This window comes from Pimephales promelas, chromosome 1, assembly GCF_988280905.1.
Source record: "Pimephales promelas chromosome 1, fPimPro1.hap1.1, whole genome shotgun sequence".
Lineage (NCBI taxonomy): Eukaryota > Metazoa > Chordata > Actinopteri > Cypriniformes > Leuciscidae > Pimephales > Pimephales promelas.
Window position 1 is genome coordinate 30,240,223 of NC_142769.1, and position 141,281 is coordinate 30,381,503.

Consider the following 141,281-nt stretch of genomic DNA (forward strand, 5'->3'; position numbering starts at 1 on the left):
AACTCTCTCTAGATAATACTCTTGACAGGATACTCACAAGGCTCAACAAAGTAAGGTAACACGCAGGTAAGAATCACAATGAACCAACAAAGGACAGCAAACACAAGGATATAGGGAGACAGAACAGGTGAAGCTGACAATGACAAGACGTGGAAAACAAGGGGACGGGGTACGTAACGAGACAACACAAGCACATGGCCCAAAAAAAGGCCATGTTCTTGCACACAAAACATGGGTCTGTCATGATCCTGCCTCAAGACTAGAGAAAATCAAGGACACAAGGGCAGAATCATGACATTACTATGGTGATTTTTCTTAAGTATTTAAGTATTTGAAATACTCAAATACACTCCATCAAAATATTTTGTTACAAACTACATTTTATTTTTTCCACACCTGCAAAATACAAATTACAAAATACACTAAAGTAATTAAACACGTATTTCAAATACATTTAATTGAAATACTGCCCATGTATGTCTGCTAACTGTCTCATCTCTCCTGCAAACAGGAAGGGGGCCAGAGCAAATTACTGTGCCTGACATAGCACTTGCGAGTTCACACTATTAATTTTGGTGATCTCCGACTAGAGTCGAACATCATTAGTGCCGACATGAATAATGATCGTAAAGAATTTACGATTAGCATTAGCCAGCACTTTTAAATTTGCTTTAATGTCAGGCTCTGGCTCCCGGTAAACATGTGACTATGGTGGCTGGTGTCTCCATTTTCACGTTCCATGTGATCGAATCACCAATTACCAGGGCGCAATCATCAGGATTCTCAGTGGGTGTTTCACCGAGTGGGGCAAATCGATTTGTTATGGGAATCGGAACAGAAGAGGTTCTTTGATCCGTGACTAGAGCGGCAATCCCTAACTGTCACCCATCTTCCCTGCTGCACGGGCTCTACTTCAGCCGGAACCGAATCATGTAATGAGTTCACTATAGGTACATCCAAAATACCATCTAAAGATCTAGCATTCTTACCATCCTTAAAGTTGATGCGTGTCCCTAGTTCTGAAATCTTCTCCGTCAGCCTGACTGTCTCCTTGCATTTATCACATATAAATCCTATATTGCCATCAGAGATGGCTATACTAAACATATGACATGTAACACAGGTGACAATAACAGGACAAGACATTACTTACTGTGTTTGTTGACTGATTCTTGTGTTAGTTAACATTATCAAAGTGTCAAATAACAAGGACACACACTTTCTGAAGCACTTGTTGCTTGATCTTTCCATTTTCTCAACTTCAAACATGCACTACAAACAAACAGTTCCTGAAGACAAAAAAGCTGATGATGTGTATTTCAGGAGCACTTTTATGCTCAGAGACTTGTGACGTCATGGACGGTCGTTGGCCAATGAGAATTGGTGTGTTGGTACACATGACTTAAGACACCGATATATTTTACCAGCATCCCCCATGACACATAAAATATGTTCTGATATCTCGCCCAACATTTCATATGAAGGCAACAACATGATTTTACAAGTATTTTATGCTTTTTGGCTTTTTGACTTTTTGGAAGACTGTCATTGTCTGGAGGCTGAATCCTTTGGCAAAAGCAACATTGCATTACACAGGACTCAGTCAAAGTTAATGAGACCTAACAGGTGGGCCTTTAATAGCTGCACTGGTATGATCTAGCCTCTGAGGTGCCGTTCTGTGATTCTGAGCAGTGTTCAAAATCCATGACAGGCCATCTAGCAACTGTATCCATGACAACCACGTGCTTGCATTAAAGATTATGAGATCTGTTTGTACTGAGAGGGTCAGAGAAACTGCAGTGCAGTCAAGTGCACCATAACAAGAGCAACAGAGTAAAATACAGACAGAGGAAAGAAAACAAAAAAGATATTAAGAGGGAGAAGAAAATATTGTGTTCATGTCAAGCATACATTTCACATATAATCAGTGTTTCCATGACGTATGGAAACAGGTGACACACTGACCGTACCTGACTCATGATGTCGTGACCGTAGCTGTTAGCTGGAGTCATACTTGCGTAGTTTACAAAGCAGCCCAGTGTAAGAAGAGCCAGCGGTACTATGACAACAGATAGAGCGGGACTGATGAATGAACATTCAAGCATGAAACGAGAAGAAAATGTACAGAGACAGAAGGAAAATTTGGATGAAATAAAGAAGAGAACAAGAGAAATTATGTGTATTCACAAAAGATCTCATCAACAAGTGCTCAGGAGATGAACACATCATTTGTGACAGGGTGTAAAAAGGAATCAAAATTGGCACGTGGATGGCCGGCTTGGTGTGGAGAGCTCTCCAATTCTTCTACCTTTTTTGTTTGTTTGTTCTGTTTAGTCCTTCTTTTGCTATCAGATTTATCAAAGGTAAAAAACGTGTCAAGGTTTCCACAAAAAATATTAAAGGGTTAGTTCACCCAAAAATGAAAATTCTCTCAGTATTTACTCACCCTCATGTTGTTCCAAACCTCTATGTGTTTATTTGTTCTGCTGAACACAAAGGAAGATATTTGGAAGAATGTTTTAATCAAACAGATCTCATTCCCCATTGACTACCATAGTAGGAAAAAACACATACTAGTTAATGGGGATTGAGATCTGTTTGATTAAAACATTCTTCCAAATATCTTCCTTTGTGTTCAGTAGAACAAATAAACACATAGAGGTTTGGAAAAACATGAGGGTGAGTAAATACTGACAGAATTTGGGTGAACTAACCCTTTAAGCCGTGCAATTGTTAAGTAATTACATTTTAAATATGTAATAATTCAAAATAGTTATTTTAAAACTTTACTAATATGTAATAATATACTAACTAGAAAACAATATTAGACACTATACTGAGAAATTTTGGGTTAAAATGTGCTAAATTATTAGCCTGGCTAACGCCAGACCATGTATCATTGAGAATGAAACGTGGTCTGGAAACCACATGTTCAATTTCTTGTATTTGAGGCGTGGTTTACGAATGCCCAGAGCCATATAATTGGGTGCTACAAATGTCTATCAAATGCGCCTGTACTCCCTCCCCGTTCTGTGATTGGTTCCCTTTTTCAGGGGAAAATTTGGTTCATGGTATCCAGACTGCCTAGCAGAGCGAATTAAATCGCGCTGCGGCAAGGCAGAATGGGGAAACCCAGGCTACTAAATTATCCAAACCAATGGGTAAATTTATGTCAAATATTTTTGACATTTCTTGACAGGTTTGTGCTATTTACCCATGCAGTCCATGGACATTTCAATATTTATTTTTAATTGCATTTTTGCTAACTTCTGTATGATTAACCCTTTTTGGTACTGTACAGGTTCATTTGGTCAAAATCAGTTGACAACCACTTTGAAATTGATTATACTGTTATGGTCAAATGGTAGGGCTAAACATTGCATCACTTGGTTAAAAATAGACCATCAATCTGTGGAGGGAAAGAACATACTCCTCTGTTCTGCCTCCTCTGATTTATGCATCTTTTAGCCGGGTTGCAATGTGTGCACAACAGTGAGTCAGTCTGTTAGTCATCACCACAGCTTTTTTTTTTTTTTAGGGTAAAATATTGTTCTGGAAGGTTCTTGTTTTAGACAAGCACTCTTATCTGAGAACAATATGAAACTGCTACAAATGCCGTTTCACAAAGGGATGAACATTGTGTATTTGCATGTAGGGGGTGCTGTGACAAGATGAGTGAGAAAAGAAAACAATATTGCACATAGATAAAGGAGAGAGACATGAGTAATGGAGACAGCTCTGTACATGCCCTAAGCCAGATACTTGGAATATTGTAACGTTTAAACAACATTATCCTGAGACAGTTTAATTTTAGTGCATCGAAACATGTATTACCACAGGGTATTCCACAGTGAACTGAGATTTTCTGGATTTCTGTTGGGGGGCCTAGAGATAAAATAAAAAAAAAATCACAATCACATTAATATATAGATGCCATAGAAAACAGCTATCATCATTTACGACCCTCTTTTCTTTTTGCATTATACATTATATTAACATTCAATGTGTCCTCTTTGCCCAGGAATAGTTATCAGGATTGAAAGGTTTGTTTTGTCCTCTGGAAACAAAGCGGAGTAGAATTCAATGCAATTCAGTCACGAGATAAAATGTTATTATGACAATTGTTTTTATGATTTTAAATCCTTCAGGGTTGGGGCGAGTTGTGGATGGTTTTCACCTTCCTCTGGTCCATCTGGATGCAGTGTTGGTCGATGACATAGAACTGGACATGACACAACTTTGATGCTGTGGTATACGAAAATGGATTTTGTGACGATAGACGAAACGTATACCACAGCATCAAAGTTGTGTCATGCTGCCGAAATGAATATTCAGGCTTTATCTCTGCAATGCCTACACATTTTGACACCAAACTTCGCATGCGTCATTGTCACCTCATTCTGATCACAATGCAATATCAACATAACTGTGCCACCTATTAGTCAAAAGTGATAAACCATTAAATAATTTTATAATTTACTGAAAATATAATTTAAGCCATTTTGCCTAAATTCATCTTCAAATGTTTTTAATTGCTTCTTGCTGCAGTTGGTCTGAAACTCCCAACCATGTTGGCATGACTTGTCGCCTGCTTTTGTGCTTTGCCCCGTAATGGCTGCTTGCAGCTATATTTATTATTATTATTCTTCCAAATGGGTGTCTATGCCTCAGCCTCCTGATAGCCTCACCTGTTGGTCAAAAGTTAAATTAAATTAAAAAAAAGAGGAGAGTCGGAGGGGGGAGCCCAAACCCCCCAAACCATCAATAACAGAGCAGGCTCTCACACCACCTCCTCTTCACCACTGGAGGGAACCGTCTGCGGAATATTAACTTTACCCATCAAACTTCATCTCCCATCATGCCTCATACCTGGGACTGCTTGGACTCACACCTGCACCTCATTCGCACACACTCATATAAGCCTCATTCACACACTCATTCAGTGCGAAGCCTTGATCTGCTCCGGCCATCATTTCTGAGCGTTATTCACCAAGTTTGATTCCTGTGTTTGATCTTGGATTGTTTATCGTTGCTGACCCTTCTCTACCTGCCTCAACCCTTTGCCTTTTTACCTGGTTTGTCTCAGCCTTGCCTTCTCTGATCTGTTTGCCACTGTTGGACCCTGCTGTTTTGATTATTCTAATAAATGCTGCAAATGAATCCTCCTGACTCCGCCTCATCACAACAGATATATTGCCCAATCGATATTTTGTCCCACCCCTAGTTTTGATTTCATTTAAATGGGGGAAATCCATTTGACAGAAAAAGCTAAATCTTCACCACATATATTTGTGAGATCTACAAAGTGTGTATATATCTAGCTGTCCAATGTTATGTTAAATTATGGTGTACAGTGTGGTTTTGTGTTCAGCATATATATATCATTGTGTGAGTTTAATTATTGTGTTCTGTGTTTATGTGTTTGATCAGTATGATAATGTGAATGTAATCACCAGCAAGACAGAGCCAGATCAGACTTAGAGGTCACAGAATGCGCTGTGAGGGATGACCTTTTCATTTGTGTGTGGATGCGTGTGATCCTGACATTTTCCTATGACGCCTGTGAGAAAAGTGCAGTTTGATAAACACACTCACCAACTGAAGCGGATCTCAATGAATCTCACATAAACAACATGGAATATTCTAATGTCACTTTGTCACTGGAGGGAGGTAGAGACAAGTGACTCATCTTACAGACCTCAGGAACTGAAATATCATACCTTAAAAAGACTAGCTTTATTCCAATTGCCCTAATACATAAGTTATTAAGTGACAAACATGACAACATGTATTATGTTTTATATATTTTAATTAAGATATTTGTATGTATTAAAAACAGGCCGGTGCGCGGACTAAAGGTTAACTGGTTAAATTAAAAACAATATATTGGCCTACATAAAAATTGCATTATAGTAAATTATTGTTACATGCATATATGAATGGCATACATTTACTTTGTGTGTGTGGGGACCCTGTGAATCGGAACACAGCTATATGGAAAAGTGTGAGCTTTAGTTTTTGAACAAAAAGTGTGAGCTTTAGTTTTTGAACAAAAAGTCTTACGTGTGTGTGCTTTCTGTTGGAGTGAATTCCCTGTTCTGTCCAAATTCATCATTGTCTAAGATGCACACCTTTCATACCCTCTCCTTCTATCGCGCTCTCTCTCTCTCTCTCTCTCTCTGTATCCTTTATTCTCTGAGGTTTACTTGTTATTTCGGTCAGAAGCCAAAATGAGATGCTTTAGCCAGCAACCCCAGAAGCAGCCAGCAATAAGAGGTATATTTATATCAATCCATGGGGTCAGTGTGTCTGCCTGTCTGAAAGAAAGAGAGAAGGGTGTGTCTACTCTCTGCTCCCACAGTCCTGTTCAACAGCAGCACTTCCATACACTCTTGTGAGGGTGGAGAACTGAGCACACTGCCGCACGTTTCTGATGTGGTGTGTGTGTGTGTATGTGTGTTGGGGGGAGTGGGATAATAGCAGAAGACTGGGGGGTTGGTCTGTATGAGGAGGCTGAAACCCCCACTGAAGCAGCACTGCACACTGACCCAGAAACAGTCTACTTCACTCTGAGCTCTGTCATTTTCCTAAGTGATTCACAAACCACAATGTCCACCAAACCATAAGAATAATCCTTAAAATAATAAAGCTATGGCTCCCTTTTTAATCAAGGCATTGTGTTCCATTCCTCTTTTAGTTCAGTGATAGTTTTTTTCCCTTCATTTCACAGCATGATGAAAGTGGTGTCTGTATTTCGGTAACTTAAATTAGGTTTCTGTCAAGTTTTATTGGACATTTTAATGTAATATGACTGAATATAACTTTTATCAAATCGTATTTGAATCTCTCCCGAAAATGCACAAAATCTCTCAGTAACATAAAATTGCAGAAATTTGATTTAGCATAAACTCAATCATGGTTCGTTTGGTTAAAAAACTAGGGAGTCTTTGTAAACATGTACACTCACAAATGAACTGAAACAAATTGATTAGAATTGAAATCATTATAATAATTAAGTGTTTTGAAAGAGTTACTTGAGACAATTAAATTTGTTGCCATGACAAAGCCAACATACCATTATACAAACTTCAAATCTCTAGTTATATAACTACATAGGCCCTTAATTACTTTCAACCTCAATAGATTTTCAACTTTTTGGTCAAAAGTTAAACATTTTAGTTTTATACCTTTTTTCCCTGCACACCAATCGGTCCACACATTGTTCAGCAGCTAACAACAATGCTATTTAATCTCTCTGAAACATTCCATTGTGTAACATTGCAATGTGCTGTGAGGAAGCACTATTGATCTATTGTGACAAACTCCTCTGCATATGGCGTGTGAGGTCCGGAGATTTCTGGTCATGTCTGATCTGGTTTCTTCATCAGTGTGCTGCAAACAAATGTAGATGAACTCAACACGAGTCTGGGCAACATTTAGGAACAGATGGAGAGATGACTAGTAATAAAGCTATCAGCTCTCTTTACACTCACACACCACATAGATGTACCTGACTATTCTGCAATGTTATGATTCAGACTTTCCCTATGACGGTATATGCTAAAGTGCCATTTTTTTGTGTGAGGGTGCATGATTAATCCCAGATAGCAAGACGAACATAACTTACAAAATGTCCCTGTTTAATCCACAACATTAACACAAACGCACATACACTTACACACAAAATCTATTCCAGTTGTCCCTGTTGTATATTAGCACACACTGACATGATCCAGTGTGGCACCCCTGTAAAATGAGTCAGAAATGACTCCCACAAGAGGGATCCCTGGCCTCACAGCATATTCTTCAGGGATGCCTGAGGTCTGCCCAAGTCATCAGGACTGACTCGCTGCTCGCATTATGGTCATTTTATTCAGAAATCGAAAGAAGTGGGAAGATGAAATATTTTTGAACAGTAGAAATAGACCAAAGTGATCATTTTTATCTTCTAATGCAGAATACATAAAAAAGTTAAGCAGGGTCAACATACAAACAGACTTTAGGCTAAAACAGTGGGATAGTGCCAAAACATCTGTGCTAATTAAACACACAGAGAGACCTAGACATGCACATGCAAGCAATAATGAAAAACATTTAGAAGTGCATAAACCAAACACAGAAAGAAAGAAAGAAAGAAAGAAAGAAAGAAAGAAAGAAAGAAAGAAAGAAAGAAAGAAAGAAAGAAAGAAAGAAAGAAAGAAAGAAAGAAAGAAAGAAAGAAAGAAAGAAAGAAAGAAAGAAAGAAAGAAAGAAAGAAAGAAAGAAAGAAAGAACTGATAACTAAATGTTTAGACGCAATATAATTTGTTCGGTTCCTTCGTTATAATAACAATATAATACGGTTCCTTCGTTAATGAATAACTACACAAGAACTAATGAGTAACACAATATTAACAATGTAGTAACTATTATTAACTAACAAGAAACTCTGATTAACGAACTAGTAAGTAATAGCGCACACAGACGAAAGTGGTAGTTCACTATTAAGTAATCAACTATTTTTTTAATACTTCCCAGAGAACTACTGAAAAAGTTTATTAACAATCTAGTAACTACTATTAACTAAAAGAAACTCTTATTAACGAATTAGTAAGTAATAGCTCACAGATGAAAGTGTTACTACTTCTGTGGGAATTACTAATTATTTGGATTCGTATTATAAAGTGAAGATCATTGGAACTAACTAGTAATTACTCAAGTGTTACTAAAGACATTTTCTAAAACTATACTAAAGTTCACCAAAAATCTCAAACGTTTGCACAAATCATGACTAGATCATGTAGTAACACTTGAGTCATTACTAGTTAGTTCCAATGATCTTCACTTTATAATACGGATCCAAATAATTAGTAATTCCCACAGAATTATCTAGTAACACTTTCATAGAAGTATCTAGTAACACTTTCATCTGTGAGCTATTACTTACTAATTATTTGGATTCGTATTATAAAGTGAAGATCATTGTAACTAACTAGTAATGACTCAAGTGTTACTACATGATCTAGTCATGATTTGCGCAACCGATTGAGATTTTTAGTGAACTTTAGTATACTTTTAGAAAATGTCTTTAGTAACACTTGAGTAATTACTATTTAGTTCCAATGATCTTCACTTTATAATACGAATCCAAATAATTAGTAATTCCCACAGAAGTAGTAACACTTTCATCTGTGAGCTATTACTTACTAATTCGTTAATAAGAGTTTCTTTTAGTTAATAGTAGTTACTAGATTGTTAATAAACTTTTTCAGTAGTTCTCTGGGAAGTATTTAAAAAATAGTAGTTATTGATTACTTAATAGTGAACTACCACTTTCGTCTGTGCGCTATTACTTACTAGTTCGTTAATCAGAGTTTCTTGTTAATTAATAATAGTTACTAGATTGTTAATATTGTGTTACTCATTAGTTCGTGTGTAGTTATTCATTAACGAAGGAACCGTATTCTAAAGTGTTACCATTTGTTCTAGCAGAAACATGCACAAGTGATGTGTCAGTTTCCATATGAAGAATTAGAATGATTTCATATTCTGTTTGTGTGTGTGTGTGTGTGTGTGTGTGTGTGTGTGTGTGTGTGTGTGTGTGTGTGTGTGTGTGTGTGTGTGTGTGTGTGTGTGTGTGTTGTTTTCCAAAAACCACTTCACAGCAGCCTTTCCCATTTGAATTTCAAACATACAGCTTGTAAAAGGTTTAGCTATTGGGATTTCTATTCATTAAGTCTGTTGCAAACATTAAGGATGAAATATGAGTAATTTAATTGTGCCCTAAAATTCACACAATTCACAGTGGAAAATCTCTGGCATTGGTAAGAATCCTGCCGGCTACAGATTTAAAATGTTCTGTGGGAGGCCAATTCGTGCACTGGCATAGCAGAGTTTCTGTAAAGCTATTTCTATTTCAGTGTATTAATCCATAGGTTAGAAAAATATATTTTCAAGATTTGTTATGACAACATTTTTTCTTTTGCCAAATCAACTTAAATAATTTATTTAGTTCAGATAACTTCTTATTTTAAGTTTCTGATGATTAAATCAATCTCCTTCATTGTATTTACTCTCTTTTTCCAGTTCAATCAACTTAAAATTTTAAGGCAACCAGGTTACTTAATTTTTTAAGTTAAACCAACATTTTTTTTACAGTGGATATGATTCTTAGATCAAGTAAATAATTGGTGATTTTTTTTGGGTGAAAATATAGCCAAAGATATACCTAATAGTGTTTCTGTTCTGAAGCAGTTTTTATTCATTAAATAGTTAACACTTTAAACTAAATGTATGTTTCTTAAGGAAAACCTGATGAAGAACATAATCATGGGCATCTTAAAACTATAAATGAAACAATTTGTACAGAATTCTTAACGAAACTAAAGAATTTTATGTTCAAGGAATACATTAAGTGGAGGAATTCAACTCCAAAAGGCTGTTTTGTTATTTTACAGTGCCATTCATTATTTTTCTTTTTTTGTACTTTCCTGTTACAGTTTTATTTCTTGTCCTGCAATCATGACAAAATATACTACAAACCATACTTCAACTCAAAAGAAAATGAGTAACAAAAAAAAGAGAGAGAGAAACAAAGCAAGCAAGCAGGCAGACAGTGATTACAGGGTATATAAGAGACAGAAACATACAGTATGCAAAAAGGGCCATGTGGTAGGCAAGATGGAAGGAAACCATCTCTTTTCCTAATTCTATCTCTCCTTTTCTCTCTGTGTGTAGTAAGGTCAGAGGGTTTGGGTCAGTGAATGGAGTTCAGAGTGAAGGATGTGGTCATCCTGATGAGAGGTTTAAGGCAGCAGTGATGCTGTGGTTCAGCTATAGTCTTTTCAGCATAGATGTCAGATCACAGCACTCTCATTTCTCTCAGGCTTACTGTGCCACTCAAATGAACACCACACATATCTCTCTCACTACTGTAGTCTAGTTAGAGGAAAATATGTTTCTGCTCATTACGTCGTGATGCTGTTTCTGGGTCCAAGCCTATAAGTGAGAATACTATCTCAACAGCCCCTTATAAGCACTAAGCTTTTAAAAAACTCACAGTTTACACTACAGTCTCCATCCAAGCTCATAGAGTCACGGACACCAATATCTTAAGATTCTGGAAAGATAATTCACTCTCTGACCAACTGAGATTTCACTATGGAGATTTGATTTTTTGGTAGTGCTACAGCTGATATGGCTAGATTATGTTATTCTGTCTTTTATTTTGAAATTCTGTCCTGTTTCCTTTTGTTCTTTAAAGGGATACTCCACTTTTTTTTTTTTTTTTTTGGAAATAGGCTCAATTTACAACTCCCCCAGAGTTAAACTGTTGAGTTTTACCTTTTTTGAATCCATTCAGTCGATCTCCGCTTTTGGCAGTACCACTTTTAGCATAGCTTAGCATACATCATTGAAGTGCACAAGACCATTAGCATTTCTCCCAAAAAAATGACCAAAGTGTTTCGATATTTTTCCTATTTAAAACTTGACTCTTCTGTAGTTAGATCGTGCACTAAGAAGACAGACAGAAAATGTAAAGCTGCGATTTTCTAGGCTTATATGCAGGGAACTCTCAGCGTAATAATCAAGAAACTTTACTGCTGTGCCATGAGTGCAGCAAGCGCGATGACTACACAAACTTAGTCCCGGTCACGTTGGAAGCTGGGCACTATTTTCAGGCGCTGCGTCATAACATTACGCCTGCTGCACTCATGGTAGGCAGTACAGTTTCCTGATTATTACGCAGGAATGAGAGTATAGTTCCAAGCCATATCAGCTTAGAAAATCGCAACTTTACATTTTCCGTCGGTCTTAGTGCACGATGTAACTACAGAAGAGTTAAGTTTTAAATAGGAGAAATATTTAGTCATTTTTTTCTGAGAAATGCTAATGGTCTTGTGCACTTCAATGATGTAATGATGTATGCTAAGCTATGCTAAAAGTGTACAGCCAGAACCGGAGATCGGCTGAATGGATTCAAAAACACTAAAACTCAACAGTTTAACTCTGGGGGAGTTGTAAACTGAGCCTATTTCCCAAAAACAATTGGAGTATCCCTTTAATAAAGTGTGTTTTGTTTTGGAATTTCCTTCGTTGTGTGCTCATACAGTCAATCGTGACAACAACAGCACACTGTGTGTGTATACACCTTTTGCTGATCTGATAGGGCATTCAGGTCTAGATTGTAGAAATGAATTATACAGAAATGAATTATACATTCGTCAACTGTGTAATGCCTGTGTTAAAAACATTGTTTGGGAATAAGATGCTAAGCATCTTATCATGCGTCCTTTCATTAACACTGAGAGCCTCATTTGCTCTTTAGTTTATGTAAACACATGTTGACAAAAAGAATGTCTGACTCAGTTTCTGGCAGCATGGGACTTCCTGATAAATGGAGTCTTGTTTAGATCAGTCACCTCAGATTATTCTGGAGGTGCAGTGCAAAATCCAATATTATACTCTATCAATGTCTTTCACAAAGATCACAGCCAATCACAATCAGCCAGAGAGGAAACAGCTCAATGAGGTCTAATGACACAAGAGCTGAAGAGGATGAGTCACTGACTGCCAGCTGATCTTTCATTGTGTTAGATGAAATAAGAAAGGTAGGTAGCAGAGGCTGCTGGGGATTCTGATGGCCGCCCTCGTGCACTGCTGTGCAATGGATAGTATAGGGTCGAGAAGGGTCGAGTGAGTCCCCATGAAATCAAAATTGAAAATTATTTTTTGTGGAATATTGCAGTAAGCTATTTATTCGAAATGATTCATCCCTGCACATCATTATTTATTTTTAATTCATGTGCTCTCATAATCTTTAATCCAAATAATTACCCCTCCCGCTTGCAACGACATCAGCTGTGTCTGAAATCGCATACTTACCTTCTATATTGTAGGCGAAAAACTATGTAACAAAAGTATGTCCGAAATCACATTTTTCAAGAGTAGATACATACTGTTTTTCACCTATATAGTATGTGATTGCGGATGCAGGCAGCAATCTCTTCTCTGATAATGTGTTTAATGGTGCGAGGGCGGGACAACCTGTCACTGACATGAGATCACAGCAGCAAACCACAACCATCCAATCAATTCCCAATGGACAAAATCAAGTCCCACCCTACATTTTTTCTGGTTCGAGAAGCCACATATCCGTAACATTAGTGAAGAAAAGATTGTGTATTCCAAGACACATGAGCGCTTTGGTAAGAAAGCGTTACTTATGCATTTCTATGTAATGTAAAGGCAATGAATCAGTATGCATAGCATATCCCAGAATAGTAAAAAACTACTTTCACTGACCTCACTCCTGGAAATGTGTGGATTATATAAGATCACAACACAGACAGCCTCAACTCATCCTGCCTCCAGTCCAAATAAAGAGTGCTAGGAAAAGAAACAGAGGGACATCAGAGAAGAGCTCTGCAATTAAACACACACTTGGAAAGCACTGATAGAATTACATTCATTAGAACACCAGTAGCTGGTTTGCCCTTATTTTCAGCTTTTTGTTTACATTTTCAACCACATCAGAATACATTTTTCTTTGGTAAAATGCTCTCCTCTCTCATATTACTTTTAATTGCTTCAGCATGTTATGTTCGCACTGTCACAGTGATGTCACTCTTCTACTCTGTATTTGATTATTAAATGGATGTAAAAATGTTGAGGTTGGTACTTCCTGTTCTTTTTGTGCAGAGTGATAATTCAAAGCGAACTGAGATGACTCAGTGGTGCTGATGACGAAGAGTATGGACCAGTTTAGGAGGCAAAGGCCTAGAAAAGAAAACGGTGCTGAGAGAGCAGGATTGATCGCTCACCAACACAGCACTCTGTCTCCCCCTGCCGTTCACCTCTCATAACTCATGCCATCAGACTGATCGCATTTCTGGTAGTTACTGACATCAAATAAACAAATAATTGTAGTCAGTAAAACTAGTGTGTCTTTGTAAAAAATCTCTCTTTATACAAAATACACTATACACAACAAAATCACAGATTAACCTATTGCAAATAGATTTTATTTCACAGTGATTGAAAGGAAATGTGCAATGAAAATGGTTTATAAAACATATTATGTAATGCATAGTACTGCATCGAAAGCACTTGAACAAGACTCCATCTACTTCACAAGAAATAACCAAAGTACAGGTCCTATCACATGCAATACTACTAGATTAAAATAAAATGATTTTAAAAATGAGTTGTTTTGAGCATGGAACGTTGTGTTTTAAATGGCTTTACGAGGGGATATAATAGGTTTACTGGAATTATCATGGATAAAACATAAAAACTTCCTTAAAATACAGTTGTCTCTGTGAATAAGTGGACAGCACATCTCTTCTCTGTTATCCTAACAATATATCTGGCCCACGCTGGATGCACATTATTGTAACTTCACTCAAAACGAGTTTCACTGAGTTTACATCCGGGGCTTTTCCCTAGGCAATGGGGGGCGCACTACAACCGTTCCTTAGGCAAAGTGAAATAAATTCGCCGCACCGTTACATAAACTAGTTCTCTTCTTCTAAGTGATCTTTCGGGCTCGGTAATACTTCTTTCGCCCCGGTTTGCGACAATATTAAATTAATATCTAATAATATCCATAATGTGTTATGTTGGGCGAGTTATTTTGGGGGTTACATGGCATGGTTTTGCTGTCCCATTATCTCTCTTCTGCGCGCATTGATACGACGAGCGCACAAGCTGGGGGTGAATGGGATGGAAGAAGAGTTCTTGTTTTGTATATCAGTTTCTGTCTTTTTATGTATTTTTGGTTTAAAATCAAGCAAACATAGCGAAGATTCCTTCTGTTACACTATACAAAACTTTAGGGCGCAAAAGGGAGCGAATTCATCCGTGGAATAAGATTTTAGTGGTGAAATGCCCGGCTGTTTGTAGATATATATTTAAATAATTGGTGAGTGTGTGTAAGTGTATGAAGATCGGTGTTTGACTGCTGGAGGAGTGAGTACAAGGGTAAGTGCACCTCGGTTTTTTTCATCTTCATCTTGTGAACTTTTGGGAATGGTGTCTTGCAACTCTTTAAGCGTTCTTTATTTGATTGTGCTGGTAGTGATTTGAGTGGATGTGAAAGCGCAGAGGCAGCGCAGGGGGGTTTTGTTCATTTCTCTTTATTGTAGGAGTTGCAGAATAGAGAGAGAGAGAGAGGGAGAGAGAAAGAGAGATAGAGAGAGAGTACAGCTGCAGTCAAAGAAACGTTATAACTTACAACCGTTACACAATAACGCACCGAATGGCACCCAAACACCCTTTAAACGACACACTTGCTTGACAGAACTAGAATAATATGGTTGAAAATGCGATTGCATCGCGTGCCGTAGTTTTCACATCATGCCGTCAAACAATCATGGGATGCCATTATAAATGTACTTTGCGCTTACATTTACATTCATTAGAGCAAGGGACGAAATCTCGAGCCATAAACAGGATAAAGTGTGTATCGGTACTCTTGATGTGTTGAGCTCGACCAGCCCGCGCGGTGTTGAGCTACTGTTATTGTTAAGAGCCGCTAGGGCGACAAGACGTGTGATCATGAAAGATTTTTTCCAGTTCGTGTTCTCGGCACCACGCCTTGACATATCTGCACAAACGTGAGCTCGCTTTCATGAAGTCTCCTAAAATCTGTTCGGTGGTAAGGTGGAGGAAAGTTGTAGGCCCCGTGTAGTGAGTTTGATGTGTGATTGTGTGACTATATAAAGTGATGTTGCTGTTTCCGGTGTGGATGCGTTGGAACGCTAATGATGATGGTGATGACCTTTTTCCTCAAGCTTTCAGATGGCGCTCGGTCCGTTTTAACGACTGGACGGTCATAAGGTCCTTTCGCAGTCTCTCTCAATGTGTCCTTTTTTCAATTAGTGCTGTTTTGTTTATTAGGTTTAGTAATGTATATCCGTCAAACAGGATGGTTGTTCCTCATCAAAAAAATCACACCCTGTTTTTTTGATATTTTGTATGATAAAATTGCTACATTTAGGCCTACGAAGTTATAATATAAAAGGCCTACAGGTTTTTCTTCTCTTCAGCTCTGTCATGTTTTATTCATGTGTGGCTGTGGTCTTCCATTATCAACTATGTTGACTGTACAGCCATTTTTATGTTTGTTTCTTCCTCTTAACTCCACCTGCCCTTTTCTTTCAATGGGTCACCAAATTCATCCAGTTAGACATTTCATCATTTAATGTGCAATAAATTAATGTATTTATATTTTTCAATAAATTAGGACTTTAATAATGTAGTTTATTATTTTATAAATATTGCTTTTATTTTTAGTTCTACACACACAGTTGTATATTGTGTAAAATATAAGTGTTTACCTCCTGTTTAGTGGTTTTCTCACTGCATGTTATAGTCATGTTACTTTCACTTAAGGATGGGGAGTGGATACCAAGTCACTTGCCCTGAGTGATTTCGGGCCTCCATTTTTTGGTATTTTTTCAGACATCAGGTCCACACACTCCCTGCCTTCACCCAGTTTCTCAAATGTCTGTTTCCCCCAGGATACATAAACCATTTAAGGATTAAACATGTCATAGATACTCTCAATGTGTATCCAGATACACACATGATGAAGGCTATGTGTTCATGCTCTCAGCAATAAGGGGACTTTGGCCAATAAAGCACAGACACGAATTTACTTGAAATATATGCCCTAAAATTGCAATTAATAATCGTACTTTAGTTCTTAAACATTTGAATTATGCTACTCCATTCTGAAAAGACTGGCCATACATGTAGGGCTTTGGAGAATTGTTCTGAAGACTTGGACAGGAGATTATGAACAGATTGATGGAGTGATGCAAAGGTTATAAAAACTACAATAAGTGGAAATGTATAGTTTAGAGTATAATTATAGAATATAGTTTCAACATGACGCAATCTAAGCTGCAGTTTACCTCACCACCATGACAATTTGACAAATCTGACATTCCTCCTCCACCTAGGGCTGGGCGATATGGCCAAAAAAAATTATCACGATAATTTTTTTTATATCAGTCGATAACGATAATTATCACGATATATGTCAAATATTTTTTTTTTTTCAAGTTTAAAGGCAGATTTTTGCAACAAAGTTGTATAAACCAGAGTGTTAATTGTGTTTTTAAACTACTCTTTAAATTTATATTCACCAACAAAAACAGTAACATCTGTTTTTTTTTCCTTTTTTTTTTCTTATGTAACAACCACATTTTTATTTGGTAAAAAGTAATATTCTGACTGTTTGAGTTGCATTCAAATTAACCATTGGTCATTCAGTATCATGCATTTAGATCATGATAACCACAGATAAAACCAGGTATAGCCTATAACTTAGCTCCTCACTATGGCATAACTTTGTTTTCTGTATTTTTTTGAATGAAAAACAATAGCCTGACAGCTAAATACATTATTAAATACTGTACTTATATTCCATTAGTCATAATACATTGTCAACATTAATAATATTATACAATTCAATATGTATATCCCACATTTCATGGTGCAGTTAATATTACTAACCTTACAGTAAATCCATGGGAAGCTAAATGGATTCAGTATCAATTCAGATTCTGACTGTATCGTTGCACGCAGTGTTTCTCCTTTTTGTCAGCGGTGTTTCATCTGCCTTTAAACTGGTTTAAACTTGACATTTGTGTTCTTCGCTGAACTCAAGTGCTTCTCACTGGATCTCGTGAGCAAAACGATCAGAGGCGCGTCTGCGTGAGCTCGCGCTCCGCTCAATGCACTGCCGTTTGGACTTTGAGCCGAGCGGATAAATGCTCCGTGTGGCGCGCGGGGTTTAAATGAGTTTCGTTCCGCTTTTTTGACGCATAAATATTATCGAACATTTATCGACCTCTTGATATCGTTTTATCGAGGAAAATTATATCGCGATAATTATCGTTTTATCGCCCAGCCCTACCTCCACCCCAGCTCCAATTTGTTTCTAATACTTCTCCCCTATATTAAAGTGACCTAGTCTATTATGCCCCTTTTTTACAAGATGTAATATAAGTCCCCACAGAATGTCTCTGTGAAGTTTCAGCTCAATTGCATTCAAGCTAAAGTGACAATGCAGTTCTTAATCACCATGAAAGTGTATTATCTGCATGTGGTTTGAAGCCACGTGTAAACTTCTGATATATGGTTTTCTGAGCGCACACATCCGAAGCACTCGCACAGAAAGCTGGCTGTCAGATTCCATTTACACCTGGCCACATAAATGTGTTTTTGTAAATCCGATCTTCAACTCCCGCGTTATATGCAGATTTAATGGATTGCACGCCACCAAAAGCAACAGATATGAGCTGCATTTTATTGATCATCAGCTAATTTCAAAATCAAAGACATCAATAAGAGAGAGTGACAAAAGATCAACAGCCCTGCTAAGATCATTTCATTTCTTTACTTGAAGATGATTGTGTGTTAAGTGTCTGTGACTTACTTTCACTTTTATTTGCGATGTTTGCACGTTGGCTTGATGAATAGATGCTCATATCTGACTATAACATGACATATAGCCTATATAACACGCTCTCAATCGTTTATTTTTTAGCATTTTTGGGAGGAGTAAAATATGTGGTTTCAACAACCAGATTGCGTTTACACCTAGTAATTATCTGAACACAATGCGAGCCAGACTACCTCCAGATGTAGTCAGGTAGATCCGATCACAATCCGATCACAACGCATAACCTTGCATTAACATGCGTTTTTTATTATCCGGATAACTTATCTTGATACAGATTGCATTTTAATACCAGGTGTAAATGGGGTCTCAGACAGCACGTCCTATGAGTATAAAACTAAGTTCTCTTTCACATCTTATTGTGCTGCAACAGTCACATACACACAAGGTGTTAAATTCAAAAACACACAAAGTTCACATAAATAGTCGGTTATGTCTGTGAATGTAAACAACAGAGGGTAACAAAATATCGCATGTGAATATTAGTTCTACCAGAAAGACTCGGAAGATAAAATGATGTAACAAAGCATCCATTTATTGACAGCCCAGCAGGCAATTATTTGCAAAGTTCTTTGGCGTAGACCCCGTCCATAGATCGTAATCCGAGGGTAGTGGATCAGCATTTCCTGCCTGAAGACGAAGGCAGGGGCGCAGCTGACCCCCCGGGGAAGTATAGACAGGACCATCCTGGTGGTGGTGGGGAGGGTGGAGGTTGTTGTCGCATCGGCATCTGCGAACTCAAACATACCGATCTTTTATACAACAAGAATAAGAACGTGATTGGATAACCTGAAGGTAACACGTGACGCGGTAATTAAGTCTTCCTGGCAGAACTTATGCTAAAGCTTTCATATCAGTGTATTGGCGAAAGCAGCGTGATATTTAGTACCTACTGATATTAATCAAACAGCAATAGGAAAAATCACTCACTGCCCTTGATTGAATAACTTTAGTAGCTTACATTATTAGATACAGTTCTTACTTGAATGCTGCTGTTATGCTCACTCAGCAGGGAGGGGTCTATGCTTACAGGCCTTTATCCCACTTCCGTGTCTGAAAAGTGGAAGCTTCAAATAGGAGTGTCAACTCCTACAGCTTCAAACAACTTCTTCAGCAGCCTGTATCAATGGCTGTGCCCATAGTATGGGATTGTTTTGATTTGTGTAAAATTCCCAAAACTTAGGCCTGTGTTATGTTAAACTTCTAGTAGAAGACACCAACCTCAGTTTACAATGATTAATTGGGTACTGTGAAACAAAGAAAAAAGGTGTTTCAATATTCTAACGCATATAAGGGAACGCACAAGCCATACTGTGTAAGCGCAGTACTTCAGATTCTGATCACCTTATTTTATTGCATAACTGCAAGAAATAAAATTTGGGGGGATTAAATTAAAGGTTTGGGGAAAATTATTAAACGATAATGTTTAAATTGTTTCATGCACTTACTTTAAAGGGGTCATGAACTGGCTATGAACTTTTATATTGTTGTCTGAGGTCAACTTATAACGTTCGCTTGGTTTTTACATTAAAAAACATCAAAATGAAGAAGTAATAGGCTATTTTCTAGCCCAGTTTTGAGCCCAGCTTTGCACTGAACACTTGGAAGTAAACACCTGTGAGTGGATAACAGTTTTGCATATTATGAGTTTCACTCTCGATCCGGTTTGTCAATGTCATCAGGAGGTAGGCAGGCCTATGTTATTTAGCTATGCGTGTAATGCGCGAATTGGTGGGCGGGGCTAAACCCGGCCTTGTTGAAGTAGGCGTTGATCTTCTTCTGCGGGGTGGTGTTTTATCCTCTTTGACGTCATAGTTCCCCACTTTGAAAAACGAGTCGTTTGCTGAGCCTGGTGTCAATAAAAGCTTTTATTGCACTAACAAGGACGTTTTCAGTTCTGAAACTTACAGGAAATTCTTATAATATGATGACCTCTTAGATGTCAAAAGCTCAAGGAAAATTTGATTCCCTTTAAGATCAAATGAAAGTTGTTTAAATAAAGGAATATTTCCACCCCAGATACATTTATCATTGTAAATGAGTCATTCTGTGTTTGAGTGCAATGTTCGGATAGCATTGTACTGTGTAGACAATAAGTGATATATTGCAAAAATAACATTAAAAATCGAATTAAATCAGTCCGATGATTCCTCTGGCAGTAACTTGAGCTGTGTGCTACTCATGACAGGGGTTAACGCGTCTGAAGATCACGGCTCACTGAAAGTGTTGTTACACAATAAAAGAAAAGATGACCTAAATAGTAAGGTGTCATGTAAGTCTAAACAAACAGTTTTAAATATTGACGTTTATTGTTAAGTTTAACTAAATTAGTTTACTTTTCTTCTTAAAACTGGCATCCATCTATTGACAATAATGCAGGTGGAAATTTCTTTACGCTAATCGAAGCAGGATTGGCAGTCATGGGTGGGGCCTGTTTAATGTGACATCACATTGCATAGAAACGGAACGGCTAATTTTGTGACACTGCTTATGATTTATGGGGATTAATAAAAGGAGCGAGTGTATTTTTTATCAAAATAGGGTGGTTGTGTGGTGTACACACACACTGCCGTGCCGACACACATTTATGTTCAAACTGTTGGCCAATTTTCCATTGGCTTTTGGATTATTGCAGAAAACAAGCTCTGACCTGCAAAAGTTCAGGATTCTTACACATTTTATTCATCGTGATAATCAAAAAAACACATTTTCCTGAACGTTTATGTTAGAGTAGTTTGTAAGAGCTTGATTATAAACACAATGAGACTGTAAAAGCAGACTAGTAAGTAGATGAGTTTACCTGCTCAGTGCGATTCATCCAACAACCTTAACCGCTTGTTTGCCTTTTGTAAGACAAGTTAAAGCTTGGGGTATTACTGATGCATTTTATGTTGTAAGACATGAAAGTATCTTGAGCTTGTTAATCTCACTTTATTTCAGGCATTTAACCAAGGGTGATGAAATCGGAAGTGCTAAAATGCTAGCTTGTTTCTGGGGTTTGGCCTACAAAAATATCTAATCTGATACATTTTAGTATTGTCTATAATTTAAGAATTCTAAAGAAATTTTAGAGCTGGGAAGAGTCATTGCAGACAGCAATCTGTTCACCTTCATTATCATAAAGGATTATATCAACATGTGAGCTTATGAAAACACTAACATATAGACTGTTGCATGAGTGTATTATGTGGTAATGAAGCTACTTTGAGTAGAGGGTGGTATTGTAAAAACTGCTTTGGGAGTAGAGGCATTGTAAATGTTTAGTAAAATTGATCAGGTTTGAGTGCAATTATTGGACAGAGAACGAGGAAGGGTATGTCAAATGTTCCCTATCTCTGAAGAGTCTGAACACTAATAATGCAGGATTAATTGGACAGATTACATCTACTTTCTGCTGGTTTGTAAGATTCATTGTATTCATTTTTAAATATTATTTTGCTTAAATATCAGATCAGTGACTGGTGCAGCTACAGATAGAGGATGCCAGTCTGTAGATGAGTTAGAAGCTTTGTGTGTGTGGAGTGCCCATCTGGTAGTCTCTTCCTTCATTCCGATGAGAAGAGAGTGATGATCTGTGGCAGAGACAGAGACTGATTCTTTGAGACGTACGTACTGAGAACAAAAATATAACAGCTCAAACAAACCAGAGAAAGCAGGAAGTGAGTAAATTTGCACTGGCATCAACTAATTCAACTCCAAAAGACGTTATAAGACTGAGACAGACCACTTGTACATGTATGAATGGAGGAAAACAGATATGGTGGCTATAGTCCCACTTTACAGTTTTTGACGGGGGCTTCGCAACTCAACATGTAGCTGTTAAATGAGCCAATCGCCTCTTAGTTTACTGCTTGTTCCTTAGCTGAACCAGTCAAAAAAAAAAAAAAAAACCTTTTTGTGTTGATTTTAAAAGTAAAAGTTGTTAGAGCTGTATTTCTTTGGCTGGAAATAGCTTCCTAGGGGGCATTACGAATATGGCGGCCGCCAAGTGAAATGACTTGCCTTCAAGGGACTTTAGCCTTTCCTCAATATAGGCTTACGTTCTTATCTATTCTTGTGGACTTGTGAAACAACATCACTCGCTGCTCAAGTCAAGTGTTTCAATTAAAAGTTCTCATTAGCCAAGTATAGTGCAAATCCCCGGATGTGTTCTTGATCAGATCCTTTTATCGAGGATGCATCGAGAGGTGGCTTGTGCGGACTTGAGTCAGCCAGGTATCCCAGAATGCATCTCGCACCAACCAGAAAGCGTCAATAGCAGAGGATAAATAACCGTGTAATATAAAAATATTACCGTTATTGTGTCACAAAATTTAGTTTTAAGAGTTTTTCAGGCGAGAATGTGGTTGTAGAATGTAAAGCTCAAGTCTGTGGATTATTGATAAAGATAGCACCCATTCACATTTATTCATTTTAGCTGACCCTTTTATCTAAAGCGACTTACAATTGCTATATATGTCAGAGGTCGCACACCTCTGGAGCAACTAGGGGTTAAGTGTCTTGCTCAGGGACACATTGGTGTCTCACAGTGGATTCGAACCCGGGTCTCTCACACCAAAGGCATGTGTCTTATCCACTACGCCATCACCACCCCATTTGAAAATTTAGCGTTTTTTGCGTTCACTGGGTGCATAAGCGCTCATTAACCCTGCCTGGAACAGCCATACCTCAGCTAGTCCTTCTGAAGTTTGCCGCTGGCTCTGATGTCTCTGTAGTGGTTAAACATGAGAAATTATTCGTCTTGTATATGTCTAACGAGCAGTCTTTGGTCTCATGAATCTAACATTTGGGGTGGCAGTGGCTCAGTGGTTCATGTAGATTGTCTACAAACCGAAAGGTTGGTGGTTCAATCCCCGGTTCCAACTGACCAAGTGTCGAGGTGTCCATGAGCAAGACACCCAACCCCAGCTGCTCCCGACGAGCTGGATGGCGCCTTGCATGGTCGACACCGCCATCGGTGTGTGAATGTGAGGCAAAATGTAAAGCTCTTCAGTCCACTTACCATTCACCATCATTTGTTCCCGAGCAAATCGTTTTGGCTGACTTTGTACTGAATTGTTTGGTGGTCTTTATTTCTTATTTTTATAGTTTCTTATAGACCATTTTGCAAGATGTAAACAACACTGGTCCAGAAACACTTCCTGTTTCAGTTTGTAACTGTTTTCTTTATTTCACATGTAAAGAAAACATCTTAAAGATGTTTGTTTAACTTTTTGATTTAGTTTTGTATGTTCTGTTGGTTGTATTTTATCCCAGCTTTTGTGTAGTGTTAAAAAACTGAAACAGGAAGTGCTTCTAGACCAGTGTTGTTTACATCTTGCAAAATGGTCTATACCTTTTTACTTATATTTTTGTAATTGCTATTATTGATCATTAAAACTGACATTTAACAAAGGGGCAGGGTTGTTCTGTCAAATATCATTTTATTACCGTGAAGATAATCAGAGTACATATTCACATATTGCCTAAAAAGCATATATTCATATTTTTAAAATGTAAACAAAAAGAGATAGGATTGTGGTTTATATTTGTTTTGTTATAAATATACATGCAGTGAAGAAAATCAATGTACGCATTGCCTGAACCACATTTGTGTAGCTATTAATGTTTAATGAAACGAGGCAGAGTGGTGTTTTATAACATATTTAATTTTATTGTTGCTTGAAATATACATACTGAGATAACCGCAGAGTCCAGAGCGAGTTGAGTGACACTATTGTAGAATTACCGGACTACTACCAAGGAGGCAACTCCGAACTTTGCGTACTTGGTGTTAAGAAACGCCTCATGTCTCTGTAAATGTGGTTTCAAGACATTGTGCTAGGAACTTAGGTTCTTGCTGTATAGGGGAAACTTTTTCACAGAAGCAATTTGTAGTTGTCAATTTCAGGAAGCTTGATTGAAAAAATCCTCAAATCATTTACTCACTCTCATGTGGTTCCAAGCTTGCCTGTACAGTGAAAGTATATGGGGTTCAATAATGCTTAAAAAACTTATTTCTTCCACAGAGGAAAAATAAGTCACACAGGTTTTTGGAGTCACATGAGGGTGAGTAAATGATGACAGTAAAAGTTTCATTTTTGCGGTGAATTATCCCTTTGAGTGTTTAATTTTAATTGCTTTCTTTTTTAGTAAGCTTCCGATTTCTGTACAAAATTTTGGATTGAATATGCAATCTTTGCATTCAGCCCAAATCTTTATCCACAAAGCTTGCACTTAAAATATTCCTGCTGACATCTTTTTTTCAATATTGCTATGATGTAGATTTGTCACACTCTGAAGCGCTACTGTGCGTAAATGTGTGTGTGCTCCAGTGCTTACCATCCTCTCTTGTCTATTCCAGCTCCACCCCCCACTCTGCCAGTTGGATGGTGTTCAAGACGGCAGACGTTGGGAAGGTATAGAATAAACCATTGTCTTTAGGGGGTGCACACATTCTGACACAGCTGTGATGGTCTGCTTGATGGCGTTTCATTGACTAGCTGTTTTCCAGAACTACACTTAGTACTATTACTCAAATTAAAGATCAGCAGCATAGCTACACAGTTCTGAAGAGGAGAGAAGGAAACAGTTAATGCATGCGTCAGCATCATTTCCTCCCAAAGAAGAATGACAGCAGGAGAAAACAGTATTGTGTATGTGCAAAAGAGTGCTGTTCAGTTTGATCTGTGGTGTTCAGGCAGGATTTTGATGAGAGTAGTTCTGATTGAATCAGTACACAGAGAGATATTCTGCGAACACTGAGCAGATTTACACACACTCGCACAAGCACACTAACAGATCTGTCATGGCATGGTCGTGCACACTGCACTGTGAGACCGCAAAAAAGCTCTTTTACCTCTTTTTTTAATATATATATAGTCAGTCTTTCAACAACATCTCAATTAATGAAGGAATATCTGCTCTCTTCTGTTTATTTGCCAGGCAGCTGTGTTGGGTTTTGGGAAGAAGAGATCGATTATGGAACTACAAAATTTACAGGAAGCACTCAAAGTGGAAATCCAGATCCATCAGGTATCCCTACCGCCCTCCCCGCACACCATAGGCATAGGGATTGAGTGTGTAATTGTTGCAGATGCAGTACCCTCGACGTCCTCTAGAGGCCGTCCTGCATCGACATGTGTCACCCACTCCTAAGAGTGCTAAAACTTTCTTCTCTTTCTTGCAGAAACTCGTGAGCCAGATGAAGCAAGATCCACAGGTGCGTTTCCCTCACTGAACATGTCCCTCACTTACGTTACTGTTTGATCGATACGCTCTCATATATCGGCCACTGGACTAGTGTATTAGGGAGGAGTGTGTGTGTTCTTTGTACAGAATGCAGATCTGAAGCTGCAGCTCCGTGACCTGCAGGCCAAGATCACAGCGCTGAGTGAGCGGCAGGTGAGAGCGGCTCTCTGAGAGAACACCTGCTGCCATATCAGTGTTCTCTACGAACGTACACATGTCTTGATGAGTTCAATTTCTTTGGGTCTGAAAGTCTTTACCTCCTTGTGTGTCCTGAGAAAAAAAAAAAAATAGGCGATCGTGTTTGGTTATGAAACCTGTTACATCATGGCATTGTTTTGTGTTGTACTGTGCTGAACATTTGTGGTGTGATTTGTGCATGTGGTTTTGTGTTGCCAAAGGAACTCTTTGCCAACACACAAACATGCGCAAATCTATTCTCCCCCTTTTCTTTGACATTTCTGTAGCTGATGATTAATGTCTGGGGATGATCATGTGGCGTACTGTTGTTCGATTGAGCTAACTGTACAGAACTCGAAGTTCTGTGGAGGAGATGGAGAAAGATGTGTTGTAGATTGCTGGCAGTGGCAGCAGAGATGAATTTTAATTAGCATCTTAATGCCTTTTAAAGTAACAGAATAAAGCAGCCGCCACCAACAGGGGGGAAAACCCACCTGACATCATCTCTCCTTCTGGAATAAGTCGGCCCTCTCAGAGCTTCAGAAATGTATCAGCCTGCAGCACTATTTAATAAAGTGTGCAGCCTTCCTCGCTCAAACACATTCGGTGTCCGGTGGAATTCTCCCAGATCTAGGAGTATGTGAGTCTAACAGATGGTGGAGGAAGCCTGTTAAAGCTATAATCAGCGAGAGGACTGTGCTGAGGGGTTGTGTAATGTAACTTTCACTATGTCTTCACTGGTTACAGAATTCAACACATACTCGGTTGAACACAAACAAGCTGTATTGCACATTTGTAGCCTGCATTAAGGAAAGTCTTAATGCGGTAAACTTTTGATATCTTCCTCCTTCTGTCTTCTCTTTATGATTGTTATGGATCCATACTCTTTTAATGTTGCTTTGTGTACACGTGGTCATGTGTGTATGTCTGTGCAAAGTTTTTGATGCTGAACTGTAACACAAACAGTGAATGGCTTCAAATGAATTGCATTCAGAGTACTCGAGGAATGATCATGTCATTTAGAATCACATTGTGTTTTCTCACTGTAATTTCTCATTTGCACAGTTATAACAGCTCAATAAGTGTGCAAGTATGTTTGTTTATTATCAGCTAGAACTTTTATTTTACATTGCTGTACATTTACTTAAGACTTCCATTTTTATTTCATGTTCATCATCATGTAAGTTACTAAAGAACCTGCCACACATCACTAAAGCATTTCTATTTTAAAATTGTGCTTAAGAGTATTTTGGGTTATTATGCAAATGTAGGTGTGTTCTTATGAATGCTAATGATCGGATGGATGTATCATAAGTTTAAACATGATCATTTCACTCTTTAAATGTGAATGTCTTTGTCACTGGCAGCACCAAATGGAGTATAATTAATGGCATTTCCTAACAAGTCTGCTATCTGTCATAGTTTAGACTCTTAAAAGGATAGGTCAGCCAAAAATGATTTATTTAAAACAATCCTTTACCTGTATGACTTACTTTCGATTGCAGAATACAATTTGTTTTAAATAATTTTTCAACTGTTTTTGTTCATACAATAAAAGTAAGTCAATAAGGTGAAACCACATGAAGTATTAGAAGTATATAGAAGGGAGTATTTCAACAGAAAAAAACACATTTACTACTTGAGAACAAAAACGCAGTCAGAAACTCAAAAAAATATTATCCTTAATATTACAAAAACAGAAACATTTTAAATTAGGATATCCGTATAATAATACATTAATCTATAATACTTACATTTCTTACTTCAATATATCTGTCGTTAATTATTTGAAAAAGCAAATGTAGTGATAGTCCTTTCAGCTGTAAACTGGACGTGGCTCGCTAATTTGCTAAATGTTTCATGCTGTAATGCCATAATCCGGTTTCTTAAAACAATTTAAAGATATTTTTGAAGGTGGATTACTGTTGGCCCCCTGCCTGAGAGAGAAAGAGACATAGAGAGAGTGAAGTTTAGGTTTAGGGATTCCATGTTCTCATTTGCTGTCAGTGCAAATGGGCCAAAATCCAACACGTCAACAGCAAGCAGAAAGCAGAGAGCATGAGTGAGAGAGACTTCAGTGCAGGTATGAGTGACGGAACACACAAAAAATGAACAGGCACTTGTTCTCTCTTTCTCCCTCAGAAAAAGGTTGTGGAGCAGTTAAGGAGAGATTTACTGGTGAAACAGGAAGATATGAAGCTGCAGACGCTGCAAGCGGATGGGCAAACGTCTACCTTGCTCATCACACAGACGCCTCTGCCTGCTGCCAGCCCCACTACTCCACAGGTAATCCACAGGCTGCGTCAAGGAACTTCTTTAAAGACAAAGCCTTGTCTTTGCTGAACATTTAACGGATTAGTTCACCAAAAACTAAAAACATATTTTTCACAAAAACACAAAAGGGATAAAGGCCTGGGCTGTCAAGTGCCAATATTGCAACAAAAACACCCTAAAAGTGTTGTAAAAATTTTATATAATTCTGAAATTGTTAGTATTCTGTCACTTTTATGTGCGATTAGGGTAATCATTGAGGCTTTCAGGTCACAACAGCACCATAAAAGTGATATTTATACTCTACATATACATTATCACAGTGGCATTTTACATTATAAGGAGATGAGTGGCAGATCATTAAGTTCAGTAAGAAGAACTTGCCTATAAAAGAAAAAAATATATGATTTTTCCAACGGTGTGTGTGTGTGTTTGTGACCCCGTAGAGCTCGGTGTCTCCTGTCATTCCTTCAAAGACTCTACCTCTGGTACTGAGAGCTGCCACCCCCTCCTCACCTATCATCATGACACCAGCACCTACTATCACCGTGGTGACAACCCTAGGCAACACACTCCTTGCGGGCCCTCCTAGCTCAGATCCTCAAAAATCCCCAGTAAACTTCCAGCCGGTCATCCAACCGACCAATCAGGGAGCAGAGCCAGTACGAGTCATATCCAATAGCACCATTGTTGTAAGTATTTCTCAAAGCTGTTTTGAGTCTCTTGTTACAGAACAAGAAGAGTTTTGTTTTCTTATTCCCTCTTGTTTTGCAAACTGCATATGAAGTGGGAAGAAATTTCAGGCTGTCTGATTAAATTTAGACCCCAAGAGCTCAGGCTTGGTTCTTTAGGTTTTAGACACTATTATTCTATTACATCTGTGGCTTAAATGGTTAAAGGTACTTGTTGTAGGATGTATGTTGGACAGGTTAGTTAAGTAAGGGTGTCTAAATGGGCGGTCTTGTCACAGGTGCAAGCTGCTTCCCAAACAATCAAAGTTCCTCAATTTGTCCCACCAACCAGACAGACAACTCGACCAGCCACTCTACCGCAGGTTTGTTTCCATAGAAACCCTTCACACCCTAATGCTTGGCTGGGCTAGTGAAAAACCCTAAGTGCTAAGTGTTACTGTATATCTATGTGTCTTGGTTGTTTTTTTGTTTGTTTTTTTAAATGCTGGTGTTACTTTTGTGTGTGATATTTTCTTCTTGCCCCATCTTGTTTTCTTGCTCTGGATTTAATTTCTATGTGCTTGCATAGTTGTGACATTTGCAATTCCTGCTTTGGCTGTTGCTTTTGACCCTACAGTAAAGTGATCCTTATCCCTGATTTCTCTCCAGCAGTATTCTGTGCTATTCTCTGTGGTATATGTTATGTGTGTACAAATATGCTAGGGTTGGTAGGTATAACCAAAATCACATAGCGGTATAGCCTATACTACTATTGAAATGTTTTGGGCTGGTAAGATAAGGTCCCTTATGCTCACCGAGACTATATACAGTATATATTTGGTCATAATACAGTAAAAACAGTAATTATCGTCAAATATTATTCGTTTCAAATAACTGTTTTTTACTTAAGTGTATTTTAAAATAGAATTTATTCCTTTGATGGCAAAGCTGAGTTTTCGTCAGCAATTCCAGTCTTCAGTGTCACAAGATCCATGAAATATTTCAAATGTACTGATTTGGCGCTCAATTTTTTTAAATTATTATTATTATATCAGTGTTGAAAATAGTTGTGCTGCTTAATATTATTGTGGAAAAGACAAGCATTTATTTGAAATATAAATATTTTGTAACATTATAAATGTCTTTAATGTCGCTTTTGACCAATTTATTGTGTTCTTGCTGAATAAAAGCGTTCAAACACATCTTACTGACCCCAAACTTTTGGTAGTGTATATCATAATATATTTGTTTAGCTGAAAAAGATATATCAATTCAGCGAATTACATCCTTTCCAAATTAAAGGTACTGCATTTTAATTTACTTTCTCTTCATTTTATTTTTTATTATTTTCTCTCTTTATTCAGAATTTGATGGATGAAAACCAGGAGATAAGCTTATGCAAAATAAAACATTAAAACATTATTTTATTGTAACTTATTATATTATACAATAATAGTAAATAAGTAGACAACTTTTATTTGCATTGGAGTGGAGCTGGTGTTAGTGGTGTTGTGTAATAGTAAGGAACATATTTGTGGTTTGTTGTATACTAGAGTCTAAAAGTGAAAGTCTGTTGCTGTTAAACCGCTGAGTTGGGCATCACTTTCCTGATAGTCATTTTTTTTCACTACTTTGTTCCACCTTTTATTTCTCCATTTATTCCACAAATAATTGTCTTTTTTTCCCTGTGTGAGCAGGTCAGGCCAAAACCCCCAGCGTCTTTGTCTCCAGCTGCTGGTCAGATCTCTGTGCAAACCTTGCAGTCACCGGTGTTACTGAGCACTGCCCTCCCTTCCTCTGGTCACGTCCAGCAGATGCGTATCCTCAATGGCCTGCCCTGCCCCAACAGCTCTAACAACACAAGCATCCTGATCTCCCCATCTACACACATGCCACCGTCAGTGCAGACATGCACGCAGCAGTTACCTCACAACAGACCGAGCTCTGACAATACGGTGAGGGAAATTTCATACTTTATGCATTTAAGTTTCCTATTAACCCTTGTGTGGTGTTCATATTTTTGATGATGTTTTATAAACAAGGTTCGGGAGGAGCACGTTCAAATCAATCATTCCAATCAACTCGTCACCAAACAATTACATGTCTACCCTATCAGCACGAGAGGAAGCATATATAAATATCCAATGTCAACTCATCTAACATTCCTTGACAGTTTCAGCATCCCTCCACCACCCAGCACGCCAAATATGCATTTATTCTTTCTGACTTATTTGTAAGTGCGAACTCGTGAATTATTCAGCCAGTGTTCGTGGGTCTGGTGGACCCGCTGCATTTTTGGGTTTCTAATTCAACACAATCAAACAATTTGATGTTAAAATACTCAACAGATGTTTCCTTCATCTCAATTACAAGCAATACACATTGAAGAATTAATGACAGAGGGTAAAATGTGCGGGACTGGTAGAGCAGGCGGTAGGCGTGCATGAATTTTGCAGCAATGTTGTGACCTTTTGTGGGAACGTCAGGTGCAGAAACACAAAATTCCCACTCTCACACACACATAATGACACGAGGAGGACAGAGTAAAAGTACACAGGACCTACAGTTTCCACACCTTTATTAACCTCGGGTCCAGTGGACTCGAACATCTTGTGTGTAATGTAAATGTGAAGGGGGGAATGTTGAAAATGTGTTCTGATATATATTCTTCACATTAAACGAGCCAAGGCCAATGAGTCTGAGTTTGTAAAAATAATTAATTGTATCATTTTTCTTTTGAGAAAAAAATGAAAATGGGTCCAACAGACCCGAACACCACACAAGGGTTAAACATTAATTACATGGAAAGTTTCTTTAAGGAAAGTCAGTTCACTCAGCCATATTGGTCCATCTCCTTCTAATACTGTCTAGGTGCACTATCATTCAAACGTTTATCTCAAAAGACAATATGAAAGACAAATGACGATTTATATTTCAAAGAAAGGCAGTTCTTTTAAAATGTATATTCATCAAATAATCTTGAAACAAATGTGTCATGGTTTCCACAAACATATAAGCAACACAACTGTTTTCAACATTGATAATAAGTGAAAAAATGAAAGCGACATGTGAAGTCCAAGTATGGTAACCCATACTCGGAATTTATCCTTTGCATTTAACCCGTCCAAGTTAGTGCACACACATTAGGAGTAGTGAACACACACTCTCTGCAAACCATGATACACACCCGAAGCAGTGGGCAGCTTCGGGTGCATATCATGGTTTACTGTGGTGCCCAGCAGGGAGCGATTGGGGTTAGGTGCCTAGCTCAAGGGCACCTCAGTCATTTACTGCCGGTACTGGAATTAAACCAGCAACCTTTGGGTTACCAGTCAGACTCACTAACCATAAGCCCATGACTGAAATGTTTATTGAAAGCACTAAATCAACATATTAGAATGATTTCTAAATGATCATGTGACTCTGAAACCTGGAGTAATGGCTGTGGAAAAGTCAGCTTTGCATCACAGAAATAACTTACGTTTTAAAATATATTACATAATATGATATGTATATTACTTTGTTTCTTCTTAGATACCCGCAGTAGAATATGCGACAGAGCCAAAGACTTCATTGCTCATCTCTCCAGACACGCCTACACACACTTCTCCTCCACTGTCCTTACATACACCATCTTCACCTGTTTCCACCAACACACACACTCCTTCCTCCAAACATCAGGAGAGCCCTCTGGTAAAGTACTTTTATGTTTATAATGAAGATAATGATGAGTATGATGATGTAAATTATGATCATTACTGAGATAAGGACACGCATTCTTTCCACAGAAACTGGCCTTCATGTTGTCTCTGGGACTGGTCACGCGCGACTATTTAGAAGGTCAGGAGAATGAAATGTGTGTGTGCATGTTTGTGTGCGTGAATGAATGTGTATTGACCTTTTCCACTTTGTTTGTGTAGAGATTCAGAGCAGGCGTCAGGAGCGCAAGAGACGCACAACAGCAAATCCAATATATAGCGGAGCCATGTTTGAACCAGAGGTACAAACATACACATGCAATTAAATGAGCTGTTCAATGCAAACAGATTGGAGATATCTGATGGAATGAACCGTGCTTGTGTGTGTGTTTCAGCGGAAAAAAAGTTCAGTGTCGTATCTGAGTTCCATAAACCAATCCAGCAGGAAGAGAGGTGAGTTCAGCCAATCACACTTTCTCTCTGTGCCTATATTAGATACTCAGTGTGGCTTATTGAGGAGAAGTTTGTGATTGCTGTTTTAGTACTGATAATTTCTCCAAAATGTATTTGCAAATGGATAACAAAGCAGTCACAATTGCAAAGCAGCGATATGAAAAAAAAAAACCCATCTGGAATTACCTGTGTAATTCTAATCCATCTAAATTAACTGTGTTTACTTCTTTTCTGTGTTACCTGGTCTGAGAAATTCACATTTATTTGTCAGCAAAACTTTTGAAATCTCCAGAGCTTTTGTGAAAACAACAGATTATACTTTTGCGCTTTTGTATCCCCGCCCTTGGACTGTTGGGTCGACAGAGGGCTATTAACAAAACATTGTAAGCTCTGATAAACTTTTACTCTTCTTGCACCCGGGAACTATACAAGTCGACACCATTATGACTAAAAGTTTGCTAAGAACTAAAGCAAGGCACTATTTGACTCGGGTAAGCATATCCATAGCAGACAGCAACATGCCCAATGCATTATTGGCATTGAAATCACCTAGAACACCCTAGAAAGTACATAGAAACACAAAAAAAAATATTTAGAAGGCTTAAGCAACTGCATTACATTAGTATTTTCTTAAGAAAATATAAAAATTTGGTTTGAAATGTTTCAGGTTGAAAACTAAATGTAAACAAGCTTTTCACAACACTGGTTAGATATTATCCATATCTGTGAAGTGTGACTTAACATCCACTGTGAATTGTCTAATTTTATAGCGGTAAAAATCTGTAGCCAGTCATTATTCAGTGCTTTAAGCCCTTTTTCTACACCTCTCATCCTGAACTGATCCACTCTTCTTTACTCCCATCAGTCAGACTCTCTCGGTCTCACACAAGCACACATTCAGCAGTAATGACTGTTTGATTATGTAATGTGCTTACAGGCACTCTGCTGTGGAGTGGCCCTGGAGTGTATGTGTGAGGCAGGAAGAAATGACCCTGCAGTGTGTTAAGTGGGATAATGACTGTCTTCAGGCTGCTGTAAAAGTGTATACATTAGTAAAAGACTCAAGACTATGTTCTCAGCCTTAAAAGTTTTCAAATAAGGCAAGTTGTGCACATCTTAAAGGTGTGACAAAACCGCATCATTAGTGTTCCATTTGAACTTGTATTGAAAAGACTAGACTACAAAAACACAACATTACAGTTTGCCAAAGATTATAATTTTTTTGATACTTTTTTGATAGTTCTTCAAAAACAGCTTTCACTGTTGCAAATTAAAGGAATAGTTCAAATGAAGTGTTATCATTACTCACCTGTTCTAAACCTGTATGACTTTCTGCTGTGGAACATGATAGAAGATATTTTAAAATGGTTTCAATTCTTTTTGTTATAATGGAAAGTCCTCAGGGTCCTGAACAGCATTGGACCCCATTGACTTTCATTGCATAGACAAAAAAACACTGTGACATTTTAGATGTTCCTTGAGGCAAATATCTGTCAGAAAGTGTAGTAGGTGAGCATTCAAGTGATTGAGGACAGAATCAAAATAACTCGCAGTAAAGCCAATATAAGTCTTTTTGATAAACAAAGACTGTTCCTGTGTCATATAAAAACTGTAGGCTATATATTTGGTTGGAAAGCCGTGTTGGATCTTAAAGGGATAGTTCACTTTGAAATTAATTTTTGATATGTTTTAGCTTACCTCAAGGGCATCCAAGATATAGGTGTCTTAGTTTCCACAGTATTTTCAATTTTGACATTTTCCGTTCAAACCGTTGTTGTCTGTCAGTCATAATGCAGTTTTAGGGGGTTCACCTCAAAAAGCATGCACAGAGAAGTCCAAATTAAACATCATTTAATGACTCGTGAATGTAAGTACACATTGATGGCCTAAGACACAAAACGAGCGGTTTGTGTGAGAAAACGAACAGTATTTGTATCTTTTTAACTCTTGTTAACAGCCGTCGAACTGATCTGAATCAGATGTCCAACTGAACCGAACTGAACCGTCTCCAGACGTTACGCCGGAAGTGATCTCTCGCTCGGTCTACGTCACGCATTGTTTACACGGAGTTTTACCTTTCACTAAACATATTTAGATATACGGGAAATCGCAATGGAAGACGATTTTGATATATCTAAATATGTTTAGTAAAAGGTAAAACTTCCGAAATCTCTGTGTAAACAATGCGTGACGTAGACGCGTGACAGATCAATTCCGCCGTAAATTCTGGAGACGGTTCAGATCGGTTCAGTTGAACATCTGATTCAGATCAGTTCGATGGCTGTTAACAAGAGGTAAAAACTATATAAATACTGTTCGTTTTCTCACACAACTCGCTCGTTTCGTGAGTCATTAAATCATGTTTAATTTTGACTTCTCTGTGCATGCTCTTTGAGGTGGACCCCCTAAAACTGCATTATATGACTGACAGACAACAATGGTTTGACCAAAAAATGTCAAAATTAAAAAAAAATGTGGAAACAAAGACACCTACATCTTGGATGCCCTTGAGGTAAGCTAAAACACATCAAAAATTAATTTCAAAGTGAACTATCCCTTTTAAATTGATCTTGAACACATTTGGGACCAAGGCCAAATATATATATTTATATATATATGAATGACGTTGAAACTTTGTGACCATGTGTAATGTAAAGATTCTATTAGTTCTTGTTGGTAAAAGACATGCTCTGTCGATTTGCTCTGTTAATGTCCAGTGCACACATAAATGTGCATAATCTGTTGATTTATGACGTTAAATACGTCTTAACATTTGACAGCATCTGTGTTAGCTGTTGATGAAAAGCTTCTTGATGCCTGGATAAGCTTTTTTAAATCGTTACCCTCTGATCCTTCTTTGTTGTTGGCATTTCTTATCCCCATCTGCCTAAATGTAATGCCTTCTGCCTTTATCAGCTTATTTGAGGCCAGCTTTTGGAGAATGTGTTGTTACCCAGCATGCAGTGCTTCCTTTTGTAATCTAATGATGCTCTCTCCCTCCCAACCACCATCACACCACCCCCACCTGCTCCTTCCTGCTACCCTAGCCAATGAGGACAGCTTGTCAGAGGTATGCTACACCAATGTTTTGTCTTCCTTTTCTTTTCTTTTCTTTTTGTGTTTTGTTTGTCCTTTATTTCATCTCACCCAGGTCGCCTTTCTAAAAACTGCCGTATTGTGGAGCGGGGGCCCCTCCCCCCAACCACCAGCAGCCATCATTCTACCTTCCCAGACCTACAGCGGCCCACCGCGGGCAGCCCATTCTCCCCTGCCCTCTCACTCACCCTTCCATCACATTCACCCTCACCCAGCCCCAGCTCAGCAGGGGATGTAAGTAGCTGTGATAGTCCACTACCGTTACTGAGACACAATTCAGACTTCCCCATCACTGTGTTCACCATGCTCACCAGTGACAGCTAGTGGTAGCGGAGGTGAATTAAGAGTCTCCGGTAACTGAGAAACATTTATATTAGAGATTCATTGCCATTCACTCTCGTTCTTGTAATTCATTACATTTCTTTTTTTTTTTTGTCCCATGCCATGACATGCAGGTTATATTCTTCCGATTTAGAAACTTTTAATATGAATGGCTGTGTAATTGCTATGTAAAATCTATTAAAATAGAGGCAAAGAGCCGTTTACCCTGGATCCACCAAAAATATTCTTTTTTTAAAAACGAGCACAATTTAGAAAGGAAAAAAGCCCCTTTCACAACAAGCCTGGTAAATTGCCGTAAAATGACCAGAACAACTTTTTCACGTGCTGTTCACACTTTTTACTGGTAAGATACCATTTGCATATCAGTACCATTAAACTGTCATGTTAGTCATTGGAAATGACACCTTTGATTCATCCACCTGGATGAGAAGCACTTTAGTGTCATTTTAGTTACATTTTGTTTTACTTCTGAGTGACCGGTGCAAGGAGATGATCACACAGAACGTGGTTCTGCTCTTAAATACACGAGGATACTGCAGTCACTATAGTACTAGGACATTCAGAGAATAGAAGAAGCCAGGGTCTCGAGTGCGAGATGTGGCGCAATGGTCAGATGTTTGTGTAGTGCATTTTTATGTCGAAAAGCAATTAAAAGCAGCAGAACTTACTGTAAACAGCTCCGATAGAGCTTTATGATTGGCCCAAAGCAGACTTCTTATGTCAGCATGTTCTAACTTTGTACGTTCTCATACCGGTAATCTTTATTATTTGTTCACACACAGCATCATACTGGTAATTTGCTGGTATTGTTACAACTTCTCATAAAGGAGAGAGGGGCTAATAAGTATCAGGTTTGGATTGATGAGTCAGTATTTGACAGCTGATGTCATAAGATGGAGTGGGCAGCGTCTCATATTTGATTCTTGCTCACATATAAATCATCTGCTCAGGACCCCTGATTTGATCCAGGGCTACACAACCTTGGTAATATTCACCAATATTCACTCTAAGTACACCGAAAACCATAAATTTGCGTCAAGACTGCTCAACTTTTTAAGTTTAGGTAGCCTCATGTCTTGCCCCTTCATTTGTTTTCACTACTATGCATTCATTTTCACATTCATTTCACATTCACATTCATTCATTTTAATACAGTTGTGTACTTCAGTACCATTCAGTACATGTTTTCTTTAGATTCTGCAGAAGGAAGATGCCATTGAGTGGCCAGGGACTCTTGCTATTGTCCATTCCTACATCTCTTATAAAGCAGGTGAGAAGTTTTACATACAACTGATGATACCTTGAACAGTCAAACTGCATGACACAGAATGTGAACGAAACCACACACAAGCCACGTTCAGTGACACTGCTGATGTGTTATCTGGTCCGCCCATGTATTCGGGCTGGGCAGAAAAATGCAAGTCTTCCTCTGTGTCGAAATCCTTAGACATGTTTGCGAAGATTGTTTTGCTTACAGCGTGCGTCTCCCTTAGATTGTAAACAAAGCTCGGGCGTACCAGATAACACGTCAGCCTTACGTCACTGAACGCGGATTGACAACAGATCCGGAAGAGAATACAATGCTGAATAAAGTCGTAGTTTTTGTTATTTTTAGACCAAAATGTATTTTAAATATAAAACTTTATATCAATAAAACAACTCTGATGAACTGTAATAAAGTGTGCGCTCTACCTTTCATTACTGCCGTGACCAGTATTGATCTGTAGACTGTAAGCTGGATCACAAACACAACAGTTGGTATTGATTGATCCATCTTCGAGTAACAGCTTTGTACGGACCCTCGTTCACAAAGCAGTCTGGTTTAAAATGATTTGTGCAAACATAAATGCACTTAGGTAGATTGGGGGGCGCATTCCCTTCAAAAACAAAAGTAATCCACTGCGTTTTCAGCAGCTCAGATGTTGGGAGTAAATGACGACTGCGGTGTACATTCATCCAACAACAACACACCTCAATCGCATAGAAGACATTCTTGTGTACAGCTGCTCTGGCTTCGAAAAACAATGGTGGTGTGTGTTCAGCTCACTCAGGGCGGGTCTATGCTAATACGACAGTGTCAGTCAAAAGTTGTGGGTGGGGCTTGTGCAAAAAGACGTCACATTGCCCCGAATCTAAAAACAGCTTGTTCGGAGACTGTCTGCTTATGATTTATGTGCATTAAAAAAGTGTGCATTTTTATTTTTATCATTATAGGGTGGTTTGTACACACTGCCAACACACATTTACTGTATTTTCAATGTAAAAGTGAATTTTGCATGATAGTCCTTTTAAAATAATGTAGAATCATTAAGAATTAACATGATGATAACATGACGGACCAAGAGCATATTTATTTATAAATTAACATTATACCAAAATGGACAAATGTGTGAAAAAGATATATCTGACCTGCTCCCTGACCCCCTGGATATCACTGTGTCGCTCCACAATCATGGTTGGTCTGTCTTGCAAAGTTTCTACAGAGTTGTTAAAAAACTCCTGTGGGGGGAAATGAATGGGATGTTTACTTCCAGAACCCGACTTGTGCCTTCTGTTGAGATTTACGTATAAACTAATTTCCCCGCAGCTAAAGAGGGCGAGAAAGATCGTTTGAAGACATGGAGCACAGAGCTGCGGCAGGAGAGAGAGACACTAGAAGACCAAGTCGGACATCTCAGCAACTCTATAACGGTGAGAGAATCCTTAAGTTCATATCCTCCACTTTTCCTCTGCGCGATGAGTCATACCTCTGAAATTACAATCTACAATCTAAATGTGATGTTAATTCATCCCGTCCCGGCCCATGGTGCCGCCCACTAATGTGATTGACTATTGTCTATTGTGTTTACCCTTATACGGTTTCAAATTGTAACAGTAGCAAACCTACAAGAGTGGCCAGGTCATATATTTTGCACTTTAATATTCAAAGTCTTACAGTACTAAGTGGTATACTCAATAATGTGGTGTACTAAATAAACCCGCAAACCTGCTTTTGGTATTAAAAAAAGAAATTGCATGCAAATGTGTATTTACAGTATATACAGTATATTTTTAAATAAAATGAACAGATCAGAATCAGGTGGATTTTCCACAGCTTACATTGTCGGGAGTTTTTTGTCAACTGACATTTCTTTGAAAGATATTTTTCCAGTGTTTCATGAGCAGAACAATCCGAAAACACATTAAATAACAGTACAGCCCATTGAAGAGATGCAAGTCTATCCCTCACAGCCTCGCTTTCATTCTCGTTGAAAATCAAAGATGGCGCTGCCGTGAATAAGGCGTATAGGCTGCTGTCCCACTTCTAACTGACACACAACTGATTACTTTCACCTTAGATATAACCTGTGTTTATGTAAACCCTGTGTGTATTTGACAGTATTTCCACAATCAGACGCAATTTAGACAAAGTCCCAGGTGGTGTTTGACAGGTTTTTAGTGTGTGCACGCCGCACGCTCAGTGTGTACGTGCACAGAAAAATAAAACGTTTGTCAGAACAGCACGTGTTTGAAATGTTTAACTGGCAAGGCTTTAAAGCAAATGCAAATAATAAACTTTTGTGATTTGAGAATAAGTGCGTTGTCCCATGAGTAACTCTACATGTGATGCGAATGTACGTTGAGTTAGAGGTCATGGTCAGGGTCTATGCTCAGACCATAGTTTGGGGGCCCCCCAGTGGCGGTGGGGCCCTAAGCAGCAGCTTAGTTCGAGTATAGGGAGGGCCGGCTCTGCGTACCTCCATAACTATATGATGATGAGATTTTGGTTGTACGAGTCAGCAGCACTGTGTCCTCTCTCCCTTCACAGAGATGTATGGACAGCAAGAACAGCGTACTGGCCCAGCAAAGAGAGATGGAGGCTTCGCTTGAGAAGATGAAAGGGCTGGTGCGTCTGATCAGAGGGATCCAGTTGTCTCCCTTCATCTGCCCTGGGGTCATGGCTAACGGAGAAATGTCCCACAATGGAGCTTCCAAAGCCAGCAGCTCCAGTGCGGTCACCACAGACACAAACAACAACACAAATACCGCAACAAGCTCCTCAGAAGCTATGATTATAATTAGCCCCCTCCCAAACACAAGCGATACCTTAAACCAGATCGCCACTAATAATACCGTCGAGGCTGCAAGCGCAAAGAGCGATGAGGGCAGTGAGAACGCACAAATCATCAGCATGTCCAGAATCAGGAGCGAACCCACAAATACGAACGCCGCAGCTTTCAGCAATAACCAGGCCAATACCAATGGAACCATGCCCAGCGGGGAGGAGAGTACAAAAAAACATAAAAACAATAACAACAGCGACCTCAGCGTCATCCCACAGGGCCTCCTCGGCCCGATCGTACCCCTTACAGAAGTGACGGAGGGGGTAAAATAGCATTGACCACCCCGCAGCAGTTGCGGCCCAAAGCGTGCCAGTTAACAGTGTTGTTGTTTTGTGTTGCTGTTTCATCTCTTGTATCTATGAGGGAAAGAAAATCCATAGTGCCATTTACTACATGCAGGAAGGAGGTTCCTAAAGTACCAGCAACGTGTATGCTAACGTATGCACACCGAAGAGATTTCTACAAAGAATAATGATATAGAAAAGAGTAATAAAATTTAAAGATATCACACCATTGTGTGCCTGATACAGTTGCCATAGCACCTCGGAGTGGGAAAGCTTCTGAAGGCTGGATCGGGTAAAGGTCTCGTCCTGCTAGATGAGTAGTGCAGCTTCCTATCAGGTCCTGTAGCTCTGATCGAAGACATAAGATATGACGTGTCGAGGAGTTTAGTATCCGTTTTGTCTGTGAAACGCAGCCACGGTGCAGTTGTTTCGTCTAGTTTTCTGTTGTGAAAACAGGTTCTTTATCACACTGACAGAAATACAGGTCTTCCAGGTGTTCTGCTGGAGGTTTAACTATTATCATTTGCATTTGTCTACTTTGTGGTGTTTTTAAAAAGCGAAAACAACATTTCTGTAAATATGTTTTGCTATTTTTACACACGACCTTATTTATAATTTTCTTCTTTCTTACAAAAATATTCCGTAGTTCTGTTCTGCCAAATAATCGATGCCACAGGGAACTATTCTTTTATGTTACTCTGAACATTAAATAGATATTTAAGAGTAGTAGAGTAGTATTTGTAGTGTCCGTCCTGAAGTGTCTGTGAGGTAAATTCTGACCATGCCTTATCTACTGACCAGATGTGATTTACTGACTGCGCAGTTCAAGCGCAATCACAGAAGGGAATGATTTGAGACTTCTCTCACGTCACTCTCTCTCTCCTTTTCCACACCCAGAAGTTTTTTGTTTTGTTTTTTTTTTACCCAGACTGTAGCAGGGGTCTCATGCCTTGTCCAACGACTTACGAGGAATCATGCAGTCAGAAATATCCCGTAAAACCGGTGTGCCAGCAACGTTATGCTTATGGGCCAATTTAAGGGCTTCTGTTCTGTATATCGTTTTACCACGCATGGTGTCACTTTACTTGGTGATAACACTGTTCCGTAAACCCGTCCAAAAGCACAACACATCAGGCGTACGTTATATACGTGCCTAGCGCAACTACTTCACCATCGTCTCCTAGGGGCTGTTCTGTTAACGCTTTACTTTCTTTACGTTTTGCATTTCTCCATTTTCACAGTGTGTGACTGCACATGAACAAGCACAGACAAACACCTGAGATACAGCCGGGGTGTCATGTGTCAAGATGACACTCTCATAGTGTTTTTAAAAAGCACAAGAAATAATCCAGAACACACAAGGGGTGCGTCGCTTTTGATAAAATACAGAAATATCTACAGTGTTTATATCTTCATTTCAGGTTTGTGGGTGTTTTCAATGCTGAACATGCAGCTCTGGCCTGCAGTAGCCTCTGTGTATTGGTTGCCTTAAGTTCTATAGACTATGTTTGGCTGTTTCATAGTAGTTTTATGACTTGTCTGTGTCTTAGTCAGTTTTTTCCGTAACAGAACCTACTTTGTCATACAGTGTGTGATCATTCTGGTTGTGTTAGTGAGGACAGTGCCTGCGCTGCCTGTAGTGAATCTGAACTCTGAAGTGCTTATGTCTTTTAACAATACACAAAATGAATTGCTGGTATGTTCGTTCACGTTTTTATGAAAATACTTTACTTTTAGTTCAAACGATTCCACTCCAGAGTCATGATCTGGGTATCTGTCCTTCATTTTATAAGGCATCCAAGTTTTCAAGAGGATACTAGTGCTGAAAACTACTCTTACCATCTCTTTCTACGGCAGAAATAGGAAGAGTAGTAAGCGGTTCCGAATTCGGCTAATGTTTCAACGGTCACGGAAGTATTGACACATTTTGTCTGATGGAAGTTCATCACAATTGCGAAAAATTCCCAAGTAACATGCAGAGAAGCTGCGTTCTGTTTGGCTTGTTTAATGGTATGTCAGGTTTCTCGGTGCATTTAAAAAATAAATAAAAGGGAAAAGAGCCCTTAAATAAATGCTCATCAGATGTGACATTTGCAAATGTCATCTCCCGTCCTTTAGAGCCATGAATCCTGAGGCCAGATGTGGTTAGTAGGACTAACAGAGCTTCTGTGACAGATGTTCTCTGAGATAGATGGGAATCTACGGTGTCTCCTCATTCATGTTCCTTACACATAAGAATTGGGTATTGTGTCCTGAAGTGTGTGAAATCTGATTTCCTCAGATATTATAGTGTTTACCGAGAGCTCAGGCTTTTGTTCACGTTTTCAACACGCATAGTAATGCTTATTAAGAGTCACATTCTTACACCTCATGCTGTTACCTCATTCAGGTTGATGAACCCCTCAAGTAAATTTAAGGATAGATTATAACAACGTGAAAGTATCAGTTCTTAATCTATTGTCCTTTACTATAAATTAAAAACACAATTTACATCAATTTGTTGTATAAAATTGTCTAGATTATTTCATAATGGTTTTTGAAAGGGATGTGTATTGCTCTTTGGTTTCATTTTTTTTAAGTTTTTTAACATTTTTGTATGTTTTGTTTCTTAATCTTGTGTGTTGCCTGATGTCCATTTACCTTTTCTCATAGAAGTCCATGTGTAAGTTATTTGAATATATAACTTCATGAATTCTTTCTGTTGAGGAGGCTGGTTATTACTGGAGCATTTGATCAATTTGTATTTATTTATTTTTACCATTTTTGCTAAATAAAATTGTAAATTAAAGTCTGTTTTTCTTTCCTTCTTTTCTTACATTAAGCAATAAATGGATATATCAACATGTATACTAATACATGTAAAGAATACAACCACAAAGCCATACTGTAACCCATTTTGGAAAAATTTTCTCCACAGAGTGAATTGTGCAAGCGCCCAGAAAATAGAAAGTCTAAAAACACCTGCCTCAAATGGAAAATATCTTATAATTGGTTATGTTCCCTCATGACATTTCAATATCAGAGGCACATACGAATGAAATTAGATCAAAACAGCATCAAAATACCAAATCACAAGACATAGATCATCTGCCAGACAGCTCATGTCATTTTAGGCACAACTTAATACTAGACAAGAATAAATCCAGTGCCTATAAATAATGCATTTAAGACTTTTCACACATAAAATAAAATTTAAATACAGAATGAATGCTGCGCTGAATGGCTGCTACTTACAGTAATAGTGATGCAAAAGCAGTACACTGAGCTCAAGTGGTCAAATGGATCCTTTGTTAAAGGATCTACTTTCTCTTAAACCAGTTTAATGCACAGAGAGTGGGTATCAACATTGCTTTGTTTTTTGGTCCGACACATCAGCTTCGAGCTCAGTCAGTGGCAAAAGTTCGAGTTGGGACTACCTGTTTGTCCGTTTTAACAGTCATTGTTTAGTGCTGCCAGTGGCACATTCATTACCAGTGTTGTGCAAGTTACTTCCAAACTGTAATACATTAGGTATTACTTGTTACTGTTATTTAAAAGTAATTTATTACCTTACAATATTACTGTCCCAGAATTGTAATGCGTTACATTACTCATGTATTACTTTTGAGTTACTTTCACCAAAATAACTAAGTAGAACTTAACTTTTGGGCTGTAACGATATGCAAAATGAAACCGAAATCGCGATTCACCACACGACTCAGATCCACGAACCTGCAGAATCGCGACACACCTCTTCCAACTCCAGCGTTATTCTCCTTACTGTCCATATCCAATGCTGCCTTATCCTTAAATTAGGCTATTAGTATTATTTGAAGTTAACATTATAAAATACGTAAACCTACACCACAAAACTAGTTGAGGATAAATTATTTAAAATTGGGGAAGTCCATCATTATGGACATGACATTTGCAGTCAAAACTTGAAATAAAAATTCTTAGAAAATTCATGTATTGAAACGTATATAGGCTACTTCCTTAAAGGACTCCAGACATTAGACAAATATCAGTCTATGTTTTATTTTTAATATTAGGGAAAAGACACACATTCATGCGTGACAAAAAAATAGGAGGCAAAATATATTTTTTGTAATTCTGTTAATTACACTGCGCAAATCGGATAAGGAAGGGTTGGCTCTCCAGTCTCCATAGAACTTAAAATATTCATTTTATTTTAGTTTTCGTGTTCGCATTTATGAGGAAAAAACAATGTTACAGACGCGACCGCGCTGAACTGGCACTAAAAGACTGCTTTAAAACTTTCACATAGTCTGTTGCCTTTAAGAAGTAAAAGCAGACAATACACTGTAATACAACTGTAATACAAGCCTCACTGAACATGTAACGAGTAAAATATTACTGAAAATTGATTAGTAATGCCTTACACTACTGCGTTACAGCAAAAAGTAATATGTTACTGTAATGTATTACTTTTGTAATGCGTTACTCCCAACACTGTTCATTACACACTGCAACTTTAAAGGGATAGTTCACTTTGAAATTAATTTTTGATGTGTTTTAGCTTACCTCAAGGGCATCCAAGATGTAGGTGTCTTTGTTTCCACAGTATTTTCAATTTTGACATTTTTCAGTCAAACCGTTGTTGTCTGTCAGTCATACACTGGAGGCTAAAGGGGTCCACCAAAAAGCATGCACAGAGAAGTCAAAAGTAAACATGATTTAATGACCCATAAATGTAAGTACACATTGATGGCCTAAGACACGAAACGAGCGGTTTTTGTGAGAAAACGAACAGTATTTATATCGTTTTTACCTCGTGTAATCACAGTGACGTCCAAGTGATCTGAATCAGTTGTGCTAGGGCTGGGCGATATATCGAGTTTGTACGATGTATCGTTATATTTTTTGAAACGATATGGAATGAGGCAATACCGTTTATATCGATACAGTAGTTTGATATGAGCACATCTGAAAAATAGCGGAGGTTGCAGTGTGAGCTGCTGCAGTGAAAGTAGCTAGGCTACGTAGTACAATTTGTCCTAAACATGACACAAGCTTATATTAATTGCGCCAAAATCACTTTGATATACGTAGTTAACAAGTTTAAGGCAGCTTGCCGCCCTGTCAAATGCTCTGACAGACACTGTTGCTGACTGATAACGTTACTTGCGCTGTTTAATGCGTTTGAGATGTGGTGCTTTCCTCAGTGCTCAACTTACATTTCACAGGTATATTCTCCATCTGTAAAAGTTAGAAAGTAAAGCAAATATGTCCATTTCACAACAAATATGTCCATGTCAGAAGAGGACGAGTTTCTGCAAGTGAATCTCCGCTAAAATTCATGCTTCCTTGAACGAGCGCCGGCGCGCGCATGCGCGTGAATAGTACTACGTAGTACACAATAATTCTGACTAAAATAAACATATTGCTAAAATATTTGTTGTTGGAGAAAATAAATATGCCATATGTGGAATTTTAAACCTACAAGTATATATTTTTAATGAAAGTGAAAGTGATTATAATGGGGTAATCAAATGCAGGCTAATATAATTAGTTTGTGCTTTTGTTTTTATTTTCATTTTTAGTTTAGCCTTTAGTCAATATTAAAAACAAAAGCTTTTTGCACATAATATATTGCATAGCCTATATTATATTTGTTTCCATATCCTTCAATATCAACATTGTTTGTAGGATATCATTGGGCCGAATGTGAATATATATATATATATATATATATATATATATATATATTTTTTTTTTTTTAAATATAAAGATTTTCTTTCTCTAAATAGAAAACGTAGAAAGTACCGAGATATATATCGTATATTGCCATTTGACCAAAAAATATCGAGATATGATTTTTTGGCCATATCGCCCAGCCCTAAGTTGTGCAATGTCCAACTGAAACGAATTGAAACAGTTCAATGTTACGCCGGAAGTGATCGCTTGCATGTGACGTCACTCAATATTTACACAGGGATTTTGGAAGTTTTACCTTTTACTGAACATATTTAGATATACCGAAATCGTCTTCCATTGCGGTTTCCCGTATATCTAAATATGTTTAGTGAAAGGTAAAACTTCCGAAATCTCTGTATAAACAAAGAGTGACGTAGGCGCGCAAGCGATCACTTCCGGCGCATGCGCAGACCGAAGCGCCTGTGCAGTCAGATCATTTTGTCATGGCTATGATTACAAAGGTAAAAACGATATAAATACCGTTATACTGCTATAAAAACCGCTCGTTTCGTGTCTTAGGCCATCAGTGTGTACTTACTGTACATTTACGAGTCATTAAATGATGTTTAATTTTGACTTCTCTGTGCATGCTTTTTGGTGGAACCTCTTAGGCATTTTGGTGGACCCCCTTAGTGTATGACTGATAGACAACAATGGTTTGACTGAAAAATGTAAAAATTGAAAATACTGCGGAAACAAAGACACCTACATCTTGGATGCCCTTGAGGTAAGCTAAAACATATTAAAAATGAATTTCAAAGTGAACTATCCCTTTAAAAAACACATTGCTGCTTAATGCTGTCTGACATAAACATACAGATAACACCGTCCATGATGGTATTTGGACACCCAAACGGCACTTGTTCTTCTCTGAAAGGTAGTCATGCCAGGATACAGCACTATAGTTGTCGGGTCTGAACTGCATTTAGTCCTTGTCACCATTGCATGGTTTTACTCCGTGTGAGTTTGTTTTTGAGCGCATGTCTCATCTGCAGCATCCGTGAGCGCTTGTCCATAGCCAGCAGGTGTCGCTGAAACTCCTGCCGCACTTCACACACCAGCTGCCCGAACACAGCCTCCACTGCTGAGGTGTCCTCTGCTACAGACAGCTCAAAGAAACTGCACCTACATCACCAGTGCAACCGTAACTTTAACACGCACAGCAAAACCTTCACAAATAGTAAGTGATCATTTAAAGTGTGCTTAGATTTTTGACTTGTAGTGAATTGAATATCTGGTAGTGAAGTGATCTTATTATTATGACAAAATTCTGAAGGGAATAAATTGCCCCTTTTAATTTAGAAAATTGTGAGTAATCCGAGTGTATAGGAATTATTTGTAATTATTATAATTAAATATATTTATATTATTGTTAAATATTATTATAAAAAAATTACTAAAACTAAATATTGTTATTTTGCACAAAAAACAAGGTGATGAATATTTAATTGGAAATGCATATGGTGTCATTCTGTCATTTTGACTTGCGGTAGAAATACAAAAAAAAAAATAAAAAATTATGAAGCTAAATTGCCGTTCAAAAGTTTTGCTCACCAAGGCTACATTTATTTGATTAAAAAAAAAACACTAATATTGTTAAAAAACTGTTTTCCATTTTAATATATTTTGAAATGTAATTTACTCCTGTGATCAAAGCTGAATTTTCAACATCATTCCTCCAGTCCTCAGGTCACATGATCCTATAGAAATCATTCTAATATTTGGATTTGATGTTCAAAAAATATTCATTATTATTATCAATTCTGAAAACAGTTGTGTACAGTGCACAATTTTTTTTTCAGGATTCTTTGAAGAATAGAACGTTTAAAAGAACAACATTTAATTGAAATATAATCTTTTGTAACATTACAAATCTCTTTACTGTAACTTTTGATCAATTTAATTGATTCTTGGTTAATAAAAGTATTGATTTCTTATATTTATTCCCCCCAAAAAATAAGATAAAAATTCTTACTGACCCCAAACTTTTGGACGGTAGTGTTTCAGTAGTATTTCAAAAGCTTTCTATTTCAGAAAAATGCTTTCTTTTGAACTTACTATTCTTCAACATTGATAATAAAGATAAATGTTTCTTGAGCATTAAATCATCATATTACAATAATTTCTGAAGGATCATGTTGTAACACTGTCAATATATTGAGAGTGTTACAATGTGACACTGAAGACTTGAGTGATGATGCTGAAAATTCAGCTTTCATCACAGGAAATAAATTACACTTTACTATATATTCACATAGAAAAAAAGCTGTTTTAAATTGTAATAATATTTTTTTTTTGTACTTAATTTTGTAGTTTTTGTATTTTTAATCAAATAAATGCAGCCTTGATGAGCAGAAGAGATTTTAAAATTATTAAAAATCTTACCGATCCAAAACGTTTGACTGGTACTGTACGTCTAACACATGTAAATGGCATGGCTGATTCTCACATAAAAGATTTAAGAAGAACACATGGAATATCAAGGAATTAATAATTTTATTAGAAAAAAAAAACGTGGAAACACTATATTTTACAGTGTCCTTGTTGCACGTGACATGTAGTTGCTGTAGTAATAACTATAAATTATGCATAATTGCATGCAACTAACCTTAAACCAATCCCTAACCCTATAGTAAGTACATGTAGTTAATTATTAATACTCAGTACTTCAATGCATAGCACTGTAACACCTACACCTTAAAATAAAGTGTGACCAAAATTTGTCCCCCTTTAAGCATTCCAGAGTTAAACAATTCCTATGTTTGTATATAATTCATACTATCATCATAAACCTGTGCAGTTATCAGTGAGAGTAAAGCATACTGACCTCAGGTCCGAGGCTAAAACCTGTCCCTCTTCCGTCCTCACCACTCGGCCGTTCTCCATGTCACATTTATTGGCAACAATGACTGTTGGAATGTCTGGAAGACACGCAAAGACATACACAGAATGTAGTAATGGATGCTATAGCTCTGAAGAAGAACAGACTACCATTAAAATGACAGTACCTGGAGATGGATGGTATAATATAAGACTGCAGTGTTGTGATACTCTCTCCCTCTTTATCTCTTTCCACGTATCTATCCGTCATTAACAAACTCACACTCACAGACTGCAGTGTACTATATTAAGGGTTCATGCCTGAGGTGAAATCTCTGAACTGAGACCAATTAAGGCAGGCTGAGTCACACTGATGGATAACAGCGCTATTCACTAGTTGGAGGGTCCGTACACATAAACATGAGTGCTTGAAAAAATGCTAAAAACAGAATATTGTTACTATTTGTCCTCAGTCACTATGCTCCCAGAGTGATCATTCACAGTCTGATAGGCCTTACCGAGCGTTTGTTTAACATGTTCAATCAGTCTCTTCAGGCGTGACACAGCCTCAAAACTGCTGCGATCCGTCACGGAGTACATGATGAGGAACCCGTCACCCCATTTAATGGAACTCTCCAGTGAGGACACAGCAGCTCCTGCACACTCCTGAACACAAACAGATTCACACATCTGAAAAGTTCTTCACCTCCTGCATGTGAGTGAATGTGTGTGATGCAGTGAGGATAGAGATGACGCACATCTAGACTTTCACAGATGTGATTCTGAATGCAATTCTGGAGCGCAAAGGATGTGAACTAAATTCCCACAAACCAAAACCTCCTGCTTCTCAAATGGAGTTCCCAATCCTGGTCTTTAAGTCTGCAGATTTTGTCATTATCTAAAAGAATAGTCAAGCCAAAAATGAAAATTATGTCATTATTTACTCACCCCTATGTTGTTCCTAACATTTTGGGACCTGTGGAACACAGAAGATGATATTTTGAAATTTGATATTTTAGTCCATATAATGAGTCAATGGAGTTTTCAAGTTATTTTGGACCCCACTGTCTTTCATTGTATATAAGAAAAAATAATCACACAGCACTTCAATGTAGCCTACACTGTATGGACAGAAAAATGTTTTTGTGTTCCACAGAAGAAAGTAAGTCACACAGATTTGGAACGACAAGAGAATGAGTAAGGGATGGCAGAATTTTCATTTTTGGATAAAACATGCCTTCAGCACACCTGATATCTATCATCAGCTCATAAGAACAGGGTGTGTCACATAAGGGAGTCATCCATAATATCAGACCCGCTACTCTACTGTACTCACACAGCCTAATCCTATGAATTAACATGTGCCGCTCTCTACTGTGTACCATGAATAATGGCAGCCAGGCAGGCTGTTAAAGGCACTCCACCAGCCTGAGATTCAGCACAGCAGACATGAAAGGAATGGAATGGTTCAGAGAGTCCTGTGTCTCATCAGCCGTTTGACAAGGCAAGATCATCCTTTGGATAACGATGCGTGTAGAACAGCACGCCGGCAGATGCACAGTCACAAAGAGATGGTCCCTTAATAGGCAAGAACCAACACTGTAAGATATCATCTCAAGTACACTGTACCTTATTAACAGTGTCTAAAATCTCCAGTTCAATCGCCTCCTTCTCCACGATTTTCTGACACCTGTAGGTGACCTCTGAGACACAAAAAAGTATATGGCATGTCATATGATGCACAGAACTCAACTGCAATACAGTTACACAAATGTATACAGAGTGAAAAACATGTCCACAGTTTTCACATGGTCAACAGAGCATCAGTGTGTGTGTATTTAATTTGTGTTACCCCTTTTATGTTCATACTCTCCAATAAAACGCCGGGTGATGAATCTGACACACAGAGCTGGAGTTCAAAAGAGAAAAACAGTTATTACAGTCGTCAAGATATAATAATCATTGAACTCAATAACACTGCAGTGTTACCTGTCTTCCCACAGTTATCTCTTCCCAGCACAACGAGCTTCGCTCTCAGCATCTTCCGTACAGACATGATCACTGATAATATTATATCTGAATAGTATAACACTCAGGCAATAAATGGCTGGAGCCAAAATAGGTACGAATTTTCCCTCGGGTTAACTGTGGCTGAACTTGCGGTACGCTGGACATGACAGATAACTGCGGCATAGATGCAACTTTGAATCTAATACAAAGTTAAAATACAAGGTACATTTTTAAAGAATGAAGAAAGCCTTCCAGAAATACTTACTTTGCTCCCGAAAGTTATTAGAAGTGCGAAGCGCAAAAGAGCAACGCTTGACTCTATATCATTGTGTTCCAGTGGAGACTCTTGGCGTTCATATACTGCAGATTCTGCTGCTTCTGAGCTCTCCGGATGTCTTCTTTTAGTAATGACATTACACACACACACCAGACAGTACGTCATTGTTCAGCGCGGTCTCTCTACTTATTCCACAAATTTATCACCGGGCTCGACTGCGAGACTCATTAAACAACCATCTGATTTATCGCCTTTGACAGTCGAACCTCCGGAGCAGCACTTGCTCTTGCCGCCAACAAAACCATGAATTAACCCGGGATCAAATTAAAAGCTTTCTATTCTGGCCCCGATATATCTTTTACTCAGATTAAACGGCATCAGTGGGATTTCTTTGAGGACGAAACTCATAATAGGCAAGTGTTTCTGTCTGAAATACATGATCTAAAACAAAATTAACTAGTTTAATCTGAAAAGAGCTGAGATCATAAATAAATAACAAGCTTGCCTTGTTTGGAAAGTAAGTTGTTAAAAGCAAGCTTTTAAACAAATTCATAAACAGACCCAATACTGTTAAGGTTTAATTTATTGATTTCTTCTTTTTACAGGTCTATGGTTTTTAGTAAAATATTAGGGCTGTGCAAAAATTAATTGCGATTAATCGCATCCAAAATAAAAGTCTGTGTTTACATAATATATTTGTGTGTGCTGTATATAATTATTTTGTATATATAAATACCTATGCATGCATGTATATATTTAAGAATTATTTGCGCTTAAATTCTGTATACATATATAAATACATAATCTATATTATATAAATATAAATATTTTATATATGAATAACACATTTTCTTAAATATATACATGCATGTGTTTGTATTTATATATACAAAATAATTATATACAGCACACACAAATATATTATGTAAACACAGACTTTTATTTTGGATGCGATTAATCACAATTAATTTTTGCACAGCCCTATAAAATATCAATAAGGATGTTAAAATAATAGTAATCTATAATAAAAGCCCCTGTCTATCAAAGCCCCTGTATATCATTCCTAAAGTACTAGTAAATTACTGAAATTTAAAAAAAGACTCCAGCTTTGCATTTTGTGAGTTTGTTAACAGGACCAATACAGAGTAACGAAACAACACATTCGGGATGGTTCACCCATAAATGAGAAGTACGTATCCTCATATCATTCTAAAACCGTATGACATTCTTTCTTCAGTGGAACATTAAGAGAAACGTCTCAGTACTTTTCCTCTGTGCATACAATGGGATAAATTGTCACCAAAACTGTTTAATTACCAACATTCTTCAAAATATCATATTTTGTGTTCCGCAGAAGAAAGTCATATAGGTTTGGACCGATATGCGGGGGAGTAAATGATAAGTGACAATTCTGAATTTTGTTTTTTCATCCAAAAATGAAATTTCTGTCATCAATTACTCACCTTCGTACCAAACCCGTAAGACTTTCGTTCATCTTCAGAACACAAATTTTTGATGAAATCCGGGTTTCACAAGCATTTCTGAGCCTTGAAAATTGCAATGGCGTTGCGGCTGGTTCAGAAACCTCTTGGATTTCATCAAAAATATCTTAATTTGTGTTCTGAAGATGAACGAAGGTCTTACGGGTTTAAAATGACATGAGGGTGAGAAATTACTGACAAAAAAACTTAATTTTGGGGTGAACTACGCATTTAACAAAAAAAAAGGCAATGGCATGTGTAATAACAATTAAAAATAATTAAATGGTGAATCCTAAATTCCGTCCTAGCTGAAATGATTTTGGATGATTTCCTGTCGAACTCTTAGAGCCTCTGGATCGACAGTGTCATTGGGATCGATATCCTCCCCTGATTGGTCCGTGGCCTCAGTCCTCTCAAAAGTCCAGGCATCAAGGCCGGACTGCAGGGAAATATTATGTAACACACAACAGGCCTGGATGATATGGGAGCATTTCTCTGGGGAATACTGCAGGTAACCCTTTGCCCCATCCAGGCACCGGAAACGTGTCTGAATGGCTCTGAACGTGCGGTCCACAATCTCATGTGTTGTTGTGTGGGCCAGGTTATAGCGGTAGTCAGCAGGAGACTCCGGACTCTGCACTGGAGTCATCAGCCACTTCTTTAGAGGGTAACGGTTGTCACCTGGAGGCCAGAGGCAGAAAACACACTCACATTTTCACATGTACAGTAAACAACACCATAGAATTCTTTGGGAATGACAAGAAGGTCTCACTATGGGTCTTACCTAAAAGCCAACCTTCATTATTGTCTTGCTCTTCAAATAGCTTTGCCACACTGGACTGCTTAAAGACAGCTCTGTCTGTCAGACTACCCGGCCAATGTGTCTCAGCGCTCAGCAGCAGTCCTCTGGCATCACATACTAATTGACAATTGATTGAGTGAAATCCTTTTTTATTTACATAGGAAGAGTCATCTGCATTGGGAGCTTTAATGGCTATATGTGCACAGTCCACTACTCCCATGACATTGGGAATTCCTGCTATTCTGTAAAACTCCTCTTTAGACTGTTGCCTGGTGGCCTCATCCCTAGTGAAGCCAATACACTCTGGTGCTTTCTCAATCAGAGCTTTAGTGACATTAGACACACAACGGCTCATGGATGCCTGGCTGATGCCAATCGCATCTCCCATCTTGCTCTGGAAGGACCCGGTTGTGTAGAATCCCAGCGCTGCGAGTATCTGAACATCTGGACTAATGGCTCGTGACCTCTGTGTCCGTCTCAACAAGCTGTCCTTTAGAAGTTCCACCAGGTAATAAATGAACTCACGTGGGAAGCCAAATGTTGTCAGCAGAAATTCATCTGACACTGTCTCGATATCAAATCGATCCAGTGTTTTGTGCCCTCGACCATGCAGCAGCAGGTCACAGTCTAGGATCGCAATAGAGATTGCCATTCCACACTCAGGAGGACCTATGGACAAATGCCACATGTGAATCTATCTCAAACTGAACTAGTTAACGTTAAATCAACCAGTTTATCGCCTGGTAACCAGCCCAGAAACGTAAAGTATTTTACACAAAACCTAACACAATTAACTCTTGATATAAATGATCTCCCAGTGAATAAATTATCTATCTATTCGAGGACCACAAATGCAGTTGAAACACTGCGAATGACTAAAAACGTTACCAGCACCGGTGATTGTTTGTGTACGCCGACATTGAATGTGACGCCACAGCTTTAACACATTTTCTATTCGTTATTTGCAGTTTCGATAACGTTAGTTGTATTCGTTACTTTTGACAACAAATTAAGAGCGGGAAGATGTATATTAAAATATTCCATTATTATATGTGCTATTATAACAATTGCATACAATTATTTAACCATTTTTCACTAAATAACGAAAGTGGTGTGGTCGAATCGGTACAGGCAACACGTCATTCCAGACCTAGCCAAACAAGCAACATAAACAAAAATGGGGCGCCCGTCAGTGTGTGAGGTTGTGGTGCTACGATGTGATTAATTGAAAATACAGGACTGTTTAGGCTGTATTTTACCGTTTCACACAATCAGCTACGGTCACTATCCACCGTTAACGTCATATTCTGCGTGTTAACAGTTGAATCTCCACTCTGTGATGAGCTGTAAGTATGTGCGCGTGTTTTGCTAAGGTGTTAGCATTGACTGAAAAGATACAGATGATGATTGTAAACAACTTGAGATGTTTGGATGTCAAAAACAATTGACGAGTCTGCTGTTTCAAATCTCTTCTCGGATTAACTGACTGTCAGTTGACATTGATTGTTATAAATCTGTTTTGAAGAGAAGAGTGCTATTGTTATTGTTTTCTATTGAGCAAGTTAGCGTACATTATTAACGTTAAATGCTTGCTTAGAGGCGAGCTGTCAGGGATGTGACAGTATGAATGACACTAAAGACATCAGTGAATTCGTTTATTATTACTAGGTGGGATGGTGCAAAAGATGACCCCCCATATTGTTTTTTTTTATTTTGACTATACATGGCACAAAATCCCAACTCAACACATTTGGTAAATGGTTATGCTCTATTTCGTTTTTTCATGTCATATGAATATCAGCATTTTTAGTCAATAGAAACAGTTTTGAGGTTAACTGATCTAATTTTGTTTCTGTGGAAAGTATTGATCTGTCATCATTGTGGTATGTTGAAAATCAAAGTTTCCGTGTCATTGTTAATGAAGAATTTGTGGACAAATGAATGTTTTTTAGATTTGTGGGGTTTAAAAATATAGGCTAGTTTTTACTTTAAAAGGGAAAATATTATTCCGCCCTCAGAACAGAAGACCTGTTATTAAAATATAATAATAATAATAATCTACTAATAACATTATTATATTGTGTTTATTCAATAATTCCTCAAGTTAGTTAGATGTTCATTTCAGACGTCTTGAATTTAGTGTTGTTATTGACAACTTCAATTAAAATATAATCAATTTTAAATGCATTCATGTGTCTGTTATATGTGATCGAATAAACTGGGATTCTGCTTTGTCTGTCGTCAGTTATTCAAATAATCAGACAAATAGAATAGATATAATATTTTACACTATTTTAATCTATATTAAGCAATATGTATGCAGAATGTATAATTTACACATTCTGCAAATGTTTATCTGTGGAGTGGAGTAAGATGGCCTCTTTGAATAACTTATATTCATTTCCCCTAATAAGACTTTGGCTGATAAATTGTCATCTTGTTGTATCTGAATATATTATGATTTTAAAATATTTGTAGAAATAAAAACAACAAAAAAACAGAAGTTTTTTACATTGTTCTTAATGGGACATCTTCCCCTACTAAATGACTTGACTTTTAATTATGTGTGTTATATACCTTTTCGATTACTGTACTATATTATCTGTAAAGCATATCTTCCAACGCTTATTGAGAAAACTCTTTATCATTTGTATGTCTTAGGCTTATGCGACGATGGATAGTGATCTGAGCCTACAGGACAAGAAAGACTTGGATAAATTCATCAAATTCTTTGCCTTGAAGGTGATTGCATTAAACAATACATTATAAGGTTTTGTTGCATCCATGAAATCTGGTCTCCCAGTCGACACAATGATGATGTACTCTGTTTTACCTGTGTGTTTTTCAGACCGTGCAGGTTATAGTTCAAGCCCGACTTGGAGAGAAGATCACTACTTGCTCATCTTCATCACCGACCGGTTCAGACTGGGTAAAACACGTTGAGGATGCTCCTTTTATGAAGAGCCCTGTTTTCTTTACATCATAACTAACATGAACTCTGTTTGTCTGTGTGTCTTTATGTTCTCTCTCAGTTTAATCTGGCTATAAAAGACATCCCTGAGGTGACTCATGAGGCAAAAAAAGCTCTTGCTGGACAGCTGCCTGGCATCGGCAGATCCATGTGTGTGGAGATCTCCCTCAAAACTTCAGAGGTCTAATCTAATGCTTAAGATTTTTACTTGAGTATTAAAATGTCTACGATTTTTACTTCAGTATTAAAAATGTTTACCAATGCAGGGAGACTCCATGGAGCTGGAGACATGGTGTTTGGAAATGAATGAAAAGTAAGCACACTCTGATCCCTTACGGGGTCGGCAAGTAACTTTGGCCGCAGCTAGTAGATGGTGGGCCAACGACTTGTTTTTCCATTATTAATTTCCTGAACTAAAATGAAAAAAACAAATAACAATGTTTTTTTCTGATTGTGTGCTCCGATCAAAAATAGAAAAAATTAATTACTGGATTACTTATCACTGTATTGTGATAATAGATTACAGCCATTTAAACATACACACCTAAGGCTACACAACCAACATACACACCTAAGGCTTAAGGAGGTCTGTGCGGGACTGTTTCATCCCGCTCCCACAAAGTTCTATTCAGCAACCGCTTAAAATACACTGTGTTCCCCCTTTATTTCCCCACCTGGTGGGCCCAAAATGTAGATCTCGTTTCCAGAATCTCCCATTCTCCCATTCAAATGTCTCTTACAGAAAGAGAGATTAAGTAGCCTATAACAATTATAAATACTATAAAATTGTGTTTGTGTCGATATAAAATATTTTTTTAACATTGTACAGTCAGCAGAAAAAAAAAATGTCACAGAAAAAAATGAATGAAATATAAATAACAAATTAAATAGGACAAAGCCCATGACTAAAATGAAATTTCTAAGCAACATAAACGAAAACCATATTGCCCTACTGATAAATGAAGTAGGCCATTTTCTGCCAAACTATTTCAAACATCCTTGTTGTTTAAAAAGAATGTTGTTGACTGACAATGGTTTCACTACCAATACGCTGCGGATACGCTGTCAAAAGATGTCGGGAGTGGGCTCAGACCACCCGCACCCGCTCCGTCCAAAGTATAGATACACCAGAGTTCCGACCGCTACCGTCTTTATACTTTAAAATAATCGTGAAATTGCTGTGATCGTGAAAGTAGTGGAAGAGTTTTGTGCACCAATTAGTGGAAATATTTTTTATCAGGTAATACAAATTAAAAAAAAAAAAAACAGATTTCCAAAATATTCCGGTGGGCTTGCCGACCCCTGCCCTTACACATTCAGATGTCAACTGCTCTGTGTAGAGGTTGGTACATTAACAACGTATACCAGGACATAACTACAGTTTGGATTTTTTTTCCAGGTGTGATAAGGACATTAAAGTGTCCTATACAGTTTATAATCGGCTGTCGCTGCTGCTCAAGTCTTTACTGGCCATCACAAGGGTGACACCTGCTTACAAGCTTTCACGTAAACAAGGCCATGATTATGTCATACTCTACAGGTACACAACACACTTCCTTCAATGTCCACAAAGCCTCATAATAATACATGATTTAATGCAGGGAAATCGAGTTTGCTACATTTCTTGACACTGTTATTTGGCTGAATTGAATCAACACTGAAGTGACTTGAGCTGAATATTATTAAATTACACTATTGCTGTCTTTAGAGCTGCTTATAGCTTGTTTCATAATTTAATTAGCTTTGCACTTGTTGAACTAAACTGAATTCACACTGAACTGATTTTGAGCTGAAGAATGACACTATTATCTACTGTAGAGCTGCTTTATTAAACTGAGTTTTTTTTCGTAAGTACTGAACTCTGCAACATTCACAGTGTTGAAATAAATAATGAATAATGACACTTTTCTTTTTTAGAGCTGCTTTACAGTAAAAATTGTATTTGTTTAATAGTTAAAGAACTTTGCAACATTAATACTCTTATTTCTTGTTTATTACTGTGAAGCTGCTTTGAAACAATCTGTATTGTATCAAGCTCTATATAAATAAATAAAATGACTTGACATTATCTTAATAATATCTCTTTGATAGGATCTATTTTGGAGATGTCCAGCTGACAGGTTTTGGGGAAGGTAATACTGAGGAGCAAAACACTAATAAATGTTGTGTAGATATTCTCCAGAGAGCCGTGTATTTTATTCAGATTCTTCACGTCTCTCCGCAGGGTTCCAGACAGTGCGAGTGGGTATTGTAGGCACTCCCATAGGCACCATCACTTTGTCCTGTGCGTATCGCACTAATTTGGCCCTCATGTCTTCAAGGTATACATCACAGCTTCCCGTATCCAACACGTTTAAAAGATTGGGCATTCTGGTTATAGTAGTTTTGTAGTGGTTTTGTTCTAGGTGTCTTTGTGTTTTTTTCACAGGCAGTTTGAGAGGACAGGCCCCATCATGGGTATTATCATTGATCATTTTGTGGAGCGACCCTTCACTAATATGGCACACATGCATCCTTGCAGTTACAGGTGTGAAAAAGCATTTCACTGAATAGATACTATTCTGTTTAAACGTTTGGGATCAATAAGATTTTTGTTTTACAATGTTACATAAAAACAATGTTTTTCATATAAATGCTGTTCTTTTTAACTTTCTATTAAACAAATAGTTCAGGGAAAAAAAATCCACCAAAATACTAAGCAACTTTTTTCATTGATGATATAGAAGTATAGAACCTCACCAGTTGAACCTCAAAATGTTTTTTTATTTTTCATATTTTTTTTTACAGTAGAATGTTGTACAATAGACCTATGTAATAGTGATAAAACTAATTCCATCACATCTCTAGTTGGATTTAAACTATGGATCTAATACCAGTGTCTCACTTCAACATACTTATAGTACAGAGATTCAAACTGCTAACTGCTCTCTTAACCTCTGGCCTCATACCTCCTCTTTTTCTCTTAGAGCTCCTGGAGAAGATGAGGGAGGGGCTTATGCAGGAATAGAAGACTCTCAGGAGGTGTGCACCACATCCTTTTCCACCTCCCCACCATCACAGGTAATGCCGTCACTATCACCTACTCATCTGTTCCATCAAAAGTAACCCTTTACCACCATCTTTGTGCAGGTCAAGCCTCAATACAGGTGCAGTGCAGCCTGTCATTTTAGAGAATAACTTTTAACCTCTAATAATCGATAAACTGCTGTCCTGATTAGTGTTGTTATTGTAAAACTAAAAATAGAACAAATAGTTTTCAGTATTTTAAAAACAAAAACTTCAAATAGAATATTTGCCTTGGAAGTTGAAGTACTAAAATCACAAAAACTGAAATAAATTAAAGTAAAATAGATAATTAAAAAAAATGAATAAAAAGAAAAAATCATGTAACATGTTTACAAAAATGTCAACTAAAGTTAAAATAAAAAATGAATGTTTAAAAATAAAAGCTTTTTCAAAATATTTATAAATGTTAAAATAGTTTATGAATAATACTAAAATAACGCTGGTCTTGCTGTACTGAGTGGTATTGCAGGGTTCAGAAGGCAAATGCTAACAAAGTCAACACGGTCATAAAATGCCATTTATGTGTCTATAGCATCAGATTCTCTCTCTCCCCATTATCTCTTTCTGTGGTAGTGCTTTCATTTCTGTTGCCCTTGTTTTTCTTCCTTTCTCTCTTTCTTTCTTTCTGTGTGCATGTAGTGTGCGTGTACTGTAAGTAAGGCACATTTTAAGACACCTAAGCCGGCTCTGATGGCCACACTGAAGGTTCCCCTCATGGGGCTTGGCATCTCACAGCAAGTGAGTCGTGTGTGTGTGTACACGCATGCAGCTGGTAGAATAATTACAAAGAGTGTGTGTGTCCTGGCCCAGTAACCTTTATTCCACTGCTTACCCTTCATAACATCAAATAACTTTTTAATTAAGTAACAGTAAAACCCATCCTAGAGATTGTTTGCACACGATCGCTGCTGCCTTCTCCTTGAGCTCACCTGCCTGCTGTTTTATTTGAATTATTATTGTGTTTGCTCCTCTGACCACTTCTCTGTTCCCTCTTGCTCTCTGCTCTGCAGTGAGGTTAATACAGGACCGGACTCTTAATCTGACATTTCACTCCCATTGTGACATGAATCTCTCTCTGTCTCTCAGCTGTACAGCTCTCGTCTGTCATATCAGACTCCTGCCCTGGGAACTGTGGATTTGTGCCATCCTACGACTTGTCCTGCTGCTGTACATCCTCACCAGGTACGGGCCACACACATGCAGGGGCCCCACTCTCACTGTCCTGACTTCATGCCCTTCATCCCCCCTGATGTAGACCAGCTGCTGGGAATTACTGTCTACAGAATAGTGCGTGTATGTTTGTCTGTCATTCTGCCCTGACCAAGGTGGCCATGTGTTTTTCTCTACCTAATCAGATGGCTGTGCCAGGTAAAGAAGGTGGAGTCCCACAGGTCCCGGCTCAACCTAATCATGGCACTGCGGCTGAGCACGGTCGTATCCCATCATGCCCCACTGGACAGTCCCATCAGCCGGCACCACCCACATCCTGTGGCAGGTAAGAGTGTGAAGAGATTCTGTTCGGTACTCATTTTTTTCATTTGTCAATTCAGCAAAGTTTGAATCCATGTTTGTGTGTGTGTGTGTGTGTGTGTGGTAGCGAGGTGAAGACTGTGTGCCCTTCTGATGCTCCTGAGACAACCTTCACCAGGAAAGTTGGAGCTTTTGTCAACAAAGCCACCACACAGGTTAGAATACACTTACAAAAACAAAATCAGAACAAACATTCCATCATCAGTTAATGTTCTTTGAATTTGTTAAAATGTTTTCATATAAAAAGAAAAAAAAAAAACCCGCACATGATATCGGCCAAAAAGCTCATGAGATTTAATTTCCAAAGGCCACAAATAAAGTGCCAAAGTGCAAGAAGTGTTTACCTAAATGGCATCTCGCAATCACCTATAATGATAGACTTTGTACCAATATCACAATCCGTCCTCTTTTTTTTAAAATATAAATTCATTTAACAAAGATGGGGCAAACCTGCAAAATGCATTCTGACGTTTTGTGTACATGTTACTCTAGGTGACGACAAACAGTCTGGATCTTCCTTTTGCTGCGTTCGCTCCAAGAGTCTATGACCTGGAGGAGAACGACCCAATGGTATACTTAAGCAAACCCACTACATGTCCTTAGCTTGCAGCTGCGGCCTCCACTGTCTCTTCATATTTTTCTCTGTTTGCAGGTGCACCCTCCTCCATCCCCGGCCCCTTCATCTCCTTTGCAAGGCAGCCTGCATTCAAACAGCTCGAGCCACAGCGGGGGACAGCCACAAGACGACTTTGTCATGGTTGACTTTGTAGGTGCTCCACTACATGATATATACAGTATATATATATAAAAAATGTATCCTACTTTCCTCTAGAGATATTGAGAGCTATATTGCAGCGAGCACATTGAAAGGCACAGCATTAGCAAAGCATTGAATGAATGGGGACTGATCAGAATCATTATAGAGGTTTGACAGCAAAAGGGAGTTTATCAAGCCCTTCACAGAGCATCTAGTGATCCAGACAAGTCAATAATTCATCTGAAAAGAAGCTTAGACTCTGACCTGAGAGACAGCTCCAGACGATTGATGTTTAATAAATCTAAAGAAGACTTTACTCTTCTGCATTTTTATTTCATAAGTACAGTGTTAAATGATGCAGTAGTATCCCACGCCAAATGGACTTCTTTGAAGCTAGTGAGTGTTGCCTCAGAGAGGCCCAAAGAGACCTGCTTGATCATGTGGTTTTTTTTTTGTAAGTATGTTTATCCATGACAGAGCATAACTGCGTTTATCAGAGCTATTGATTATTGAGCTAGAAAATCAATACAAATGTTACTAGAGAGAGAAAACCAGAAAATACTGTCTTGTTTTGTTTTGGCAGCAGGGACATGAGAATTGTACTATGAAACCAATTGTGTAAACAAGCAAGTATTTATTTAGTCAAACCTTAGAAGTATAAAGTAAAAGACAGATATAGTTCATATTGTGTTTAAAGAACAGTTCTGTGTTTATGTGTGCCGAACAGAAACCAGCGTTCTCTAAGGATGACCTTCTGCCAATGGATCTAGGCACTTTCTATAGAGAGTTTCAAAACCCTCCTCAACTCGCAAGCCTGTCCATCGATGTCAGCGCTCAGTCTATGGCTGAGGACTTGGTGAGAAACAAACACATATTTGCATCACAGCACATTCTGGACATTTTTGCAGTCTAAATGGGACAGGATGACCTTAAAGCAAGAAAGACAAGTTATTATACATAAGACAGATTTTTTTTTTTAAGCACCAAACCAGGGTTGGTGTTAAAATCATAATTGAAAATTTTTAATTGTGTGGATACTAAAATTAAGAACTATTAAATAATTGCAAGTATTATTTAAGTGTAGTTCTTTTAGAAACTGAATCTGTATACAAACTATGTATACTGTTGGGTAGGGTGACTGATTCATTATATTCATGTCATATTATGATGTTTTAACTCTTAACATTGTGATGTAAAGTTATTTAACTTTGGTAAAGTGAATGTATTTGAATTTGTATATGAATGTATTTTTACAGGACTCTCTTCCAGAGAAACTGGCCATTTATGAGAAAAACATTGACGAGTTTGATGCATTTGTGGACACCTTACAATAGAACAGAACAGAGATTTCATCCTTCACAACCTCTTTACTCGTCCTGCTTCATTCACTTTCAGGCATCGATATTTTCATTAACAATGTTTTGTGTCAGCTTTACCATGTGCAATGGTGTATGAAAAGAATCATCATTACGGAAAAAAGTTAACTGAGGTAAGGTATAAGATGAATCCACTGGCTTGGGGACAGCATCTGTTAAAGGAAGAGCAACATTAATTCTCCCACCCTTGTATTTATTAAGATAGCAGAACTGTGTAAGTAATGCTCACTGTAATGAATGTATAAACCTGTACCAGCCTTTATTTTTGTTTTGCTCATCCTGACAACACATCCAGCTCACTGACTAGTCACTGAAACAGATCTCTGAAGTGTAAGGGAAAATCTGAGAATATGGGCTTGCACATGAATGACACTACAGTGAACATTGACAACAGTGAATTGTGAGTCTGTCTGCTTATCTGCTTTCCCGTAAATGCATTTTACCATAACTTTTCAAACTTTCTTTATGTAGGGACAGATTACAACTTGTCAGGTCTTGAATGGTGAGGAATGTTTTTTTTCCTTGTCTTTTTTTTAAAGCTTATGTTGGCAAGTCACTAGGAGCTGGACCTTCTTTAATTATTTAAAGTGTCATCTTTCTTCCCCTCACTTTGTTAAATAAGGCATGTAAATGTTGTGTAATAAACTGATTTATTTCACACAGCCTATTTTTTTCTCTCTCTCAGTCTCTCTCATAAATCCTGAACTGGTAAAAAAAAAAAAAAAAAAAAAAAAAAAAAGTGAGTCTCCTTGAGGGAAACTTCCAGTTCCTTAAGCTTGACGTTCACCCAATAGAGAGGCGAATGTTTGGCTTATTAATATTAATTAGGTTGCGTAACTGGAAGGTTACCAAGGAACGTGTGCAGTGGCTATTTGAAAATTCATGAGTACAATAGCACAAACACGCCTACTTCCATATAAGGATGAAACAGTGTTGTTTTGACAGTGAAATGTTATTCTATTGCCCAGCAATCTGAACAACACCTATATGTAAAGCGGACTGTGCAGTCTTCTTTGCAAAAGCGGACTTCAATCGCTTACAAAAGTAAGTTTTAGTTACTCTTGGGTTACGTAAATTCACGTACACACGTTTGTTTATAGTACCCGTCAGATAGGTGTCCACACCATAGATATCTATGGTCCACACTCGAGAAAGGCTCGCTTAGTCAGTCGTCTTTATGTAATAATAACTTAAAGTGGTACGGAGCTTCAACTTATGTATATTTAACTTTTAAATATTCAAATGAGAGCAAATGCTTGTTTGTTTGTTTTGTCTTTACTTGCGGCATAGTGAGTGTCTGTTTTGTATTTTGGAGAGCAAATGTTTAGAGATCACACTCGGGACAGTTGGGAATGGGATCCGGACAGTAAATCTCCTGATGCTCATCTGTCTCGATGCCGACAGGCTGTCTATTTTCATGTCAGTCCTCTGCTGGACAGTCAGGGGACCGCAGGGGTTAGAGGCAGCAAAGGTGAGACTCTATTTTCGCTTTTTTTGTTGTTCTTACGTATTATTGCAATAAAGTTCACTGTTACATTTAATCAAGGTCATACAGGCTATATAAACGTGTAGTTGAACATTAAGTACTAGTTTGCACTTAAGACTGGCGTAAGTTAATTTTTAACTAGTGATTGTAATGCTAATAAGGCTTTTATTATGCTCTACTTGAGTTCTCGGGTACTGTGTTGTCGTTTTGAGGATACAAGGAATGTAGAGTATGCTCATTACTTCAGAATAACAAATATTTCTACATAAGGTTTCACCCATGGTGAGCATTACTGGGAGATTGAGTTCCTTGAGCCTCCATATGGAAGCTCTGTAATGGTGGGGGTTGGTACCCAAAATGCACTGCTTCACACAGGAGACCAAAGGTTCATTAACCTCATAGGTGAGTACAGTCATGTTTCTCTTAGAAACGTCCACCACATTATTCACCCACATTTTAGGGAGACAGACAATCAATGTGTCATGGCCAAAATCATTCACGATGTAAATGGCAAATAGGGAGCAGCGACAAAGTTTGATTCATTTAAATTAATTACACCATCTAATTATCAAACAGGAATTTTGTCCCATTTTGTGTGAATCACTGACTTGTTGAGTGTCCTGTTTCTTTTTTCAAAAAGGCATTGACAGTGAGAGTTGGGGTCTATCATACAAAGGCTTCATCTGGCATAATGGAAGGTGTCAAAAATACTCAGAGCCTTTTTATGAAAGAAATACAGTCATTGGGGTTCTGCTGGACTTGAGCGCTGGAACACTGACGTTCTTCCGAAATGGAGTGAACCTTGGGGTGGCCTTCTCTGGCCTAGAGGAGGTAAAAAGGGGGAAACATCACTGCACATACATATGTAGGTTATGTGGGTACTTATAAAAAATAAAGTTTTTGTTCCTTGCAGGTCAGCAAGGCTCTGTTTCCTATGGTGAGCTCTACTGCCCCTGAAACTGAGCTTCAGCTGGGTTTGAGAAGCCAGAGAATCTCCTCCCTAAAGGAGCAGTGTATTTACATCATCACACAGTCGCTTTCACATTGTAGACACGCTCACAAATTACCATTACCCACACCTCTGGTCTGTCAAATACACACACATGCACAATTAAGCAGGGCATAATCTGATACGTTTCTGATACGTTTAGATCATGTCAACTTCAAATAACAATTACAATAACAATTTTGTAATTCTACAAATCACAATTATGTCCAATGCAATGGATTCATTTTATATGCAGCCCCTATTAAAAAAATGTTTATTTTTGTGTGCTTAAATTGAAAAAATAAAATCAATTCAAAGCCGTTGTATAATAATTTATAATTATAATAATTTAAATAATTATTTATATATATATTATATAATATATATATATATATATATATAAATATTTAAATTATTATAATTAACCTCTTTCTGTATCTGTATTCCTGTTTGTATTCTTAATTTCTGCACTTGGTGAAGTGGCAATGACAAAGTTCCAAAATACTATATAACTGTATTTATTTTTAGTTTAATGAACTCCCCATGTCATTATTACTGGAAAAAAATATCTAAAAGCCAATAAAATGCCTGCTTTTATCTGTCCTTATCTGTTTTTATTTGCTCATCACAACCTGTATATGTTCTAAAGCTTACAAAACAAAACCACAAAAGGGGGGGAATATATGACACCATTTCTAACAATTTATTACTCTGAATTCACAACATGATATACAAAAGTAAAGATTTCAAAAGCACAGAATATGTTTTAACAGCCAAGATGGAAGAAAAGAACCTTCACGAAAGAAGTAATAAGTAAAAGTTCCACCAGGAAACCAGAGATACACGTCTACAGCACAGGTAAACAGGTGTGTGTTTGGATACAGATACAAGAGAATGGCACAAAGTTCACACATCTGTCCAGAGAGGGGGAATTCAATTCAACAGCTAATATCATCGCCAGTTCACTCCAGTAAGGCACACAGACACGTGGGTTTGAGGGAGCTTGTCTAAAACTATTAAAGCCACTGGTCCACATGTCAATGCTCAGAGGTATTGACATGAATAAGACATTTGGATGACACAGTAAACAGTTACAATTCAATATCAAGGCATATGACACAACTCGTTAGTGCTAAATTGATTAGTACCCAAGTACCTGCTTTATGGTTATTTTGGACTTCAGATCATGAAACAATTCTCCTTTTGTGCGAAATACTGACAGTTCATATCCATTAATTATGAAATTTAAAGCGAAGGGGTAACTCCCACTCCACGTACAGAGCCCCGTGACACGACTGGAATGTCGATGTACTTGCGTTTTTACGTACTCCGACACCAGCAAAAACGTATCGCACTATGATATATTTCCTCATAGATAAAACCACAATTTTACTAAGAGGACAAAATGACATCAAATTTGTGTTTGCTATTCCTTATCTTGTTCGGGTTTCTGTTTCAAATGTGCTCATGTGTAATGGCACTGTCCCTGACAGGCAGTATGTCTTCTAATTACAAATAAAATTTACCATAACCATTTTAACCACATAATCTTTGGCCAAAATAAATATTTCTGGGGTATAATATAATACAACAGCATTACTGAAAAGACCACACACAAAATACACAAAACTCCACACATACAGAGAGAAGGGTGACTGGTGGCAGATATCAAAAAAATCAGCTGTTTCAGCATCAGGAAATTTGAGCTGGCCATTAAAAGTATCTGCCCTGTTCCCGTAACCACTGAGACACTAAATAAAAAGATGAAATGGATAATAGAAATAATAATAGAAATGTGAATGAAAGATCTTTAAGACCATACATAATACCATATATACTTCATGTAATAAGAAAGAAGAATGTTTAAAATAAGTGTTTCAAGTTTTGTGTAGTAGTGCTTTACACTTGTCCATAGCATGTGCCAGCTATGGCTTACAAAATAGAGGACGTGTGCATTTGGTCGAATGTTTTTGTTTTTTTTCTCTGAAAAATTAACTGAAATTAACTCGCATCGGTCAAGTCGAACAAACAATATCCAAAGTACAGCTGATGAGCAAACCCCCCCCCCACCCCCCCCCCACCCCCCAAAAAAAAAAAAAACATGGCTACCTATACTCCTTGTTGTTTTATTGATGTAGGCCTCTGCTAACAGACCTAATAAAACTCTTGCCCCTGTGCAGTACCATTATGTCTGACAGCAGCTACATGACTTCTGGAGGAGAGATTGTCATGATTGTCAGAATTTTAAAAAAATCACAGCCTAAACTTTTGTGGTAGCTTGACAGCCCTGCGCCTTCTAGTATCCTTTTCATGTAGCTTCACCCAGTTGAAACACTCATGCATTTGACAATACTGAAGGACGGGACACAGCAGAGGGGCAACGCTATGGAACAGGGAAGGAACAATAACCAGGGTGGAGTCAACGTGAAAAGATCTCCTCCTCCTCACTGAGCAAAGACCTCCTGATGAAGGTCAAGCAGGATGCGGGTGAAGTTGTTGATTGGTCCGATTGCGCTGAGTGTCATGGAAGCATCCTGCCCCCACAGCAAGTTGGGCCCGAACACCACAGCCAGGTTGGCATTGGTCATCTTATTGACTTCACTCTCAGCGGAAACCTGCACATCAATAACAATAAAAATCAGAAACAACAACACGCTTAAAGAAGAAAGTATTAAAGAAATACTGAGCAAGATCTATTGACAGGGATATTTATTTCTACATTGAGGTTACCTGTACAATTATCAGCTATTTTTGTAAGGGAAACGTATAATAACAAAAATTGTGTTGGGAAAAGTTTAATGAAATTTTTAAAAATCCGATTTTTAAAGTGCCCCAATTATCCCTTTTTAAAGGGATACTCTACTTTTTTTGGAAATAGTCTCATTTTACAACTCCCCCAGAGGTAAACAGTTGACTTTTACCGTTTTCGAATCCATTCAGCCGATTTTCTGATATTTAGAAGAATATCAGTAAACAGACAGTTCTGGACTTCCATAGTAGGAACAAAAATATACTATGAAAGTCAATGAGACCAGAAACTGTCTGTTTACTGATATTCTTCTAAATATCAGAAAATTGGCTGAATACATCTGAAAATGGTAACACTCAACTGTTTAACTCTTTAAAGGTCCTACTATAAGTTTACATGTAACCAAGGTAGTCGTTTTTAAAAAGTTTTTTAAAAGGAAGTAATTTTCTCATAATATACACTGAACATCACCTCATTTCTCAGTGACTGAAGACTCTCTAAAAACCCCTCTTTTCCAAGAGTTTACTCTGCTCTGATTGGTCAGATTTATGGTCAGCCAATAAAGACCATAGGCTGGCATTATGCAAATGAAGTTATTTCTTTTGGGAGACAATAACTTCATGTATCGTGCACTTTGATCTTTGTAGCTTTGCAGACCTCTTGCACACTACATGAAAGGTTATGTCTGAAAAAGCATAATAGGGTCACTTTAAATATTTTTTTGAAATAAATGTAAAACATTAATAATAAGTTATATTTAAAATTCTAAAAGTAAAATAAAAATAAAAAAAATCCTTATTGTCGAACATTGCCGATTATGAATATTACCATTACCTGAGCAAGGAACTGTATGAGAAAGCGCAGTGATGCATAGTTCTCCTCAGGAAGTGACATCAGCATGTTCCGAATTCTTTCTGCCTGAGACTCCGTATCAACATCTGATAAAACACAAGGAACTGTAAAAAGTTTGTATGCAAAAACAAAAATGTCATACATGTGTGTGGGTGTGTTTTCTGAAAGCTGCTGGAATTTGGAGGTGGTTTGTGTTCTCACTGTGGAAGTTGACAATGTCATTGTAGAGCTGGTAGGTGAGCAGTGGCTCTGGCAGCTCTCTGAGGAACATCTTTAGAATCACAGCTGCCAAGTGGACATTGTCCAGCTGAGTGAAATTCACTTCCTCTCCTATAGACGCACACACAAGCAACATTCTGAGGACTGATGACGATCGATCTTATGAACAGGAAATGTGTACAGATCATCACATGACTTTACCAGAGTTATATTTCTGCTTAATATCCTTAACCAAAGAAACATTTGCTGAACGCCGGAATATTCCCTCTATCTGGAGACCTACAAATGAAGAAGGAAAAGCAATTCACATTCTCAAACAAGCAAATAAATAAATACATTTCCAATCATATATAATCAATTTGGCATACCCTTCCTATGATTGTATGGTCACCAAACAATTTCAACCCATGAAGGCAATATATGTGATGCGATCTGGGAAAACCCACCACATGGTGAAATTTGACATATTACAGGTTTGCGATTATATTTCAAGCCCTTTACAAATCTGTTTTTATTCCTTTTATAGTTTGTCTGTAACAAAAGTTATGGTTATCTGAAGTCAGCTGATCGCTATGATTTTCAGAAATGTAATTTTGAGAAAAACAGGTTTAATTAACGGTCACGTCCTGCTAGCGGGACGACTGGCGCTCCCTTTTTTAAAATCACATATTTTAGTAATCATCATAGATTAGGTATCATTCGAAAGCTTACAAAATCAAAATTCATCCTGTGAAAACCGTTTTGAAATTGGACGATTGAGAGGCGAGCAAGGTCTTTTAAACAAGCAGATTCAGACTCTGATGGTCTCGTGTGCTCCGCATCACACCACACGATAACGCTAGATAAAAATAAATAAATAAAATATTGCGTGCCGTTTTAGTTTACACAGGACTGGCGGGACCTTTATTCTGTTATGTGGTTTATTTTGATAGGCGAAACTGTCTTTGTAGGGTTAAGAGAAGGAGAACTAAATGGCCGTTTTTGGAGTGTGTTCTTGAAGAAAAAGACACGTCTTTTCAGCCGCCCATTATAAATCACTATTTTTCTGCATTAATCTAGTGAATTTTCCCTAAGATATATTCTTAGAGACGATAAACAAGATGTTATAAAATAATAATTTATTGAAAACCCAAATTTGACAATAAACTGACGTTCAATCTATTTTTAGACTTTACTGAAAATGTACAAGCGCGACTTCCGACGGGTTTTCCCAGATCGCATATATATGTAAAGTAGTAGAAGACCAACCATTCTCCTGGAGGTATCCAATAGTATCACGCATGACTAGTGGAATTCCCTCCGAATCTGCTGCCATGTGTCTCAATCTGATTTCAAACAACAACAAAAACGCTAAATGGCAATGACAGGGTTAAGAGTCCATTCAGTCCTAACTCAAGAATGAAGGTGGTTCATGTTTTTGGTCAGTAACAGTAGCTGTGTGAGATGTGAGAGGAAAAGTGTAAGGAAAACTCACGTTGACAGTGGGACCCCAAACTGCTGGAAAGGAAGAGGAGGACTACGGGGGGGAGAGATCGGTCCAGGGACGACAGACGGCTTCAGAGACAGACGGATCTTATCATCATACCTGCACAAATGAAACTCTTGAATGGATTTCTTCTGGGCTAAAAAATTATCTAAGTTTATGTATAACTGCATATTAAATTTCTTACTCTCTGACTCTGTTGGGAATCACCAGCTGATCACACTTTACAACCTCCTCCAGCTCACTCAAATAATTGACGTAATTTATCTTCTGGCCAAACTTAAAGCTGTAACATGAAGTGTAGAAGACAGGCTGTGAGACTCAGATTACAGTAAATCAAATACAGAATAAAACAACCTTATGGAAGACAGAAGTTCAGCATATTAAGCATAGTGTGGCACTGACCTGATGATAGGTTTGAAGAGAATAAGGATGGTTCTGATAAACATGGTGGGATGGACGATGTACAGCGCCTTGATGTTTTTCTTATACCTGCAACAGACACAGCAATAGTGAAGACCTATTAGAACCAATTAGAACCAATTGCCCTTGTGTACTGCTGCTAAAGCACTCAGGAACCTCTCACTAACAGAAGCATCACTCACTTCCTGTCAAACTCCCGATAGGCATCTCGAAGCCAGCTGAGAGAGGGTTTGTTCTCCCTGGTCAGACCATGATGGAAGTAAATGAGGGTATAATCACTCTCCACATACTTGTCAAGAGTCTGCTTCAAATACCTGCACACAAATATCAATCAATCAATTCACACCAAACATAAACTTCAAATTACGAGAAAATGTCAACTACTGAAACGTCAGGTTTCATTTATACACTTTTGATAGATACTCTTCATAAACATGCCATTATCCTCCTCAAGTTCATAACAAGGAACTAAACAGATGTGAGACGCCCGTCTCGACTTAGAGCGTTATGGTGCTTTGACCCATTGAACAAATGATTGATTTATTACTCTGCATAAATGTCAACCACTCAGTAAATGCTAACAATGAAGGAAGAAATACCTTGAGAATACGAAATGAAAACAATTCAGATTTCATACACATTTGCCATTTTAAACTAACTTTAATCGTCTTTTTTTCTAGACTAATCCCTGAACTGCTACATGATGTGACATAGTCTCCTGGTTTCACGGCCTAGTCCCAGAGTAAAATGCATGTTTGAGCTGTTTTAACTGAAAGAAACAGATCTTAAAATATGTCAGTGAAACTATTTTTTCTAAAAGATGCACAACAGTAAAAAAAAAAAAATTTGGTATATTTAAAAAAAAAAAAAGCCTACTTAAATGTCATAATCGAACTAAGGTCTAATCTAAGCCCGGTCTATGAAACCAGGTCAGTGTGTTTTATACTTCTTTTTTTATTCATAAAAACTACTAATTTTAGTCTACTGAAATTAGTTTCATACTAATGTGCAAATATTATGAATATCTATTAACAGAAGAAATGCAATATGACATCCAAAACTGTAATGTTTTTATGACCTTGGAACGAGAGATTTATATCTACATAACCACGGGCACCCCCTTCTATGAAGGTCGACATATTGTGTCGCCATGTTTCTATCGTAGGTGACAGCGAACAATTTTAATTGTATCTGAATATTATTTGAAATGTCACACCAAATTACTTTGTCACAGCACAGGATAATAAAAACTTAACATTATTTATTATAAAAATATTATTTAAAAATCTACATATGTTTTTAACACAAAAAGTTCAGGATGTAAGAGTATAATATTACTAAGAATATAATATTTAATTACCATATCAATTAAAATCTAAATATATTAGGATTATCCAAATAAACTACACAAGAAAAAAGAAAACATCAGTTGACGTGCTCAAACTCAAACGTGCAGCTTATATCTTCTTTTTTTTCTTCTCTCCTTGAATCATAATCAATGTTTACCCTGAACTTTTTTGTTCTCTGCACTTGACCTTAATCTTTATAGTGTCTTGTGCTTATCTACGTTTTATTGCATGGACAAATAATAACCATGTCACATATTAAGCCCAGCTTGATGATGCACATAGATCCAGTAAGAGCAGTGACGCCTACATGAGAAGTTTATGATGATCCAGCTGATGTTGGGGGGGCATGCGACAAGCGTTAAAAACGATGACTTTCCGACCAAAGTTATCATCACCTATAAAAGAGAGAGAAAGATCAAGGACTTTACAACTAGAAAAAACGCTAGCGGGTGATGCTTGTGCATTTAATAACGTCTCACCTGCCACCTCCACAATCTGATGTCTGGCGATGTCATAGAAGGGGTCGTCCCAGGACAGATGTGACTTGTCATCAAGACTTTTAATGTCTGAAGCTGCAGGAAAGAATATAATGAATGGCATATTTCAAAAAAATTTTAAAAAATTAAAATGTAAGAGACAAGACAAGATCCGGAGTGCCTACAGTTACTCACAGTGAGAGGCAAAAAGACTGAGCGGCTGTATTTGTTTTCAGTGTGTGAATGCCGCGAAAAACAAACACAACACATATAAAGTGGGAAAGAGCTTTGCGATTGACTGTACAACTAGATTTGACAAAAAAATCGGAGGTATAATTTTACAGACTGCTATTGAAAGAGGAGCAAATGGATCGCTGCAATTCACAGAAACAACTGGACTCCAGTCAGCGAAAGGTGGATTTGCAGTTATCATTTTGTGTCAAGATGATTAATTTAGGTGTAAAACAATACCCATATTTTTTCTATTGTTATATATAAATTAACAACTCATCAATTAAATATTTATCATTGCATATTCTGCATTATTGGATGTTTTTAATAAACACTGACCAAAGAAAAACTATAAAGTTTTAGGGCTGGACAATATGATGATTTATATAGGCTCTATATAACACTGATATAAGTGATCACCCGGATTTAGACCTACCTATATTGTATTTATATAAAGCGTTCACAGGCAAATTTACTTAACATTATATTGCTTTTATTTCCCTGTTTTGAAATCAGGCAAACATAAATGTCAGGCAACACGATTCCTGGCTGCGTGTCAATATTCATGGATCACTGGATCTTTAGTGAGTTGTAAGGAACACTATATTGAGTCCAACATTCAGTTTAAATTGATAACATTGTTCGTTTCAGTCGCATTTTCGCAGTTTCTCCTATTAAATCCAGTCACGCAGCAGATGCCACTCAGTCAAGCTGAGGGGGGTTGTTCCGACGGGAAAATGACGTCAATGTATTCCCTCTATATCACTTGAATGTAAATGTCTCTTGGATTAAAAGGGATGATACATGGAAACAGGCCTTGACATTAACACCCGCCAATATAAATATTTTAAATGTAGAACAAAAGGCATCTGAAATAATTAAAGGGGTGGTATAATGGCCCTTTTCACAAGATGTCCCCAGAGATTGTATGTGGTTTTAGCTCAAAATACCCCACAAATAATTTTTGATAGCATGTTAAAGAACGCATTGTTTTGTGTGTCCCTTTAAATCTAAAGGAGCTACTGTTCCCAGCATAGAGGGCGGAGCTTCAACAGCTTGATCTTAGTGGCTTGCAGAAATGCACTAAAAGGTCAGAAGCTGTATCTGTGAAGCCTATTGCCTTTTGCTCGAACGCCGACTGACGTCACAAGACAATGTAACCAAGAAGTCCCTGTGGAGAAGTGAACCTGTTGAGCTATGTGATGGCGCATACATAAAAAAGGCTCAACAAAATCCAGAGAGTTGACAACACACAAAAGAATACCTGATGAAAAGGAAGAGGGAACAAAAAAAGAAAAGACAGTTCAACCAAAAGTGGGAATAATGTAGAGAAAGGCTGGTATATGATACTGCAAAGAAAATCATATACTGTGGTGATTGTAGGACGTACGGCAGTGAAGGAGTCTATTTTGTGGTTGGGACAACCAATTTTAAAGTCGAGACTATAATGAAATGTCCATTTGTCATATCAACAGCATATCTATAGCAATTTGTTGCAAGTGTCGTAAGCGTTTGTGTGCTGTATGACTACTTGAGCTCTCTGCTGGCTCTTAAATAGGCAGTGACAATTATGTCATCTGGAAGACATCAGCTTCATTTGCTTCTAAATATAGCAATCATATGATTGGAATTCATGTTAAAAATGGCAGTTCTTTGCAATTACTTCCTTTTGCTCACACAGCTTTATTTTACAAAACAGTGTGATTCTGCAAAAAGAAACTATATTTAAACATTATTATTATCCTGTATATGACACACACACACACACTCACCAGATTTGCTCAGGCTAAAAGGGTCATCTGGTGGCCACTGTTTGTCCTGTACCAGTTTGAGCTGGTCCAGGGCAGCACTAGGAGAGTCGTCTCCTCCCAGATCATCTTGAAGGTCCACCAGCAGGTCAGAGGACATGATGGTCCTCTAAGACAACACAATTCACACACAACAGTTAGACAAAGAACAACACAAAACAATACCACACAGATCTGCAAACGCTCAGTTCCCTTCACATTAGGTTCCTGTCCGTCCAGCATAAGTCAAAACGCAGCATTTCACACGCACACACTTGCTTGAACAGTAACTGGCTGACTCATATGGGTGACCACAATGACAAATGATGAACAGGTCTTTTGAGTTTGTTTCATAACAGAGTCTTGCGATCTATGAATCTGCCCCGTGGGCCGTGAGGATTGTTTAACGGAAGCACCTTTTTATAATAAGGCACGGTAATGACATAACACATTAGAAACCGGATAATATTTAGTTTTCTGATTTAGATACTGATTCATACATTTAGTAACACTTTATTTTACAGTGTCATTGTTATGTACTAACATGTAGCAGTTAACAGTATATGCAACTAACCCTAAACCAAACCCTAATCCTCCTAACACTTTAGTAAATACATGCTCTTGATTAATATTGCTCAGGACATAAATGTATAATTACTTTGTAACAAAGACATTTACGATAATTGAAGTTTCCAAGCACAAAATTACAGATTTTTTATTATTATTATTTTCAAACATAGTCAATTTAGCCTCATACAACAGCTTTATGAAAGGGAAACCAGCACAAATAAATAATATTTATATTATTCAGAATAGGTTTTTATTCATTTTCATTTTACTACTCCCCTATATGCAACGTAAATAATCCACACCATCAAGTGTTTTAATTTGTGATCGGCAGGGTCAAGCTTGGCGAAACTAAACTATTAGCTATTTATTACATTATAATGATATTATTTTAGTATGAAAATATTGTGGCATTGTGAATGTGCTATATTTTTTGATATCTGTATGTGTGTAGCTGTAAGGCTACTAATGCAAGCGTCAGTAGGGCTCAGACATTGATCTGCTGTGACAGCCCCTCGCTTTAGTGCCGCGCGGCAATGTGGCCGACCAACCGTATACTGACAAGAAATCTCAGTTTCACCCTATGCTCCTATTTATAGCCTTAACCATAGCAGAGCCAACTTTATGTTTACTAACATCTGTGACAGTCTTCATTATACTGCAACACCCACATCCATATCTCTAAATAATGGGATATCGTAACATTCTTCAGGTGACATGACCCGGGTCAATCTGTCGCTCCAATCAACAAGGCTTATTTCATTTATGTGTATGACTCAGTTGTAAATACTAACAGCAATCTTGCTATAGTCATAGAAATCATATAGAGAAGCTCTCATCATTCTTAAGCAGCTACTAGTTGTTGCTGAACTATCTCTGATGTCAGTCTTTGATCATTTATCCTTTGGTTTTGACCAGACAGCACCCTTCCAAAATCAGTCCTGTTCCCCTCTACAATGGTTCTCTAATTCATTACCCAAGACCATCAGCAAAAACAATGCTCCTCATTCACAGTTGTGCTCCAGAGGCTTGAATACTGCAGTCAGTGAAGTCAACCAGCACTTCAGACAGAAGCAAAGATCCTAAAGAGAGCTTCAAAACAAAATACCAAAAGAAACCCCAGCACCGCCAAAATAAACTATACACTTTCTATAGCACTAAAAATCAATATTTAGTGCTTTTCTCGTGTACCAATGACCTTAAAAAACAAACAAGGTACAACCAAGATTTCACTATTGTTTATAATCTCATCAATAATACTGCAGGGGGAAAAAACAATGTGATCTGTGCTCATAGCTTGCTTTCTTCTTCCCATACATGGTAGTTTAACTGTGGCAGGTCAGAACTACAGAGTGTCAGGCGACACACATCATGTTTCCAAATCCATTCTGCTGCAGCAATCACAAATGCAATAATTTTCTTTTTTGTGTCTAGTCTAGCGGAGCCATTTAGTATGGATCAGATGTGCTCAGCACATAATACCACAGAATAATCTGCAGAGCGAAGCACAAGAGAGCAGCGCAGAGTGTGTGGTTAGATTCTGCTCATCTCTCTGCAGTGTGGCCATCCACACATGAATCCACAGCAGAAAACACAACAAATTAATTCTGCATGCCTCAAGTCATCATATAAGCAAATGGGTAGATGTTAGGTTAAAGCTGTGAATGTAGTGAAGGATGCATTCTACATGGCCCTGCAGTAAAACAAATGCAAGTCTCTTAATTAAAATGAGGCCATAAAAGCTGCATAATAATAATAACGAACGAATGGCTGTTTAAAATAGTTTTAGATGTAATAGAACATGTTACATACAGTGTAGGACACGGAAAACATCCCAAATAAAGATTCACTAAAGGCGTCAAATAAAAAAAAAATAAAAAAAACACTGAATGAGAACGTTTTGTTGACCTGCATTTATCGTTAACTGTAAACAAACAAGGTACAGCCGAGATTTCACTATTATCTAATTATCATATGAACAATACTATGGGAATCTATCGACATTGGAATCGGAGCTCATAGCTTGATTTCTGCCCATGCCCTACACATGGTAGTTTCTTTGTAACAGGTCAGTAATCCTGACTGAGTGTCTTCTGCCAGACAACAACCGCTCATGCCAGCAGTTCTTCGAACTTTTAAAGTGCTTGGGTTCGGTGTCAAACGTTTACTCTCTTTTTCATCGTCTGGTCTGGTGTAACGTTAGTCAACACTAGACTCCTGCTCTGAACAGATAAGGTCGGACTCCCCAGCGTTTCTAAGGAAACGCAACATCTGGACACGTAACCGTGTTTACTCAGTCAGCGTGTGACTTAAATAATACGCAACAGATTTCCTCTCAAGTGATGGCGTCAAAGCAAAAATGCTGCACATATTGGTTCGTTCGTTGTGATCAGTCGACAATCTGCTAAGCTAACTAACGTTAGCTGTAAACCTGTTTCATCTTGACTTAACAACAGGACGGAAATTCTTACAAGTGTTGCCCTACCGTACGGCTAAAGGCTTATGCGGGTCAGAGGAAACGATTAGCAAAACCCTGCAGGTTTTATTAAATCAAATAAGAAGAAATTAATTTACCTAATTTTCAGCGCTCCCTACTGAAGTCTTCACAACTCTGTCAATCTTGCGAATTTCATTCGGGACTTCCGGTTTGCGATGGTTGTAATTCAGTTGTAAACGGCCCGGATGCAGCAGGAGAAGAACGGATGGCCACGCCTGCTATAATGTATGTTGTTATTATAAGCATTGGTTGAACAACATCCACTTATAAGGAAATGATCAAGAGCTGGATTAAAATCTACATGATATAATGCATTTGTGTGTTCTTCTGAGCAGCCCATGAGCTATTTGAAATGTCAGAAGTTTCCTCCATGTCAACACCCGGCCCTTTATTGATTCAGGCACCACTGACTGAATCTCTGGGCAACACCATCATTTTGAGCAACGATTATACTAAGCTAGATAAAATGGGGCAATAACTAAAATAATAAATAAGAATCAGGCTGGTTAAAGTAGCCTATTACCCCCAAACCAGAAATTTAATAATTATAAAACACAAGCTGATCCTGAAACTGCTTTACGTTTTATTTATTTATTGCATGTCATTTTGGTGTGAAATACAGGAATTTAGTAATGAGAACACTCAGTGATCACAAGTGAAAATGCACAGCCTCACAAATTATCTTGGAAGATAAAAAACAATTTTATTAAATTAATCTTAGTAATAATTTTATCATCATCATTATTTATATTGGCAAATCACATACGGCACGATTACAGCTAGTTCAAAATGCAGCTGCTCGCCTTTTAACTGGAACTCGAAAGTTTAGACATATCTCACCCATTCTCCAATCTCTCCACTGGCTCCCTGTGCACCTATTGATTTTAAAATTCTTTTATTTGTTTTTAAATGTCTGCATGGCCTGGCCCCTCAGTACCTGTCTGATTTGCTTGTGCCCTACACCCCCATTCGTTCGCTCCTGTCAACTGGCACTGCTGTCCAGGCACTGCTGGTCATCCCCAAGATGAAACATATATTTGACCGCGTGCTTTTGCTGTGGCAGCTCCACGACTATGGAATGAGCTGCCTTTGGAAATCAGATTGGCTGAGTCTCTTCCTGTTTTTAAATCTCATTTTAAAACTTATTTATTTTCTTTGGCTTTTAATACTGTTTGAGGGTTGACTTTTCAGTTTTGTATTACTGTTTACTGTTATTGTTTTATTATTTCTTTGTTGTGGCTCTGTTGGATGTTATTGTTTATAGATTGTGTTCAGCACTTTGGTCAACAGTGTTGTTTTTAAGGTGCTTTATAAATGAAGATTGATTGATTGATTGATTGTTGCAGTGATTCTAATGTTTCTAGCATGTCACCTGTTTATATGTTTGGCAACTCTAATTGATGGAGTGTCTAGCTTTTCATTTCTTAAAAAAAACATGTAGAAAGACACATCATGTCCATGTTCCAGGATGACAAAGCCAAGATTCATTAGGCTCAAATTGTGAAAGAAAAGTTGGGAGGGAGCTTGAAGTCCAGACCTTGAATTCATTGAAAGTCTTTGGGATGTGCTGAAGTAGACTTTACAGAGAGCTTGATGATCAAAAATATATGTACTTCTTGATGGAAATGTTATTTCCATGAAGAGGTGCATCAAATTTTGGTTGCCAAACATATAACATGCATAATAATCATAGCAATAATGATCCAGTTATAGACCCTTAAGTATTTGCCTATTTAAATCCAAACAGCGAACTTTTTTGACCAGGCGCAGTGAAGTAACATTTAGGCCTATGTTTTTTTTTAATTGCTAGCATTTTTCGTCTATTAAAGCATCTCAATGAAATACAGTGGCAACTGAAATGTCTACTTTTGACAACTTCACTAAGAAAAAAAAAGAGTATCTTTTATGCATTGTAATTACACCCTCACAATTGTGATCAGTCACATGTCACCATTCCTTTATTTAAGTGACAAGAACCTGATATTTAATTGAACTGATCTCAAAACCAGAATTGCATCTGTTTCATAAAGAAGAGGCCAGCCCATTTTCATTGTCAATACACAGAAAGAAACTGCATGCTCACGCACTGGTATCAACATACAAAGAATTCAGATTTATTCATCAATTTGAAGGTTTAATCACATTTGACCAAGGTGTTAATTTCTTGTGTGGCAAAGGTCTCGTTCCAAGTTGGAAGATCACTCATCATCTGCAGAGCCTGTTTTGTCAATGACCTTTTTCATCCAGCGACGCATACGGAATAAGTGTGTGTAGAATCCATATTTGCCATCACGATCACAGCCCTCACCCCACGACACAATGCCAATCTGATACCACCGTTTATCTGTAGGACTCTGTGGGCAGGAATTGGTTTTAAAAGGACAAGATGTAAAGTTTAGTTGTGTGAGTCCTTGTTTGAGGAGAGAAGAATATATAATGTTACTATACCTTCATCACAAAAGGCCCTCCACTGTCTCCCTCACAAGCATCACCCCTTTTTGTATCATCTGGCAGGTAACCTATAAAACAAAAGATGAATTTGCCATGACACCTGAGCACAAAAGCATCTCACGAATTCTCAGAACCTGAGCTGTCTAGGGTCTAAAGAAGACCACGAAGAATATGATGAGCATTACCAGCACAGAACATGTTGTCAGTGATGATGACCGAGGTGGAATTGCGACAGACGCTCTGTTCCACAATGGGCAAGTGAATCTGTTGCAGCACTGTAGGAAGATTTTTTGGGTTTGATGTCCATGATTCCCTGAGGTTCCCCCAGCCAGTTACACGGCCCTTGAATCCTGCAAACATTAAACTTCAGAGAGAAAAATCTGTCAATTACAGCTATGAATACATTTTAAATATATACTAAAATGCATTTTCTAACATTGTTGTTCCCCAAGAAAATATGCTGTTAGTGAGTAAAGGTGAACAAATGCATAAAAAGGACCCCTTTCAAGAGGTTAGCATCTTTATCTTCTAAATGCATATTATTGGTCTTATTGTGGATGATTCCTCAGACTTCTCTAATCATGTAACTTTGCCTCCATCCCATCAACAACCAATGAGTAGTATATATATTACATTACAACTATTGCTTATACTTACTTCTTTGCGATACTCTTGGTGGGCAGACAGATAGGGTGGATCTCATTTGTAAAGACTACAGGCTTCTTCATGTGCAGAAGAGCAATGTCTCGGTTCAGGTTTTCCTTCCAGTTATATTTAGGGTGGACAATGATTTCATCAATGGCCACAATCTTTTCAATGCCCCTCTCATACCTGACTCGGCGAGAAACAGGAAAGAGTTTAAAACGGCTTAATTTCCTGTAGACTGAGGTTTCTAAATTACTTGCTGTATATTTCACCACTTTTCGTTGTTTTTTGCTAATCGTTTTTACATTAACAAGTAGACATTTACAATTTATGTACTGGTGCAGTCAATTCTGGGAAAAAAGGAGGGCTCACTTGGTACGAGAGTGTTTTCCAAGGCGGACGATGATATCATTGATGGTGAAGTTCTTGTTCCACGGTGGGTAGAGAATGCAGTGGGCTGCAGTGAGAATCCATTCATCGCTGATCAGACTGGCTCCACACAGCAGCTCCTGAGGACTACGCTTATATAACATTACCTGCCTGCAAATGACATCAAACACAGTATACAACATGCAGCATTAGATGTCAACATAAGTGATGACGGCAAGATATCTGAAAGTTTAAAAGAGCGTATGTGGTATGTATTCACCATGGAGCACTGGCCATTTCAGCCTCATCTCCTCCCACTATTCTGCTTCCAGTGTATGACATCAGTAGCTCCTTCTCATTCTTATCTTCTTTGTTGATCTTCTCAAACAAGGGGCGCTCTCCACACTCTGACAAAAGGCAGTTTGATATTAATTATCAGTTGATTATACAAGATATCAAACCACCGCAAAACAGACGGTGAAGTATCAGACCTTGTTCTCCATTGCCAAAGCTGCGGGGGCTGAAGAAAGCCTTTCTCTTTCCATCAAGAGTTGATCTCTCTCGACCACCTGCTTCCTCTACAAACTTGTCCAGAGGGGCATCTGCCAGTGAATGAGAAAGAGAGAGCGATGTTCAAGGGTGGGCTTAGAGGCGTGATGACTTATGTATAATGCACTTATAGACTTCCTTAACATTGAAAAAGTTTTTGCTTCATTAAAATGATTAAAAGCCTCTGGTCCAGATGTTACTTTCAATCAAGGTCTAAAGTTCAAGGGAACAAATTCTAGTTGTTATCCTGTAAGTGTTTGAAGAAGGTAGTTCTGCTCACTCACCACACATCTCTAAGTCACAGTAATCAATGGTAATGTTTCCGCCTGCTTCCTTTACGTAGCACCAGGGACCCTCCATATCTCCATCTGGGTTTCTGCAGTGGTTCTTTACCAGTTGAACTTGAGGCAGAAACTCTTTTCCTTTAATCAAGGCTTGCACTTCTGGTGCACTCCATTGCATGCAGGTGCGTCCCCCCATAGACACAGACAAATCCCCTGTGTAGGCCTCCCCATTTCCAGCCAGGCATTTACTCTTCACATAACGCTCTTCAGATTTCACAATAGGAGGTGGCGGAGGGAGAACAAGAGTCTCGCCTAAGGAGGAGAGAGTGAGATGATCAGTCTGGTGGACTAGCATAACTTTTTTTTATTCATGCTCAAGCATAAAATGTTTAATAAACAGGGCACAAATAGGTGCGATCAGATATGGTAATATGTGTTTTAGTAAATCAGTGGTCATTTAGCAGATCCAAAGCAACTTCAAGTACACTTATTATTATAACGTTATATTATCCTGAGCAACCTGGTTCAATGACACAGCAGTGATGGCTCAACATTCTGGTTGATAGTGCAAAGCGTTAGTTATTACACCATAGGACATTTTGCCGTAAGATTTTAGTGATTTTCTCTACCGCATTTTGGCAAGCTGCAGGACTCCCTTCTGACCGTTGGGTCTCTTGTAAAACACCAAGGGCCTTCACTGCTCTTATCTGGGTTTCTGCAATAGTTCTCCGGTAGCTTCAGCTGTGTCACATTAAATTCGCTAAAAATGGGAAACAAGTTGGTCATAAGACAAAAGAGCTGCTGCAACATCACTAGAGCCATGTAAAGCTCAATACATTAAAAAAACAGCCTCTTCATTATCGAAATAATTTGTGTTTTTTAAACAATCAACATAAAATGGTTTTGCCAATCCTGAGAGACGACAGTTGCTGTCAACAAAGAGTGCAGAAGTACATACTGAATCCTGTGGGGGAAGTTGCTTTTCCAGTACTGGCATGACCTTCCAGACTTGGTGACAGATACTCTACCAGCGTAGTTTTCACCAAAATGAATGAAACAGTCTCCTGTCAACAGGGAAATTATAGTTAAAACGAACACCAAAACTAAAAACATACAAACATTTTCTTACTAAAATTAGCATTAACTGAAAATAATAAAGTAAACATGTTTAACTTGATGTACTAAAATAACTAAACCTGAAATTAAAATTCATAAAAACCATTTAGACATACTTTAAAATTAAATAGAAAATGAATATATGTGTATATGCACATACAAACACACACACACACACACACACACACACACACACACATATATATATATATATATATATATATATATGCATAAATATATATACTAATACAAAAAATTAGTAAAAACTAGAACAATGACACGGTCAATCAAACATCCATTAATTAATAGGGTGATCAGTCACAAGCTTTTACCAAAAAATGTCTTTGTGTTGAGTGAATAAACTTACCTTCTGATTTCACACATGCTCTCAAACTGTTGATATTTTCTGGTGTTCTGGATAATTTTGTTCCCTCACAGCCTGTGGAAAAAAGATAAAAAGTGAAATATATAACATCTAACAGAGTTCCCAGGTTTCTTTTTTTTTTCTGTGGAATTGGGCTACGTTTACACAGCCACACATTTTAGTAATGGGAGTGCCTTAGTTTGAGTTTTGGTATTTGGGGTAGTTTAATTGGCCGTTGGGCAACCCTGATACCAATACACTCGTTTTAATTTGTATATTGAGCAGGGAAAGGCCAGTGAAAATGCACTTTGTCCCTGGTTCAATAGAAACTGTTTACACAAAATGTTGTCACTGTTTACACTGAAACTTTTTGTAAAATGATGTATATTCTTACCCAAATATTTCGCCCAAAAAATTTCCTGTGGGAAAATGGAAGAAATCAATAAACATAAAATACTAGATAAAAGGATTTATTCCACACTTCAAATGGCAGTAATCTTATCAAGATATACGTTGTATACTTATATATTGAATTTTTGTAAAAAAAAAAAAAAAAAAAAACAGATTTAAATATTTCCATGTTTCAATTGGGGCTTAAGTGTCTACAACACAAAATGCATTTCTCACCGTTTTATCAACTCTCTCAAACACTTCTCGAGCTTCCTCATGGTCACAAATCTCTTCCACACACTCTCTCTCTAGATTTCCCGGTTTTAACTCCTCAAATCTGCCGTTAGCCCTCTTTGCCCGAATGATCTGAGAGGCTTCCTTATTGTCAATGAACACTGAAGCACAAAAGCCAAAATTCCTCAAAACATCCAGGCTCAAATACTATAATATATGTTATCTTGGAATAAATATGTTCTTAGTTTGTTATTGCCTAATTAGTCAAAAGGCAGAGAAATCTCAGTAAATTCCTACCGTTATTACACAGCGTGAGCTGGAGAACTTGTCCCAGAAGCAAGGAGAGAAGGAGAGGCGCTGGTTTAGCTCCCATTCTTGGGGATGACCGAGTCTGTAATCCTGAAAAGTCTTGGAGCATCTCATCAAATCTCTCACCCACTCAGTTAGAAAAGCCCAGAGCTGCAGTTACTGGAGTCACCAAGTTAATATTGAACTACCAGAGTTCAAAGAGAACAAAGTGTCTGAACTCTTTTCACAAAAAGAGCCTGTCTCTTCTGTATCAGATCTCTTATATCAACGTGGAACATTCTTTGATTTCTGAGGAACATATTTAATGAAAACAAGATAACTAACTCCTAAGCTATCCGAATTCAACTGAGAACATATTTTACAAATTCCAATATTTATAACAAAATGTGCTCCTCCATATTTTGTTATTTAAGAGTAGATACATCTTTGTTACTAATCGAAAAAATTAGCTTTCATCTTGAAATCATGACCCTCTTTATGTAGCTGAAGAGCTCCATTAGCTCTTATCTACTGGGTATCTACTGCTTATCGTTTCCTCTAATAATAATCATTATGTTTTTATATAAAAAGTACATACACAGTATTTTACTTTAACATTTGACATGTGAAAGATGTGATAATTTGCAACATAAAAGATATATATATAATTGAATTTCCTCTTGTATTAGCTCATTTCCCAACACAGCTGTGTTTTGCTGATAAACTTGTACAATGTCTGTATAAACAGTGATGAAACAAGGTCCACTCTGCAGAGGAGTCAATATTTACTGATACAATACAAACGGCAAACCCATCAAAGAATCAAAGAACAGCAAGACATAAATTCAACATAGCTTATACATTTATTTCACAATGGTTGTTGTTTCTTTAGTGTGAGACATCACATAATGTGAAGAGTTTATGTTTGAAAACGAAACACTTTAGTGTCACAGCCCCGTCTCTATTTCTACAGTCTCTGCCACAGAACTTAGACCATCTTGACCTTGTAATATGACCAAGCAACTATTAGCATCCTGTTCTGGAACTACAATACAGTCACTACTGGCATCATTTTCCGGCACAACTATGCATTCAGCATTAGCTTCCTGTTCCTGAATCTCTATACAGTCAGAAGGCTGTTCTTGCACAACTATACACTTGGTATTCTCATTGGAGACAATGATCTCAATGATATTCTCACTGAGCTCAATACGTTCAACCTCCTTCTCCTCTCCTTTTTCCAAAACAATTGTGCCATGGTGGTATGCACCAGAGCCCAAAATGGCCCCTTCTGGGTGAGACACCATAGTGAAGTCCTCTGAGGCTTGAACGTACGCAACCATCGGTCCCTCTTCCAAAGTGCTGCAGTCAGTCCTACCTGGCTCACCCTCTGCTTTCTGGTCTGCCCTTTTGGGTCGACCTCGTGTCGGCAATGCGTGACCAGAGTCCGGGTGATGTTTGTGCGACTGCAGATGCCGCTGTAGACTCTGCATCATTGTGTATTTGGCTCCGCACACCTGGCAAACATGTGGCTTCTCTTCCAGGTGAGACTTTAGGTGGCGCCGGAGTTTGGTTGCCATCGTGTACCCTTTCCCACACTGTTCACATTTATAGGGCCTGTCTCCTGTGTGCAGTCGTTCATGGGCCCGCAACGTGTGAGGGTCCCGTAAAGCCTTACCACAGACAGGACACAGATACACCTCACCCGTGTGCGAAATCAGGTGCCGGCGCAGCTCGGGAACTTGAGAAAAGCACATTTCGCAGTGGTCGCACTTGTAGGGTCTCTCTCCGGTGTGGATGCGCATGTGTCCCAGCAGATTGCCACGTTGGCGAAAGCTCTTGTCACAGTGCTGGCAGATGTACGGCCGCTCTCCCGTGTGCAGACGCATGTGGTTTCTCAAAGAGCCAGAATTGGCGAGTTCTTTACTGCACTCTGGACACTTGACCTTGGGAGCCTGGTAGTCTGGCTCTTTTGTCCGATGGACTTCTCTGTGGATGCGTAGCGAGGGCCGGCGAGCAAAAGCTTTTCCACAGATGTCACAGATGAATGGTTTCTCGCCTGAGTGGAGAACCTGGTGCTCCTTGAGGTCCCGTTTTAAGCCATAGCTTTTGTCACAGTGCTGGCATTGAAACGGCCTCTGACCGCGATGCATTAGCAGGTGGGCTTGGAAGCTCTCCTGTGAACTGTATGGTTTACCACACTCTGTGCACATGTACGGCTTTTGATTTTGATGTGTGAATTTGTGTTTCTTGAGATGGCACAGCTGAAAGAAGCTCTTGTCACACTCGTGACATTTGTACTTCCTCTCTCGGATAATAAAGTGAGGAAAATCCTGCTCATTTTGGTCAATGCTGGAATCCTCATTATTATACAACGTCTGCATTGTGCCGTCTTTGTTATTCAAGAGCTTTTTCTTGCTGCTTAGGTCTGACCTGTTCATTGGATTTTGTCGTTTGCAGGTACGGTTGGCTGACGAGTGCACTTTTCGGGGTTTAGCGGCAAGGCGAGAGCTGGCTCTTAGGCTTCTCTCTGGCTTCAGATGTTCTGATGAACTCTGGGCTTGTGATGTATTCACACTGACACTCTGAATCTCTTCTCTTGCATCGATCTGCTCAGCTTCACTCTCCTCGTGTGCCTCATCCACCCCATTCTGCTCCGGGACACTGGATTTACAGGCTCTAGAGTCCAGCACAAGACTTTTCGTCTTGATAGGAAGTTTTGTATTCTCTTGTGGGGCAGGATCTGTTAGAAGACAAAAGTTTCACATATTTTCAAAAGCATAACATTATATCATGGACCCCTTACACAGCACAAATATCAGGTATAAACGTACATGAACAGACAGAGCGGTGATCTAAAGTGATGGCTTCTAGAGCTTCATCTTGATCTCTGTTTGGTCTACTACTGCTTTCACAGGCTTTTACTTGCAGAATTTCTTCTTCAAAAGAGGCTTCTTGTTGATCTTCCGAGAGGAGCAGTTCTGTTCCTGGTTGAATGTCCCGACAGACCCTGAGGCCCAATCTTCCAGCCACCTCAAGTACACTGACATTGCTCTCTTCCTCACTTTGAGTGCTGCAGGCAAACCTGTGGAGGCAGTAAAACAAGTCTGATTATATAATGTATTGATATGCAAGATAGTAACTGTGCTAAATATAATAATTCATTCATTCTGGCTTAGGGCTGTTGCGATAATTTATTAATCGCCTAGTTGCGGTTATTATATATAATCGCATTTATTGAATATAATCGCAATAATTAAGCAGTTTAAATTTCTATCACATTTTGCCATAGTCAAATATTCAAACTCGTCCCTCATGCATAATGAAGGTTTGTTGGTTTAATTTCACACTGCACTTTATAATATATTTATTATATCATATTATATTATATAAATATACATTTTCACATCTTTAAAGTAAATCATGTGGGACTAATTTATTATAATGTTCATTACTATATTATGTATTATTTCAAGTAAAAAATATATATATATATATACATTAATTAATATAATATTATATATATATATATATATATATATATATACACACACACACACATAAATGCATGAACAAAACAGTATTAATCATCAGCACAAAATGTATGATAGTGACAGGTCTATTCTGGAGAAACTTACCTCATCCAGTACATTTCCTCAGAGATTTCTCCTTTGAACACATTTTGGCATGCATTTTGCAACCCCTGGAGAATAAGAGCACATACTTACTTACTTATAGCTATTAATTATCACAGCAACATCTTATTTAGCTCTAAAAACTGCTTTTGTAGTCCCATTTGAACATAGTAATGCTAAAAACATACAAGCAATATCAGGTGAGGAGTAAATTAAGTAAATGCTGCTAATGTCTTGAAGCACATTTGCTGTAGTGGTGCTAAACAAACCATCCGGTCAGTTGTATGGTTCAAAATGAAATTTAAAAACACAGTGGTATGCATACCTCCTCTTTTTCTTTCCTGGTTATTTCGTCAGGTTCCTCCAGACCTAGCAGAGTGCCTTTCTCAAGAACTCGCCCAACACACCACAGACCCAACTGTCCATCTTCAGCCAGAGAAGGACCCAGGGTGAGCCCTCGCGGTATTGATCCCAGCACACTGTGGATGGAGTCTCTCATGTTCCCGGAGCATTTATCCCTCCAAAAGTCTGTTGCCACTAGATTAAAAATAACAAACACCGCAATAAGTCAAGACAGTACTCTCATGCTTACATTTTGAAAGCCGTAGTGACATGCAAGGGTGAATGGACAGCACTTACAAAACAAACAACTAATACTTGATAAATAATTGTTATTTGGCTGTGCATATCTTTTTTCATTATGTTAACTCTATTTTTATTTCCTTATATTGTTGTTTTTCAGACCCATAAAATATAAATATGTCTAACACTATTTTAAGGAGAGTCCCTTATAATTTACTATGGTTTTACAGTAATAAAATTAATGGCTGCAACTATTGGTGATTTTTGTACTGTGAATTGCATGGTTGGTTAGATGCCATACGAATTAATGCTCGTAATACAAGTTAATGCTTGTTGCGATTCGAATAAATGCAGTCCTTAATTTGAAATGAACAATTTTCTTTTAAAAAATGGTAAATTCAAGACTTTAGTTTTCCCCAGTTAGTAAGTCTATAAAGCAATATGCAGTATGTAATCTAGAAAGTATTATGGAGAGCAGAGCTAGCTGAGGACAAACACGTTATGGAGTAAACAGCAATTTCGTATAGATATTCAGAAAATACGTTTTGTTTGTTTTGTTTTTGCTGTGTACGTTATGTTTAAAGCGTCTTTAGATGCAGAATGTGCTAAAACCCAGCGTTCATCGAATAGAGAACTGGTCGAATCTGCAAACATAAACATGAGATTGACAAAAAGTTTTAACCAACTCAGGACTATATTTCCTCTGCCCACTCGAGGGTCTTGTTTATCCACCCAAAAACTCCGGGAAAATTATCGTTCTCCAGCCAACGGTGCATCGACCGGAAGTCAGGTAGCTTACTGTTACAGAGAAACGGTTCCCACTAGAAACAACTACCGCTGCAGTGGAGTCGCTCTCCAAATAAAGCTAAATGTTCGTTTAGGTTTGAATGTATGTCAATATAACAATTTCTGTGCATGTTATATTCATGTAGATATTCATGACTGTAATTTAACATTATGAATTTAACACATGTTGGCAAAGTGTCTGCGTCCTTTATGTATTTTAACTACAGAAATAAAATATACTTTTCCTGAGAGTCGATGTGCATAAATGTTGATGGTTATCTGTGTATTAAAATCAAATACTTATAAACATTAAACATGAAATTTACTTTCGTTTGAGATTTTTTCCTGGTTGTGAATGGAGTAGTTGTGTGTAGCCTATGATATTTTTCTGAGATTTATTTTTTTATTTATTTATTTTTTTCATTTTTAATCATTAAAAAGATTTCAGAAACAACATAAAGGCAGACAAACTTTCTAGCACATGGTGGCGCTAGAGACACATCTCTAATGTACATGCCTTCCCTTCAGGCTGGAGAGAGGAGTAGCCTGAGGTACAGACAAATGGTTTTTGCGGAAGTATTGGGGATGAAAAGAAAGGGCCAAGTAATTATAGTTTAAAGCTAAAACACCATCTATTGTTTTCTTATTTACCAATATTGTGATGTGTTTTAATCTGGTGTTTCCACGCTGGTTTGCCTACAGTGTCAGTACCAACACAAAACACTAAAAAACTATAAGATCTACTGCTTGATCTTTCTACATTATTTAAATTTAACAAGTTGTAACTGGTGTACGTCAATTTAGTTGCAAATGTAATATTCCAAAAAACAATAACAAAACAACAACAGCTCTATCACTCCATCAGCCTCTTAGAAACTAAACAATTCCTATCAGATTATTTTGCTATTTGCTACTTTTGTATTTGGGCATAATGATAATGATGTAAGCATTTTGAAGAAAGTGCATTGAAAGTAATGGACTTTTAGATGATGTAAGTGACCCGGCCTTCTTTACCATGAATGTGAATCTTATGGAGATACAATATCGTAGGCTAATAAAAGAAATAAATTACAGTAATCTAATATGAACAAGTTTGTGGCTATAAGGGCCACATTTTCCTTTTGTTATGCTATGAAACAGATGTTGCAGTTTGATTTAGAATGGACAATTACATTACTATTCATTTTTTAATTGTTTTAAAATTTTATTTTTTGAATTTAATTTTTTTAATTGTAAGGACTTTAAGAGGGTTTAGCTAAAAAAAAAAAGGAATCCCTGCATTCCATGTAAATATGAAATGACAGGAATTTGTACATTTTAATGTGTTTAAAGACAAAAGCCATTCAAAAACTGTAATACATGGTTCTAGGACTCACGGAGTGATAATTAAAATAAAATGTAATGAGTTCCTCAGGAGCTCATTAGATGCAATGTTGAGAAAAAACACTTGTTAAAAGTGAAAGGATTTGTGTGAATCCAGAGATCAAAAGCTGTGGGTCTCAGTTTTCAGTGATAAAGGCTCATGACTAGTGGAGGGTCTGTATGTGCAGTTTCACAAACCTGAAGGACTTCTGAACGTATATTTGGAGTAGACTTTTATAGAAAGGAAAGTTTAAGACATAATAAAGAAGTAGGATCAATGAGTTTGTAAATAATACTGGCATTACTGGCATACGAATACCATGTAATCAATAGAAAAGTTACTGTAGTCTGATTACAAATATTTTTAAAATGTAATATAATCTAATGACAATAATTATTTTTTTTATTTAATCTGATTATGTAATCCAGATTACATGTAATCAGTTACTACCCAGCAGTGATCAGAAACTGTGAATGGAACCAGGTGTTTGGAGGGAACTTGGAAGGACATGACACGTTTTTATAGGACAAAAAAGGAAAAGTCTGTTTGGAGGTGGAGAAAGTTATTACATTTTAATTAAAAAAATAAAAATACCAAGACAACCATGTTTATTTTATATAACATACGCCAGTGAATCATGCACATGAGGCAAAGAGTGTGCACAATGCACATGGCAAATTTGAACCTAGTTGGTTTCTATATGCTTTTTACATTTAATTGACATTTATTTTGACCACAATAGTCATCAGAGTAGAACAACTTCTAAGAGGACACATTCAGTCGCAGTGCATATCTTAAGCAGCTAATGCTTGTTCTCTACTTGTTAATGTGTTTGTCTCTGCATTGATGTTCTATCTGTTTGTTTCTGTTTTTTTCTTCCTTCATTAGCTGTTACTTTCCCTCTTATCTCTGTCTCCCCTTGTCCCAGTTATTGATCTCACAACTCTGGTAAAATTGATCAAACAGCCTTGGGTTTGTCGAATTGTCAAGGACTTGCACATCTTGTGTCTGTTAGTAATGAGTTGATTGTCGAGGATGAGGAGATGGTCTAAAACCAGTCACTCTGTAAATTACCAACCAGCCCTCGTATTGAATGCAGAAATGATCTTCAGTCTAACCCAGAAGAGGCTCAGAGGGCAGATTGCTTCAGATCCTCCCATTCACTGCTTCACCGCTTATTTTTGAACATAAAAAAGAGAGAAACAGGGCTTTCAAGGAACCTGACATCATTATTGTCTGAATGGAGCTACACTCATATTTTGAATGAAGATTCATTGTGCCCATACGTGCTTGTGAGAGACGTGTACATTATGGAGGGAGATTTCAAGTGGTCAAAAACTGCATCTTTTTATCTGATTACTGTTGTTTACTGACAAAGCCTCTCTTTACTTTATGAATATGTTTTATGGAAGTTTGTTCACATTATTTTAACTGATGTGGTTGTACATGCAGTGCAGTTCAAATGACCATTAGGGAAAAAAATCTATTTTGAATTTAACTGAACACCCTTTTTTTTCTTTCTTTTTTCCCCCAAATATATTACCGGTATTGAATTAAAAAATGTACTGTCTTGAATTACTTGGTAGTTGGTATGGTAGCAGCACGCAAGTTATCATGTTATCCAGCATGGTTTAAAAATAATCTAGATCTGTATGTAGCCTATCTATAGATCTGTATGGATCTGTATCTATCTGTATGTATATATATATATATATATATATTTGTAACCACCTCCTAGTGGACCTTCTCTGTATATGCAGGCTATTTGTCATTCAGGTGTTCCCAATCCAGTTAGAATCTACAAAATACAAAATAGAAGGAATTGTTTGTTTGAAAAAATATAGCCTACCCTGAAGAAGGCTGTTTGTGCCGCTACGCGTGGGTTGTATTTTTTCCCCCCACATGTTTTTAACTTTTCTATCATGATATAGCCAGTCCAATAAAGGCTTTTTAATTTTCTAAAGAAGAGTGCCTTGGATTTCCTTTTTCTGACATAATCTAGATCTTGTTCTGAATATCAAAAGGGCTGTGAATTGGAGGAGGGAGTCACTTCATTCTTGAAACAAGCTTGTGGTTCTTTTACATTGTTACTGCATCCCAGTTTGCCTGATTATACCATTCCCAAATAGTATGTTCTGTGGTTGTGAAGTAGACAGATACTTTTGAGAGTGAAGCAGAAGAGTATGCAAGCTTTTTATTTACCATGTCATAAAATTGCACTCTGCCACATCTTTACATGCATTGTGTCACTGTAAATCAGCCTGTCAATGATCCTGTCTAGTATACATCCTCATATATACACTCCACATTTTATTTAATTAAATGTACACTACTCAAGCAATTATCCCTAGCCTATTGGAGAGAAAACAAGTGAGTCACATAGATGAACTGTTCATTTAGATTTCATGCCATGGTGAATTTGTGTGCATTCAGGATGTTCTGCTCCTCTCCCTCTGTCTCTGTTTGTTCCGGCTGATGCCACACAAAGACAAAGGAGAGAAAGAGACAGATGATATGATATGAAGCAGGTAGTTTTATGCAGTAGCCTTTTCTCTCCTTGTTTAGTCTGACAGCAATGCTCATGCCTCACGCCATTCAGCATTTGAAAGGAATATTTTCTGGGGCATCTTTTACCTACATTTATATTTCATGTGTTGTTTGTATAGCAAAACATACTTATGAATTCATTGGTCTGAAATAAGGCAATTTCTTTTCATTCTGTTTCTCATTCATATTGTGTTTAAGCATGCTTGCCAGTGACAGCAAGCTTAAAGTAATTTATTATGTGACGTGTAGTGTGTTCACATATTCATTCACTTACACACACAGCTCCTCCTGGAAGAGCGAGCCAGCACAATCATTTTTAGCTCTGGTAGGGCAATATCTAGCAGGTGGGAGTTTTTTTGTTTTTTTTAACAGTGGGATTATGCAAGAAGCTCATCAGTGATGCATTGCAGTTACTGCCATTTTCAAGGCTGCCAAGCACACAGACACTGGACCCGTCCATTCTGATTTTACAGACATAAGACTACTGTGCCCTTCCGTGTCCACCAGTAACCACACAGAACACATTAATGACACGTGTTTTAGGATGAGCGGGAGAAATGCAAGGTAAAAGAAAGATGACTTTAATTTGCTCTTATCAAGCGCTGCTGCTGTCACCTGTGTTTTCGCGCTCTCCATTTTGTTTTCCATTCTCTCTCTCTCCCTCTCTGATACATTCATCAGCGTGTGTTCATTTGGTGTGGTTTGTGGGAGGTGCTGTTGGCCTGGATATCTGTCACTTCCTTGCTTCCTCTTTCTCCTCTGTGTGTCATCTATCATGCCTGACCATCTATTCATAGATCCATCAAACCTCTGAAGCAAACACATGAGAAATAGCACATTTTCAAGAGTTTTTATTTCACTCCAACATAGGTCATTTGTTTCAAGCATATCTGTGGGTTAAAAATAGAAATCCATTTTTGTCTGTGTGAATCAAGAGTGTTATGCAGTAAGTCATACAGAATACAGATGGATCAGATTTCAACGATTAACAGGGATCCCTCTCTGGAAAAGTATCAAGCACAGAAATGATGTAAATCCGATAACATTGCGCCAAAAAGACGGCTGAAAACTGTCATATGGCTACAGCTGCATACAGCTGAGTGATTTGCCATGTGGTTGAATGACTATTGTGTTCGTTTAGCACAAAATATGCATTCCTTCCGAAGAAGGGTTTAAAATGTGATGCATACAATTCGTTTTAGTGGCATTTGGATGCATTGGTTAGTGAAGCAGTTGTGGTTAGTATTGTGTTTAGGCACAATATGTAGTTTTTTTCCGACACAAGAGGGCGCAGTTTCCAACAATAACAAAGGCGTAGGTTGATGACGCAGGAATGAGCTGAATGTTTATTAACGTTAGACGAATTCAACTTGTGAGGTAACGCAGCGCTTCTTCACTTGGTCTAACGTTACACTTACACACTAAACGGCATTTGAATGTGTGTTGAAAGTTATAATGTTATACTATGTGTTAGTTCGTAAACGACGCGCGGACCATGGAAGATCGGTGATTGGTCGGCTTGGTAGCATCACATTTCCTCCTACACATTTCCGCACGTACCTTCTCACGCATTTCCACTCGTACCATCTCCTCCGACGTCTTCTCTTATTTCTGCCTTTCAGTTTTAGTAATTTCACTAAAATTAACTGTTTTTCCACCTCAATAAGCTCCAACTCCAACATGATCCGCTCCCTTTCAGGCTTGTAGTAACCTAGCCGCAACTCGAGGAATCTAAACAGTGGAACATTAAAACCCTCCGCCGCCAACTAACGTTTCGGAGCAGTACTGCAGAGCAACACAGAAGTATAAATGCTCACAAGGCATCACCTACGTGCGTAGCCAACGCCGTACACTACGGCATACCCTCGACGCAGAAGTATAAATTGGCCTTTAAGCAGGGGGACACGCCTGGCGCTGGGCATTTGAGTCCCTCTCTGTGTAGTGTGTTACTTATGGTAGCCTTTGTTACTTTGGTCATAGCTCTCTGCAGATCATGCATCAGGTCCTTTCGTGTACTTCTGGGATTTTTGCTCACCGTTCTCTCATTATCATTTTGACCCACCACGGGATGAGATCTTGCTTGGAGCCCCAGATCGAGGGAGATTATCAGTGGTCTTGTATGTCTTCCATTTTCTTAAAATTTCTCCCACAGTTAATTTTTTTCACAGCAAGCTGCTTGACTATTGTAAATTCACTCTTCCCAGCCTGGTGCAGGTCTACAATTTTCTTCCTGGTGTCCTTCGATGGCTCTTTGGTCTTGGCCATGGTTGAGTTTGGAGTGTGACTGTTTGAGGCTGTGGACTTTTATACAGATAACGAGTTCAAACAGGTGCCAATATTACAGGTAACATATTACAGGAGGACAGAAGAGCCTCTTTTTGGGTGACCAAATACTTATTTTCCACCATAATTAACAAATAAAATCTTTAAAAGTCCTACAATGTGATTTTTTTTCTCATTTTGTCTCTCATAGTTGAAGAGTATCATTGTGCAAGTTCTCCTACTTAGAATAATGAGAGAGGTCTGCAATTTTCATCATGAAAATTACAGACCTCTCTCATTATTCAAGGAGAACTTGCACAATGATTTAATGACTAAATACTGTTTGGCCCACTGCATATTCAATGAATGAGTGATTATAATCAAGGTATTAATCAAAAAATGTCCTTCTAAATGTCAAATGAGTTGAATGACTTCTCTAGGCTTGTGAGATTTTGCTTTGTTATAGAAGTGTGTGATTACTTTGTGATTACCAAAATGTTCTTTTCATGTATTCTCTATTGTCTGAATTTGATATCTAAATGCAGTAACAGTGCTTGTTATTTAGCCCAGCTTCCAGAAATGAAATAGTAGGGACTTGTTTTGTGTTTGAGAAAGTTCTTCAAATTGAAAGGACATTGAAGCCAATAGTGTTAGGGAGAATTTCTGTTAGGTATCAAGCTATTCAAATAAAAATACTAACAAACGTAGGGTTGTTTGCCAGGGATGCATCAGGAACAATTCCAGAGAGAAAAATAAAAAAGTTGAGACCCAAATTGGCGTGGACTAGTATATTACTGTTATTATCGTCAGTTGTTATAGGCATGTCCTCTGTAGAATGTACACTCCTGGTAAAACACAGATACATTTCTGGAATTAAAACTGGGCAACAGAGAATTTTTTGAATAAAATGGGTTACCAAACATATAACATAATATATTTTTCTCGATACTATGGAAGTCAATGGGGCCATCAACTGTTCGGTTACACATATTCTTCCAAATATCTTCTTTTGTGTTTTTTTTTTTTTTTTTTGAAAGAAATGTATACAGGTTTGGAACAACATGAGGGAGTAAGTGATGACAGAATTTTCATTTTTGGGTGAAGTATCCCCTTTAATGAAACAAAATGTCAACATTTTACAACATCCTGTTATTTATGTATATATATATATATATATATATATATATATATATATATATATATATATTTAAAATAAAAATTACAATTAGAAGGCTGTGATAAATTTACATTTATTTCTGTATGCGTGCATCTTGAGAAGAGTAAAGCTGCCGTATTGAGACCCTGTTTAGTGTGTTACTACTGTAAAGATACTTGCCACAATCTAAAGTTAGTGAGCATGGCTCCATCATTCCAGCTGTGACAGTGGGACTAAGAGAATCCATAATAGCAGGAAAACAAAAATGTTTGATATTAATCTTAAAAAATGAAATATGTTTGAATGTTTTGCTGTCTCTCTAAGTGTTCCAACCACATTAGACTAATTTCAGGATGGCTCCAACTCGGACCAGTTTAAAACAGCATTGAGTATTTTAAACACACATTAATAACAACACCAAAGTTAATTGCAGCACTGCTTACATTAAAATACTCTAATCTACTGTAACAAGTAGTTTAGCCTTTACCTGCAGAGAAGTTAGTTTCATTTTACGAAATGATAACAGCTGGGTTCATTCATTAAATCTACTTAAATATTTAGTATATTGGAGAACTACATATTTTTGCACAGGGATAGAGTACTATTGTAAAAACCCAAGGATATTGCATGTAGGTGGTGGTTTGGAGATTATTAACATTCTTAGGTGTATAGAGGATGCCACATTGCGATTTGCTTGCGTGGATTATCTAGCATCTGTTTCCAGTGCTGCAGGCCGGTGCCGGAGGTGTGGAGCCCCAGCATGCAGCGGCCCAGGGGGTGCAGGGTCCCGGGACTGGCCAGGTTCAGTACTTCCAAATCCACGCTGGATTTAGCCAGAAGCTCACTGGGCAGCTCCAACATCATCATCTCATTCCAGACTGGATTCATCTTGTGCTTCACTCGCCGCGTCTGCTTCTTCTTCAGCTTGGTGTTTTGATGTTTCAAGGTCAACTTTACTGATAGATCTATCAGAGAACATACAGGTACAGTACTCTCTTTATTACACCTAAAATAACAACCTGGTCTCATCCCAAGATGTCATATAACTGACGTTTTGGGACGTCTTTTGACCATACGTCAATATTCGCCTTTTTAGGGCCCCCTTAAACGTCGGTAGATGAGGTTATGGGATCCTAACTCTACCCCATACCTAAACCTAACCCTAAACCTAACCCGTCACCTAACTAACATTAAAGGTAAAGCGTCAGTTGTATGACGGCCCGGGATCGCCATCTATCGACGTTTAAGGGGGCCCTAAAAAGGCGGATATTGACGTATGGTCAAAAGACGTCCCGAGACGTCAGTTATATGACATCTTGGGATGAGACTGTGTTAAAAATAATGACATTAATAATGTATGTACTGTATGTATTAATTTAGGACAAGTGGTTTGTAAAATTGATGGATATATTTCAAGTGTGTACATGCACACTACTGGTCAAAAGTTTGGAATAATAAAGATTTGTGAATGTTTTTGCATCAGTAAAATCAGTTATGTTGTGAAATATTATTACAATTTAAAAGAACTGTCATATGGATATATTTTATCCATCTAATTTATCCATATAACTAATTTATTCATCAAATATAAAACTGTTCTATTAATTTGTAAAAATGTTTCACAATATTACTGATTTGATTGTATTTTTGATTAAATAAATACAACCTTGGTGCAGACTTCTTTCAAAAACATTCAAAATTATTCATCCAAATATTGCCAAGTAGATTATTATTGAGCTGCTGAATCTCTTTTCCACTTCCGTCTTTTTATTGTTTGCACTGATTTGAGTGACGTTATGTTTGTGGTAAATACCTATGTTGTCTTTCATTTTGTCTGACTGAAGTCCTCTAGCCTTCATTACTACCACCCCAAGTCTATTGGCTGCTGGCAGATAACTGAGCGACAATAGTAGCTCTCCAGCTGATGATGTCACTTCCTGCTGAAAAAGAAAACTTTGGGTTGAAAATCTTGAAATGCTTCTTGGGTCAAAGTTTTTTAATAAAATAATTAATGTTAAAAATACATTTTTTTGTGTAAGGCAATTTTACTTTTAAACTCTGTGTTCACATAAAAAGAGATTTTAGAATTTGCATAATAATAATTTCTTGCAGGGTTAATGAACTAATGCGTAAAAAATAATTGCATGCAAATGTTTTATTTATGAAGCAGACCGAATGTGACCAGTTCCTCTCTCGGGGCAAAAGGTGGTTATTTTAAATTGTCAATTTGTCAGCAAAGCCCTCCGATTAAACACTCTGAATTATGGTATTTCATAACCCTCATGACCTTTTTCAAATCTGCCCCTGCAATTCAGTTAGCCCCACTTAATCAGATGCATGAGCAGAACATAACATTTTACTGAAATATAATCTGGTGCTTTTGATTCAGGTCTGACGAGATTGGATTTATCAAACCGTTGTGTTTGATATTACTCCAGTGCAGTGGCGATGAACACAGTGACAAATAATACTGATAAATATTATTCAAACGAACAACATGGAAAGCTTTATGGCACTGCGATCATTATTCACAGTCATAGCATCCTAGGCATGATAAACCAAAGCCCATCCTGAATAAAAACATGAATCATGTGATAAGTAATAAATTGTGAACATCTTGTCGTATATGAACAAATACATTCTGAGTGGTGTTCATTACCCAGTTCAACCTGCGTCATCCTCTTCATCCTTGACACATTACATAGTGTACAAGGAAACAAACACACACACACAACACAAAAAACCTCTAGGCCCACTCAGGCATACTACCGTTCTCTGTCTCTCTCCCTTTCATCCTCTTTGCGGTCCAATGATAGTAATTCTTGGCATGTCTGTGTGTGTGTGTGTCTGTTAGAAGCGGATCTCCTCTGGGAGGTGTGATGACGCAGATGAAGATCTCCTGCTCTGAGGTCTATGACATCAACAGATAGCACAGCAGTGGGGGTGGAATGCATGCATGTGTTTGTTTATGTGCGTGTTTAAATCTATGAGTTGGGACCCCACGAGACAGTATCCAAAAACAAACTCAGATCTATTCTCCTACCACCTCTTATGTGCAGTATCCTGTACGTATGTGGATGTCCAAAAGAAATGTCTGAGCTATTTCTAAACTGTCAATATGTGCACTTTGCACTTGTAGAAATACAAACACAGCAAGCATCCCATAATAAAATCTTCATCTCACACCCACTGTGTGAACATGGCAATTGAAAAGTGTGTCAAAAGTACATTACCTCGATTGCTGTACTGTATATTTTTTAGTGTTTATGTATGTTTTCACTTGCATCAGTAACAATCCAACACAGAACTCCAGCATGATTGCCTGGCTGATTTTTTTCAACTCTCTGCCTACAAATAACGGTCATACACTTGCACACAGGTTCTCAGTCAGGATGAATGAAGTTCCTAAACATAAGTTAGGGAGGAGTGAGCCAATCTAATCTTTCAATCAACAGGCTGAGTATATAAGCAGCCGCTTACCTCTCCCTATAGCATCAGCTGTTCCAGTATCCCTCCACCTCCCCAAACTCCACCTTCATCTTAGGTACCTCGCCCTTTTTAAATATCAGGTCATAAATTTATCCGATTTTGGGGGGATACCAGAGCTAGAGTTGAAGCTGCTTCAACGAGCCCCTCTACTAGACAGCAAGCCAAATAAGTTTAACCTAATATCTTAAAGGGTTAGTTCACCCAAAAATGAAAATTAAGTCATTAATTACTCACCCCCATGCTGTACCAACCCTGTTAGACCTTCGTTTGTCTTCGGAACACAAATGAAGATATTTTTGATTAAATTTGAGAGCTGGATCAGTCCTCCATAGACTGCCTAAGGGATCAAAACTTGACGGCCCAGAAATTCAATTAAGAAAATGTTAAAATATTCCATGTGACTACAGTGGCTCAATTATAAGTTTATCAAGCGACGAGAATACTTTTTGTGCGAAAAAACAAACAAAAATAACGACTTTATTCAACTATTCCTTTTCTTCCTTTTAGGCCTGAGATGAGAGTTCTGTTCTAGATTTCCACGACGAAATTCGGCACTCTGGGTTCGGGCAAAAATTCCGAGCTCGGAGCCCTCCCCCTGGACAGCACGCCAAATACGCATAATCTTTACTCTGTTTAATTGATGTAAATGTGAACTCGTGAAACATTTTATGGGCAAATGAACTTGTTAAACACTGTTTAAAGTCCAAATATAAATCAGTTATAATTATGTACATTCATAGTCAGTGTCCACACTAATGTGATTTAGTTATTTATGCTTAAATTCCCATTTATAGCCATCTGAGATACTCTATTCTGGTCGGTCTGGGATTTAGCGGGCACATATTTGGGTCATTCTTGCAAAGTGGTGTCTACATTGCAACAGTTGAAATAAACTTTAAAAACCAATAAATCATAAAATATTTGTATGCTTTGGAAACTTCTGGATTTGACATATTTGAATCTATATTTTGATTAAAAAAAGTCTTATTTTCAAAATGTCCCATGCTTTTCAAACTATCATGATGGCAAACTCCATTTTACAAAAGGCTGGATTTGTACTAATTTGTCTGTGCCTCTCTTGGTGGAAATAGTGGCACAGGCCACAGCACAGACATATAGTTTACATAGTTACATAGTACAGTGCTTATAAACCTAACCACTTGTGTTTAATTAAAATTAATTAAATTTATCAAAATCTCCTTAAGCTTCAATTTTACTGATATACTTACATTTGACATGTTACTATATTACAAATTTGCTGCTCTAGTTAAAGAATGACTTATGAGATTTATTTTGTGATAATAATCAGCTGACAAAGTTTGTATTGACTGTGTCATGAAGCCTAATTTCAAAATGCCATCATCACTTATGGCGTACCAGTCCACTCGGGGTGTTGCTTCCTCTTGGGCGTTGTGGTGCACAGTGCCTCTCTGGCAGACATCTGCAAAGCTGCGAGCTGGGAGACACCTAACACATTTGCGAGATTCTACAATATCCGGGTGGAGCCAATCTCCTCTCATGTATTGGGTACAAACAGGTAATGTTCTGGAAGACTGGCTCGTGTTTGGCTTGCAGCACCACTCTCTCTAACAGGGTGAGATGAGCGCCTACTTGCTCTTCAGATACTTGTCTCTAACCCACTCGATGAAATCTGAATCAAATTCGTCAAAAAGGCGTTTGACCACAGGCCCAGTACTTGTGAGAGTAGTTTGCCAAAAGGGAACGCGGCAGCTTGCCAGCATCTATGTCTCCAACACTCGTAACACAGTTCTGTGGCTATGGCGTAGATGCTGGCAAGCTGCCGCATGGCCTTTTGGCAAACTGCTCTCACAAAGTCACAGGTTACATTAGTAGACGTTTTCCGCCTACTATATAGTAGGGAAATATGCAATTTAATTGCGGTCGCAGTCTCTTTGAAACCCCTTATTCCGAAAAGCTCAATGTGCTCTGATTGGTCAACTACTTCTTGCATGTTTTGGAAGTGCCTCAGCCCTTACCATAACTGTGAGTTTCAACACGCTATTAATGCAAAATCAGGCTTGATGAGGAATATTGTGACGTAAATTCCTGGAAGAAAACTACAATTGAGGTTTTAGGGAATAATCAATCCATTTGGGGTGGGCTTTGTTATTTGTTACTTTGCAGACCTTTTTCATGCTCAAACTGCAACATTACACATAGTTGAAAAGGTAAAAAAAAAAAAAACATAATAGAAGCCTAATAGGTCCTCATAAATATTTCACTTGTGGACATTTGTGAGCAATATTCCTCACCTGTTTGGGTGGCTGTAAGTCAACCCAGCAGTCAGCGTCCAACATCATGCTTACGTCAGCCAATTTAAAGCGCATCGTGCCCAGAGTAGAATTATGGGAAAATCGATCACAGCAGTGAAGGGAGAGGGCCACTTCTCCATCTAGGGCATCCGTGTCTTCTGTGCCCTCCACGGGAAGGGCAAACACCAGCTCCTCTTCCCACTGCACATGGGCTGCTAGCTTGTGGACTGCTGTCTGCGCATGCTTCTGCTCTTCAGAGACACTCACACAACCTGATATATATCCCTCACATCCTGCATCCACTGATATGTTCTCCGCTGCGGAAAAAAGGGGAATATGAGTCATATTATAACAAGGAACAGGATGACAAATTGAGCCATGTGAAGCTGCTCCAAACCTCAGCAGCACCAAGCATATCTCTTTTTCATACCTCCTCACTTTTCATTCCTTTCTACATCTCAGCCAGCATGACTCATTATCTCTCTTTCCTCTTTGGATGTTCAGAATAGAGGTTTTGAGTTTAAAGCAGATTTACTCTCATTACAGATAATGATGCATATCAATCATGGCTGCAACTATTGAAATGGTAATTATGTGATTAAGAGGCTTTAAGCTGCCTGAAAGAGGCTTTTATTTCTCTCAAACATTGGTTTAATCACAGAGAGTTTTGAATTTGAGTTTCAAATCCTCCCTGTGGTCCAGCCTCAAAAGCAGACCAAAAAAGCTGTACAGTGACACTAAAAACACAACACATCTGTCTGAGTAACACAGTCTCATCCCAAGAAGTCATATAACTGACGTCTTGGGACGTCTTTTGACCATACGTCAACATCCGCCTTTTTAGGGTACACTTAATCGTCGGTTACATGACGATCCCGGGCCGTCATACAACTGATGCTTTACCTTTAACGTCGGTTAGGTGACGGGGTAAGTTTAGGTTAATGCTTAGGTTTAGGTCTGGGGTAGGGTTAGGATCCGATAACGTCATCTAACCGACGTTTAAGGGTACCCTAAAAAGGCGGATGTTGACGTATGGTCACAAGACGTCCCAAGACGTCAGTTATATGACGTCTTGGGATGAGACTGAGCCATAAGAGGACCATTACAACACCAAAACCTGCTTTTCACAGATCTCTGCTCATGTTGTGTATTTGAGTTTTAGTTTCAGTCATTTTAGTACTTCAACTACAAAAACTTTATTTTTAAGTTATTTTTTATTTTTTAAGTTTTTCATCTAATATGTTTATTTTATTTTATTTCAGCTATATTTCACTTAATAATCCTTTTTAATAGTTGTTGTCAATAGCAACACTAATTTGTTCTTCACGCAAAGATATCATATGGCAACAAAAGTTATCATACGATCAAAGTTATCATAAATTATCACCAAAAGGATGCTACACAATATCCTGAGGTTCACCTCTATCTTTCTAGAAACGGTAGAGTAGATGCATGTTTGTTACCTTCTACAATGCTGATGTGTAGCTCTCCACTCTTTTTGTGCAGACTAATGGAGAAGTGCAGTTTAGGATATAGGATGGAGCTACTTGTCGTCATGGCACCGGTTTGCTCAGATGCGCAGGGTGTTTCATCTGCGGAAGCTGATGTAAAGGAAAAAATTGGGAGTGTATAGTTTCAGTAACAATGAACAAAGTTCTGAGTAAATTAAGACTATTTAAGAAAAAGGTTTCTTACTAAAATCCGTTGTATTCCTAAGACCAGAACAACATGATAGACTATAGTTAGTTTTGTATCTTTTTGTATCCATTATGGGTGGGGATTTTTCTGTGTCTCTTTACATTGATAAGCTAGTAGTTATTTACAAGTTAGTGCTTTTCTAAAGAGAGTAATCATTTACTCATCTGATTCAATTAATATCATCGATTCGTTTATGATTCATTTTTTAGATGCTCGAAGACATGTCTGGAACTGTTTTTCATCAGTAGATCAAAACTAGACAATGTAAATGGGAAAAGTGTGACCAAAAATGAAAGAAATCCATAAAAGGCACATGGCATTCAAAACAACAATAAACATGTAGTTAAATTCTTTGAGATAGATAGCACTCACTTTTCTTTAGCTCTTTCTTATCTTATCTCTGCATCTGCTAGCGGGTGGATCAAATTAAGTCTTTCTCATAAGGGCCTTGACCATGAATCATAATGTAATCTTTATTATCATGATAGATGCTGTGCACTATGAGTCAGACCAATGTACGCGTATAAAAGTATAACGATAGCCTCCAGGCAAAATCTGTACCGATTTTAACAGCATAATGGCCGAAATTTCAGTTAGCGTCTAATCCATTAAGGGGTGAAATGACTAATAGTTCAAAATTAAAAATTTTCAGCTCCATATCAACAAAATCAACCTCAGATTTACTGATTTCAGACTGACTGATTAGGGTTCTCACACTGGCTGAAGTGGACTAGAAATTCTAGAATGCACAGAGAAACCAATCTCTCTCTCTCTCTCTCTCTCTCTCTCTCTCTCTCTCTCTCACACACACACACACACACACACACACACACACACACACACACACACACACACACACACACACTCTCTCTCTCGCTCTCACACACACAAAGCCTCCACCAGCGAGATTTTAGCTGTCATCTGCTTACCTTGCCACGGGAGGGAGAAGGCCTCACGTTCTGTTGCCTGGTTACAGGTGTCGAGCTCGGCAGCAGACATGTCATTGGCACTTCCATGTTCTTTGTAGTGTATTACCTCTTGAGAAGTGACAGAAGATTTGGGCCGGTAGATTTTAGGGAACTTCAAGGATGCTTGAGGCTGGATGGGTTCGGTGCACTTCTGCACACTGAACTAAATCATGTACACAAAGAAAAGAGAAAAAAAAAATGATGAGCTACAGGGAAATAGTATGATTTTGTATGACTATTGTTGATTAGGCCAACAGAACTCAAATCATTAGGTATTCAACCTGCTCAGAAATTTCATCATATCCCATAATGGGATATAAATGATCATGCCAAGTAATACCATTCCAGTAATACTTGATCTTAACCAAAAGATTGGACTGACCCAATCAAAACAAAAAAAAAATTCCCAGAGATAACAAAAAATTAATTCCAATCATTCTTAAACCTTATATTATAGTACTTGATTTGAACCACCTTACAATGTCATAGATATGAGACAGGGGCATTTCTCTAAGGGGCTTTCTGCTGGCTGGTTTCAATGTGTTGAGTCTGAAAAACATGCATGAATGAAAAATGAATGAACACCAGAACACTCTATTTCCCTCAGGTGGGCAGTTAACTGAAAACAGTGCACAGAGAAATGAGAGAGAGAGAGGATATTCTTATATTCCTCTCATCTTCCCCCGCCCCCTCTTCATTAATAATAAATAATGGTGCAATGAGACTGTGCTCGCCTATTTTACAATTCGATATGAAACTGACCTTAATCCTAAATATATACTGGTATACACGCACACACACAGTCATATGATGCTTTAGATACTTGAATTCTATCTTCATTGTGGTGGTCTTTTAGACAAAATCCCCAAATGAGCTATAAGGTCAGTTTATGCTGCTCATGCATTTGCCACTGATGCTCTTGTCTGCCCCAGCTTATATTAATTGGGCATATAAAAGAGGTTCAAAGACTTAAGATGGAAATCTACACTCACAAAGATCATTATCTCTTTCTTAAACTGAGATAATGATTATAGGGCCCTATGATTTAGCAGAATCCAGTCATAAAAACTGAATTTACTGTTTAAATGTCACAGAATCAAATAGCGAAAGGGATTTGTGCCACTGTTCTATTAGTGTCACAGTCCTCCGTCTGCACCAGTCTGTCTTGTCTTCAGCACTTCACTTCCCATGATCCTCTCGTCTGCACACCTGAACTCACTCCCTCATCAGCCTCCCGTTCAGCGTCCTGTTCATCTGTTTCACCTGTTTTCACCCCATTATGTTTGATTCTTCTGTGTATTTAGTTCTCTCAGTTTTACTCTGTCTTTGTCGGTCAATGTTAATGTTACCCTGTGTTCCGCCTGCTTGTATCCAGTTTATTTATGATTAAATCATTGTATTGGGACTTCTGGACTCTGCCTGGTCTTCTGCCTGCACCCACCCCGTGACAATTAGTGGTTTGATATGGGTGTAAAGTTGTCTGTGGCTGTAGTTGTTACTGTTGTGTTGTGTCCACAATGTTGTTAGAGAAGATTGAACTTCAGAAATATTTTTTTTTTTTTTGCCACATATACTTGTTTTAAAATGGACTTACGAGTTTGTTTCCATAGTTACTGATTAGTTTCACCTGCATTTAGTCCCCTTGGTTCTTTGTCCGGTACTGTCTTGTATTGTTTGTGTATGAGCGGTTACGCTATCCTGTGTTATTTATTTGGATTTAAAGACTCCAGAAAATCCCTTCTTCTGTTCATCATTTTCTTGAATGTGACAGTGTGGCCCTTTTTGAATATTTTGTTATTTGACATTTATTTAATTCACACGTTCTGGCTTATATGAATATTATGAATTATTATTATTTATTTTTGGTATGTAACACTGTGATGATTCATTAATGTAAATAAACACAGACAGGAAGTGAGTGTGTGTGTGTGTGGTTCAGGTATACAGTTTTCAGGTAATGTGATATTTTTAGTCCCCATGAATAAAACAGCTTATAAATCACACAAATGATATTTTCTTTTTTTTCCCCTTTTTTTGTAAAATGACCAAATGTGATGACCAAATGTCCCCAAAATAGTAAGATTTGAAATGACAATGTGTGCACTGTGCACCAACCAGTGATCCCCAGAAAGACACCATCATTTGTTAAATCTAAAAATGCAGTATATAATATTTCAGTAAGGGAGATAGGAAATATCATTAGCTCAAGATAAATCTAATTCAAGTCAATGGAAAGCCCCCAGCATGACAGAAGAACAATAATGTGAGTATGTGAAGCTATGTGAGTCGTGACTCTAGACTGTTTCAGGGAAAGCTTAGATGCCGAACAACACCAGCGTGTGATGTACACGAGCATCTCTGTCTGTGTTTTTGTATATGAATGACAGTACAAATAATTTCTAAACTAATTGCCTCTTATAAAAGCACTCTGGAGATAGAAGATTCTAATAATAACCTGCTTGTCCCTCACCAGTCCTTAACCTGCTGTTACTGGATGAATTTAATGTTCTTTGACACAATCAGTTCTATGGGATAGCCATTCTGATTTAGATGGCTGATTTTCATCCTTCTCTTTTGATTTGCAGCTCTGCTTATGTTAATATTTCTGCCTCAAAGAGATAGAAATGATATTCTATGTTCTATGAACACATAGTAAGGCTGTAAAAAGAGACACTTGGCTCTTTTTGTAATGTCTCTTTCTGGTTTCTCTCTATCTCTTTGCATCTTAAAGAAACTTCTTTTGCTCCTTTGGAAAGTATCAAACTTTATTTACAATATATATATAATATACAATATTTTTTTTTTTCATATATATCATGAAAAAAATTATATGATCAATATCACAAAGAAAATCATTCATGTCAATGAAAATGTCTGAAACTGTAATTAAAGCACCATCCAAAAATCATCTCACCCAAGTACCATGCACCAGTAAAGAAGGTGCTATGATACAATGGCCATTACATTTATATAGAATGTAGAATATTTGCATAATAATGTTCCCTGTAATTCATTCCATAAAAACATCCAGTAAAGAGTTATTTAGATACATGCAAATAAATCCTTTTAGTATCACTGTTTCTGCCTCGGAGAGCTAACCTGTGTTATGTAAGCGCCACTTCAATCCTTCCACCAGGTGAGTCAGAACATTTCACTCGTTGAATATCTCTCATCTCTGTTAGTTTTTTTTTTAGTTTTTTTTTAAGCTCTTTCTTTTGTGTGTATTTAAATGTCAAATCTGATAGCTGGTGCATGGCTGTGTGTGTGAGTGAGTGTCAGTCTTACCTGTGTCAGAGTATGCAGGATACTGGGTTTGGCTTTCTCTGGATCAGTCTCGTCCCCTTTCTCAAGTTTCCCCTTCTTACAGCTTTTACAAAGCAGGGAGAGACCACACAGTGTCAACACTCCAGACACGGTACCCAGCGTAGCCCCCAACAGCGCTGTCGCAGACACGAGCATTCCCACTCAGAAACAGACACCCAAACACACCGAATGAAGTGCAGAGGAGAGAAGAGGAGAAAACAGGAGGAACAATCCACTCTTCAGTGATGTGCCTCCATGTTGAGAGAGAGAGAGAGAGAGAGAAGAGAGGAGGAGAGTGGAGAGAGACCCAGGGTGGCACGTGTGATGCACTGTCTGAAACCAACTCAGCCAGGCAGAAGGAGCAAAAGGGAGAGAGAGGCAGACATAGACAGAAGGGAGGTAATCAAAGGGGAGGGGCTTAGATGTCTGGCAACCCCTTTCCTAATAAGAAGAAGTCTGTCACTGCAGCCCACCCCCTTCATCACCAAAGTGGCTTCACGTCAGCCTTTACGTCAGAGCTGCATGAACTCACCTTCACACACTGGGTGTGCTGTAGCAGAGCTTCATATTCACACTCAATATAGATAGATTCTTAAAATTAATCAGGGAATGAAGCGTGGGAGTGTTGTTATGTATAAGACAGGCTGTTTTTTTTATGCATTTGGCAGGTGCCTTAATAATCAACCTGTACCTATTGCCTTTTTATCAGTTCATGCATTCCCAGGGAATCGAACCCTTGACGTTGGCATTGACTGCTTATTTAATTGTAATATTTGACATCTAGGGCATGTAGGCAATACATTTTTTGTGATGCTGCTAGGTACCACCTCAGGAGCTGCATGCACACAAGTTTTGGGAATATACTTTACTCTCTTGTGTGAAGATATGTGTGCTTATTGACACAATGGTTTGTTCTACACTTATATGTTGTGACTTATAATAACAGAAAAAAGCCTTATCTGATGCTTTAGGACAAATACTTTGGACAGATGCCTATAGGTATTTGTCATTGTGAAACATCACTGAAAAAAGAAAGATGAGGAGAAAGACATTCTCTTACAGTGTGTCAGTTAGGCTTATGCCTGCAAATAATAAATTGAAAGCATGACATACTGATTGAACATTAATATAATTTCATGAGGCCACTCTTACTACTGCTTTTGAGATTATTTGTAAGACTTTTCCACGCTTGCCTAAAGATGGAGCTGTCTGTAATCGAAAAAATGCATGAAGCTGCAATGTTTGATCGCTTTGACCTTGAGTTCGCCAGAGAGAAAATGGAACTGTGACGCCATCTTGAGGTGACAAACGTCTCACTGCAACCTATAATGCAAATACAGAATAGATATATACACAATCATCAAATGCCACATATGTTATTCTAAAAATGTATGTATTACTCCTTTTTAAGAAGCGGTGGCGTTAAAATGCGAGAACTTAATGATTTTCTCGACGTTTCGTTAACGCTTGTCGAATGTGCGATAGGCAGACGGAACAGGCGTGCACCGCATGAATCCACAGTAGGCCTATTTCATCTCTTGTAGGAGCCGGAGGCATGATAAATCATTTTTCTTTTTTTTTTTTTATTATTATCAAAGTTAAATCTGTTTGGAGTGACTGTATGTGAGTCACATGACTTTTTCACATTTTCTGTGCTTGTTGTTTTGTCAGTTTGACCTAAAGCCAACACGTCCATTTTGGAGGGATGTATTAATCTTACTTTTTTTTTTTAAAGGGGAAAATAGGCCTTGCACTGTAGCATTTGGGGACATTAGGGTAAGAAAGATGATTATTCACAGTACTGACATTGAGTGATGTGACTAGACATGTCACACATGCAGCGTATTTTGCATAGCCTATTATTCTTTTTTGCATCAAATAAATTATACAAATATTGATGTTGTTTAGGGAAATGTATTCTTTGAGATACAACAAATAAAAAAAAATCAAAGACATCAAATATCTCATAAAATCATTTAGATGTGTTTTAGACTTGTTTTCAGATGATATAAGAAGTGACATGAATGATTTTTTTTTCCCTGATAATTTTCGACTCTTAGGTTAAATGCTACTCTGGTAATGTTTCACACATTAACCTATTCAGCAGAATGCAGCTATTGCACATCCAGTGTAGTCATGTTCCCTGAGCCGATTCTTGGAATGACTTAAATAAATCAGTCAGAGCTGTAAAGGAATTCTCAGCAGTTTATTGCTTTCATTATGTTGAGCTCTAAATTAAAGTGTTAACTGTTTTTCTTATGACACTGTTTTCTTTAAATATAATCTACAGATGATTAGATTGGTTGAAATCGCCCTATTATAAATAAGACTGATTAATATGTTTTGTAGGCTATTAGTAGCCTAGACCTATTTTTTAGGGCCAAATAAGTGCATTTATGACGACAAAAGGGCAAATCTGTAAAAACATCTGTTTTTATATAGCTGTTGATCTGAATTGCATTTTTTGCTTCAAATAGGCCTATATATATATTTTTACAAAAGAATAAAAAGGAAATAAAACTTAAGAAATCGGAATCGTAGAGAAATCGAAAACTGAATATTTAAATAACCTACCTTCATAGAACATACATTTTCACTTGGTTAACGGTGTGGTGACATGTGCGCAATATTTGATAACAGACCAGCGTGCGGACACGCCTTCTTGTCATCGCAGTGAAGGGGGCGGGGCTTCGAGTCTGCATTCGCTACCAAGATGGCAACGTCCATAGCGCTCAGCCTGGATAACTTACCGTCAGATCCCTTATTACTGGTTCTGTCATTTCTGGACTTCCGAGATCTGATCAGGTAGACATTTATCTTGAACCGTGCCGTTAGTCCATGCAATTGCAAATATGTTTTAGGCATGTTTGTTCTTTGAATGAGCTTGAAAAATAATATCCGCTCCACAGTTAGCTGGCAATGCTAACAGGATAGCTTATGATAATACTTAAGCAAGTTCTTTTGATAGACAGTCACGATTTTACCACGATAATGTCCGCTTTCAATCATCATAAAAAGACACTAATCTGTGTGAGCTGTTACACCCGATCATCTCATGCATCTTAGCTATATTTGAAGATAACGTTGCCTGACTTCATGTAAGTTGACAGTGAGTGTAGTGCAACAGGCAACACAAACGCATCATTTCTGCTGCAATCGCTCGCTGTTAGTAGCTGTTCGTGTTTTGTGGATCGTAAGTTGAGTTGTGCTTGTTGATAAATATTTTCTTCTGGGAAATAAGCAGGGAGGATCACGTGACGCTGGTCAGCTGGAAGTTTCGTAACGCCGCCTGTGCAACTAAAAGTTCTCCTCACTGTTTATAGAAGCTACTGTAAAGACAGACACTTTACGTGCGCCTTTTAACACTGTTCTGAGTAACTGAGTAATCCACCATAGCTTTATATTATTTTAAGTTTGCGTCCTCTAGGGGTGATTATTCAGTTTTTCAGGAATTTTTCTGTTACAGTGGTGGTAATGGTAATAATAAGAATAATAGGCTACTCAATCATCACTTGTTTGAAAAGATACATCATAACATTTACATTTATTCATTTGGTAGATACTTTAAAGGGGTCGTGAACTGGCTTTTTAAATTTTATTATATTGTTGTCTGAGGTCAACTTATGTTCGCTTGGTTTTTGCATTAAAAAAACATCAAAATGAATAAGTAATAGGCTATTTTGTACCCTATTTTTGAGCCTATCTGAAAAACGCTTGGTTTTTTATGTGCGTCTTGCACTTTTTGACTTGGAAGTAAATGCCCACTGCTGTGAGTGGATAACAGTTAACTTTTGCATATTATAATGAGTTTCAACTCACCTGTCGATGCACTTGGGGGAAATTGTTTTGAAAACATCCAATGTTGTAAATTGGCAACCGGAATGATTCGCCCATACATGTTCAACCCAGAGTCCGTGTGTTGCACAATTACTGTCAGATCCAATATAGACGGCACAGCACCTTCTTTACTCTTTGTGGTGGCCTCGGCCTTCCTATTTTTAAGCATTACTATTGGGCAGCAAATGCTAGAGCTCACCTTTTGGCAAAGGGGCTTCTTAGAAAACATGCTTTCTGGGTTTTTGGGTTCATGCGGAGACTATGTCAGTGTCCTCTCTTCCAACTTTACTTTTGTGTAAATCTATCGGCAAAATAGGAAGATATAATTTTGGCACATTTATTTTGGTTTTGCCCTAATTTATATGATTTCTGATCTAAGATTTTTGAATTGATTTCAAGCGTATACAGAATGAACATTCAACCTGGCTATTTTGGCTATTTGGATATTTGTGGACTGAGGCAATCTAGATGGTTTTTTTTTCTGTGTGTCTTTGGCTGTTTTATGTTTTGTGTTTGTTCATATAATTTTACAGCTGTTAAAAAAAAAATTAAATGGAAAAATAATTTAAAAAACAGCAAAAGACAATAGATGAAGCATAGTCTGAACTGAATATGTTTACATTTTTTCTAGATCTCAAGTAGTTGAAAGTTCCTGTTGTACTGAATCTGTTGTGTTTTGTTCTCAGCTGCAGTTTTGTAAGTCGTCGACTCAGTGAGCTGACGGGTCATAACCCCCTATGGAAGAGACTTTGTCAGAAGCACTGGCTCCTTACTGAGTAAGCGGACTCAAAATGCCCTCAGAATAATTTGACTAATTTAAGACATGCATTTTTTTCATCTTTTTGTTGCATTTTTTACAGATTTTTTGTAATTAAAAATGGTGTTTACTTTTTCAGGGAAGACAAAAACCACAGAGGCCTCTCCTGGAAGGAGCTGTTTCGGGAGTATTATGCTGATCTGGGCCGTTACATTGACTATTACAGCACTCTTAAGAAAGCTTGGGATTGCCTGAAAAACTACCTGAATCAGAAATGTCCTCGAATGATAGCTTCACTTAAAGGTCTGTCCACGCTGTTACTAATTCAATCATATTTTGAATAACTATGGGTGTTGATTTTGTTTTCCTTTTTCTGAGAAGAGGGAGTAAAGGAGGAAGAGCTAGAGGTCATTGAGGCCCAGATTGGCTGCAAACTCCCTAATGACTACCGTTGCTCCTATAGGATACACAATGGACAAAAACTGGTGGTCCCTGGGTAAGACTTCTGAGAATATCCTTGATAATAAAATAAAAGATAATTCGAATGTATTTAAATGCTCATAAATTATTTGAATAGCATTTATACACACAAGCAGACAAACTTCTCTTCCTCTTCTACTCCTCTCCAAAGGCTGATGGGCAGCATGGCTTTGTCCAATCACTACCGCTCAGAAGACCTGTTGGACATTGAGACAGCGGCAGGGGGATTTCAGCAGAGGAAGGGGATGCGGCAGTGTCTTCCACTCACGTTTTGCTTCCATACCGGCCTTAGCCAGTACATGGCCCTGGAGAGCACAGAGGGACGAACACGCAGTGAGATCTTCTATCAGTGCCCGGTTAGATCACTACCCTCAGACCACAACTACCATGCATAAACACACACATACGCAAGGCTAGTGAACCATTCTGAAAGTGCAACTGTGATGCAGATAATCTTTTAAGGAGGCAGCCAGTGGTTATATAGTAGTTAAAGACCAGATGGTAAATGTTAAGAGCCTTCCAAATGCTTCGTGACTCGTGACTGATAGGAGCTGAAGCAGTTCACCACTTCAGATATGATTCTGCTTGTGCATGTGGAGGTCTCCGCTAGATAAGAGAGGAACTTTTCTTGCATCGTTGCACTTTGACCAGTGAGGGGTGCTCTTGTCGTCTTGTCTAATGCAGCCCTTCTTGCTCATTCTGTTTTACACTTTTTCTTCACAGGATCAATTGGCACAAGATCCCTCTGCGATTGACATGTTCATTACAGGTAACAGAGAACAAAAGGCTGCATTAATGCATTGCCGTTTTATGGACCGGTTCAGATTAAATTAACTCTTCACTCTCTCATCTGTTCTTTTTATCAGGTTCTGATTTTACTGAGTGGTTTACCTCCTATGTTGACAATGTTGTAACAGGAGAATTCCCCATCATTCGAGACCAGATCTTCAGGTGGTCCACCTTTTGTTATCTTACACTAAGTATAGAAATCACAAAAGACTATTATAATGCCTCTTTACATTTTACCCGCTTTATGTTTGTTTAGATATGTTCATGACAAACGCTGTGTGGCAACCACTGGTGACATCACCATATCAGTCTCTACCTCCTTCCTGCCAGAGCTCAGTTCAGTCCATCCGCCACACTTTTTCTTCACCTACAGAATCAGGTACTACATAAATGCACACACATGTTAATTTGGCTTTGGTCATCTAAATTAGGCTATTTGGGTTTATGTTGATTAAAAAAATCGTACAAATCTAAACAAATATATACACAGAATGTATATAGAATATACTTTTCAGAATTTCATCAATAAACTGTGACTCTTACAGAACAATTAATCATTCTCTAAACATAGTGGAATTTTTACAGCAAAAGTAAATGCTATCATTTTGCCATTGGACTACATATAGACAATGAAACAGAAATAATTACAGATTTTAAGTCATGTCCCCAAGCAATGTCATCCCTTAAAAATGATCACCCTTCTCTGGTAATGATTTTTTTATAAACTGCTTTAAGTAGAGGGTCATCAATTTAATATCTGGTTTTGTTGGGTCATTTCTATATTAATAACAAATGGCAAACAGAATGGGATTTATATACGATATATTTATATAACAAACTTCATGAAATCAGCACCAATGTTGGAAGAAGTTTCTATCAAATCTCAGTCCAATGGATCATATTGTTTATATCTGTTGCAGAATAGGCAATTCCAGGATGAATTTTTAATACTAGGAGAAGATCTACCAACATGTTCTTTCTGTCAAAACTTGTTACCATTGAAGCATGTTTTATTTGATTGTGCTGGTTTTAACCCTGTGAGAGAACGTTTTTAGAATTCAATTTAGAATTTAGAAGAACTTCTTTTGAATAAATTGTAAACACCTGATATACTGTAGTTTTACCATCAAGTTATCTCACCATGAAAATAGCCCTAGAAGCTGGCATGGCGTTAAAAACAAACAAACAAACAAAACAATTTAGGTCAAATGCTCTGAACAAACATAAAATCTAGATTGTTCTTCTGAAGTCTGTACAGAGACACAAACAAGCTGTTTAAACAGGATGCTTCAAAGTGAATGTTCATTTGTCTTGATGTCAACAGACTTGAGCGCACCAAGAAATAAACAGTGCATCTGTACACTGTATTCAGTGTAGACAGCATCAGTGATTAGAATGGATTATATTTACTTTTGATGTGACTTAACATTCTTGTCCGATGTAGACAGGTGTCAGGTTTATTCAAACGGCGTTAAACGGCAGTAAAATTACTAAAATGTAACTCACAATATTAACTTAGGGTTTATTTAACTGTTTTTAAGTCAATATGACATTTGCAATCATGACAATATTCAGGAATAAATATAATATAAATATAAGTACATTTGGTGTACAATCCCAAATCAAGAAAAGTTAAGGCATTTTGAAAAATGCAATAAAATCAAGAATCAGAAATTTTGTCAATTTTCTTTCAACTTTATTTAACTGAACAAAGGACAAAGAAAAGATTTCCAATGTGTTCAGTGAACAACTTAATTGTATTTTTGTAAATAAAAACACATTCTGATTTTAATGGCTGCAACACACTACAAAAAAGTTGTGACAGAGGCAAAATAAAAGTGAAAAGATTATTAAAAAGTGCAACTCTTTTGAAACAGCCACACATAATGATTCAGGGAATCCTGAAAAATCGTTGTACATGTTGGGCAAGGCAGAAAACCTCTGTTGAATGTGCATGACCTTCAAGCCCTCAGATGGCACTGCATGAGAAACCATCATGCTACTGTGTTAAATGCAGCCACATGTGCTCAGGAGTACTTTAGAAAAACCATTGTCTGCTACTTCATCAGGGAATGCCACTTGAATCTCTTTTACACAATGAGAAAGCTATACATCAGTTCTATGTAGAGATGCCACCAATTTCTTTTGGCCCAAGCTCATATCAGAGTCCACTTTCAGCTTGTTTTTTGGAAACGACGGACATTGAGTTCTCAGTCCCAAGTCCAACGACGAAAGGGATCATCCAGACTTTCATCATCGACAGGTGCAAAAGCAAACATGTCATGGTATGGGGGTGCATCAGTGAGCATAGCATGAGTGACTTGCATTTGTGTGAAGGAACCAGTGACGTGGAGGCGTATATTGGGAATGTACATTTAATTGAGACATTAATGGCATCAAGATGACTTTCCTGGGAAGCAAGACAATGCCAGGCTTCATTCTGTATGTGCTGCAACAGAGTGGTTTTGTAGATACTCTACACCATAGAGTGGATGTGCTTGACTGACCTGTCTGCAGTCCAGATCTGTCAAATGTATGGCCCATCATGAAAAGGAGAATCAGACAACAATGACCATGAACTGTTGAGTGGGTGAAATTGGGCAAAAAATCCACGTTCAAAACTGCAAAACACATTGGTTCCCTCAATTCCCAAAATATTAAAAAGTGTAATTCAAAAGAAATGTTATGTGACACCGTGGTAAACATGTCTGTCCCAATTTTTTTGGAGTGTTACAGCCATTTTTTTTTTTTTTTTTAAGAAATACAATTAAGTTGGGCTTTTAAGACAAAAACTCTTGCAGGGAAATGGCCCTGCATATCTTACACTTAGGCAGCATTCTACTCGCATTAAATATCACATAATCAGAAATCACTTTCAGTCTCAAAGCAAGTTTTCGTTCGGATTTTGTAAAGCGAGTGACATATGGCAACTTTCGTTTTGTTTAAATGCTAAGTATGTTATTATCATAGACAATTCATATTGCACACTACTGCTACGCCTCATCTATTTCTTCTCCCAGTGCTGCTGTCTAACCAAAACATAGAGATGTCAGTGTGGAATTTGTAAATAAAGATTAAGTTGCTGAAATGATCAAGCTGCCTTCTGCTGTAACTTGCTGTAATGCAACGCAGCTGTACTAAGACTTGACATATAGGGTGATACAATGAGCTGAACTTATGACCTCTGAGCTGTGCCATGCAACAGGATTGAGATGGCAAAGTCGGCCCTGCCAGAGAATGCATGCCAGCTAGACAGTCGGTACTGGAAGATCACGAATGCAAACGGCAATGTGGAAGAGGTCCGAGGCCCTGGCGTCGTGGGTAAGAGCCCGTCCCTGTAACTAGCAGACTAGAACAGTTGGCACTGGTAACAGATGTTGAATTTTTACAATCTGACAGCATCTTTTTGAGCATATAATTCATAGTGTGACATTTGCACTACTTTTGAAAGAATGTCCTGCATCTCTTGTTTTTTTGCGTGTGATGTACGTGCAGGCGAGTTTCCAGTGATGACACCCGGTAAAGTTCACGAGTACGCCAGCTGTACCACGTTTTCCACCACTTCCGAGTACATGGAAGGCCACTACACATTCCACCGGCTCAAGAACAAAGAGGAAGTGTTTGACGTATCGATCCCACGATTTCACATGGTGTGCCCACCATTCCGTGAGTCAATGGTGCGGTCGGTAAGACGCTATTTATGTCTTTCTGTTTTATCCAAGAAAAAATGAATATCTTTGCCATTTTAGATCTAGATCTTTGCCATCTTTCTCTCTCATTTAGAGCTCAGTCAGTGAGGTCTCTGCTCCTTATGAGGATGGCAATTCATCAGACACCGATGACTACGAGGAGGGAGACATGCGTGGCATGAACATGGCTGACCCGGGAGGGCGCTGCCCTCGGCACATCTGACCCCCGGCCAACACCCGCCCACAGATACTGATGCACAGACACTCTCGCACAAACAGGAGAGCGGGACAAACGGAGCTTTTAGGCATCCATTGTTTATTGTGATCGCCTTTGTGCCTGTCACCTCTTTTTCCAGTTTGTGAGGGCATGTGTCTGGTTGTGGCGTGGTTGTGTCTGTGCGCGCCTGTGGACGTGTGAGGTCATTGTATGCGTGTTTGAGTCTGCAAGTGTGTTTTGTGATTGAGTTGGAGTGAGGGAGTTTATTGAATTTGTGTGAGATTGGTTCTTCTTGCCTAGGATTCACAGTGATCATTGCCTTCCACTTAACATAAAGGGATAGTTAAGCCAAAAATGTTTATTTACTCACCCGTATGTTGTTTCAAACCTGTATGTCTTTCTGTCTCCTGTCAAACACAAAAGAATATATATTTTTTTTGTCCTTGCAATGAAAGGCAATTGGGTCCTGTGTTATTTTGGATGCTTTTATTGTGGATAAAAACAGTTCAAAATATTTTCTTTCATTTTCCACAAAAGTAATTAAGGTGTACAGGTTTGGAACGACATGAGGTTGTGTAATAGTTTTTAAACTGTCCCTTTTAAGACCTTACAATTGCATTAAGAGCATGAGTAGAAAGTATGACACTACTGTTAGCATAAAAGTACACACACACACACACTGAATTGGGAATATATATTGCATTCTTCACAGAAAGGCAAAATGGAATCAATCCCATTAATTTCCTTCACAAGGCCTCAGGTATTGTGTAGCGTGTATGTGCTTGTGTATATATGTTTCTGCTTGTGTCGTCTGTACAGAGGGTTTCGGGGGCAGGGTGAGTTGTAAAGTGAAAGTGATTTATTCAAAGATGAGTAAAAAGCACATAGACCCAAACCAGCCGGTTCACGCAAACATCAGCCAACCTGCGCAGTCATTACGTTCTCCGGTGCTCTGTGTTGGTTAGCTGTTCTGACTGAGGTGCTGATGTCCTGTTCTCAGAAACGTACGGCTGCATGTAAACAGAAGGTCAGTTAGAGGACATTGGTGTAAAGGAGACTTGTTTTAGATCATCTTAAGGGCTGGGGGTTACACAGACTTCTCTTAAGATAAGAGAATTTTATAACTTTATGGCATTATTATGGTCTTTCCCTTAAAATCCTGAGGAAGAGGTAAATAATCAGAAAAATGTCTTTGTTGTAATTTACAGCTCAGTTTTTCAGACTGAAATATTGGCAGACTAAAGAATTTCTCAGCTTTTTTCTCCCTTTCCTGATAATGGCGATGTAAGTTAATCTTGCCTAAAGATATGTATGATTTTGATTTTCATGTTTATGACTGCAATTTTACGTTATCATCTTTGTGAAATAATGCTGTGCAGTGGGATTTTCCAACAGTTTGCTATTATGTTCTCTGGTTAGCCCTATCCAACCTCTCAGATTAGTAAATAACTCTTGTTTTTTATTTTGTATAAGTTTTTTTTTTTTATTTGGTGTAAATAAAAAAAGTAATGGTGTATCAATACCGTGTTTCACTATCACATTATTTGTTAACATTCGCCTTGTGATCAGGATACTTTCTATTATCTAAATACAAATACACCATTGATCAGAATATTCTTCTCAAGCCAGCCACAGTACTATTGTCTAAGTTGAATTTCACTTATTGTTCTCACAACACAAAACGTAGAGTCATTTCTCTCACTGACCCTAACCCAAACCCTCCCTTTTTGTGTTAGTTGTCATGACAACATGTTGAAGAGCCCTTGTTGTAATCAGACTGATGTCTCTTTGTTTAACCTTTTTTTAGCCTTTTTTTAACCTTTAGGCGTATTGCATTCACTTGAAGAAAAAAAAATCTACTCGGTTTTTCTGAATTAATGAGTTAATTTTTCATGAGAAAAAAAATATTTTGCTCTGTTTTTCTGAATTAACGAGTTAATTCAGAAAAAACAGAGCAAAAACTTTTTTCTCACGGAAAAATTAACTCATTAATTCAGAAAAACAGAGCAAAAATCTTTTTTTCTCATGAAAAATTAACTCATTAATTCAGAAAAACAGAGAAAAACTTTTTTTCTCATGAAAAATTAACTCATTAATTCAGAAAAACAGAGCAAAAAATCTTTTTTCTCATGAAAAATTAACTCATTAATTCAGAAAAACAGAGAAAAACTTTTTTTCTCATGAAAAATTAACTCATTAATTCAGAAAAACAAAGCAAAAAAAAAATTCTTATGAAAAATTAACTCGTTAATTCAGAAAAACAGAGCAAAAAAAAATTTCTCATGAAAAATTAACTCATTAATTCAGAAAAACAGAGCAATTTTTTTTTCTCATGAAAAATTAACTCATTAATTCAGAAAAACAGAGTAGATTTTTTTTCTTCAAGTGAATGCAATTCGCCTCCGTACGCCTCCATATCTCCCAATCATTCATTCTGAACTATTCTGAAAGGAAGAAATTGTGACATTTCTGTAACTTATCTCAAGTACTTTCACAAACAGTTTTGCTTAAAGGGATACTCCACCCAAAAATTAAAATTCAGAAAAATAAAATCCCTTTAATTCCTTCAAGTGACCACACTATGACCAATACATCAGACATATAGAGCTCATGTAGCCTGGCCCCTTTTCAGCGTTGCCCTCATTGTGTTCTCTCTTCCGGTTTGAATTTCCACAGCATGAAGATACGAACTTAGAGTTTTATGAATGATCCGCTCGTTTTAAACATTTAACATTACACGTTCTCTACCTCAAACATTACAGAGCTCATGTTAACTTTTGTTAACTCTACAATAAGTAAATCCACTTCACCAGATAAATACTATATCAGAGACAAAACACACCAGTGTATTTATTTTGCATACCAGTGTGGAGTAATTTTGATCATGTTTGTTCATGCAAAGAAAGTATGACAAAAACAGCTCTTCAAAATATATTTCATGTTCCACAGAAGTAAGACAGTCATACAGGTTTGTAATGACATGAGGGTGAGTAAATGATGACAGAATTTTCATTTGTGCACTATCCCTTTAAGATCTTACTACTGAAAGAAAATGCAACATTTCTATTTTGACAGCCTCACATTTTTCATCGATTCTTGTTCCACAGCAGAACGGAACCTTATGTGACCCCATGTCCAGTAATGACCCATTCAGTAAGCCATGTCTTCTGAAGCATGACCTAGATGTGTGGTCAAGGGGTTGTGGAACAATTAGTTTATATATTGCATAATTAATTATATTATAAAAGATTGGTTAAATATAAGACAGTTTTATGCTGATTCAGCATTTTATAAGAAGGGAAATGAATGTTTAGGAAAAATAAACAAAAAAAAAAGAGAAGCAATGAGAAAGACATTCTTTGTGCCTTGTTTATGCAAGTAAGAATATAAACATTGCGCAAGTATGTTGGCTCCTGGCTGATTAAACTAAGGGATGGATAATTTAATTGTACAAGAGTGAAAGGGGTTAACATTCAGCTTTTGACTAAACTAATTGAACAGTTAAAGGAATCACAATGCTGTACTATCAATATTATTCTACTGTTTCAGGGTGACTGGCACTGCTGCTAATGTATAGTAGTACATTACTTTGTGATTAATCAATTATTTATTAATTCTGATAGCAATGCTATTTCTTTTTATACCCATAACATAATATCTTCAGATTAAATATTTGAAGACCGTATGCAATAAAAAAGGACACAAGACTCTTTGAAGAGCATTGTGGGCGTGTTTAGAGAAGAGTGATCGGGCTCAAGCTCTGCAGTTTTCAGACTGGTTTGGATGTCTCTGTGGTTGGATTGCTTCTTCACACTGAGGTAAGACTACAGAAGAGTAACTGGTCAAGATAACAGCAAACTACTTAAGCACATTCTTTGCTTGCGACCCAGGTTGATTTAGATTTACTAAAACTAAAAGCAATTATGTATTTAGTTTTTCCATAGACACGTTTTTTAAGGTATGGTAGACAGTTATGATAAAATGTGTGACATTTTATTTATTTAAAATAACCTATTGGTTTATGTTTCATACAACTATATTAAATGTGTAAGAGATATGTTAATACAATATAAATTTACTAAACTCTGTAAAGAAAATCAATTCAAAAATTAATAAAAGTGAGACAAGCTGTCATTGGGTCAGTGAAAATTTTGCATTTTTTTTTAAATTGGGATTTTGGTGTGAACCCTATCCAAAAATAAATTAAATTGTTAGTTAACAATTGAAAAATAAAACAACGTCACTGTAAAAAAAATATTTTCATGATTTGTAATCACAACATTTTTTCTTTTGTCAAATCAACTTAATTTATGTAGTTCAGGTAACATAATATTTTGAGTTTCTGATGATTAAATCAATCCCCTTCACTGTATTAACTCAATTTTTCCATTTCAATGAACTCAACATTTTAAGCCAACCAGGTTACTTCATTTTTTAAGTTAAACCAACAATATTTTTTACAGTGTACATTAAGAGCGGGATCAAGGGCAATTTTAACTGAAAGTTTTCTCTCTTTTTTTTCATAAATGTTACATCGTACTAAGTGTATAATGCCATAAATATGTTACATTCCATTTATGTTAATTCTTATATCCATTGTTAATTATTATATTAGGATGTTCATACAAGGCTTAATTTCAAATTAATTTCAAAAGACAAATAATCCAACAGGATATTATAATAATGTATAATGCTAAAATATAAAATAACAACAGCAATAATAGGTGTAGTTGCAGTAATTATAGTAGTTAAAACATTGGCCAAAACTGGATTTACCACAACCATAATATTCCTTAGAATATTATAAATATCAAAAATGATCAAAAAACTAATTGACTGTGATTGTATGGACAAAAAAAAAAAAAAAAAACACCATTTCTCAAAATATCTTAATTCGTTACACAAAAGAAAGTCATGGTTTGGAACAAAATTGGGGAGTAAATGGCATTCAAATTAAGCATCTTTGAGCACATTACTGAAGCAACTGCAGGCAGGGTGTTCATCACCTGAACTTGTAACAAGTCTAAACACTTTTTGAGCAGCTTCATTCCCTTTAATCATATTCTGAATGTGAGGGCTTGAGACATGTTGGCTCTCAAGTTTATAAATAAAATTTAGGATGATTTTTTTAAAATCTAAATTTATGATGAACATTCAATGGGATCACATTCAGACAATCTCTCTCTCCCTCTCTCTCTCTTCCATAGACTGGTAAACTGAAGGCATTATGAAAGCTTCTGTTGGAGTGTGTGTGGTGTTCGTTCTGGCTCTGCTGGGGTTTGGTATGTATTGCCATTTCTTCTTTTTTCACAGTGTGTTTTTGTCCAATTTTGGAGTTTTATTCTTGCAAAAAATAAAGTTCTCCTCTGTCCATGTGTCTCTTTAGGCTCTGCAATTAAATGTTACCATTGTAAGGACTACTCGGGCTCATGCTCTAAAATACGAGACTGCTACTATGATGATGCCTGCGTGTCCGTCTACGAAAGAGGTGTCAGCTCACTCATTCTTTAAAAAAAAGTTTTTCTGTAATCTCAACAAAATATCAAAATGGCACAACCATTCCCATGACCCTATTTTCATGTTTTTTTTAAGGTGGCGACACATACAGGCAGTGTATAAAGTTCTCTGAATGTGAGCGCAGCAACATCGCTGAGAAATTTCCCAGACTTTCCAGCTTCAAGTACTCCTGTTGTACCTCTGACCTGTGTAACACTGCAGCTCCAATGACAGTGTCCAGCCACTCTGTGGTGGGAATACTGCTCTCACTAGCTCTCTTCTGGTGGGGTGTCCTCTAAAACAGCACAAACACTTGGGCTTCTGCATTGCTCCTTGTAAAGCTGGTATAGTATCATGCAGTGAGAATGCAGAGATCTTCTATATCTTGAATTAAGTGGTCAAAGAAGCATTCACAGCTTAAAGGGATACTCCACTTTTTTTGGAAATAGGCTCATTTTACAACTCCCCCAGAGTTAAACAGTTGAGTTTTTACCATTTTTGATTCCATTCAGACGATTTTTTGATATTTAGAAGAATATCAGTAAACAGACAGTTTCTGGTCTCATTGACCTCCATAGGAAAAAAAATATACTATGGAAGTCAATGAGACCAGAAACTGTCTGGTTCTTCTAAATATCAGAAAATCGGCTGAATACATTCGAAAACGGTAAAACTCAGCTGTTTATCTCTGGGGGAGTTGTAAAATGAGCCTATTTCCAAAAAAAGTGGAGTGTCACTTTAAATCTCAGCTGTATGTTAAAACTGTGTGTGCTCAATGCTAAAGCTTGTGAGCTAAAGCTTGTCATGTTTTTCTTCATTTTGCACTTAACAGTGAAAGGGAAACTGTCTGATTATAATTGATTGTGTTAAACATCGCTCTCATTGTGTACGTGTACTCTTTCATGGCTAATCCTTTTATCCAGAAAAGTGGTACAACTGAGTGGGTTGTGAGGATTCTGATGCTGAGATTTTCAAAGGGTTAATGTGTCATATCACTGTCATTTGCATAAACGCCCTTTATACTACCTGCTTTTCCTCTTTACGAATGTCTATTTTAAAACTTAAATTCTCTTGAAAAACATTGTGTGATGTAGACATGCAGTCTTTTCAGTGTACTGATTAGCTTCTTGTTACCACTGTAGCCAGCAAAACTTACTATGCGACCAATAAAAGGAACATGCGGTTTTACGCTAATTTTGAGTTTGAGAATTCTGTTAAATATTTATGATTCCACGTGCATCTTGTTATTTCTAATTTGTCTGCAGTATAAAGCACGCACGCACATACACACACACTTTACAGTGTTCCTGATTCATGGAAAGTCCTAGACTGCTAATATTGTGCAAATTTTTCTTTTCCAATAAATATACATCATATAATCTTAAGCATATTTTCTTTCTCGAAATTCCAAATCAATAATTCTACTACAAGTGAAAATCAACAAGACAAGTGTAGCCCACACTTTTCACATGTAACTCGATTTTGACCTGTTCTGTCAGTTTTTGAGAGTACATAGTGTAGTGTATGACCCTTTCCTACCATCTGGTTGTAATGTGGATACCAAACTGGCATAGTATGTTCCAAATTGGCAGAGTACCCAAATGCCTGACTTCTACAACAATCTACATTTACATTTTACATTTATTCATTTAGCTGATGCTTTTTATCTAAAAAAAACTTTTGCTACACAAAAAAAAAACAACAAAAAAAAAAAACAATTGCTATACTGTACATGTCAGAGGTCACACACCTCTGGAGCAACTAGGGTGTCTTGCTCAGGGACACATTGGTGTCTCACAGTGGATTCGAATCCAGGTCTCTCATACTTATCCACTGCGCCATCACCACCCCAATCTATGACTTATTATTTTATGACCTCATTGTTTAATGCACTACTAGCACAATACTTTCTGGAAAATGTCAGCTTTGCCCCTCTATCTTTTATTACACTAACAAACATCAACTTACAACAGACAAAAAGGCTATATAGTGCCATACCAGTTTTGAACAATAGTGGAGCTACACAGAAAATAAGTATCCCCTATAAGGACTTTGCTATGCATCACGCACAGATTTTTTTTTATCTTTGACCAAAATTTTTTACATTATTTATTTATTTATTTATAAAGGTATGTTTTCTAGTCTAAAATCAACTCACTATGGAGCTTTGACAGCATGACATAATATGTGCTATTTTTGTATTTTAAATGAAATGGAGGGTTAAATTAAACACACCTGATTCATACATGATCATTGCACTGCACATTGAAAAAGATTGCACTGCCATTCTAATAATAATACAATTCTTGTCATAAATGTTTCAAAATAGACATTGTTTTTTTTCTGTTAATTTTGCTGCTACAACCTCCTTCTGCAGCTCCATTATGCAATTTTTCCCTGACAAAATAAAAAACATCCGCCAGCACATTGGATCTATCCCGCACCGGAGCATCTAAGCCGACTTTCACCCTTCCACACATTCATTCTCTTTCTTCCAGCTCCCCGCTATTTCAGAAATCACAGAACTCATCAGAAAATCCTTCCACTTGTCAACTTGACCCCTTTCCCACACAACTTGTTTAAGCCTGCCTCCCTGGTTTCCCTAATTTCTATCATCCACTCCTCTCTCACCACTGGAACTGTCCCTACATCATTCAAAACGGCTGTCATTACCCCATTTTTTTTTTAATTGGTGCTGATCCCTCCAACTTCAACAATTTTCATCCTATATCCAATTTACCATTCATTTCCAAAATCCTTGAAAAAAAAGTTGCCTCTCAACTCCATTTTCATTTATCCCACAATAGCCTGTATGAACAGTTCCAGTCCGGTTTCCGTCCACTTCATAGCACTGAAACAGCACTTATCAAAATCACCAAAGACCTCCTTATGACAGCTGATTCTGAACTCCTTAACATCCTCATCCTTCTCGACCTGAGTGCAGCCTTTGATCTGTCACACCACCCTCCTCAACAGGTTATCTTCCATCGGCATCACCCATACTACGTTAGACTGGTTCACATCTTACCTTTCTGGGCGCACTCAGTTCATCCAATTTAAGTCTTTCAAATCCAGTCCTTCCATCGTCACTTCAGGTGTTCCCCAGGGCTCTGTCCTGGGGCCCCTACTTTTCATAATTTATCTCCTTCCCCTGGGCAATATATACCGCAAATTTAACATTTAAAATGAACTTTCCTCTTCCTGGAACACAAAAGGAGATATATCATGAAATGCCCTGCTTTTTGGCCATTCAGAAAAAGTGCATTTTTATTACTATAGCAATAAGCGCTCAATTGCAATTTTGTTTGCAAGAAATGAAAAGGAAATCTAGGCCAACAAGTAATAATCCATTTCTTAAATAATGCTTAAATTATTGTTTGTCTATCCTGTTTTCCTAACATGTTTTGTATGGAGTATGACAATTTATAGTTTGACCTACCACTTTTGGATCAGAGTGTGTTTAACTCATGTCATACATAGACCTCATGCCTTCTTTATAGACCCTTACTGTTTGTACAGCTGAGATCAATCAGGGTCAAGAGAGGAAGACCGTGAATTTCTACATTTAGTTTGTATTTACAGTTAGTTTGAGAAAACACCATTGCATTTTTAAATATTTGCAGTGTGTCAATGTGTTGCCTCATAAACCGCTGTCCTATTGACCTGAAAAGATTTTCTTCAAGCCAAAAGACTTTTTTTTCATTCTTATTGAGACTCTCAACATGCAAAAACACACAAATCCCACAGTAGGGAATCCTTGAGTTTCAAAAGTGTCTAAACAACACTCAGACTGTTCAAATTGTTCAAACAGGCCCTCAGACATGCAGCTGAGCTCACAGAACCAACACAATGAATGTATTAGTTAAACAGAGGCAGGTGAACAGTTCACATGAATGTATATTTTAGGTTATGTGAGACTGATTGATAATGAGATTCGTTTCCATACATTTTAACATTGCATTTCACATTCATTTGCTGTTTTTATTTCACATTAATTATGGCATGTTTATAGTTTATTTTCTGAAATCCTTACCTTCGTAATTTGGGAAATGTACCTGTCTACCACTCTCTGTGCCAAACAATTATAAAATACAGCAAGTTTGTGTGAATGTATTCTCTGAAATTAACAGGATAGAATTGTAGAGAAATTGTTACTTTAGAGCATTAGGAGTACATATGTTGGTTGATAAACATAAAATGTTTGTTTCAAACTCTAAGTACAGTGCTGAAATGCAAATAAAGGTCTAACCCTCACTTGTCTTGATATAAAATCACCCTCCATCTTGATTAAATGAACATAGCCTGTACAATGGGCCACACAAAATGTCTTTGATTTACTGATCTCCCAATGTTTTAGGTAACCCATTGTTTGTAAGAATGCATATTATATTTGCTAATTCAACCTTGTGTATAAAGCTTCTTTCAAGCCTGAGGTGTTCTGAGTTTGCTTAGTCTGTTTATAAGCAGGAGGACTGTTTAGATACCTCACAAAACTGCTGCGGGGTGGTCCCGTGAGAGAGGAGGAGGACAGAACAGAAACGGGAATGGACACAAAGAGGAGAAGGTCTTTAAAGAGCACTTCCCCTGAGAAACAGAAGGAAGCATTCAATTCTGGGAGAGGAAGAAGTTGAGAGAGAGAGAGAGATATCAAGGATACAGAGACTTATGTTCTTCCTTCAAAAAATCAGAACAAGGAACTGGGCACATTTAATAACAGAAGCAGAGATAAAACTGATAAATCAGAGAAAAGCAGGTATGAATTTCTTTGGTTCATGTTGGATTTTCACCTGAGGATTGCTTTTGTGAATAGATTTTATTGCAGCTTTTCCTATAGTAATGTAAATCATCTGGAATTTGTTCTTTAGGTTCTATATTAGACAAAAGAGAAGCTTTGCCATATAGTGATCGATTTAATAAATATTCTGTTTTATTTATGTTTATTCATTTAGCAGACACTTTTATCTAAAGTGACATTAGCAGTTTTTGATGAGCCACATTGTTTCAAGCATAAACTAGATTAGTACACAAGATAAAGTTAAATGCAAAAAGTGTAACACTGCATGGTCAGAAAAATGTTGCTGTTTGTATTTAAACACGCAAATCCTACACGATCAATTATTAATAATTATTGCAGCAGTTAATATGTTTCTGGCATGTCATTTGTTTGGCAACAATTCTTTTAACCCTAATTTATGCAATATGCTTTTCTTTTTTAAACACTTAACAGCTATATTGGAAGATGTATCCCATTGCCATATTTAAGGATAGCAATAAATTACATTTAATCATTGAGTTGATGCTTTTAACCAAAGTGATTTACAAATGAGGAGAGCAAATTAAGCAATCAAGCCAACAATATAGAAGTGCTGTGACTAATCCCAGCTATCTAGCACAGTACACAGTTACAAGGATGTTTTTATTCGTTATAGAATAGCAAGTGTTAATATTAATGGGTCAAGTGTTCACATAAAAAGATGCGTCTTCAGCCGTTTCTTGAAAATGGCTTAAGACTCAGTTTGACAATTGAAGAGTCAAACCACTGGAAAGAGTGGTTCAAGGAGCATGAGGAATCATTTTCACACATGAATTAACCACCAGAGCTTTGACTTTAACCCCATTGAAAGTGTTTGGGATGTGTTGGATTGAATAGACTTTACAGAGTGGTTTGACTCTTCCATTGTGCCACTGTCACATACTGTTATTTACGATTTAGAAATAATATGAGAAGTTCTTTCTCATCTATTTTGAATGCACAGTTTAATCTTTAACCTAAACCAATAATCTGTTTTTCTTCCAATTTTGTCGATAAGTGATAGCCCACAGAAATTGAAGAAGATTGAGGAGGAAGAAAGAGTCACTGACTCTTTCAGTTCATTCATGGGAAACTGCCAAACATAGATTAAACAAGAAGAAAAACGAGGATAAAGGTCATCCAATCATCAGTTCCGAAAGAAGCGTTTCTGGAAAACTATCACTCCAAAACATTCTATCCCTCTAGATCCCATAAGAAACTCTCAGTTCTCTTTCCTGCTCATGTCATTTACTTGCTTTCTGCAGTAGGTGCAAGTGTGTGGCTCTCAGATGTCTGGGTCTCTGTCCTTTCCCTCACCCTCTCCCTCACCCTTTCCCTCATGCGACTACAGTGAATGGTCTCCAACTTGGGTGCTGATTCCGAGTGTGTACCTCTTGGTGTTTGTTGTGGGCTCCATGGGTAACGGATTAGTGCTATGGGTGTACCTGGACCGCCGAGTGAGAGGCCGCGGGAGGATTGGCAGCTGCTCCAAATCTTCCCAATCCTCCGATCCTCCTCTTTGCCGCGCCACATCTTCTCGTTCAGTGACCGAGTCTTTAATAGCCAGTCTCGCATTGGCTGACCTGGCCTTCGTAATGACCCTGCCTTTGTGGGCGACATACACCGCACTGGGCTATCACTGGCCCTTTGGCCAAGTTCTGTGTCAGGTGAGCAGTTACATCGTGGCACTGAACATGTACGCGAGTGTGTTTTCTCTGACTGGGCTTAGCGTGGAGCGCTACTACGTCATCATACGACAGCGTGGAAATGGACCGAAGCAGGGACGGTCAGCCACACGTGCCAAGTGGATTGTGGGCATCGTGTGGCTGACGGCTGGAATCCTGGCACTGCCCGCTCTACTTCTACGGACTGTTAGGGAGGTGGATTTGGAAGTGGGGGCTGATGGCGACAGGCAGGATGAACATGCCTTCTCCTGCTTGTGTGACATGGACTATTCCAGTTTGATCTCAAGGGAACTAGACCCTGCAGCTTCAGAGCAAGCGGAGCTGATGTGGTCAGCAGCTTTGGGGTTAAAATCAACTCTTCTTGGCTTTCTGTTACCCCTGGTGGTGCTTCTGCTCTGCTACGGCTGGCTGGGGCATCTCCTTTCCCGACACTTCAGCCTAGGCCTGCGCCCCGATCATACGCGCCAACGCAGGCTCCTCCGCATCATCATCACCCTTGTGCTTGCCTTCTTCCTTTGCTGGCTACCCTTCCACACCAACAAGACACTCTCTGCTATGGTGGAACTGGGAATCCTTCCCTTTTCCTGCAGTTTCGACCAGTGGTTGGTGGCGGCACATCCATACTCCATCTGTCTAGGCTACATAAACAGCTGTTTGAACCCTCTGCTGTATGCTTGCTGTGACCCAGCACTCAGGAAGCACTGCAGCGGTCTGCTCGTGTGCTTATGGGTCAAATGCAGAGGTCAGAAGGGAGGAGAGAAGGAGCAACGCAAGAGTTCAACAATACCATCTGGGACACATGAAGTGACAGTTAGTAGAGATGAGCAATGAACAGAGGCAAACAGATTGATTTAGCAAACAGACTCTGGGACTGAGCTGGACCATTTCTGTGGAAAAATCTATTTTTTTACCCATTCATCTGTGAGATCAGGCTTCACCCCCTCAAGAAAACAAATTGCCAATGCCAACAAAATGTGGGAACTGATAATAAGACGATTCCCCATGACATAAAGCCAGAGTGAAGAGGAGCTAAGAAGTTAAAGTAAACCTGTACTTTCCATCATAGAGATGCAACTCAAACTGTTTGTGCAGTGTGGGCATGCTGATGAATTATGACCAGCTACAGTATGTTATTTGCCCTTATATGCAATCATTTTTACATGAACAATAAAATTGAGAGTCTATTTAGTCATATCAATGACTTCTAGGATCAGAAGGCATTTATTTTTGTATGTATAAATGTAAGTTTGTTAAAAAAAAAAAGATATAAGGGAAAAAGTTTAAAAGTTTTCTTCAATCCTAGCAATGTAGGTTCAAGGCTGTAATTTTTCTTTCCCCTTTGTCTGAGGATCTCAAGCAGGATTGGCACAATGCAGCAGCATTGGTGAAACCAATGGCATGAGTTTTGGATGGGACTAATTGTTTGTAGGACAAAAGTTTGAAAATTACAAATTATACTTAAAATGTGAAAAAAGGAGAGCTTGATTACAAAATTAGGATAAATCACTACTGATTTTCCTAATTTCTAAAAACAGAGTGGAGATATGCAGAAACATAACATTTCATAGAAAGAAGGCACAAACAAATAATGGAAAAAAGTTTTGTGTTTTACTGAATTGAGAGAAAAACATAAGGTTAACTGAAAATGATTCCACAAGTCATCACTGTGAGGCAGTGCAATCTAAATTAGGCTGAACTTTCTCTATCAGAACCAGGTAATTACTCAGAACATTACTGGATCTCAGCAGCACAGGTACACAGCTGCTGTTGGACCACTTACACGCTCACATACGCACACACTTGCACACACATATGCAGGTGTACACAGACACACTCACAGAGCCATTCACTGCATTAAGCATAGTACTGCAGATTGGCCTTTTTCTTCGCCTGCACCTCCAGAATGCCCTCCATGTAGTCCTCATGGTTAAGTTCAGTGGCCCCACGCCGCAAAGCAATCATGCCCTAACACACAAAATTGAACAATACATGTGTATTTAACCTCATGTTATACAATCAGGAGTAATGACTAAAGTTAAGTAGAGCATTAAAGTGTTTGATTCAAATTGTTTTGCAAGAAAAAAAGGTTTTTAGGTTTATTTGTGCATTAAAACAAGTGACAGTCAGATGGGTTGTATTTTGCATTAAAGCATGTGAAAGGCCAGAGCACTTTTTTGTATACGTGCCTGCCCTTTTTGAAATCTCAACTTATCACACAAATGACATCCGAGTTCAGGGCCTTTACTACAATGATTACACCACAACACAAAAAAATAAAATAAAAAGTAGGTAAATTAAATAAAGGTTGCAATGATCATACTTACAGCCTCAACACACACGGCTTTACATTGAGCTCCATTGAAGTCATCAGTACAGCGTGCCAATTCTTCATAGTTCACATCAGGACTACAGCACACAAAACAAATTAGGGATAATGTGATAAATAGTGGGAGAGAACACATTTTTTACAATTCTAATTTAAATTTCCATAACAGTTGCACTTTAGTTTGGATATAAAAACTGGTGTCTAAGGTAGCGATGTAAAATAGAGCAAATCACCTTTTGAAAGTACACGGTTGCTTCAAAATTATTATCGATTAGTGCAGGTATGCAACAGATACGTGACTGTTAAAAATTGCATTTGTCATTGAAAGATTTGCTCAAAAACACTGATTCATTCAGCAATGAAACAAGTTAAGTATTTATTAGTGAATCATTACAACATTCATTAAAGAGATGTTTATAAATACCCGATTCATCCAGTAATGAAACAAGTTTTTTGTTAATATTCATTTCATTTCAATTAAACATTTAATTATATTAAATAGAATGCAGCAATTACCAGTAATATTTTGTCAGAACCTCTAGTAAATTACATGTTATTTTATTTAGTTCTCTGTTCAGAATAGTAATCTATGTTTGAAACAAAAAAATCATGATTTTAAATGTATCCAGAATCGTGCAGCTGACTGTACAGTGTGCTCTACCACACAACTACTACACTCGTGTCTCAGTGGATGACCATTTGAAAGCAAATGCATAAAAGCAAAAGCAAGCAAACACTCAAACTATTAATAAATAAATTAAATCTATATTTTCTCATCACAACACCTAAGACCACACTGAGATGCAAAAGAATAAATGTTCCATACCAGACGTTCATCTTGCGCGAGTGGATCTGCATAATGCGAGCACGAGCCTCCTCGTTGGGCATGGGGAACTCGATCTTACGATCTAAGCGACCTGAACGCAGCAGAGCCGGGTCAAGGATATCCACCCTGTTAGTGGCAGCAATCACCTTGGAGGAAACAAGAAAAAACAAGTTGCAATATAAGGCTGACAGGCCAATGTTTGTGACAGAGTAGCATATGGCCACAAGTGCGTACCTTCACTTGCATGTTGGGCTGAAAGCCGTCTAACTGATTGAGCAGCTCCAGCATGGTCCTCTGCACCTCTCGGTCTCCGGCCTTCTCACTGTCAAAGCGCTTGGTGCCAATAGCGTCTAACTCATCGATGAAGATGATGGAGGGAGCTTTTTCCTTTGCGAGAGCAAATGCGTCACGCACCAGTTTGGCACCATCACCAATAAACATCTGCACCAGCTGAGGGCCAGCCAACTTCAAAAATGTTGCCTGAGAAAGGACAAAAGTGAGAATTTGAGACACCAACACAAAAACTGTAGTGAATGTTAATAAGCCACATTATAGACATTTGTTATCCATTATAAAAGCAGCACCTTAGTTTGGGCTGCACAGGCTCTGGCCAGCAAGGTCTTTCCTGTGCCTGGTGGTCCATACATCAGCACTCCCTTTGGCGGCTGGATGCCCAGATTCTCAAACTTCTCTTTGTGATTCATGGGCAGAACAATCGCCTCCACTAGCTGCAAAGAGAAAAGCAGTGAGCTCAGCAACTGCCAAACTGTCATTGTGAGCAACTTCTGGTGACTGGAATGAGGCAATTTATCAGCCAGTACCTCTTGGATCTGTTTGTCAAGGCCACCAATGTCACTGTACTGCTCTGTAGGCCTCTCGTCCACTTCCATGGCCTTAACTCTAGAGTCATACTCAGTGGGTAGAGTCTCCAAAATCAGATAGGAGTCCTTATTCACACCCTGCAAACAGGCCCAGAAGCACATTAAACACATTTCTAAGCAAAACAGACTTTTTAAACAACACAGTTTAAGAATGAGTATATCCTGAACAAATCTGTCAAGTGAAATTAATTTTTACTTGCCACAAGATCACCAGGTTTCAGTTTCTCAGCATCCACCAAACCAATCACAGGCAGGAAATAGGTCTGCAATTAGAGCACTAAATATTAGTGATGAACAGAATTTAATTTTTACAGAAACGACAAAACCAAAAATAACTTTTTTGTAATTAAATCAGCAATGTATTTCAAGCAATTCTTGCGTTGTTTTTGCCTCTTCACGAATAGCCACTTGGTTTAGTCCTCAGTTGTAAGTCAATTTGGTTAAAGGCGTCTGCTAAATGATTAAATGTAAATGTATAATAGAAACACAGAACTTGGACAATGTCACCTCTGAGAACAGTCCACGCGCTTGGGATCCAGTTCTCAATATGAACTAGGCCTAGTTGCTCATTATCACGTATATTATTAGCATACTGGCCATTTATTAGTACTTAAAGCACATATTAATGCCTTATTCTGCATGACTATATTCTAAATCCCTTAATCCTACCCAATACCTAAACTTAACAACTAACTTGCAAAGTATCTTAATAAGCAGTAATTGGAGTTTATTGAGCAAACGTAGTAGTTAATACTTGGTTAATAGTGAGAATTGGACCCTAAACTAAAGTGCGACACAATTTCAGATTAATATTTTTGGTTTTGAAATTTCAGGGAATCACTATATTCAGGGTATGAACAGAAATTCTTAAAATGAATGCAACACCTTTTAATATACATGTCATATTTTAAAGAGCATATTGCAGGTAAGAAAATATATTACCTTGTATGATAATACCATATGAAAAGTTAATGCAGGACTTAAAATGTTTTAAAACAACATAAGGGCACTAATTTAGAATTATTGAAGTATTTAGTAATATTAGGACTAAAGTATTTAGTATTATTGTTTGTGGAGGTTGCAAAAACTTGTGGAGGTTTTGTGGAGGTTGGAAGTACAATTCTCACAAAAACTCTTCTGGAGCCTCAGAAATTTAATTCCTACAATATTTTTCTATACATTGTCTCATCACTGGGTCCTCTAACCTGCAATGTGCCCTTTAAGACAAAGATATTAAAACCTACACAAAACTAAGTACTGGAAAATGTTTGTAAAGAAGAAAAAAAAGCATGATGGTCAACTACAGAAAAACAAGACTGCAGCTGTTCATAAAATCTATTTGACTCACCTGCCGTGTGGAGGTTTTGATGACGGCACACTTGCCCTTCCTCTGAGAGTCCAGATCAATGTTGGCCCCATCCTCTTCCTGGTCATTAGGATCTACATCCAACAGCTTCCATTCAAACATACGCATTTAAACTGTAAATCTCATACACATACATAAAGGCATTTAAAAAGCTCCCAACTGCCCCATATTTTTACCTCTATGACGTTTGAGACGAGGTAAGGCAGAGTCTTGTTCACTTTGATTTTTTCTGTGTTTTCCTTGATCTTGTCTTTCATGGCCTGCAGCTCATGAGTGACACGCAGAACCTCACTCTTCATGATCTGAAATCATACACATATTAAATGACACGCAGATACTGAAAACAATCCTCTGTACAATTAATATGATTTACAGTATGAAGGTTACCTTAATCTCACTGTCCAAAAGACGAGTCCTCTGAACAATCTCTTCAGTGGACATCTTAAGAACTTCCTCGCCGATGCCATCCTGTAAAATACAACCAGGTCTTATGTGAAAAATAATAATCTTTATTTATTAGCAGGTCTGTCTGCCTGCCTGTTTTTAAGTCTTCCGGACCCTAACCTCACAAACGTCAGATATCTAATAATTCATGCATAGGAATACGCGGAGAACATATGATCAAACTTAACGAGCAGAAGAAAACATCGATTCCCATTTCCATGAACACCGTTAGCTTATCTCTGCTAATGTTATGCTAGCAAGTTATAACCACACTTTTACTAAGGATGTATTGTGATCTTCCTGTAATTTTGGAACGAATTTTAATCAGTAGAGTCGATCTATCATTATTTATCACGCTGAATGATCGAGGGGATGAACGCAAACGCTTATAAAAAGGGAATGAAGCGAAATGAAATTCACTGTGTCATGCTATGCTCTTCCATCAGACACAATGCCCGTGCTCAAACATCTTTTAAACACGTGTCTTTTAACGTACAACATGTTTCTCCACATATATACAACATTAACTAGTTTTGGGAAGTATAATTGAACCTAAAAAAACATAAAACAGACCTCCACCTCATCCCAAACTGATCTGTCATTCAGCGACGACATCTTGAAACGCTTCTTCTTCTCAGGAACGTGTTTGTGTTTTGTGGATCACGTCAGTGAGCGTCACTGCCCCGACCTGGCGCGGATGAAAACTGATAGGTTTTCATCCGTCCCGGACGGTCCCGAACGCTCCCGCTGATTAGGGTCTCGTTTATGAAACAGGAGAAGAACGGATTTTTACGTAGCTCAGATATATTAAAACCCCTTTCAGGATAGTGAGACAGAATAAGCAGCACTCAATAAGTTTTATAAATAAAAAGAAGTACTCTTTAAGAGGGTTCAGATCAACTGATCCAATTTGACCAAATAAAAAAATTCTGAGTGTAGTAAATCTATCCAAAAAAAAAAAAAAAGCATATTGTACCATAAATACTATTTTCCTGTGTTGATTTCACAGGCATTCAAATATTGATGTTCAAAACCATAATTGTACTTTTTATTTACGTTTTACATAATACTCAATGTAGACATGACAATTAAAAATTTAGCTTTGGTTGATAGGCTACTAACAATTTTATTTAATGCATTTTCACCCCACAAACATTTTATTAACCTTCACATGGTCTTCGTTTCTTGTTTACACTTCTGGGCTTCGGGCTACGACCCCAACAATTGATTTAGCAATTGTACAAAAGATATACATTTTTAATCATACAAATAATCATTTTTTTTTGTTTACTTCTAATCTATTAATTCATGCTGTGTTTTTGGAGATATAAAGTACTTTTGTATCCATATACCACGCAAATCCTCAACCACACAGTTAGCTTGCATATGAAATGTTATTTTTTTATGATAGATTGCATTTATGCTCTAGTACTAGGCCTTCATTTCTGTGTAAAATTTTTCAGATTTATTATTATTTTTTGACACATGAAGAAAATATATTTAGTTTTTTTTTTCCATATTTATATTGACCCCGAAGACCAGACGTGTAAACATTTTTCTTACATACCTTCAGAACAACCGAATCAAGCCCAGTTTTTTTGTGTGCGTATAGATAGATAATGTATGAAAAGTCACAAAATCTTATTCCACTGAGATGAAGGGAACCTTTTTTTATTATTAAGTAAAAGTTGATTGGGGTCATAAAGATGACCTGATTGAGGGTTAAACAACTGGTAAGACCCTCTGTTGAAGACCCATTGTTAAATCCATAGTTGTTAATACAAACCTATTTAATAAATCATCCCCCGCCTGCATATTCTTGCTCGCATCATAGGTAAATAATATGCTATTTGCAGTTCTTGTTAGACTGCATGTAATTTGCCCCGTATTTGTTTTCTGCACAATGACAATACAATTAAAGATGAAAGAAATACAATGTGTTACAGATTGTTGTTGTATGTTTAGCACTAGTCTGTTGTGCAGATAATGGATAGCAAAGACACAAAGACCAAAATAGCATTCTCACATTTATTTGGGTCCATTTGAATGTCGTTAGAAATAAAAATTTTAACTGTTTCTGACTGGAATGAAGCTCTGACGGAGAGGTGGGTGGAAGTCAACCTCCACACCAAACACTGTCCAAACCTCACTCACTGATATGAAGTCACAGAGGCTTATGTGTCAAAATGACTAAGGTGACAGTCAAGCTCATCCAAGTTATGCTAAACACATCAGGTAGACAATACAATGACTCAAAGTGCTGCATAAACTTCCCCTCACATAAACACAAGCAAGTCTGTTATTAACAGGACAGATCATTTCTTGTCTGTCTGTCAGTCAGTCAGTGCATGAACCAGTAGAGACAAACACAGATCTATAATTACTGACGAGCATTATGGTCAAGCAAAAAAAAAAAATTAAACAGTTCTAAGGGGCACAGAGAGTCAAGAGCGCCCTTGAGTGCGTCGCTGGAATTATACTGTGATTTATTTTACTTGGTTATGTATACAAATCCCTGGGTATTAAAATAAAGCTCTTCATGTTTTCAAATCAATGCAAATCACAATGTAGTGAAAAGGTACTGATAAAATTAACAGTAATAATCCTGGAGGCTGATGCAGACTGATTATCAAAAAACGTTTGTCGTCTTAAACAAGTGCATACGAAGGATTAGGAGTCCAACTTTGTGGGTCATCTCAATTATATTATCAGAATTATAGACTATGCTGATAGCTTCCCATTCAAAAAAATCTCTTCTGCTCAATGGCATACATCTTCCCGACAGGCAACTTCCTGAAGAACAGACTGTTGCCTCTGCTCATGTTGCCCTGAGACACACAAGGACAGAAGGAGGAATCAGAATTAGATTATCGGACAGTTTCTTCAAATGGTAACAATTTCTAATAAATCTGTGAAGTGTTTTAGGTACTAGGTCACTTCTAGACATAGTGGTCAACAAAATATTTTTCTCTGTTGCTAAAGATGTTCTGCCACTCATCCAGTCAACAGATGAACTTATTTAGATGACAAGAGAAACTACTTCAGCAACAGGAGAAACAGATCCAGCTGACTAGAATAAAACTCTTTTTGATTGTTTTATGCAGTCACATAGTTAAACTCATTACTACAGCAGGATGGTGCTTTAAATCTATTAGCCATTTAACTCGATTAGTCAGTTTCCAATTAACATTAGAAGGTCATTAGCAGTTGAACGGAGACATTCAGGAACAGTTAACAAATCCCCATTTCAAAAAACCTGCTCACCTCTCGGCTCAGGTGACCCCAGCAGTGGAGCCAGTTGGGATAAATGGCAGCATAAGGTGGCAGACCTCCAGCCAGCCTGGGTCAGATCAGGAGAAACATTACTTACAAATTATTATCTGTATACCTGCATTAGTCTTAAATATGGTAAGAATTAGTTTAGAAAATACAGATAGCCTACATGCCAATAGAAGTAGTGAGTAATTGAGAACTTGATCATGAGGTGAAAGCATTTAACAAGTTTAAGATTAAAAGCTTCTCATGAAGCCAAGAAACCAGATCTCTGACTATTGAATCACTAGGCATGCAAATCTCCTTTAACGCCACTCACAGACGCATCCACTAGTCACACAAAGTCCCTTACCCACAGTTATTTACTGCCATCAGGTTGGACACCAATACAAATGGATACGTCAGCATACTTGCAAAAAACTGAGAAAATGTCAAAAAGGAAAAACAAAACAAAAAAAATGTTAGAATGAGAGCAATGGCAAAACCTATTCAGAAAATCAAAATAGCCCTTTACAAACACATTAAAAATAGAATCACTATTGGCTAATACATTTTTTTTTTACTCGTCAGACAAACACAGACCCACATATATAAAGCAAAACATTTCTCTCCAATTTACTCTTTCAGCTGTCATCTGGTTTTCAAAAAACAATAATTGTATTGTGTTTTCTACTCCTATATTTTAATTTAAGACCAATACTTTAGTTTATTCAATTAATTCAACACCTTGATAAATGAGCTTGGCATTATTTTCCATCAGTCCAAGTCTTCTAATGAGTAGGTGCTCTAGGTGCTTACTGGACAGTACACGAAATATATCAGTGCTGCGAGTAAAATCAAACAATTTACCAGCCAATGGCTGTTGATTGACAGACATTTAGTCTCTTAGCTCAAAATTTGGTACAATATGCGAATGATTCGCATGCTTTATAGAGGGTGGTATCAAAAAAAGAATCAGACGATACTTTGTGCTTCCCAGTGATCATGTGAATAGCTCGTGT

General features: G+C 37.8%; 14 protein-coding genes and 1 pseudogene across 23 annotated transcripts in view; 6 read left to right on the top strand and 9 right to left on the bottom strand.

Moving 5' to 3' along the window:
- Positions 1-253: 253 nt before the first annotated feature.
- On the bottom strand, positions 254-1,146 carry LOC148998449 (uncharacterized; annotated as a pseudogene).
- Positions 1,147-15,523: 14,377 nt separating this feature from the next.
- Positions 15,524-43,564, top strand: phf21aa (PHD finger protein 21Aa). The gene is given in 19 exon segments (XM_089129457.1): positions 15,524-15,596; positions 24,795-24,849; positions 25,376-25,465; positions 25,620-25,652; positions 25,769-25,834; positions 28,001-28,144; positions 28,576-28,821; positions 29,100-29,183; positions 30,498-30,755; positions 32,335-32,493; positions 32,589-32,640; positions 32,721-32,800; positions 32,894-32,951; positions 35,999-36,053; positions 36,055-36,100; positions 36,102-36,281; positions 37,584-37,659; positions 38,977-39,080; positions 40,198-43,564. Coding segments are annotated over 19 exon segments (2,412 nt in total). The 5' UTR covers positions 15,524-15,537; the 3' UTR covers positions 40,765-43,564.
- A 3,660-nt stretch (positions 43,565-47,224) lies between these two features.
- On the bottom strand, positions 47,225-51,745 carry LOC120491424 (ras-related and estrogen-regulated growth inhibitor). 2 transcript variants are annotated; one of them, XM_089129459.1, is made up of 7 exons: positions 51,569-51,745; positions 51,283-51,334; positions 51,146-51,202; positions 50,923-50,996; positions 49,812-49,959; positions 49,301-49,394; positions 47,225-47,598 (listed from the first exon to the last, which is right to left on the bottom strand). In XM_089129459.1, the coding sequence occupies exons 1-7, from the start codon at positions 51,743-51,745 to the stop codon at positions 47,409-47,411; spliced, it is 792 nt and encodes a 263-aa protein (XP_088985585.1). In that variant the 3' UTR covers positions 47,225-47,408. The 2 variants fall into 2 exon arrangements, with proteins under 2 accessions (XP_088985585.1, XP_039545221.2); XM_039689287.2 differs by having other exon boundaries at positions 51,283-51,650.
- Positions 51,746-52,552: 807 nt separating this feature from the next.
- Positions 52,553-54,859, bottom strand: harbi1 (harbinger transposase derived 1). Its single transcript, XM_039689159.2, has 3 exons — positions 54,752-54,859; positions 53,846-54,532; positions 52,553-53,742 (listed from the first exon to the last, which is right to left on the bottom strand). Exons 2-3 carry the CDS (start codon positions 54,513-54,515, stop codon positions 53,366-53,368), a joined length of 1,047 nt encoding a protein of 348 aa, XP_039545093.2. The 5' UTR covers positions 54,516-54,532; positions 54,752-54,859; the 3' UTR covers positions 52,553-53,365.
- A 137-nt stretch (positions 54,860-54,996) lies between these two features.
- On the top strand, positions 54,997-64,221 carry atg13 (ATG13 autophagy related 13 homolog (S. cerevisiae)). 3 transcript variants are annotated; one of them, XM_039689491.2, is made up of 18 exons: positions 54,997-55,209; positions 56,525-56,605; positions 56,712-56,792; positions 56,896-57,015; positions 57,101-57,147; positions 58,234-58,374; positions 58,926-58,966; positions 59,059-59,155; positions 59,263-59,361; positions 59,801-59,894; positions 60,540-60,638; positions 60,987-61,082; positions 61,256-61,395; positions 61,498-61,585; positions 61,923-62,000; positions 62,083-62,196; positions 62,915-63,043; positions 63,444-64,221. In XM_039689491.2, exons 2-18 carry the CDS (start codon positions 56,537-56,539, stop codon positions 63,519-63,521), a joined length of 1,611 nt encoding a protein of 536 aa, XP_039545425.1. In that variant the 5' UTR covers positions 54,997-55,209; positions 56,525-56,536; the 3' UTR covers positions 63,522-64,221. The 3 variants fall into 3 exon arrangements, with proteins under 3 accessions (XP_039545425.1, XP_088985584.1, XP_039545501.1); XM_089129458.1 differs by lacking the exon at positions 57,101-57,147; XM_039689567.2 differs by lacking the exon at positions 60,540-60,638 and having other exon boundaries at positions 54,999-55,209.
- A 119-nt stretch (positions 64,222-64,340) lies between these two features.
- Positions 64,341-66,640, top strand: LOC120491828 (SPRY domain-containing SOCS box protein 3). 2 transcript variants are annotated; one of them, XM_039689836.2, is made up of 5 exons: positions 64,341-64,607; positions 64,879-65,034; positions 65,320-65,451; positions 65,690-65,880; positions 65,963-66,640. In XM_039689836.2, exons 2-5 carry the CDS (start codon positions 64,884-64,886, stop codon positions 66,173-66,175), a joined length of 687 nt encoding a protein of 228 aa, XP_039545770.1. In that variant the 5' UTR covers positions 64,341-64,607; positions 64,879-64,883; the 3' UTR covers positions 66,176-66,640. The 2 variants fall into 2 exon arrangements, with proteins under 2 accessions (XP_039545770.1, XP_039545916.1); XM_039689982.2 differs by having other exon boundaries at positions 65,947-66,078.
- A 1,503-nt stretch (positions 66,641-68,143) lies between these two features.
- arhgap1 (Rho GTPase activating protein 1) lies at positions 68,144-78,894 on the bottom strand. 2 transcript variants are annotated; one of them, XM_039689684.2, is made up of 13 exons: positions 78,748-78,894; positions 75,592-75,736; positions 73,592-73,684; positions 73,420-73,507; positions 71,946-72,077; positions 71,746-71,832; positions 71,528-71,626; positions 71,332-71,442; positions 71,106-71,182; positions 70,059-70,136; positions 69,840-69,968; positions 69,621-69,742; positions 68,144-68,652 (listed from the first exon to the last, which is right to left on the bottom strand). In XM_039689684.2, the coding sequence occupies exons 2-13, from the start codon at positions 75,725-75,727 to the stop codon at positions 68,482-68,484; spliced, it is 1,323 nt and encodes a 440-aa protein (XP_039545618.2). In that variant the 5' UTR covers positions 75,728-75,736; positions 78,748-78,894; the 3' UTR covers positions 68,144-68,481. The 2 variants fall into 2 exon arrangements, with proteins under 2 accessions (XP_039545618.2, XP_039545693.2); XM_039689759.2 differs by having other exon boundaries at positions 69,621-69,724; positions 78,748-78,893.
- A 1,866-nt stretch (positions 78,895-80,760) lies between these two features.
- On the bottom strand, positions 80,761-85,527 carry f2 (coagulation factor II, thrombin). Its single transcript, XM_039690228.2, has 14 exons — positions 85,370-85,527; positions 85,076-85,233; positions 84,843-84,867; positions 84,452-84,523; positions 83,927-84,032; positions 83,598-83,728; positions 82,969-83,280; positions 82,627-82,737; positions 82,416-82,542; positions 82,139-82,306; positions 81,779-81,952; positions 81,307-81,485; positions 81,119-81,189; positions 80,761-81,024 (listed from the first exon to the last, which is right to left on the bottom strand). The coding sequence occupies exons 1-14, from the start codon at positions 85,488-85,490 to the stop codon at positions 80,869-80,871; spliced, it is 1,911 nt and encodes a 636-aa protein (XP_039546162.1). The 5' UTR covers positions 85,491-85,527; the 3' UTR covers positions 80,761-80,868.
- Positions 85,528-86,123: 596 nt separating this feature from the next.
- znf408 (zinc finger protein 408) lies at positions 86,124-90,399 on the bottom strand. The gene is made up of 5 exons (XM_039690106.2): positions 90,264-90,399; positions 89,321-89,532; positions 88,999-89,063; positions 88,195-88,445; positions 86,124-88,103 (listed from the first exon to the last, which is right to left on the bottom strand). Coding segments are annotated over exons 1-5 (2,325 nt in total). The 5' UTR covers positions 90,265-90,399; the 3' UTR covers positions 86,124-86,307.
- Positions 90,400-95,109: 4,710 nt separating this feature from the next.
- Positions 95,110-112,068, bottom strand: syt13 (synaptotagmin XIII). 3 transcript variants are annotated; one of them, XM_039690337.2, is made up of 7 exons: positions 111,997-112,066; positions 109,405-110,745; positions 106,081-106,282; positions 104,917-105,054; positions 103,454-103,770; positions 99,505-99,628; positions 95,110-98,656 (listed from the first exon to the last, which is right to left on the bottom strand). In XM_039690337.2, the coding sequence occupies exons 2-7, from the start codon at positions 109,576-109,578 to the stop codon at positions 98,352-98,354; spliced, it is 1,260 nt and encodes a 419-aa protein (XP_039546271.1). In that variant the 5' UTR covers positions 109,579-110,745; positions 111,997-112,066; the 3' UTR covers positions 95,110-98,351. The 3 variants fall into 3 exon arrangements, with proteins under 3 accessions (XP_039546271.1, XP_039546341.1, XP_039546425.1); XM_039690407.2 differs by having other exon boundaries at positions 99,505-99,631; positions 111,997-112,064; XM_039690491.2 differs by lacking the exon at positions 104,917-105,054 and having other exon boundaries at positions 99,505-99,631; positions 111,997-112,068.
- A 4-nt stretch (positions 112,069-112,072) lies between these two features.
- On the top strand, positions 112,073-120,711 carry fbxo3 (F-box protein 3). Of its 3 annotated transcripts, none has more exons than XM_039690677.2 (11): positions 112,073-112,227; positions 113,946-114,035; positions 114,156-114,319; positions 114,398-114,512; positions 114,648-114,852; positions 115,220-115,265; positions 115,363-115,447; positions 115,542-115,664; positions 118,491-118,606; positions 118,781-118,962; positions 119,069-120,711. In XM_039690677.2, exons 1-11 carry the CDS (start codon positions 112,136-112,138, stop codon positions 119,195-119,197), a joined length of 1,347 nt encoding a protein of 448 aa, XP_039546611.1. In that variant the 5' UTR covers positions 112,073-112,135; the 3' UTR covers positions 119,198-120,711. The 3 variants fall into 3 exon arrangements, with proteins under 3 accessions (XP_039546611.1, XP_039546653.1, XP_039546541.1); XM_039690719.2 differs by having other exon boundaries at positions 118,781-118,951; XM_039690607.2 differs by having other exon boundaries at positions 112,074-112,227; positions 118,781-118,971.
- A 2,206-nt stretch (positions 120,712-122,917) lies between these two features.
- cd59a (CD59 molecule (CD59 blood group) a) lies at positions 122,918-125,562 on the top strand. The gene is made up of 4 exons (XM_039690774.2): positions 122,918-123,009; positions 124,399-124,473; positions 124,578-124,679; positions 124,784-125,562. The coding sequence occupies exons 2-4, from the start codon at positions 124,419-124,421 to the stop codon at positions 124,984-124,986; spliced, it is 360 nt and encodes a 119-aa protein (XP_039546708.2). The 5' UTR covers positions 122,918-123,009; positions 124,399-124,418; the 3' UTR covers positions 124,987-125,562.
- A 5,068-nt stretch (positions 125,563-130,630) lies between these two features.
- aplnr2 (apelin receptor 2) lies at positions 130,631-132,045 on the top strand. The gene has a single exon (XM_089129460.1). The coding sequence runs from the start codon at positions 130,769-130,771 to the stop codon at positions 131,993-131,995; it is 1,227 nt and encodes a 408-aa protein (XP_088985586.1). The 5' UTR covers positions 130,631-130,768; the 3' UTR covers positions 131,996-132,045.
- A 705-nt stretch (positions 132,046-132,750) lies between these two features.
- On the bottom strand, positions 132,751-137,720 carry psmc3 (proteasome 26S subunit, ATPase 3). The gene is made up of 11 exons (XM_039690900.2): positions 137,581-137,720; positions 136,951-137,031; positions 136,740-136,865; positions 136,546-136,650; positions 135,398-135,460; positions 135,138-135,275; positions 134,901-135,044; positions 134,551-134,796; positions 134,317-134,462; positions 133,489-133,570; positions 132,751-133,129 (listed from the first exon to the last, which is right to left on the bottom strand). Exons 1-11 carry the CDS (start codon positions 137,620-137,622, stop codon positions 133,019-133,021), a joined length of 1,284 nt encoding a protein of 427 aa, XP_039546834.1. The 5' UTR covers positions 137,623-137,720; the 3' UTR covers positions 132,751-133,018.
- Positions 137,721-139,021: 1,301 nt separating this feature from the next.
- Positions 139,022-141,281, bottom strand: part of mtch2 (mitochondrial carrier homolog 2) — a 6,506-nt gene continuing 4,246 nt past the window's right edge. The window contains exons 11-13 of the mRNA XM_039691126.2: positions 140,633-140,700; positions 140,272-140,347; positions 139,022-139,835 (exon numbers count right to left, since the gene is read on the bottom strand). Coding sequence (XP_039547060.1) covers positions 139,749-139,835; positions 140,272-140,347; positions 140,633-140,700 — 231 coding nt within the window. The 3' untranslated portion in view covers positions 139,022-139,748. The remainder of the gene's footprint in view (positions 139,836-140,271; positions 140,348-140,632; positions 140,701-141,281) is intronic.

Excerpts from the sequence above, each read along its gene's own strand:
- psmc3 (XM_039690900.2), bottom strand. The coding sequence starts at position 137,622 with ATGTCGTCGCTGAATGACAGATCAGTTTGGGATGAGGTGGAG. Across the intron at positions 136,651-136,739 it reads TCGTCTCAAACGTCATAGAG|CTGTTGGATGTAGATCCTAA; the intron begins GTAAAAATATGG and ends TTTGAATGGAAG. Across the intron at positions 135,461-136,545 it reads TCAAAACCTCCACACGGCAG|ACCTATTTCCTGCCTGTGAT; the intron begins GTGAGTCAAATA and ends CTCTAATTGCAG.
- arhgap1 (XM_039689684.2), bottom strand. The coding sequence starts at position 75,727 with ATGTCCTCTGACCTGCTGGTGGACCTTCAAGATGATCTGGGAGGAGAC. Across the intron at positions 71,443-71,527 it reads ATTCCCAACAGAGTCAGAGA|GTATGATGATAAGATCCGTC; the intron begins GTAAGAAATTTA and ends TCATTTGTGCAG. Across the intron at positions 71,183-71,331 it reads TTTGGGGTCCCACTGTCAAC|ATTGAGACACATGGCAGCAG; the intron begins GTGAGTTTTCCT and ends GTTTGAAATCAG.
- LOC120491828 (XM_039689836.2), top strand. The coding sequence starts at position 64,884 with ATGTTTAGAGATCACACTCGGGACAGTTGGGAATGGGATCCGGACAGT. Across the intron at positions 65,452-65,689 it reads AAGGTTCATTAACCTCATAG|GCATTGACAGTGAGAGTTGG; the intron begins GTGAGTACAGTC and ends TTTTTCAAAAAG. Across the intron at positions 65,881-65,962 it reads CCTTCTCTGGCCTAGAGGAG|GTCAGCAAGGCTCTGTTTCC; the intron begins GTAAAAAGGGGG and ends TGTTCCTTGCAG.
- atg13 (XM_039689491.2), top strand. The coding sequence starts at position 56,537 with ATGGATAGTGATCTGAGCCTACAGGACAAGAAAGACTTGGATAAATTC. Across the intron at positions 57,016-57,100 it reads TCTCCCTCAAAACTTCAGAG|GGAGACTCCATGGAGCTGGA; the intron begins GTCTAATCTAAT and ends TTACCAATGCAG. Across the intron at positions 62,001-62,082 it reads TGGAGGAGAACGACCCAATG|GTGCACCCTCCTCCATCCCC; the intron begins GTATACTTAAGC and ends CTCTGTTTGCAG.
- znf408 (XM_039690106.2), bottom strand. Across the intron at positions 89,064-89,320 it reads CCAGGAAAGAAAAAGAGGAG|GGGTTGCAAAATGCATGCCA; the intron begins GTATGCATACCA and ends CTTATTCTCCAG. Across the intron at positions 88,446-88,998 it reads GAGGAAATGTACTGGATGAG|GTTTGCCTGCAGCACTCAAA; the intron begins GTAAGTTTCTCC and ends CTGCCTCCACAG.
- harbi1 (XM_039689159.2), bottom strand. The coding sequence starts at position 54,515 with ATGGCAATCTCTATTGCGATCCTAGACTGTGACCTGCTGCTGCATGGT. Across the intron at positions 53,743-53,845 it reads TAATGAAGGTTGGCTTTTAG|GTGACAACCGTTACCCTCTA; the intron begins GTAAGACCCATA and ends TCTGGCCTCCAG.
- syt13 (XM_039690407.2), bottom strand. The coding sequence starts at position 109,578 with ATGCTCGTGTCTGCGACAGCGCTGTTGGGGGCTACGCTGGGTACCGTG. Across the intron at positions 106,283-109,404 it reads TCCTGCATACTCTGACACAG|TTCAGTGTGCAGAAGTGCAC; the intron begins GTAAGACTGACA and ends TACATGATTTAG. Across the intron at positions 103,771-104,916 it reads ACACATCAGCATTGTAGAAG|CGGAGAACATATCAGTGGAT; the intron begins GTAACAAACATG and ends TTTTTTCCGCAG.
- aplnr2 (XM_089129460.1), top strand. The coding sequence starts at position 130,769 with ATGTCTGGGTCTCTGTCCTTTCCCTCACCCTCTCCCTCACCCTTTCCC.
- LOC120491424 (XM_089129459.1), bottom strand. The coding sequence starts at position 51,745 with ATGACGTACTGTCTGGTGTGTGTGTGTAATGTCATTACTAAAAGAAGA. Across the intron at positions 51,335-51,568 it reads TAATAACTTTCGGGAGCAAA|ATGCTGAGAGCGAAGCTCGT; the intron begins GTAAGTATTTCT and ends TCTGTACGGAAG. Across the intron at positions 49,960-50,922 it reads TTTTAGACACTGTTAATAAG|GAGTGTGCAGGAGCTGCTGT; the intron begins GTACAGTGTACT and ends GTTTGTGTTCAG.
- f2 (XM_039690228.2), bottom strand. The coding sequence starts at position 85,490 with ATGCTCCAAGACTTTTCAGGATTACAGACTCGGTCATCCCCAAGAATG. Across the intron at positions 84,524-84,842 it reads TTTTTGGGCGAAATATTTGG|GCTGTGAGGGAACAAAATTA; the intron begins GTAAGAATATAC and ends TTTTTTCCACAG. Across the intron at positions 81,190-81,306 it reads TGACAACATGTTCTGTGCTG|GTTACCTGCCAGATGATACA; the intron begins GTAATGCTCATC and ends TTTGTTTTATAG.
- fbxo3 (XM_039690607.2), top strand. The coding sequence starts at position 112,136 with ATGGCAACGTCCATAGCGCTCAGCCTGGATAACTTACCGTCAGATCCC. Across the intron at positions 115,665-118,490 it reads TTCTTCACCTACAGAATCAG|GATTGAGATGGCAAAGTCGG; the intron begins GTACTACATAAA and ends GCCATGCAACAG. Across the intron at positions 118,607-118,780 it reads CCGAGGCCCTGGCGTCGTGG|GCGAGTTTCCAGTGATGACA; the intron begins GTAAGAGCCCGT and ends ATGTACGTGCAG.
- cd59a (XM_039690774.2), top strand. The coding sequence starts at position 124,419 with ATGAAAGCTTCTGTTGGAGTGTGTGTGGTGTTCGTTCTGGCTCTGCTG. Across the intron at positions 124,474-124,577 it reads TCTGGCTCTGCTGGGGTTTG|GCTCTGCAATTAAATGTTAC; the intron begins GTATGTATTGCC and ends GTGTCTCTTTAG. Across the intron at positions 124,680-124,783 it reads CGTGTCCGTCTACGAAAGAG|GTGGCGACACATACAGGCAG; the intron begins GTGTCAGCTCAC and ends GTTTTTTTTAAG.